Consider the following 112,094-nt stretch of genomic DNA (forward strand, 5'->3'; position numbering starts at 1 on the left):
AGCAGTGGCTCATTCTTCTCTAAACAAACAGAAAACAACCAAATGAGAAAAAGCACATTTAGCCCCAAAATGGTCTCTTGAACAGTGGTGGTTCTGTCTGTGTGTGTGTGTGTGTTTATGAGTGATGTTGTGTGTTGTAAGTGTTTGTGGCAGATTTTGATGCCTTGATGACTGATACTGGGGGCTCCCATTTGAAGCACTGTGGTTCAATGTCAGCCATTTTCACAGTCATGAGGCCATCCTTAAAAATATTCTTGTTTGCAGTAACAGCCAAAAAAAAAAAAAAAAAAAGGGTCGGTAGGTACAGTAGGTATATTTTTTTTTTCAAGATTCAAAGTAAAAAAAAAGTACAATTTTGGTCATGGTGATTACGTAGGTATGAATTTAAACAAATGTGCATATTGTGACGTAACTGACTGGGTCCTCAACCCGTGCCTTCAGGCACATCACTGCAAACCTCAATCTGATGCAGGTTATGTAGACCAGCCTTTCTCAAACTTCTTTGACCTGAGGCCCAGTCATGGCAGACTTTGGGGTCATAGGGCCCATCTACACGTACCCAACCCCACTCCCTCCAAATCAAATTGTCATTATCATTATCACAATCATTATTATGCCTATATTGTTATACATGCACTTTCACTTAAATGTTTTGTGACATGCACATCAGAGGACTGCTTTACTAATGTAAGATATAATTATTAGTTTCATTGCTTTTGCATGGTTGCATGATGCTTGCATAAGAACAGAAATACTTCTCAAAACAGCAACAATTATATGGGTGCTATTGTTTTGGGATGTTTCCCTCATGCAAGCATCATACATTGGTAGGAAATGGAGAAAAAAAATACATGTTTTTTTAATTAAGTTTAATTTGAATGCCTGAATGTAAGGATTCAGGAAACACAATACCAAATGTTTTGGCGAGCAGATATAGGCGTAAATCACTGATCTGTTGATCTTTAACAGATAGAAAGAAAGCTACAATAGCTTTTGGCCACGTTATAATCAAATTTGACTATACAATACTCAGTGCTATTAAGGTTTTGCACCTACGTCATAATGTCATGTGACCGTTTGTTTACAACTAGAGTGGTAGGCAAGAATGGTAGGCAAGGCACTGCAGAGAGTGGTAGGCAAGCCTACAACAGTCGGGTTGCATAGGCTACACATAGTTACAAATAGCTTCAAAATTGAAATTTTAATATCAAATATTGACCGGGATGCCGACCACTTGTGTAGGCCCTAACAGTTGGTTTTACAATAAGAAGCAAAAAGGCGACAAACGACCGTTTAGCCTACCTATCCTCGTGGTTGTGGAGGATGATCATTAGCAGCTGTGAAGTCTTTAATTCTCAAGATAGCCTAATGGTGTAGCCTACTGTCTACTAAGACGTAGGCTAAAATACTACTATCTACAGTCATCCAAAAATGAATTGCCAGAGATAGGCTATGAAGGGAAAAAGTGCAGCATTTTAAACATGGCAAGATTATTTTTACCGGAACAGTTTGTTCTAATTTGTCTCGTGAAATTCGTGCTTGTGGACATAAATCACCTATCTTCTGTCCTTCTATTTCAAGTTATCATGAGTGTCATTTGATTATATAATCACAACAAATGCTAATAAATGAAAACAGAATAGGCTTATGTGCTATAGGCTAACGTTACAGGTCAGGCTAACTCCCGTATGTCAAAATAAACTGATTTGATCCTAATTGTTTAGCGATCACACACAACAACTTAACACAGCAACCTCAAACACCACTGTTGAACCTAGGCTACTGCTTCAGTCATGTAAGAAATAAGCAGTTTATGAATTATCTTTATTCGTTTAATCAAGTCCACATGACCAAAATAACAACATATTTAAAGGCTGAGCTAGCATAACAGCCTAATATAGGCGATGCTGCAATGGATAACTAATAAAAAGTTTCATACAATTAATGAACTTTATCACTCACATTCTGAGTTTTTCTGGGTGGTTATATATCCATGCAGATCGTCTTCGAATAAGCCATCGCTGTTATATGATATAATATGTTACAGGATTCATGACTAACGCCATTAATGTTACATGATGCTGACTGACTGGCTATAACAGTAGGCTACCGTTTTAACGTCTGCTGAGTCTACTGCCTACCAAGACCTGTCGCTGTTCAGTTGAAGTTAAATGATCATATATTGTTTGATTTTGTGTCAGCTTTCAGAAGGAAGACATGTTCCTTTCTGGTCAAATTTCACAAATATAGCCCTTAGAAATTTCTGTGCGGGCAAGTTAATAATTTCTCGGAGTGAGAAATGGCATGTGTGGCGTGTGACCGTGTGAAGTCATTGAAATGCGTGTGTCTCACGCTCAATGCGTGAGACTTGAGAGGTCTGAGTACGCATCATTTTCAATGTCCAAGGCAATCTGATAGATTTTCATGATCTCTGGATTGGTATAGAATGTGATGTTATGAATGGCATTTACTCAAAAGTGCTCAAACAGGTTACATAAAACATATGTTTGTGTGTTTGAAGGATACCCTTTCAATCTACCCAGGTAGGTATTCTTTCTGCTAGGCTCTAGGCCTGCCAAACTTCCACTGGTGCTCACATTGTTAGCCGCAGGGAACCACCACTCAAATATGTTTTGTCCCTTATCCCGGAGCATCTCCTGGTGGCGGGGCAGTGAATAGCGATATCCAATCCAAGTCATGCCCTGCTGCAACTCATCATTCTACAGGAGTTGCTTGCTCCCCATAGCCTGGGTGTTCCCATGCTGCCTTGCGCGCGATTTGATTCACGCTGCTAAGGCAGCCTGGAGACCATGGAGCAAATTTTCGCCTGAGATAGGGAACCAATCACAGAACAGGGGGGAAAGCAAGACGATGATGAGCTATGCACAGACGCATTTGATAGACATCCGTGGCACCCAATAAACGGATCTGGGCATTTTTTTCAAATACGAGAAAATGAACGTTTGGTTCCCAGACCACGTCTCATTGAGAAGTGGTGGTGCTAGCCAGGCTATGCTCCCCATGCCTTGTCGCGTCTTCTCAACCAGAGCCACAAGCTTGCCTCCTCCACCTCCTCTGATACTTCCTTGGTGTCCCAATGCAGTCTGGCTCCCTAACACCTCATGTCCTCGTATAGACACATCACTGAGTCTCCAGTAAAGACACTAGTACCCACCTCTACCAGACACTCATTTACTTCCAAAGTTAAGGAGCTTCTCCTCAACTCCAGTTATTTAGTTGTCTACTTTTCAGTTTTCTAAGTGCTTAGCTCAGCCACAGGTTGTTTTAACTACCCAGACTACCCTGCAGTGTGAAAAGGGATAACATGGGGTGCTAAATACCAATTCTCGCATAATGGGGCTTTATACCTTGACACTCTTGATTAGGCCTTATTACAATAAAGACAGATCACATCACTGGTAATTATGATGTAATCTAAAAAACACATTTATGAAAATCATCAGCTGAAACCTGTACAATTTTCTAATGCTAATACACAGGAATTCAATGAAATCACTCAGCATGGGCTATTGAAGCCTCATATAAGAAATACTAAAAAATACAATTGACTGAGGGCCAAACATGGTTTAAAATTGCATTGGGGGGACAAAAAATATGTGATATCTCCTTACCTTCCTTATGTTTTTTTATGATTTATGATTTAGTTTTAATATCTAAAATCACACTGTTCTCTACAGTGAGTGTGGCTTGTAATGCATTTGGACTGAGTCATGAAGAAAGCTTTTGGTGATGTCAGAGTGCTTATTTTGAATGTTTGGCCGATGACTGCTTGCCATGACACTGAAAATATCCATCCATGGGGACTTATTACAAACAGTGAGTTGCTAAATGAGGTCCTGTCCTACCCATATTTCTTTCCGTCATCTGTCCCAAAAAAGGTTGTTGTAATGCAGTGTGTACCTTTGTTGATAAGGAATGTCTCTACATTCTCAAGGTATGAAATAAGCACTTTTATTGTCTTCAGTACAGCTCAAAATCTATTTTTGTCAGTTTTTGTTCTTGTGGTTTAGACCTAAAAATAGGGCCAAGGTCTCAACAGTTACCATGATTCAATGTTGTCTACTGAAAATTAACGAGAACCAACTTAAGCAGATTTTAATCACTCGCCCACTCACAATTCTGAGTGCTTGCAAGGCACAAACCAAAATGTTTGTTTCAGCCAACTGACACTTTAAACACTTTAAAAATAAGTACCGTATTTTCCGGACTATAAGTCACACTTTTTTTCATAGTTTGGCCAGTCCTGCGATTCAGGTGCAACATATATACAGTATATTTATATATATGGTTTTTTCCTCTTCATGAACATTTTTTTGACTGGTGCGACTTATACTCCGGTGCAACTTAAAGTCCGGAAAATACGGTACAGTGACTGTGAGACATTTTATTCCTCCTTCGGTTCATTGCTTCAGAGACTCAAAGGAAGCTTTAGAGTGACTCAGAAATGAGGTTTTTATTGTTCTTTTAAGCTTCAATAACCAACATGGCTTTGATGCATCATGCTCACAATGAAATATGCCAAACGATTTGTATGTCTATGTCTGCATGTGTGTATGTGTATGTGTACAGTGTGTGTGTGTGTGTGTGTGTGTGTGTGTGTGTGTGTGTATGTGTGTGCATGTGTTTATGTGCTACCTTTACCTGCAAGGTCTGTTCATACAACTGGTGTGAAATACAAGGAAGTCTTTCTCGTAACTTACACTGAAGTATTATCTTCGCTAACTATAAACTAAACATGTACAGTAGCTGTGCTATTGCCATAGTTCTGCTTGTGTTCTTGTGTTGGATTGGTGGTACTGGAACATGTCATCTGTAATCTTTTTGTTTATTTTTGTTTATTTTTCAGGGGATGTCACACTTAATATGACAATACTCTATTCCTGAGCAAAATCTGTGTATGGACAATACAACAAGGACTTGAACATGATAGTAATGAAGGGAAATGTATGGTAAATTTACCTATGTATATCATGTATCCTAATGCCAAACAGAACACACCACACAATTGAATACTGGTTTAGAAAGTCAATGTGCATGCCTGTGTAATGTCAATGTAGTTAATGTATAGTAGACATTTTACAGGATGTCTGATTTGTGGTATGTTAACCTACGGTCTATTGATGAAAGTCAAGACCAGTGATCTCAATACTTGTTAGGATTGTCCCTACATGATTTTCACAGTGAAGTGAGTGCTGCCACATAATGTGATCTTCATCCCTTTAAATCTGAGCGTAACAAGAATCAGTACGGTCCACCATTGCATTTTTTTTTTACTACAGCTGAAAGTTAATTTAACACTAAAGCATTGAAGCAAGAGCAGAGTCATTGGCAGCAGGCAAACTGAAAAATAAGACCTTATTAGTTTTGTTTTTCTCGGTGCAGTGTATGTGCTTCCATTGGTTGAGATACAACAACCCAGCTAGGGCGTAGCATCTCTTTAAGTAAGCTAGCTTGTGCATAAGCTCTACCACAGCGAGCTCTCTAGTTTTGATCATCGCTGGATTTTTGGGGGCTGCTACTGCATGTAAGATCACAGATGTGAATCAAAAGGAAAAGGACAACAAAGAAATGAAAATAAAAGAAGATGCTGGCATTTGAACAACATGAAACAGTAGGACTGATGCTTATGCTGCAACACATTTCTCTTTGCATCTGAACATAGATCCTCAGATTTCTCTGACGGATTTCAGTTCAACGCTTTTTATGACTTACTGTTGGGGGGGGGTCATATGAAGGAGTATAAACTACAAGGGTAAAGAATGTCGCTAAATAGAAAATAAGGAAAATAGTAGGAGGGATTAAATTATATAGTCAACAGGTCTATTAAATTATCACTAAACAGAGACATTATAAATGCTGACATTCTATATTGTAATATCAAATGTAATCAAAATGTCAAATAAGTTCTAAATAGTACAACATTTTTTTTACAAGATGGCTAATGTAAGGCTGACAGTTTGGTCCACACACACTATATGATGTCTGTAATACAACACAATACACAAAGGTAAGGTCAAAGGTCAAAATACGTCATTTGTAATAGCACCCTGTTATGATAATAAAAGAAAGAAACGTGTTGTGCTATGCTTTCATGCTGTAAGTATAGCATCCCCTTGTGGAACCATATTTCCTCTTGTATCAGAATCTTGCTCCTGTGATCTCTTTGGATGTTGGGTCAATTTACAAAATAAAGCTAAGTGCCCAAAGTATCAGTCCAATATTGAGAAGCTATAGTGTTTCACCAGTCCATGGACTTCCCTCAGAGAATTGGATAACCACTGTGTCATGGCCTGTTAGTTTTTCTCACAAATATCCCTGACCCTAACCACCCCCCTCTTGACCAATGATGTGGAATTAAATAAAAAATATAGATGAATTACACTGAAGTGAAAGAAAATATGTTTTTAAAAAAGGTGATACTGTATGAAATGTACTCTCACCCATCCCTATGGCATCCATTCTTTTACAGTATTTTAAAAGAAAAAAAGAATCACAGTTTGAATGCATTCCTAGTAGCAACTCCTCTGGCATGATCTTACTGTTTCTCTCTCTCTCTCTCTCTCTCTCTCTCTCTCTCTCTCTCTCTCTCTCTCTCTCTCTCTCTCTCACTCACTCTCTCTCACTCTCTCTCTCACTCTCTCTCTCTCTCTCTCTCTCTCTCTGTTTTCAATAACCATTGCTTGCTTCTCGATGGTTCGGATGTTCATTGTCGCTCCCTCCCTTCACCGCCCCTCTCGTCCCTCAGTCGTGCCCCTGGCCCTTGAAGCAGTAGACCCCGTAGAGCTTGTGCTTGCGGTCGGGGAAGCCGGAGAAGCGCACTGCCGCCTCGTCGGGGCTGCAGCGGCGGCGAGGTCGGCTGACGGGGTAGCGCACGCTGCCGTCTGCCAGCCAGCCCGCGTCGCAGCGGTCGTAGCCCTGGAGCTTCCAGGCGGCATACATCTGGCCCACTTTGGCAATCTGGGCACCGTCGCGCTGGCATGCCTGCACGGCCTCGTCGTAAGTCAGCTTGCCCGGGTGGATCAGGTAGTAAAAACGGCCTGAAAAACAAATCGTTTTTATAATTTATCATTTCAGGAATTCAGTGAGGCTACTCACCTGTTGAGGAATGACCACCAGTTGCCTGTTTTTAAGGAATTTTGAGTGTTTCTGGGTTTTACAAGTTATCCAAGGTATTACAAGGTACCCTGCAAAAAAAGTATATAGTATAAAGCTGCAATAACACTAAAGCGGAAATTAAAGTTTTTTGTTTTTGAAGAGTTCCCCAATACACCCAATAAGTACACTAAATGGCATAATAATATTGTCATAAGACTGTAATATTGTACTGAAAACTTCAAAAGCACATGTTGCAACTTTAATGTTTGAATGCTCAAACAAAATGGCATAAGCTCTAAGCCTCTTGAGGCCCCCTAGAGTTATGAGGCTGTAGCATATAGGATAGGATGTTCTTCATGCAGCTCAAACGATGGACTGTGGGTGGGTGCACAAATTCAAAGTCTTCCATCTCCCAAAGGAACAGTGGTGTGGTGTACTTTAAGTCTGGGACATAGTCCAATCAAATCACTATTACTTTAGTCTACTCTACTAACAGCATATGTTTGTAAAATGAATATTGAAGAAACATTTCCATAAATGTCTCTACTCTTTTCAGCACAGGGCCTGTCCTAACTAATAACAGAACAATAACAATGTTCTGAGAAGCCATTTTATTCTGCACATAAATCTTGCAACACATTATTAATGACCCAAATTACACTGCCTTTAGCTGCGGAGAGTGATTAAACATTTCACCAACCATTGAAATTTGATGTAAAACAGAAGACGTCGTAGCGGTTCTTGTCCTTGTCACGCTTCCCATAGTTCCTCACTCCCGGTACCGTGTTCCTGCCCCCGCAGGGCTCTCTGGGTTTGGTGATGGGGTACTGCACGGAGCCGTCGCTCAGCCACCCGGCGTTGCACCAGTCCATCCCCGCTCTCCAGGCGTCGTACAGCTGGTCAAACGAGGCCACCGCAGCATCCTGGTCCTGACAAGCCTTCTCTGCCACATGGAAGTTCATATTGTACCTACCCAGCCGTGGGAAATAAGGGAAAACCACACCTGTGGACAGCAAAGAAAGCACATCCACATTAGAAAATAGTACCGTATTTTTACCGTATTTTACTATAAGTCGCACTTTTTTTCATAGTTTGGCCGGTCCTGCGACTCAGGTGCAACATATTTATATATATATGTTTTTTTCCTCTTCATGAAACATTTTTTGACTGGTGCAACTTATACTCCGGTGCTACTTATAGTCCGGAAAATACGGTATATTATATATTCCTAACTAATCCCCTTTTGAGCTTCAGATTATTTTATTACTATTAATTAGATCAGCTCTTATTTCAGATATTCAGACATTTAATCTAGAAAATGGTGAGAATATTATCCTCCAATGACCTGCAAAATAAGAAATCATCTGTTCATTGTATCTATAGAATCGATGGATTGCATAACATACTGTAGGTGGAATGTGAGAAATGTAGCCTCTGGGCACCCCTGAGCAATGCTACCTAATCATTCCTCTGTGACAGCTCTCACAGGCCCCGGCTCCCTCTCTAAATTTAGCTGATACATTATGCTGCAGCACAAGGGCAGACTGTTAAACAGTGTTTACAAGGAAAACAGGAACTGCGATCATGATACTACCTTTTTACAACCTGCTGGCCCAACGCCATGCTGTGAATTATAGATGATACTGTGCACGCTTAATTTGATTGGGAGGTCTCTATTACCGGCCGTAAATCGAAAGCCAAAATGAAGGTTGATGCCTCTAATTTCAAGTTCATATATTAAACGGCAGAGGGAAGACAAGTGAACATTTCTTTATTTATTTAATGCCAGTGGGAAGGCTGAAATAAAGGCGCAATTGCCAGGGAATTTTCCAGTGCCATGCATTATTAGCTTACAGTGTGAAGGCTGGTGATCCTCTGCACCTTACTTTGGGCCAATGACAAAGTGAGATAAGCTTTTGACTTAGCAGATGCTTTGGATTCAAAAGTTTTTTCAGAGCTGTTTCAGATGCATATTAGGGGATTGTTAACATCTACCAATGCAGTCAAATGGCCCCAACATAATGCCATGAAGCACAGATACTGACCTTGGAGATCAAGGGAGACCACTACAGTCGCGTCTTCCAGCCCATCAATGACTTCACACTTGTATCTCCCATAGTCCTCCAGGGTGATCTCATTGATGACCAGTGAGGCGTCATTGTTACCATCTCCCTGAAGATGCACTCGCCCGTGGAACTGGCCGTAGCTCCTTTTGTGGTAACCCATGGCAACAAAGACGTCAACCTCTTTCAGGTAGTCTGCGGTGAGCTTAGTCCATTTGATCCTCAACTTGGGGTTGGGGGCAGAGGCGGGGTCCCGCTGGAACTTGCACGGCAGTGTTGCGTTGCCTCCTCGACGAGAGATGACCTTGGCTTGGTCTGTCACCACGGAGAGCTTTTGGCCATTTTCTGAAAGACAAAAGGGACCCAACAGTGACCGAGTGACAGAGGATAACCTCTTACAAACAAGAGCAGAGGATAACCTCTTACAAACTCAAAACAAACAAGAGCAGAGGATAACCTCTTACAAACAAGAGCAGAGGATAACCTCTTACAAACTCAAAACAAACAAGAGCAGTCAGACTCAAGAGCAACAAGAGCAGTCAGACTGCAGAGAGTCAAACCAAATTTCCAGCATCTGCATTCTGAGTCAGATGATCTGGATGCCCATGTACAAGGACTAAGATACAGTGACTGCCTCGTTTAAAAAAAAAATTGAAGGACATTGGAGCTGTGCTGTTAAAGTTATGTAAGTGGACACATGACTGAATGGATGGACTGAGCCGATTACATTATCCTTTTTTTCCCTGCTAGCGAGAGAGGGTAATAATCGAAGACCCCAACTATATTTAGAAAAAAGATATGGGAAGAAATGAGTTTCCATATGCAAACAAATGGACATAACAGTTTAGGATGAGTATTTAACATAATTTAAGTGAGATGTTCTCTGTGTTACACAATTGTAAAATGTCCAAAAAATGCATGTGTCAAGATCATCCTTCATACATTGCAGTTCTGGCTGGTGAAATCCAGTCTCCGGGCGCTGTGGAAAACTAAGCTGTCAGAAGAGAATCCATCGCAGGCCAAATGTGGGATGGCATGAATCATCATGTTTTGTCAACAATCGAAAGCTGAACCTCCTCTGCATATTTCACATTATATTAAGTCTTGGCATAGACAGGCTGAGGGTGTTGCTGCCTTTGATGAGATTTAAGGGTTTAGTGTATAAACCGTCTTTTGTATTTACTGCAGCATTGGTTCTTTAGTCCCATTTCTAAAGCCACTACTATTTGGATGTTATCATGACACAGTGATAGCTACCTTTATATTCAAGGTTACTCTCTCTCTCTCGGTAACCCAATTCAAGGTTACTCTCTCTCTCTCTCTCTCTCTTGGTAACCTAATTTTTTATTTGAAAACTATTTGTCAATCAGTAGAATTTGCTTTAAAATTTCCTTAATGTATTAGGTATGAGGTAAAGGGAACTGATATGGAGACCATTTCTGGCATACTAGCCTAGCCTGCCAATAGCACATAAACAGACAACAGGGAACACAGAGATGATACATGGGGTATAACAGTTAACAGTCCCAACCACAACCCCTCACTCACTACTTCCACACTCTTAGTCCTCCAGTGATAACACATTCCAACATAGGACAGTTAGCTGGCTAACTCTGGGAAATGCAAGACTTTCTACAGACTTGACATGGTATGACAGTAACATTGACAAGTGAGCTCTTAATTGTAGGCAAATGAAGATTAAAAAATAATGTGACCATTTGAAAAAGTGCCATTTAAGTTATGAATGTGGGCTGTCTTCAATTTAAATAGCCCATCAAACTACCAATTCCTTGCAAATCTTATTCTATAACATCTGCTTCATTTAAAGTGGATTTAACTGTTTTTCACAGGTGGCTTTTATTCAATAAAAGATCAACAACATTGTTGTGTGAGAAAGAGCTTGCACTGTATGTCCCAAGGGTTGGGACTTATTCCTACACTATCTAAAACACATGATATGACTGTCATGCATTTCTGATTACTCTCATTGGGCTGGACAGATCACCTCACATTTAATGTAGGTGCACTAAAGAACACCCCCTGGCCTCCTACACACATTTCACATATAATGACATATTTACACAGAATGGTTGGATTAGTTCTGGTGTCAACTGTGTCTTACGCACAAACATGGGAGACACAGGCACGGTCAATCCATTAGTCATGCCTGACTGGACCACAATAAAATCAAAGTGTTAACTCTCAGAAACTAATTTGCCATGGTGCGGACAGAACATGACACCACGACCAAGAACAACATCCGAGGCCTGCAAATCATTTCAACAACCAAGGGCTGTTTACAGCTTAGTCCTGTTTGTTCGACAACTGTCATAAGGGACTCATCTGTTTCTTATAGAGGTCATTCAGTAATAAAAAAAAGTAAAAGAAACATTTCTGTGCTGTAACTGTTTGATGTATGATGTAAATTGAAAACAAATAACACTAGCAATTTACTCTTTTGGCGCAACTACTATTTGGAGGCTGATAAAGTCTACAATGCAGATGCCTTTTTTCAGGCATCATTTTTCCCTCTGCAGCTCCAAGGCAGTGGCACTTAAATAGTACAACGCCGGACACAGTCCGCAAACACTGAGCACTGCAGATTCCCTAATAACATGCATCACTGGCCTCGCTAAACGCCATAGTGGCACTGGTCTGATGCAGTTTCAAATGAGCACTGCTCAATACTCAACTAACCTTATACAACCCATAAACATTACAACTCACTACAGGGAATCAGATCATTTCTCCGGATGTGTGTTCATTTATAGGATGTGTGCTGTTTAGAGGCGACACTTATCATCGCAGAGCCATCCTGGGGTAAATATAGCCCAACTTGGGTGGCTTATCAATAATTAAGCTGCTGTAGTAAAGGGGCAGGCGGCTCAGAGACGTGTAGTGTGATAGGAACCAGAGGCCACTGGCCTCCACTCCCTGCAGACGACACCTAATCAGATTGGGCTTTAAAGACTCTGTCCACTGAGGGAGGATGGTGAGAGGACACACACACATACACACACACACACACACACACACACACACACACATACACACACACACACACACACAGTACACACACACACACATACACACACACACACACACACACACACACACACACACACACACACACACACACACACACACACATACACATTCACACACACATTCCTAGAGGTAGATGTAGGTCACCTGTGATGTAGATGGTCCTGAGATTGTAGGATTCCAGGTCACTGTAAGCCTCCTCAAAGTTCTGTGCAATGCCCAATGAGAACAAAGCGAAGAGTAGCAAAGCATTCATAGCATTCATCTTGTCTTCTAGCACCAGGGGGGGTCCCTTCACTGTGGGAGGAGAGGAGGAGAGAGGCATTTAGAGGGAGTTCACAGAGTACTGCCACCTCAGACAGTTTCTACGGTACCTACTGTACCACGTGCCACACACCGGAACAAGCACAGACTCATAGGCACACTTCACACTGATGAACGCACGCACGCATGCACACACACACACACGCACACACGCACGCACACACACACACACACACACACACACACACACACACACACACACACACACACACACACACACACACACACACACACACACACACACACACACACACACACAGACACATACACACACACATATATACAGGGAGAGAGAGAGACATGAGAGCATAAACATTGACTCAGCTGAAAAGTTTCCCGGGGGTCCAAAGTAATAGTAGCTACAGTGTGATGCTGCCTACACATTTGCAGTGTGAGAGTCGCGTGGGTGGGGGTCATGCTGCTGGGACAGTGAGCTAGAACTACCTGACCGGCTCGTGAGCCTCCATGCACACACATTCTCTTCTGCAGCAACCCCGTGGGCGAAGAGCAGAGATCACACTGGGAATGCAGATCGCCTCGTGTCCTTGTAAAGTGACGGCGTGATCCCTCGTCACATGCGAAAATAAGAACGCGGATAAATAGGCCAGTGATAGAGAGGGAGAGGAAACGAGCAGGTGCCAGAAATAGACAGTGCCAACTTCCAGTGCATCCGTCACCAAACAGAACAATCACAAACCTCTCTCTCACACACACACACACACACACACACACACACACACACACACACACACACACAAACACGCATACACCAAAGATTCAGAGACCACACACACACATACCCAATAGATTCAGAAACCATAAACACACACACACACACACTCAAACACACACACACACACAAACACACATACACCAAAGATTCAGAAGCCACACACACACACACATGCACACTGACAGAGCCCACTGACAGAGCCCAGAGCTGGAGCTATAAGCTCCTGAGGTTTTGGGGCTGGAAGGCAGAGAAGGGGTCTGCCTCTGCACAGAAAGACCACTGATAACCAGCCCACTGAAAACTTTGCCCAAGCCACGCGCCCAGCGCACCCGACCCCCTCGTTTAGTTTAGCAGCACTGCCCTCTCCCCACTACGCACCAGCATTCTCCCAAGGCAAAGCGAGGACTTACCATTTTAAAGGGCGCACTCTCCCAGCAACTGTCCTGTGTGCGTGGACGGTCAAACAGTATTAATTTAAAAAAAGAGAGATGTAATGAAAAAAAGAAGTGAGGGGGGCTCCTCTCTCTCTCCCTTTCTCTCTCTCACTCACTCACTCTTTCTGCAGTCACACTGATTGATTCCTCCTTCTCTCATTCATTTCAAGCGAGAGTGCTGACGCACTGGCCAAGACTGCCAGGTAGTGCTCCTGCAGTCAGCAGAACAGTCCGCTGCAGAGCAACTGCCTCTCTCTCTCTCTCTCTTTCTCTCTCCCTCTGACTCTCTCCCTCTCTCTCTCTCCTACACATACTCTTTCTCACCCCCTCTCTCTCGTTCTCCCCCTCTCTCCCTCCCTTGCCTGCAAATAGTAATTACGCAAAGCAGGATCCGAACGTGATAAGGCTAAGAGGACATGCCAGTTGACTGTCCTCTCTCCTTGTGTGTGTGTGTGTGTGTGTGTGTGTGTGTGTGTGTGTGTGTGTGTGTGTGTGTGTGGGGGGGGTGCAGTATTGCTGGCTCGAGTTAAGATTCTGCTCTCCCCCGTGGTGGGGTGCTGGAAAGCGCAGAACAGAAGATGTGGATGTGGATTGAAACACACCAGGAGAAAAGCTTCCTCTCTCTCTCTCTCTCTCTCTCTCTCTCTCTCTCTCTTTTTCTCTCTCTCTCTCTCTCTGCAGCAGAGAAGCAATGCAGAGGACTCCCGGTCCCTGTGTCAATAAATGTGACACACTCCATTAGGCAGGTCTTTGGGGACACTGCATAGACGTAGCTACACAAATTCCACCCAGGGGCCTGTTTATGACAGATCCGTTACAGCTGGGGTACGTTTATTCCCACCCAATAGCTGAAAGGGTCTTCACCGGTGTAACGACAGTCAAACATGGGCCCTTTTTTGTATGGTAACACTTAACCAAACATGAACCTTTAAACTCTAGTTCTCTAAACAGAATGCCTCCTCGAGATAATGCGAGCACATGCTGAACAATACATTCCTCTGTGGTGCAGGCTTTGTTTAGAAAACAAGCCATGTTGAACTAGCCCGAGCTGGTATCGGGTTGGGAGAGAGCTTCAGTTTAGCCTGAGGTGAGGTTAAATGGGTCTCTAAATAACAAATATTGTAGATTTCACTCAATACAAAACAACATCTATTGTTATCAAATGCAAAGCCAGATCAGTGCTTCTCTCTGTTTCTGTTTGAGTCCATCTGTTCTCACGATGAAATACAAAAAGGGGGAGCACTGATTACAAACTGTGAAAATATGTCACAGATGAAGATTGCACTGATCAATCACACATTTCAATGTAGCCCAACACTCTATCCAAGTTAAACGACAAAAAGACAATTTTTTTCAATCAGAGGTACAATTAGTGTTTTGGGCCTTGGTAAGATATTGGCAGTTATAAACTTCAACTATAAACATCTGTCACGCTCTGATCTATTATAAGCGCCTGGCACTGAGTCAGAGTATGGACACTCTCCAAATACTGTGGCTGAAATGTCAAAAAGTGTTACGGGGGCCAACTGCCAACTCACCCCATCTTGGATTATGGCTCAAGTCATGTACATAGAGTCCAAACCAAACATTGACTAATCTGGCCTTTTTCTTTTCATCAGCTCAATGAATAACAAAGAGTAATGGTGCGATTTCCAAAGCCTCTCAGCAGCAAGCCTCAGCTGTGATGTGTGTGCAGGCGTGTGCATGCATACGTGAATGCTGGAGATCTCTATAATACTGACTCATTGTACTGTAGTGTGCTGTAAGTTATTACTTGCACTATTTCCTGCAAAAAAAATGCAAACTTAGATGCAGGTGGAACAGAGCTGTCACAAGGTTAATGAAGATGGGTCAGATGCACTGAACAGACACTAAAACTTTAGCCCTACAGCTGGGCCAGGGGTGGGAGGTAGGGATGTCTGACAATAGGCGCAGTGGGTAAAGGTGGGAGGGGGAGGGGAGGCTGCAATCGTCAATTAGATAGATAGATAGATAGATAGATAGATAGATAGACACTTTATTGATCCCCAGGGGAAATTCAAGGTCTCAGTAGCATACAGACAACACACACACATTCACTAACAGCAGAAAAAGTCATTAAAAGTATATAATATAAAAACACAACTAAGCAATAAGGACAGTAGAAGATAAAGAATATACTAAATATACTGAAATACAAATTATACTAACTAACACTTAATCTAAATCAATTCTAAAAACAGTATCCACATAGTGGTGATTAATCAATCAAGAGGCGCTTGCAATGACTGAGGCAGGGACTGAGCCTGTGATTCTCTGTGCATAGTAAGGTAAGGTAAGGTGCTCTGTGTGAGTGAGTGTGTAGTGCAATATGATAGTGCAAATGAGTAAGTCCAACAGTGCAACAGTGCAAGAATAAGTCTATATATTTATATATCTATATATATAACTATTTTAAGAAAAGGTATAAATGTGGCCACAGTTCGGCTGTGGCATGGGGGGAGGGGTTATGCATATGTGCTAATGTGCTAATATAGCACGCAAACAGTGAGGCAGAAAGACAGTGGTAAAAAGTGGCTAGTGGACAGACAGTATCCAAACATGGAGGGGGTGAAGAGGCAGACAGACTATGCAGAGATTAGCTGCTAAATGGTAATTTGCAGATCGGCCCTTGAAAACTAAATGGTGGATTTCCACCAGCTATGGATCGGGATATCTGAAAAGTAAACAAATGAGCTAATGGGAGTCAATGGCTTTGGGCACGCTCCCATAAAAGCACTCTTTCCTTTACTGTTGTTTAGGTATTCATACACAAAGGCAATCTGAGGAGAACAGCGTGCTTTCCAGCCCCCATTTGGTGATGGACACCACCCTGGACATCACTCTTGTTAAATACTATTTACAGCACCACTGCTAAGAGTCAGAGCAGTCATTACTGATGGCTGAAGTATTTTGCAACAGTGAATGTTGAACATGTGATGTTTTAGGGAAAACAAAGATTCCATTAGCTGGTTTTAAATCACGGAATTCAAAACAACTGCTTTTTAATGGCTATTCTTCTGGCCCAAAGACAACATGTGAGCATACAGGCCTACACTATCAGTCAAAAAGTTTCACAATGTCATGAAAACAAATGCCATTTACCTGCCTGCTAGTTAGGTAAGTCAACCTAGGAATTTCGGAAAGTGACCCATTAGGCCTAGGCCTACCGCTCGTGCCCAATTTTTGTGTCGGCCTATGAGTCACTTAATATTCATTTAACCAATACGGCGGATTCCTAAGGAAACGCAAGCACCCAGCCCATTTGGGTATCTTACTATATTTGTACCAAAAATAACATTGTAGCCTACAGTGTTTTGAAGAGCAGTAAACAGTGTTGTAAGGCTGCGTGTACCGCTTCTTTACAGATCAGCTGGCCAAACCTGCTTTTGCCAGCTGCCCGTTACGCCAGGTCAAATTTTGTATAATTTTATTTAGACGAGAAAGATACGTTTAGATTCCCATGTGAACAGTTTAGGAAAAAAGTACCTATTTTGAAATTTGCTTTGCCATTTTTTCTACTGTCCCAGAGTTGTCCCAGACATCATTCTATTGTGTCCCGGAAGCATTTTTTATGGTCCCCGGGACATCGGGACATCGTTAATTTCAAGCCCTGAGCCTACTTGAAACAAGATAAACTATTTAGCAATAATAATAAGTCATGCCGTTAGTATATAGAAGTGTACGGTATTTATACTGTAACCTCAAATGACCGTGCTTACGGTCTCCAAAGATGCAAATGTATTTGACTTTTGACTGGCAGTTTAAAATGAGACCCTCTCAATAATTAACACCAGTGATGTCCCAGTTTTTTCTCTCTCACCAAATGTCTTTAACAACCTCAGTCTGTTTGGCTCCAACCTTCAATCAACTGACTCACTGACATTTGAGATTTCATCACCACCCCCCGCAAAATTTATACAAATAAAAAACCCGAAGATAAATCAGGATCAACACTATTTCAACACCATTTCCCAGCATTATAACCAAAACAATGCTTTCTAGCCACACCTCGGCCCTTGGTTTTGCAAGACCGTATGTCCCCCTCAGGGTGTCTCTGTAGTTGTTGAAGAAGTTGAAGGGGGCTATTCAGCCCTGGCCAAACTGCTGTCCCTTTGACCCTGCAGTTGTGAGTGCCAAACAATTATTGCACTTGAGGCACTAGCCTACAGCTATGAGACTTGCTTGCGCGCCTTGCTGGTGGCTGTGCGCTGTGGCCAGTCCTCTGTGGTGGACGAGTGATTTGTTTGTGTGGCTCCGTGTTTACAGTCAATCGATAATCACTGTCGGTGACTGAGCCTCAGCATTTTGCTGTGGCCGACATTCTCTGACAGAAGACAAACTTAAGGGTTGAATAATTGAGTCAATACAGCAAATAAATGGACTGACAGAGAGAATCATGGGATAATCAACTCATAAGGAGTATAATTACCTCTCAATTAAACAAACAAACACAGAACTACGGGAACTGAAGCAGAGAATGGAATCCCCCACGAAATAAATGCCCTTGACGTGTTCGCCGACAAATTGTTTACTCTACAGGCTGCAGTCATACCTGAAGAATTCACTCTGCTTGAGTCATTCAGACTCACCTGTCTGGCAGGACAGGTGGTGTTTCTGATGAGCACGCTGTGAGGCCCAAAAATGCTAGACAGACGCTGAAACCTACAGTACAACATACCTCTGAGCGGGTAAACACATAATGCTTTGCAGAATGGGTGTTCCCCAAAAATGTCACAACATAGTATGTGAAGGGAGATTTATTGATTTTTTTTTCATATTCTTGGATTCTTGCCACAACCCAAGCTCAAATAAATTTGAAGAGTGAATGCTAATGTCAATGCACAGCAATTGACAAATGAGTCTACAGAGACTTCCTGATACTTTTTTCTAAGGAACAGAGTTATATAATTATACTGTTAACTGTTAAGCAGCTTTTTAAAATAAGTTTACATATGCCACTATGCACTGTTACAGTTGGCTTTTCTAAGTCAAATCACTGTGTATACTGTACATGTGGAAACAATTTTAAATGTTAACCAATCTAAAAATGGCTAAGATTTAGTGGGAGACTACATGCAAAGCATATCTTGCACATAAGTGGAGACAATCATAAATGCAGAGGGCATCTAATAACCATGCAGGGAAAGAACAACATATCTATTTCTCTCTAAAGCAAACAATGCCACCACTAAACCATTAACGTCTTCTTTGGTGATGGGATGATAGTTATCGTATGATCCAAAGTCATCATACAAAATCCACAAGGATCTAAACAGGACATTTTTTTCCCACTTTTAAGATCATATTTCCATACTGAGGTCGATAAGTATTTGGATATGGTCCTGGACCTTTAGACCCAGTCAAGCAATTACCCTCTCAACATCACCAGCTGATAAAGGTCTGTTTCCTGCCTTCAAACAAACCCCTCTATTTGGGAAGCAGTATGTCTCTCCTCACCAGATATTGGGCAAATGACAGACAGACAGAACAAAGGAAAGAAGTGTTCTCACCAGAAAATAGGACATACTGTTTAATGGGCTTCAAAGTCTAACATGGTGGGAAATTTAATATGGATCAAGTCACTCTTTGACATTCTTTCCCAAATGTTTGTCAGAGAGATACTTGATTTACAACACACTGCCAAGCTGTATGCTTTATTAAAAGTGAGAAATCACAGGTCACATATCTGGCCATATTGAAATGTATTCCACAAAAACCTTAAATGGACTAGTGGGTATTGCTGAGACAGGTGAGACCAATGACTCACAGTTCCAAGCAGTCTAGTTGAGACTGTGAGAAATAAGAGACAGGAGACATGATAGAACACACATCTGACAAAATGAGAAAAATAAATTATTCTAATTCTGCTTCAGCCAAAATTATATTAGCCACACATAGTCTGTATATAAGCCTACTATGTATAACAGGCATTCAAGAAAACAGGACTTTTACTATGGCCAGCTTTCATTTGGTTTTCAATCCATTTCCACAAACAAATGTGCTCTTAAAACCGAAGTCATATGGCAGAGAGCCATAACACTCAGTCTATATGTGTACTACCAGTGCAGTCGACAGCGTAATAGCTTTAGCCATTACATCACCATAAGGAACCAATATACCAGCTCCATCAACTTGGAGTGCCTTGTCAAAATATGGGAAAACTTTCCATTTGCTATATGATGAGAGGGTCAGGCATGTGAGAACCTTCCACCTCTGAGCGCATTACATCAGGTTTGCCCAGTGATCTGAGCTCTACACCTGGAACCAGAGGGTTTCCTGGGGCAGGTCCCATGGGGTCATGTATGGAAAGACTGAGCTTGTGTCCACGGGATGGAAATCCACTGCCATTCAATCCCCCCTGGGTCACTGGGTTCCTAACCTCCAGAAATATTCCCTGGTGTTTCCCCCGTCCGTCTGTCTGTCTGCCTGCCTCTCCATGTTTGCTATTTGTCTCCCCACTCTCTCAGGGCGTCACTGTGTTCACTGTGGTTCTCAAATGCTCTACACTAGTTAAATAAATGTTAAATATAGCAGTTTGGGTCATACACACTCCATACACAGTCCATTATACCTCACAAACATGCACATTTCACAAATAACAGTACATTCTATCTGCATCATTTTCAAAAAGAAGTGATGTATAGTACTTCACACTAGTAGTACTATGCTTCAGTGTTTGTTTCACTTAGATGGAAGTTCAATAACATACAATTTAAATTTGTCATCAGACTTAAAGACACTGATACAAAACACCCAACTGTTCCAATGACGTTCTACTGGTTAATCCAACCAAACCACAGGAAACTAAAGGACTTCTTTGTTCTGGAATTTGTCTGGAACCGAGCTGAGTCACAATGGCCTTAGAGATTGATAGCATTCAAATAGTTCAAAGTGACTAGGCCTTTTTATCTGACACTAGATATCTGCCTCTTTCTATTTCTTCAAACAAAATTGATGTCTGACAGTCTCTGATACATGTGATGTTGATGTCACAACAACATGATCAGTATCACAGCCCATTGGGCACAAGTCAGGGCATGTAGGTCTTTAGGGCCACCCAAAGGCAAATTGCTTTCCACTTACGAACCGACACCTAAACGTGAGACACTAAAAGCACAGCACTGAAAGGTACTAAAAACATGACAGCAGCCATTCCTGTCAGAGCTGAACCTGAGGGCGTTGTGCTGACCAGAGCTGCCTGTCCCTATTCATTCACTTGGGCTTTGAGGGCAGTTATGAATGACATAAAGGGCCATTGAGACAGAGAAACCTCTATGACTATGTGTGGGGTTGGTATAGACTCCGCTTGGATGGCTGGTCTATAACGGACACACCTCAAGTTTACAGGCACCATTTCATGTTGCATGTTTTGCTAACAAATAACCCCTCTCTTTTAGGAGGGCCAGATTTCATCCACAGTAACGCTACCCACACGCTGGGGGAGTCAGTTAATTTCAGCCGAGGTATTTATTTGAATGCGGAGCTAAATACGCCGCATCACAGAGAGACTCTTCATTTGAAAAGTCTTCGTTTTTTTTTTCCAGTGGTGAAAAATGGAAGGGGTCACTCTGGTCCACCCTCCCCAGAATCTCATTAGAGCGCTGCACGTTTTGACGTCACTCTCGTACCACCTTGCCTCAAACAAAGAGCACTCAGTATGGACGCATATGCTGGAGCCGCTGCTCCACAAGCGGGTGGTTACGCAGAGAGCTACTGAACCAATCCTAGCAGCAGGCCTCAGGCACCTGGAAACACTGTTGCCAATAGCCACAGGTCAGCCTGTTTGAGTCCATAATGAATTGGAGTTAACTCATATTTCTGGAACTGTAATTGGGATGTTGGTTTACTGTCATGGGATTGTCAGTCAAAATTTGTAAATTTAGAGTCTTAGATGCAAGTGAAACATTTGTAAAACCAAATAGTCTGACATACATTTGACACTGATCTTGATAATTCCATAAAGCATACTTTGGATTTGCAAAGACTAAAGCATTAAACAAATACACAATGTATTCTACGTATCTTATACTCTATATACATATCTAACCCTCTGACCAAAGGTATAGGGCTTCAATCTATTCTGTTCACACTTAATCTACTCTGTCCACCTTCAGTTTGTTCAAATAGAAGGAGATGACTTTCACACAAAAGACAACATTGCTAAATTTCCATTCAACCTTGTTATACCCACTATTGACTCTTCATGTCATAATTTAATATCATGAGTTGTGACATGAATACTACTATCAATGATTGTGTTGTTAATAACAATAACAGTTCTAAGAATAATACAGTAGGCCATCCCACTTCCTGACAGCCTATGCCTACTCAGACTTGGGGCTGAACCACACTGTCATCTTCCATTTTAATAAATCACAATATCTTCTTGATAGAAATGAAGGAGAAGCAGTAAAATCCTATGTGCAAAGCGAATTGTTAACTGTTGGTGGTGTGGAAGTTGAAGTCAGGAGTGAAATTGATTTGACACAGGTGGATGCATGTGGCGAGTCCATGGTTAAGAGCAGATCAAAGGTCACTGTTGAGGTAACATAGATGAGCCCCCTGTTTATAGCCCAGTTGAAAGGTCAGTCACGCTGACCAGTGACCACAGGTCTAAATCATGAAGCAGTGACATGCATAGCATCAATGTTAACCTCAAAGCGTGTCAGTCACTGAGTTCAACTTGATACCTAAACCCTTGGTTACAAAACATGGCTGTGTGGGGGCGCTGATGGGACAATCCACTAGAGGGCATGATGTACACATGAATAGCATTGTATACTAGTAGTAAGTATATATGGAATCATAGTAATATCAGCTAACCGTTATTTAAACAAGCACATTATCACACAGGCATTATACACAAAAACTGAAGTGTCCCAGAAATCTATAGTAAAATCAACCTCAGATCAGCCATGCCACCGACAGCTGTCATGTTACAAGCTCCATGTTGGGGAGCCTTTACATCCTGCTTGAGCCCTAGAGGTTCGCCGGCTTTAACTCATTTAGCACTGCAGAATGCTCCATTCACCAGCCCAAGAAAGAGCTGCATTATTAATTTACACTATGACACACTCTGTGCCCCCAATATTTGTTTTACCAGCTGTTTCCTCCACCAAGCTTTCAAACGGCATTGAAGTGGGCTCTCTATGTGTGCCCCCACCCAGTCCATTTGCCCCCCCCCCACGCCCAAAAGAGCACTCTGTCCCTGCGACGGGCTACAAGAAGCCTTTTCACTGGTGCGAGTGAGGGCTCCACTCACTCACTGGTTACACTGAAGCCAGCCAGTTTCATAATTCCTTGCGAGGACACAGGGGGAAATTGTCAGACTTTGTAAGGACAAAATAAAAAACAACTGGCGGAGTTAATTAGACTAATTGCAACAGCTGGATCAAGTTCTATGGTGCACCGCTGGATTGGGTGGATCAGATTAAGTGGGCTCATTCCTGTGCATTGGTGATTTATGGGTTTGACAGGACCCTGAAAATTAAACTGTTTTCTTTCCTACTCAATGATCTGCTTTGCTTTACAATAACTGGCTCATTCATGTGTTACATTCCAAGGCATATACTGGCACTTCATAATCAAAAATTCTTCTCAACTGTTATTTATTATGATAATGCCATCACTTTCTTCTGGAAGTCACTTTTCTATTGCTCAATAAGCATCCCAGAAAATCTTGTTTTGAAAATAAACTTACTTGGGATATCTAATAAGAAACAAGAGCATATTTGCCAAAGATATAGAAACCATTAAAGAAAAGTAGATATTGACCGTCATGGCATCTCTGATAATATACTGTTTGTTCAGTTACAATAAAGCAACACAAAACCTCTATGGGCTGTTCAATACACTAGCATATGATTTGTAGGCTACTTAAGTGATGCTAAAACATTTTAAGATGAATTGACTTAGCGTTGGCTCAGAGAGAACAGAAAGGAATAGGCACAAATCATATAAATCATATAATAACCTTCAATCAACGTTAGAAATATTAGAGATAGTGGTTACATTTCCCCTATTAGAAGGCAAAAAGAAACAACTCACCATAGAAAGTTGGGCTCCTAAAGCTGAGTAGGCTATGTGTTCTGCAGTGTGCAAGTGGGCATCCAAACTGAATGCTCTTTCTCAGTCGGAGGGGACCGACGTCACATGCGGTGCAGCGAGTCCACAAAATTCTCCTAAGGTAGCCTACCTCTTCTGACTGGCCAAACTCTAACTGCCCTAAGACACACCCGATTAGGCGATCTTTTTTTTTCTTAGTTCATTTTCCCGTTTTTCCAAGACATAGGATTTGAAAACCGACGTCACTAGTGGGCTACTTCAAAGTTGCCTAGAAGTTACTACATCAGTAGCATCCTTTGGTAGCCTGTTCGTCAATTCGCAAACAAGAAAAAAAAAAAAAAAAAGTTTTACACGGACATTTTCATGATTATCGTCGATGTTCTTTAGGTCCCCGAAATCTTGAAAACGGTATTATCTTCTTAACTGTCTTAAAAACACTCAACAAGTGGGATACTAGCCTACTCTGTCTTCTGTCACATCTCCATCACGGCCATTTCAGTCCGTCATGTAGGCCTATCTTGCGCCAGAGGGCGATATTTTGTGAATTATGATAGGCTACAGGCATCTTGTTGTTAAAGAATATGTATCAGATATACATAGTATTTCAATACTAGGAAATGCCGATTAATAAACAGCAGATGTAGCCTACAGATTGTTCATTATTTCTGAAAAATTACGCACTGTCTTATTCTCTCTCCGTAGCCTCTTGTAGCATTTGCTCAGTGTTCTTTTTAAGTTGAACTAGGGTAGTGCTTAACTAGGCCTACTAAATACTACAAAGTATTTTTTAACTAAGTATTTGTTAACTATTGTCTCACGGGGGAGGTCTTACATGATCTTATGTGATCATGTCAACAATATTCAAACCAAAACAACTGCACCCAGACTAAGCTATGACACTTTTATTAACAAAAATGAGAAAAACAGTAGGCTAGGCTACAAAACATTATTGTTTAAAGAAAACATATAGGCTATACATACTATGTGCAGTATAGTAGGCTACTTTACATGTTAACTCTGTAACTCTCCTAGGCTACATATTACCATAAACTGAGTTATTCTACAATATTCACTTGTGGTTTTGTATTCTTTGTGAGCATATGCCTGGATGTTTTTTTCTGCACTTGTGCTATGATGTGAGGGAGGTGAAGAGTTGAGATACAACAAAGACCATATTTCCTTTTCTCTGCATTCACCTGGGTATGACCCATTGTTTCTTTTTAGACCTCTAATTGCAGAAAGGGATATGACATCATGCTTAGATTGTGCTTGTCCGGTCCTTACACTATAAAGTGGAGTGTTTAAGATCCAGTGTGAAATCACATAGGCTGACCTTTCCTTGATTATTTCCCTAAACTGACTTCTCTAAAGCTTCTTAGCACAGTCCTCCACACCAGGCACTGGCCAGAGCGTAGAGCAGGATTCATCAGGGTTGAACAGTGCCTCTCTTTGAGTGATCCTGCCCTCTCTGCCTCTGGCTATTCACCACTGAGGTACACACTCTGTTGGCCCAAGTAGTGTGATTACAAACATCCTTCCCCTCTGGCCCCATCTGCAGAGATATGAACTCACACATGTGAGGAATGTTTGTTGACTCTGGCGGCGGGCAGCTCTCTCCAAGTACATCATGTTTGAGCCTGGAGTTTACTGATATAAATATGTCATTTGTTTCATAAATATCTTAATGTATATTTACTTTTGGAGTAATTTTGGAGTACATGAATAATGTATTGTTTCTTTCTGGTTTGTCTCTCTCTCTCTCTCTCTCTCTCTCTCTCTCTCTCTCTCTGTGTGTGGGTGACACTGTGTGTCTTCTTGTATGATAAATGTACAATGTCAGTAGCAGCAATAGAGTATCAAATGTTCCTAACTGGTCCATCTTTGTTGTAGCTTTTGCCATGCACACTGACTTGCATATGTCCCATATTCCCTACAGTGAGCTTGTCAAATGTCAACTGAACTCACAGTCAGTGCTGTATCTCTTAGACTCTCCTGTATATTTCAGTAAACAAACACAGATTTAAGATTCTAGAAGAACCTAGTAGCCCCTGCTGCCTCATACCCCTGTGGCCAGTGTCCTTGGGGGCTTCTCGGAACTTGCTGGCCAAAAAAGATTGGCGCAGAGTAAAACGTTTCATGTTCTCCCAGGGCTGGACTGGACTTGAACCCCATGTGTGCGCTTTCTGGATGGGGGGGCGTATGAGTACCACTACTGTTTACAATCAGCGGGCTGCACAAAGACCCCATTTTGGGGGGTCTTGAAGCCATTGCAGGGGAGAGAAAAAGAAACACACACAAACACACACCTCCCCCTGAAGGATTTCATCTGCGGTTCACCTAGAGCAGGCAGAGGCTCAAGGCTCAGGTTTATTTGATAAAGCAGTCACTGTGTTTTCTCCACAAGGTTGGATTGATTTGGGAGAAATCCACTGATGGGAATTGCATCAGAGGCTGCTGTCAGTTAACTTTAACTTTACTCTCATGAGTCAAATTTTAGAGCCCTGGACACTCGAAGCAGAGAAGCTCTTTCTAGATTCAGATGTTTTCTAGGTGGAAATATATCATATCAATGACACATCATAAAGAAACATATCATTCTTATAAAGTACAGCTTTCTTCTCATTTGTATCTTGTTCATCTGTAAATATATTCATATGTGTTTATGTGTAAATGTCAAGACATGGCAACTTGTTTAGCTCACAGCAGGAGACTTTATGACAAATTGGGTGTGTGAAAGGGAGGTGGTTTACCTCCAGAATTTTTCGCTGAATGAACCTAATTGGTCCAAATAGCTGCGGACAGAAAGAAAGTAGACTTTGTGACCAGAAAAGAGGTGGTGCTGAGCAGCATTTGGACTGAACGGTCAACAAACTGTGTTGGGACACTGAAACACACCTATGTGTATTTGGAGATCAGTCACCACACTCCCACCTCTGGCTCTTGTAAGTTGTGTAATTCAACCAGTGTGTGTACCACAAGCCCATCTACATACTGCTTAGAGCACTTGGACATCTTTCAGATCTTTCCTTCAAATGGGAATCTTGCTAAGGAACCACTGTGTTTCATGTTTGGTTTTAGTGCTGTATCAAAATTGTATCACATCAGGACTGCTGCACAGCCAATGTGAAATGTATCAAACAGTTGAATTGAGCCTTGAAATGGAGGTGGACCAGCAGTGAAACATGGTGGATAATTATGAAAGACATGGCACTATGATCTCCTCTGTGTCAACATGGAAGCCAATACTTTCAACCAATGGGGCAGCTGGCCTACTGGTTAGCGCTTCAGACTTGTAACCGGAGGGTTGCCGGTTCTAACCCCGACCAGTAGGAACGACTGAAGTGCCCTTGAGCAAGGCACCTAACCTCTCACTGCTCCCCGAGCGCCACTGTAGCAGGCAGCTCACTGTGTCGGGATTAGTGTGTACTTCTCCTCACTGTGTGTTCACTGTGTGCTGAGTTTGTCACGGATTGGGATAAATGCAGAGAAATGCTCACGGTATCAAAAGAGTATATATATACTACTATACTCAATGTGACATCCTGTGACAAAGTGTCACCTCTGTAGTCTTTCCGTTGAATGTATTGGCATAGGGAACACATATGGCACAGCACATTCCTTAGGTAAATATAATCTTAGGCCACACTAATTAAATCAGATTCATTTTATAGTTCATTTTTAACATTTTAGTGTGTCTGTATATTTCAGTAAGTGCAGTAAGTCTTTCAAGGCATAATACTGACAGTTGGTATGACTTTGAGCAAAATTACTCACTCGTTTCTAGTTTGGGGTTGTGCAAGGGAAAGGGAAGGTTGTTTGTTGCCATGGGTGTTTGTCCAGCAGGATGGGAATGTTAATTGACTTTCGGAGTCAGCAGTTTTTCCGTGGACACGCCTGGTGAGACGCTGACACACAAGGTGCACTGATGACGGCCTGACGACGGAACAGCCACACTGGCTTTTCCACTCCGCCGCTGGACACACACGCCTCAAAAATCAACAAGTGCACTTCTGGCTGGACTGAAGGGGCCATTTGTGTGGACTTCCATGCTGGCCCGAGGTTGGCTAAAAACGTACAAGGGAACAACATTCCACAGGCGTGAGGGTTTTGCGATTTAAGCTGCACTAACAGAAGTTAGGCCAAAGTTAGTCAGTAGTAGGACCACAGAGGGGCACTAGTGAGTAGTGATGTAGTACTCGAGTCCGGTCTCGGACTCGAGTCCGGTCTCGAGACCAATTTCTGCTTTCTCGGTCTCGTCTCGGACTCGTTCCTTCAAAGACTCGGTCTTGACTCGGTCTCGGACCACAGTGGGAGGAGATGGACTCGTAATTTCAGACCGAGTCCTCGAGACCAACGCATTTTTTATGTTCATATAAAAAAACAGACAACACATAACAACAATAATAATAAAATGCAATGTTGACCGGCATTATTTGAAAATGACATCCCATGGTGCAATGCAAAGATACTGCCGTCAGAGCCGTTTATTTATCTCTATGGCTCTGCTGCCGGTGACTGTCTGTAGGTCAGCATAGTCCATATTAAGACGTTAAGACTGCTCCTCTAAACAATTCCCAATCTAGCTTAGTCTGTAGGCCTAACTGTTGATTATTAACTGGGGTGATATTAAATTCTGAATATTAAAACTGAAATTTTTTTATGGTCTTGGTCTCGACTCGGTCTCGACTCCTAAAGGACTCGGTCTCGACTCGGACTTGCTTCTTCAAAGACTCGGTCTTGACTCGGACTCGACTGTATTTGAAAACCAACAGACTCGGTCTCGACTCGGTCTTGACCCTTCAAAGACTCGGTCTTGACTCGGACTCGGCATAGGCGGTCTCGTCCCCATCACTACTAGTGAGTCACTCTCTCTGGGTGGTTTCAGTGTTCCATACTGTGCTCCTAACGCAGCCTTGCTGACACACTAGGCTTCTTATGTTGTAGTACATGACAGAATGTTTCTCTGTTTGTAACTATGTTGTAATACAAGTACACCAAACTAAATTTCACACTACGGTCCACTTCACACAAGCTACAAAGCACATGGGGAGGTTCAGATGAGGACGTAATTATCAGACTCTTACTTTACCTTTCCTCTTCCGGGTGTATATCTCTCCCTGGTGCTCCAGAGGGTGAATGATTGGGGTATTTCCAGTGAGCTCATAACATATAGGCCTATCAGTGAGAACCAGCCGCTTCTCACAGCCTTATCTCGAAAGCAAAAGACATCAGGATATTGCTGCCTGATAGGGTGCCTGGCATCTCTGGCTATCTGGGGCAACAGGGGGCCAGAGAGACCCACATGTTTTGCGATATGGGAAGAGGGGACCCTGGGGGAGCGTTTGTTGTCTGTGAACCGTCAATGTGATTTCTGCCCCAAGGTTCCTGTTTGGGCGAGTTGTGGCCCCATCACATTCTTCCTTTGGGCCAGCAGCGTCATTTTGACAGACAGCTCAGCCGCGGCGAGGTTATCTGTCCCTGCTGTCGAGTCATATGCTTACAAAGAAGCAGCAGCCCACTCAAATTCCACCAGAGGTAAGCAATGATAACCTGCCTCACAGAAACAGAGGACAAAGCCTCAGAGATTTGGCAATGATTTCTTTGACATTCCAATAGTTTGGGATTTCTAATATCACATTAGTTGGTTTGCCTGTGCACATGCATCATTCTGCCTTAATTTCTTTTATTTTCTGTAAGTCTATCTGGATTGGAGTGTAAAGGCTGAGTCCTTTCTATCACTGCATGGATTTTTTTCTGTTCTATTATTCTACATAGCAATCATCACTATCTCCTCTGAGACAGAAATACAAACAGACTTACATAGACATCTCAGACAGGAGAGGGTGCTAAAGTTCTCCTTTCTCCTTTCTCTACAGTGGCAGAGACTCAAAATACTCATTTGTTTTAATGTGGCATCCTCACACACACACACAGACACACACACACACACACACACACACACACACACACACACACACACACACACACACACACACACACACACACAGAAAGAGAGAGCACACACAGACACAGATACACACACACACACAAGAAAAAAATCAATTCCTGTCATAATGCTGCATATTAATACATCTGCTAGCTTGGCTTTGATATGCAGAAATAAAGGGTCCTGCTTTCCCATTTTAAATACCTGATCTTTGCTCTAGTGAGCAAAGCAAGTCAGAGGCCAATCACCCAGCCTTTCATAACTGAACATGGGGGTCCTAAGTTGCTATACTGTCTCCATGGAACAACCTCTGGTGAAATACTGTCTGTTTTTTTTAGCAAAACAGTCAACCTGGGAGAAGCATGTCAGAGTCTTATTACTTGCCTAGGTTATCTCCAAGTACCCCACTGAATACTACTTCCTTGCAATGATTTTCTGAGGATAGTGTCAAGGGCAGACTGCTGTAATAACCTACTGCTAATTGCCTACATATTAGCATGGGCAAGGCAAACCTAAGTATAAAACATTTAAAGGGCAAACTCCTAGTTTCTGTTCTCTCAGGCACTTTTTCGGTTGTAAGTTAAGCGCTAGTAATTGGCTAAAGACTATTAATAGAAAAATGATTCATTAAGAAGAGAGGGGAAAAAATCCAGATTACATGCAGTGCCAGTAATTACCAGAGGAAAATATGACATCATTCCACTGGTTAAATTAATGCGTCATGGTAAAAAATATTTTTTTGGAGATGATGAAAAAACTTGGTGTTGAACATAATAAGTACAACAATTATGTAGCACTCAACAAGTCACAGCCCGCGTCCTGCAGAGGCTTTGTTGCTGAAGGGGAACAAAAGGCTGCTTTGGCAGCTTTGCAGTGCTCTGATAAGATTTTAATGATAATGTTTCACTTTGTTTTAAACCCATTCTCACACATATTCCAGGATGATTTTTCTATATGTGGTATTTGCTTGTTTTCACAGAAGAGCTCAGTTTTATCTGTAGGGGACTTGGTCTTGACTGCCAGCGTGGCCATCTAGTGTTTGTGTAAGAAATGTATGGGAGCAGCTCATGTATTTTTCATGTATCATCTGCAAGCTGGCCAAGGAACAGTGCCCTTCAGGTTCTCAACATTATCTGACTGCACGAGGAACCTAACAAGACATGCTCTTTTTCAGGTGCCAGGATGCATAACCACCATACCATGCAATGCCTTCCACAACAGGCTCAAACAGTCAGACTCACGCCTCCACTTTAGTACACGTGAATAGTTTCCTTCTCACTTGCAAGCCACTTTGTGTAAACTCATCTGCAAAATGAACAAATGAATGAACAATGCAACTGTTGCAAGCTGCTGTTTTCCTTCATCCCCGAGAAAGCATTTAGTACCAGACACTCTGGCATTGTTTACCAATTCACAGCTCTGTCACCTGTGTGCAGAAGTCTGCACATGCTCTTTTGCACCTTCATGTGTTGACAGTCGACCACCTGTATTCCAGCTTGGTTTACAGCTGATGGTATGTGTGTGGGAGGGAGACCATTTGCAAGTCAATGTATTTGTGCCCCCCACACAAATCATAGAACGTATTCTTCTCACATATCCAGGAAAGTGGTGAGAAGATTAATTTTACAACCTGGCTACCAACATCTAATCGACTATGCAGATGACATGGAAATGTAGATGTTTACCGCACAGCTGCATTATGTTAAATTGGAGAAATGCCTATATGTTTAGAAATTCACCCGACGGCTCTTATTCATAGACAAAGCACAGTTTTTTTTTCTCTCTTTCATCATCTTTCTTTGGTCTTATTCTTCAAAAGCTATATTGCGTGAGGTGACAACAGGAACAAACACTGTGGTTCAAAGACTTTACCAACTGTGAAATCAAACAGATTTCAAGTCCATTTTTTCCCATCAACTCTTTAATGTAAGTTTTGGTTTAGTTAAAAGACTTAAATTAAACTAAACTTTCAGAATATTTGGTAAACATATCTTGAAAAACGTGGTAAGTAAACAGTTGCAGAAAACACACAATGCTTCTTCCAAAATACCTCACTTGTTTCATTTACAAAATAAGTCCTATGATTTCTGCAGTCATGTGGAGGACATTAATGTTTCTCAGGTTTTGTGCATGACTTTGCTGGCCTTGCACTATTTCAAGGAAGGCTTAAACAATTTGCTTCTCTGAAAACTCCCAGGGTCCCTCATGGACGAAAATCAGTGACAACTTTCACATCCAATAAGTCAGGATCCAAGGAGAAACGGGTGTGGCCTCCAATTGATTGGCAGGTGGTGTCATCAGACGGAGCACAATTTGATTTGTCATTGATTTGGCCTTGAGAGACCCTCATACTGTGAGGCCCTGCGCCACCTCATTAATTTAATCAGTTCCATCATTTAGGGTGTGCTGTTTCATAAACCTCATTTGAGACCTTGCAATTTGATATCTTCCAATTAACCCTAATCAGATCTAGTAAGAATTAGACCATTTGCTAAATTACTTTTGTAATTTAATTCTGGTGACTGTTGACAGTATCCTATATTGCTTCAGTATTAGGCTCAGCTGGGTTCTTCATTGAAACAAAATATTAACATCACAAAGACGGTATTGCATATCAAATTCATATTTCAAAATGATGAGCAATGCACATTGTCAGACAGCTGTCAACTTGATGAACAAAATTGATTAATAAAAATGATGAACACGACAGTCCAGGGTCATGACCTTAGATGAATTGCTTTTAATTTTCAGCTGTTCTAAGCTTAAATTTTGTACTTTACATAAGAGACAACAGAGGAAAACATTTTCACAGTAATTTATTTGCTTAGGAAATGGAATTTACTACTGCGGTAATAAATGTTTAAGTGTAAGATACTCGTCAGAGTGTCCAATCCAGCTTCAATTTCTTCTGATTGACACAAATTATCTCATATAGATACTGCAGATTCTGGTATCAAAAGACAAGAAAACTTACAAAAAACAAACAGCTTCCTCTGGGAGTTATCTGCTAAGCAAGTCTTCATCCAGTTCCCAACTAATCCATTTAAAATGTAGCTAAATATGTTCTAATGAGATTTAGAAGGAAAAAAAAAGTTGACAGCTTTAAGTCAGAGATACCTCAATGTGGTGAAAAATTATTAGATAATATTCTGCACCCAAAAGACAGACCTTAGACCATGCAGTACATTGCCACCACAGATCAGGTTCCTTAAAACTATAGTTTTAGGTTGTATGGCTTTTGAGCCCCAGTTCTTAAGGTATTGAGCTCCCCAGGATACCCCATTTATCACTGAACCCAGGTTCCAATTGACAAAAAAACAAACATCAAATGCACATGACAATGAAGCTACAAGGCAGCAGAAACATATATCTGAGCAGATTTTACAATGCTTGTATTGCCAAGCAAGGAACTTATAACATGTTTGATTGAATTTAGAATTAAAACATGTATCAGTAGATTCAGTACACTATACTGTTGATATTGATAATAAAATACATTGAATCTATCAATAAGATTCATCTTTTGAAAAAGAGCAACGGAATACATCAAAAAAGCAAATATATATTGATTGATCTACTGGTCAATATGTAAAACACCCACAAAAGAGATGAAATCGGTAACTATTGATTGACCTGAGTTATAGAAATTGAGTGAAAATAATGATGCAAAAAAAAAAGAAAAAGCCAGTAGGACATTTCAAGACCTCAACAGTCAAGAGACACATCAAGACCTCAACAGTGGCATCATTACACCCACATTTACAGATCAAGACCTCAACAGTGGCATCATTACACACACATTTGGATAATTTGATCCAGCTGAGATGGGAGAAATACATCCCTTCCTCTGTTTGGCATTATGATTTGCCATGCAGTTAGGAACATGTTACATTTTCAGTCTTCTTACTTCATTCAATCAACTCAATGCAGCATTGCAAATATACAGTTTATTGTTCAAGATTGCATATTAAAACAAAATACTGATTTCTTTTAACCAATTAACCTATAAGCTCCAAAAACAGTATACAAAATACTGATAACTAATGATATACTGAAATGCATGTTTTCAAACTTAAGTGTAGTATTTCCATTGATTAATCTATGACACAGTAGCATAGTGTCACACCATCACTGCCTGACAATGCTTTCCTTTAACAATGAATTAGTTGACAACAAGAGACAAAAAGACCTCACAAGGAAATGACATCCTTGTGAACACAACAGTGATTGTATCAGTAAAAGACAAATCACTCAACAGTCTCACACCATCAAAGACTTTCAAAACATCCATAGAAAACCTGGAGCATACGCTCTAATTACATTACATAAGAAAGGAACAAACAAGACATTACATTTGAATATAATGTCTGAACAGACAACCACAGAAGAACCATGTGTACAAGGGTTTTTTTTACAGTCTCTAGGTGAAGAATGACAGCAGCTCACTACTCTTCTTCCTCTGTGCAACCAAGCAGTTCCGTCCGTAGTGCAATTCGACCGTACCATGACCACGGAATAATCCTGATGAACCTGGCATAGATGGGCGGGTCTATCGCATTCTTTCTGTGTGTTTCATTGTCAAAGTTACCTTGGAAAATCTGTTGAGGACACACAGATACAAAACAACAAGTCAACAACAACAGCTGAATTTTGATGTAGCAATGTAGAATTTGACTGCAGGTAGGTCTACATCATTTCTATATTATTTAAAGTAGACAATGCCTTTCTATATTGCAAATATATTTGTTTACAGTGTGCAAATCAGTGGAAGTTTAAGCAAATCTCTACATCTTCAATACACAAAAAAAAACAGGAAAATCACAGACTCTCTCAACACACTCTCTAATGAACTCACTCTCAACACACAAACATATTATAATGTATCCATCTATACTGCCAAGTAATGTCCTGTGAGATTCCCTTGTCATCCACATGATGGTGTTTCCAGTGTGAAAGTCATTTAAAGTCAGGTGAGCTTATTGCTCTGTGCCTTATCAGAGCTGCCAGGTCTCATTATAGAGGATGGTGGACTTATATTGATGGGCCGTCTCTCATTTGAGTGAGTGTGCATGTCTCTGTATGTGTGTGTGTGTGTGTGTGTGTGTATGTGATTTGCAAAGTTGTGTATGTTTGTGTGCTCATACAAAATAGAGTGGGCGTTTGACTTTGAGACCATCTGGGTGTGAATGTGTATGCATTTAACTGTTTGAGAATGTGTGTGAGTGTGTGTGTGTGTGTGTGTGTGTGTGTGGTGGTGGTGGTGGTGGGCGTGGCTGTGGTAGTTGGCTTGAGTGGCAATGGTGGTGGTGGTTCGAGAGAGAATTTTGGGGGGGGGTCATCACGAGTGGACAAGGACACCGGGATCACACGTTTCCCTGGGAGTCCAAGCGAAGGCGCTGACCTTCATCAGCATGCCACAGACGGACCAGCCCGCCAGCTCTCCCACAGCTGGGAGACGGAGCACACGCACGCCGTGCGGCACACTTAATAAAGAGCCCTGGGCCTAGTTAAGAGGTCACCCTGCATGGAGATGAGCCACCACAATGCAATTATATCCTTTGCCCTATCTCCACTTTCCTCTCTTCTCTTTCTCAAAAAACCCTTTCCCAAGGTTGGAAGGACAAGAGAAGTTTAATTCATGTTTACTACTTATGATAGAATAATTATTAAAAATATGATTTTACTGTAGGGTAGATTTTAATTTAGATAGGGCATTAAAAAGAGGATTACTTGTCACATTCGGTACAAACTGCTTTGTTGCAAATTACTTGTTGTACATTACAATAATGTCAATTCCAACAATCCAGTATGCAAAATTCCTACATTCAAAAAATTGCAATTGCAATTTTCTTCGTTTGATAGTGTGATAGGATACAAACAAATTGGAAGCACTATTGGAAGAGTGTTTCATACAAACTGTTTAACTAAACTGTGGGAAGTATAAAATGTCCTTGAGGTTTCTCTGAAATATCAATATTTTTTGTGTTCTGGTACTTTCACTTTGCAAAAGGTTACACTCACAAAGCCAGCTTTTGTTTACATTCAAGGCAAGCCAAAAGCGCTTTGAAATTTTCACAGCTGCCACTGACAAACAAATAGAAAATACAAAAAAACAATACTAACACAAACACACCATCCAATAAAACAGGTCCATCGCCTGCAGATGTAGATCTGCTAAATACGAATGGGAAAGTGAGGCACTACATTTCACACAAACTGTACATCAATAACAGGACACAAAATCACTGCAGATCCACAGAGAGGACTATTAGCTTCTAGCACTAAACAACAAGGGAGCAGAGGACTCCTTTAAAGGGGATTCATTAAAGGCACCCTGCTTATCTTTTGATGACAGGTCACCATTATTAACTCCCAAACATCACCTTGAAACATCTTTGGAATTCAATAGGTCGGAAACATGACAGTTCAATCAATATATAAATGTCTCTGTCTCCATGGCAACGGCGCTGCTCTTTGCTAGTTAGAGTATATGCTCAGTCTTGAAATCCCTGGACATGTGCAGTATTAATGATGGATGATGTTTCAAACATGCAAATATATACAGAGGAGTATAATCTCATAGAAAAGATATGCTTGGTAACCTTCATGAATACTACAGTCCCATTCGCAATGAGCAGTTATACAATATCACTGAAAAATACGAAGCAGATGGTGGTGCCTTTGAGATATTAATGATAAACCTTTCTGTGCCTTCTAGTCTAGAACGTGATAGAAAAATGAATAGATGCTCTAATTAAACCTGAAGCACACCTTTTTTAAAATAGCAAATAGACATGATGGTGTGTTGAGAGGGAATCTTAATGAATATTTCAATAGAGAAAAGGTGTGCCCTGCACATTCGTTTCCACACAGTTAAGAGTACAAAACAGGGGTTCTGCCCTCTGCAAAATAGCTGAAGACCACACTTTCAAGGTGTGGCCAGAAGCGCGAGGAGAAATCTCCAGTTTTCCGCAGGCACAAGTCACGCTTGACTGCTGTTTCTGGTGAAGCGTTTCTCTGATAAGCTTTTGTCACATCAGCTTATACTTGTGTGTGCAGGCCTGCTGCCAGAGAAGAGGAAGAACAGAAGTGATAACTTCCTGGCAAAGGTGGAGAGAGAAAAGGGCCTGTCAAAAAAAGTGCTGACGGGCATAAATATTCTTTAAAGCAGCTGATCTCACCTCCTCGCTGGTGATGATGCGGGGAGGTGTGCTGTATTTATGGTGCGTCTAAAAATTCTGAATTTAATTCTTCACTTCATTGCACCTCTTCTCGTTTGTCCGATCGGCAGGGCACAGAGATTTGCTGCGCGATGGAAAGATTAATTTTTCCCTGTCAGACGACTAAGAGCAACACTTAACTGAAACAGTCCTATGCCTTTTAATTAGCGATGCTAAAAGTGATATGCACCCACCCAAAAGTAAGCGACGTACGCCTGATAAATGGGACAGGAGGGAGAAAGAATAGACTCATTTGAGAATGTGTTGTGAGAGCTACTGGAAGACATTACCTTGTCCTTTTGTTGCGACTCATCCTGGTATACTATCCATTTCTCACCATCACTGCTGAAAGCCAACTTGTAGGAGCCAACAAACTGCACACGGCCAAAATACTTGGAACCTTGGGTGATGATGCCGGTCACTTTGGTGGGGAGCAGCATGTCCACCTGATGGAAATGGCGAAGCTTTAGACAAGGTCCATCTACTACTCCATTTACATGCATACAACTACAGTCTGAAGCGGAAAGAGGAAATCATTTATCCTGCTGATTTCTTGGATGTGTTCTGCATTTATATCAACAGTGCATAAATGCAGAACACATCTAAGAAATCTTCAATTAAAGTCATGCTTCGAATAAAAAAGGATAAGTTTCAAATGACTATCATTAGACAGAGTATGTGAAGATCAGTAGCAAAAACAACAAAGACGTGTTGTTGAATGTGCCAGAGCGGAGGGAGGGGGACTGGTGATCTAAGGACATGGAGGAAATTAGGGATGAGAAAAAGCAATGTGAGGCCCCTAAGTAGATTTGCGCTTCAGTGGTTTATTTTTGTACACATGTAGATGTGTGAATAATTGTGGCTTGGGGATTGTTATTCAATTGGCTTTTCGAAGAATTTTCAGGATTGTATCCAAGTGAAACGCTTCATGTTTATGAACATTAGAACGAGGGAATAGCAGTTACAATGACGATGATTAATGTTTAGCGGGTCTGCGATTCTAAGCAACAGGTGATGTTTTATAACAACATGCCCCGTGTTTCAAAGGGAACTGCCTCATTAGTGAAAGCCTATTAAAAGCTACTTTTGCTAGGTTTGCTTGTTGACTGAAAATGCCTCACTCACTATGCCATTTAATGGGTACGGAAAATGGTACACTCGGCATTTCATATAATGGGCAAATGGATGGTCAGAATGGATGCCTGCTGAGCATGTCTCCTTTGTGATAATCTTTTCTGTGATTCCACATGTGATAAAACCATCTCTATATTAGTTACTGTGTAGCTGGGCAAGGTTAAATGGACAGCTGTGGTTGCTGAGGGAAAGCTGAGGGAGCTGTATTGCTCATTTCTTCCCCCTTATAAGGACTTCCCCTCACTGTTCTTATATTCATACCAGGGCCTTCGTTGTCTCAAGTCATTCAATTAAATTCACTGAAATCAACTGTTAGAAAGACAGGCTATGCCAATATCATTTATTAATTACATGTTTCTACATCTATATACAAAACATTCGTTATAGGACATATTGCTTACTTGTAGCCATTGTGACTGGTCATTGGCTGCAGATGCCCAGGCGTTAACCTTGCCCGGTTTGTCCAAGCGGGCCTTTCCTGGGGCCCAGGAGAATGCGTCCATGTTCAGCGTCTGAAAGCTACTGGACGAGCTGATCTGGAAATCTTGGATGTGTCCTGTCTTCATCCCCATTGGCTCAGAACATCCTTTGTCATTACAATAAGAAGACAATGGAATTGTTAAGCGCTCTATCTATTGTCTCTTGCTGTCAAAGGGGGTCCTAGATGGAGGAGGCGTTTGTGACTGACCTGTGAGTTCGCAGCCCAGCAGCTCTATGCGAAGGGTGCAATGTCCCCTGCAGACTTGTGGGTAAATGCGGATAAATTGTGCTTCAATTGGTGGTGTGAAGGAGTTGGCGGAAGGGGTGTTATTATCCACGTTTCCTAAGAATTCCTTGGGTTTGGGGTGGGGGTGGGGGAGGGGAGATGAATATGTCATGAACACATGACTTCGTAAACCAAACTATGATGGCAACAATAGTGTAGTCAACAACATAGCATTACACACATTTTGCATGACAACAACAACCTGCTATAGCTATGCTAATTCAGTAAAATGTTCTACTCATCAAAACAACAACATGAAAATAAAATTCAACATCAGCAATTTTCACCTACTGAGCATGTACTATATGTCATTGACATACAAAATAGGTGATATCTCATAATAATTGGCCAAGAATTAAATGTTCCATCCTATGTCACTTCTAACTACACTGACAGTGAGGTGACAGGTCAACAATTATCACATCTTATACATGCAAATCTCTAAATGAAGCCATTACGTGCACTATAATGGAGGTGAATGGACAAGAGGAGTGCTTCACTTTCCGTATCAAAACGTTCCTGTACAAAATGTTCTGAGCAAGCAGGACTTCAGAGAGGGAAATGCTCTTTAGAGGAATAACAATGTCCTCCTTAAGGGACACAGGAGCTCACCATGTCCTGACGCGTTCCCCTGTCAATATACATGCTCCACCTCTCTCCATCCTGACTGAAAGCCACTCTGTAGGACTTGACATACTCCGGCTTGCCCATCCTCTTGGCCCCTTGTGTTATCACACCTGTGATCCTCATCCTCCGAAGCAGATTGACCTAAACACAGATAGGAGACAACTGATAAATGATGACTGACCGATGCAATCTGATATGAAAGTACAGGATGACCCTTAATAAGTTACAGCACGATGTACGTTTTCCTGTTAATGCCAGTTAATGTAGTACATACTGTGCAGTGCATTACATAAAAACACATGTGAATCCCCATGACTAAACCTGATAACCAGCCATTAAGTCCACTTTGACATACCGCTGTACATCCCCTGTCACAAAGCCAGCTAGCCCTCAAAGCAAGCTCAGAGCAACACACCCAGGTAAACAACACTGACACTGGTGGTTTTGTGTCTGTAGCTCACGGCTTTGGATAAACGCTGGCCAATTTGCTCATTACATGTGCTAAGGACATCAGTGTGCCGCCACAGTGTTCGCTCTGTGTTTGCTAATCAGATTTCGCCCAAAGCAACCTTTACACCGTCCTAAACAAGGCCAAGCTTTGATGCTATTTATGATCAAAATAGAAACCACTGACACATGGAGATGATTTGCCACATTGCAACTTTTCTGAGAAAAAAAAAGAAACTGATATATTGGTGTTTTTAGCACATGGAACTCTAATGTCATTACAAACCTATAAAGTTGTCTTAGAAATGTGACAAACTGATAGGAAAGATTTACAATCTGACTCTCATGAAGACTTATGAATGGTTAGAGAGTAGCCGGAACCACTTCAAGCCTTGTAATGTCTAATGACCACAATGCGTCTATGCACTAAGCGCATTCAAATATGCACAGCAAATCTATGCTGACTTCTACAAAAGCAGGTATCTTTTGAAAAGAGCACCTTACCATAATTTCCCAACTATTAGCCACAGCTTATACATTGATTTTGCAAAATTTCTTCAGCTATGAGGTTAATACACGGGGTCAGTTAATATGGCATTAATATGTTTTTTTTTCTTTTAACTTGCATGAAACACAGTCCCGCGGCTTATACACAATGCGGCTAATACACAGGAAATTACTGTATTGGTCCAAGCGACCTTACCTGAATCCACGGCCAGCGGTCGTTCTCAGCAGCACTCCAGGCGTTGACTAGGCCCTTCCTGTTGAGGCGGGCAAAGTAAGGGTACCACTTCTGCATGCCAAGCACGGCTCGTTGGGTAGATGAAGCGGTTATCTGCTGGTTTGAGATGATGCCTCCCTCCATTCCCAAAGGTCCAGAGCATTCTAGGTGAGACCAACACACGCCCATGCACACACGCGCACAAATACCATACATGAGCCCAGCAGGATGAGGAGTGGGGGTAAAAGAAGAAAGAAAAACAGAAAAAACAAATATATACATTTATATGGATAAGGATCTTTGCTAAAATAGAAAAGAGATATACAAAGAGACTGGAATACAGGAGGGGGGGGGGTATCAGCATTGATACAATAAATTATCTCTGTGTACCACAGCATGGCTTGGCCTTGACTGGTGAGAGATCGTCGATTCTGCTGTCAATCGTCCCAGTCACTGATAACGTATCGGCCTCTGATTTGCAGTCTTTTGCCAACTTGCCCTCGTCCATCGTATCAGGATAACCTGACTGGTTGAGGCCTGCATCCTTGCTCTCGTCTATGAAGGATGTATCCCTGCTGCGGCTGTACAGCGACAGATCTGCATCCCTGCTTTCGTTCCTCGAAAAGGCGTCCCTGCTAGTGATCGACATGCCATCTTCACTCGTGCGCGTATCCTTCCGTTTGGTCACCTCAATGTCGTTTGTCCAGATGCCACTCAGATCGGGGTCTGTTTGCACGGCCTTTTCGTGGTCAGTCGTGGAGTTTTGGACGTCTCCATTGTCCAGGCACAGAGACGTCTGGGACTTGGAGGGGAAGAGGACCTTCAGGCTCGCTCTCAGGGAGCTTCGGCTCCCCTGCTTGGACAGCATCGCAACACCACTCCCTGGCCAGGTTGGCAACTTTAAATACCCTCCTCAGAAAAACACGTAACCGAAAGAGCATGCCTCCAATCTGGGGGCTAATTCAATTGCAAGCCTGTGGATGTGTTGCAGCTTGCACCATCCTATTTTTTCCCCCTTGCAAATTATCCCCAAGAAATGTTACTGCAGTAAAGACACGGTCTGTTATGTCTGTAAGAACACATTTCTAAAATCTTCAAAGTGGAATTGGCTTTAAAGCGCACTCTATGGAAAATGTGATATATGGTGAAGACACATTCCACTGGTTTAACGGGGGAATTAAATATTTCAAGTAATTTAGAGGACACGACTCAGCAATCAGATGTTCCGTACTGAACCGTGTTGATGTTTTGCATGGTTTCACCAGAAAAGCTCGCCGACTAGCTGACTGCAGCTTTTCCTGAGTCACGCAGCCAGTGAACAGTGACATCTCTCTGACAGTCTCCTTTTTTTACAAAGCTTTTCTCTGCTGCATAAGTCATGTCTTTGCGATGGGAAGAAGATGAAATGACCTTTCAAGTGATTCAGAAGGCAATAAATGGCATAAAAAGTAAGATATCTCTGTTTGAAAGAGGTATTAAATTAGTCTATTTTAGATACAGTACTTACTGTACTGACAGTTCCTGCCCATGAATTTTCCTGGGCATTCACAGGTATAGTTGGCCTCCAAATCTGTGCAGATGCCTCCATTTTTGCAAGGGTTTTTTGCACACTCATTTACATCTGCAAAAAAAGATGACCACATTTAAATATACACAAGATTCACTTTATATGAACTGTACTGAAGAACTGACTTCTGGCCTCACAAAAGCACAGATGATTTTGCCGAAATTTGGCCGTTTACACTCAAACTCTCCCTTCCAGAAATGATCACATCTCTGTAGTCTAGCAGAGCCACACCAGGTTGCCAATTACAGCGAAAGAGTCAAAATGAAAGCTGCAGTCGTAACAGACACGGAAACAGCAGTCTGCAAGCTCCACACAGACACATCATGACATTTTATTTACCCCAAACCAGCCAATTAACAGCCACACTCGGCACGATTCAAAGAGAATATGGATTCTTCTTCTCTTTCTGGTCCTCTGCAACATAGTAACTGGCAATCCCCTGCCGCTCAGCTTTTTGTTGCGTCTATATGTTTCTGTCGTTGCCCAAAACGGTGTCAGTTTGGCCTCATTTGTCTCTGTCGGAGAGAAGGAGAGAAGCAGACCTGTGGCTCGGAGGGGGGTCCTCGGTAGACAGCTGTCATGTGTGATTCATGAGGATGCTTATGGTGTGCAGAGCGGACTCTGTCCCGCAGGTCCGGCCTGGACAACTAACGCTTGACTTCAGCAGCAGGAACGCTTTAAAGCATATCCATTCACAGCCATCGGGGCCGTTTGGAGGACCCTGCCTGGGTGTGTGGGGAAGCCACGAGCTGCAGCTCTCGGCTTAGTGAGGTTTTTTTGTGTGGTGAAAAACACCAGAGACTTGTTATGGAGGACGACTCGTGTGGGCACTCATGCAGAAATCACCAGGCTCAGTGGTGGCAAAGTTTTCTTCTCTCCACTGAGCCCACACTGTGAGCCGCTGCTGCCTAGAATCTTCCACAACAGACTCCCCCCCCCCCCCCCCCCCAACCCCCAACCCCCAACCCCCAACCCCCAACCCCCCCATGGGAGACCCCACGCTGTGACATGCCACTGGAGGGCAACAGAAGCTGCCATGGCAGGACGATAACACAGATTCATGTGCTGGGCTCAGCTTTTCTTCAGCAATGCAAGCATCAACTGCCCAAGGCATGGGCATGTATGGATATTGTTTTAGAACCCCTTCATATATCATGATTAAATACATAAATGATGTTCAATTAGAAATGAACTGCTCAGATAGTTTAATATCAGATAATGGCACATAAAACATGTTTTGAATCCTACATAAAGATTAGTAAAAGACTAAAACATCAATATGAGTAAAGTAATGGATGTGGAAAAGAGATACCTTAATGTATTTTGTAACAATCCCACTGGCATTGACAATGTGCCAATATGCTACCGTTACATCAGATATTTGAGGTAGCATTCTTATTGGCATCTTTGCAGTGAGACCAAAGTCAGAGTAATGGATTGACTAATGGACATCTTAATGGATTAATCAAAGGCTTTGCCAGACAGAATTATTAGTCCTTGTGTGTGGTGATTTTATTCATCACTATCCCACTAAAGTTCAATATTTCACACCCTCAAGGCTTAGTCAAATTAAATTTGTTATTATATGAATATACCTACATACAGGTCTACCAGCTGTATCCAAGCAACAGGATTTAGCGACTCTAGAGAGATATCAATGTGGAATGCAATGCAACAAGTCCTTTTTCTCTAGTAAATATTTGCCAGCTGCATAAGTAGCTACGGATCCAGCTAACCAAATAGAGCTGGAGAATAATACGCCCTGTAGTAGTCCCTTATTTATTGATGACAGCACTGAAAACCAAATGTTTGTCAGTCACTGAGCATATTTCTGCAATGCTCGCATACTCAATAGCTGACATTTTCACAAGGTTTTTTACATTGGAAAACAATATCTTCCTTGCACAGTACTCAATGATATCACATATTTAGAAAGACATATTAAGAAAGAGAGATGACAAGTACAGAGATGAGAAGTACATTTAAACATTTCTTTTTCTTTTCTTTGTTTATAGCTTCTTCTTTCTTCCGCTAGAACAAAAAGGAAAGAAAAACACAAAAACCTGTTGTGTTGAACAGGCGGCTGGTTACTGCTCTCATTACCAAAAAGGTCAGGTGCAGAATAGCTATGCCTGACTGTCTGAAACTGATTACCTTCTGGAGGTCGGTCTCTGCTACAGCCTTACAAGGCTGATCTGAGCGTGCAAACATAATTGCGTTACTCCATGGAGGAAGAACCACACATTTCCATGAAACCCCCCTCCGGAGCGCTCTCCAGGAAACATCTACCTGCTGCGGGCGTATAATTCACGTATGTATTACCTTCCCTGATGGATGGCGAGCGAGATAATCATAGCCACATGTCAGGAGAGATATAGACACAACATCTCTCTCTTTTTGCTGCCGTCGTATACGCCAGCCTGTAATGCAATAGAAGCCATGCCACCAGGAGCTCTCCGAGCGAAGCCATTAAGATGGCTCAACGACCTCCATCCACAGCCATGGGTATGTAGTTGCAGAGATGAATGACTTCAGTGTTTGCCCTGCACAGCAGGACCCGCTGTATGGAGCGCAGCTCATCATAATGGCTAATCCACCAGACAGAGGTTCCCTAGGCCATCAGGCTGTAGGGAGAGGATCTTCATTAGGCCGGTATCGCTTGCCATGAATCGGGATGAAACAACTCAATTAAAGCGTCACTCCTGGCCTCGATTCACTGTGTTTCTGCTAGCTGCTGGTCAATCTGTTACACAGTTGGCCTCGGAGGACTTTGCTTTAGCGATTGTGGCATCTTTGCATGAAATATAGACCATGGCAAGCAGCAGGCAGAGGGAACGAAGAAAATTAAGGTCACCGATGCAGGTGTTAACCGTGGGCCTCATTGGAGCTCTGGATAGAAGTGGCATACTTTCCTTGATGGGGAGATGCATGCATAATGCATACCATGTGAGATATGTCTCTATTCTGGAGAAAGGGAGCAATAAAAGGCCTCTTGGAAAGGCAACCCCAGAAGAGTACTCAGCTGTCCAGTATGTTAACAACCCTAGAATCCTAGTCCTAGAATTATGCTTATTATTTTTTGCATGCTTGATAGGATAACACTGAACCTGATTGAAGAACCTTGATTTTCCAGAAATAAGTCCTTTTTTTGAGCCAAAAGCAAGTCATGTGGGAGCTGGTCTTATCTACAGTAGGAATCATCCAAGATGTTTGTGCTGCTATCACATGAAGTGGACTGAAGACTTTCATCATTTTGTCTTTGACTACAGAGGGATGATGGACTGTGAACAACTGATTTTATCCTCATTAGTTTGTTAGCACTGAGAACTGAGGACCAAAAGAAGAGCAGGAACTAACAGCATAAGTGATTAAACAACAGCAGTTGAATACCAGAAAAATATAAATGCAAAAATAGAACCAACACAAAGGTAACACAGAGGAGATACATGTATTCTTAGTCCAGATATTCACAAGACTTACTGTGTTGACAGTGGAGTCCATTGAAGCCAGGTGGACATTTGCACAGATATCCACCAAAGGAGTCTCCCCTTTGCTTCTCATTGGTCTCACAAACTCCTCCACTGTGACAAGGGTTTGGATGGCAAGATCCTACACAGGAGAAAGAAATGTTCAATCACATCACTGAATTCTAGTGTACACAAGCTGCACACTGAAGGTTTAACACACTGAGAGAAATATCTGCTAAAATGAAGTAAGCTACTGAGCAAGGCTGAATCAGTTTCACAGGAGTGATTAATGGTGAACTGCCAGACCGCCTTGGACTCTGCCATTATTCTTCAAACAAATGAGGCCTAGGATTTAGAAAATCCTGCCCGTTAGGGGAAGAATTACTGTTACGGCCAGTTAATGAGTATTCGTGCATTTATTTACCCAAATAAATACTCTGTGAGAGATAAGGAAAGAAAAATCCTGTGAAAGAAACAATAGCTAACTCTTTGGGCAAGAGCCTCACAATTAGGAACAATTACAATGACCACATCAAAGCACAGTATACAAAGAGGTCAGTGTGGGTCATTGGCATTCATCATTTTCTTTGTGAAGCTTTACAATACTTAAGGGGCACCAACAGCCATGACACTAATGAGTCTTCTTAACTTCAGTGCACATATGCGATATAGCACACTGCCTTTGGTCAACACAACTGTCAGCTAGCTTCTATTTTCAGCTAACCCTTTAGCTATTGCCTTTCATTGTACAGTCTAAAGAAAAGCACAGGACAGACGGTTGCTGCAATTCAGGAATTTTGTTTCCCTGCTGTATAGTCTGCCTGTGCCTTTGACAGCCCTAGCACAGACTTCTCTTACAGAAACCTTCAGGTATACTGCATGATTCAATATGAAGACTGAGCAGAGCAGCATATGAATCAAACCATCCAACTCACAATTGTATCAGATGCATATAGCAGGGGTGGTAAAGTAATTTACTCAGAACTGATGTGCTGTCGATCATAACTCATGTTCATAGGTTATGAAGTTGTCAGTTGTATAGTTAATGCTGTTTTGAGTATTAAAATGCCCAGAGCAAAACCATGTATCAAAATCACATGCTCTGTTTTGCTCTGTATTCTCTGTGTGGAGATATTTGCAAACAGAACTGAAATGAGGAAAAAATGTGCTGGGAATGAAATGGATGGTAAACACACCTCCTCCAGTTGGTTCCTCCCAATCTGAAGCTGCGAGGAAGAGAATAAGACCTAGCTGTTAAAGACCGTTAAACACAAGCATCTGACTTACAATCTCTATACTCATGTGTTTCTATCTATATCATTACAGTTCAGACACATTAACGCATCAAATTCCTGTATGCATAAACATGCATTTGTATTCTCTGGATGTAATGTGAAGATAATGGTGCTGCCATGATTAGTCGACTTAGTCAACGTAATCGACCATGAAAATTAGTCGACGGCAATTTTTTTAGTCAACGAGTCATTATACTTTTGACTGCCTATTTATTTTTGGTTTCCCATCTCAAATGGCTCACTGTAATGTTATTAACTCTTGAGAAGTACAATGACTATCTTGGGATGCTAAACAGGCAACTTACTTGGCAGTCATGTTTTAAAGCCCGCCATGCACGCAAGTGTAAACGCAAGCTGCATATACTGTAGCTGCATGACTGCCTGCTTTCAGAGCGATTCAGGCAGAGCTAAGTGGGGGCAGCTAAGCTAAGCGTAGTAGGCTAGTAGGCTAGACTCTGACTAATATTGTATTGTGGAAATTGCAATTAATGAAATGAAGAGTGTCTCACGTTGACAACGAAACAACATTCACAGAACACGCGTAGCACAAGCATATGTAGGTGTAAGGTGTATAAGTAAGGGGATACATGTCAATAACACAGCATGGTGAATTATGTCCATAGTGTCCACTACAGTGTCCACAAAACTTTACTAAAACTATACTATAGCCTAATGTGTCAACTACAGTGTACTATAGCCTAATGTGTCCACTACAGTGTACTATAGCCTAATATGTCCACTACAGTGTATACTTACACTTAGATTGCTAATACATTGAGGAAAACATTTTTTTTTTTAATTAGTCGTTTAGGTTAGTCGACTAATCGAAAAAATTTGTCATAAGAAAATGAGTCGTTAGTGGCAGCACTAGAAGATAACTCCTGTAGCATTGTATGATTATTTGTATGGTACAGCCCACAATAATAAAAAAAAACATAACCAGGAAGCTCAAGGAAATGACCAAGCCAACTGCTGCAACTGGCTTTAACAACCCTGTGTTTAATCTTGGCAATAGCTCACACAGTAAACACCTCGGCCTGTCAAGCTGTCTGTATAGGTGGTGAGCTCATACTCACATGTCAAATCGACCTCGTCTGACAGCGAACTGAAACAGTCTTCCCCATTTTCACACAGAGCAGGCTCACACACATTCCCTGCTGAAGAGGACAGAAGGGATGAATGAATCTGCTTATCACAAAGGGGACACTTGCCACACCACAGCCCCTGAAGCAGACAAATGAAAGATGCCGTACTGCTCATTAAATCACCTGCAGCCGAGATTAAGTCAATCGCCATGAAACATGGCCTGGATTTTGCAAGATATCTTACCAAAGTCATCTTAGAAATCCAACATACAGTATGTGTGATGTGTTCTTTGTTTTACCTTTTTATCTATGTAAATAAACTAGAGACTGTGCTCTAAATCAGTTTCAGGCTTGTCTGCATGTCCTTATGTGCTTCTATCTTCTCCAGGGTTTACATCTCTATCTATGCGGGGTGACATTTCCAGATTTGTTTCCCTGTAGAACCACTGGCCTCCTCGTGCAGCCAAACACCCGCTGAGGGACTGCGCTCACACTACAAAGCTGATGCGCCTCAGAACTTAAAAGACCTCTATCCTCTCATTGCACTGTTTTGAAATCCTCAAAAAATCTGAGTGTCGAGGTCATGCAAAAAATGTGCTCTCTTTTGGGAGCGCAGGATAGGAACCGGCAAAGAAGATGTATTCTTTTTAGCAAGACGAAGGTAAAAAGTCCACTGCGACCCAAGGGAGGTGGAACTCAATGCACATTTGCATGTCACAAAGACAGAGGCAAAGCTCCTTGCCACCCGCGTTGAGCTGAGTTTGTGTTATCATGTGGAGGATAGTCACTCTCTCACTGAAATACTCCCTGTTGCCATGCAGACATGCACGAGAATTACTTGGAATGCATCAACATTACTAATGATGAAGGCGTCTGCATTCAATTATTGAATCAAACTGTTTTGGGCTAAAAACGGCCTACGTGGCAGCCTGATTTCACTTCAGTCAGATAGATAAAAAAGTAAAAAAGTGCCTTCCTGTGTGGAAAAACTTTAGTTTGAGTCATCTTCAGAGGTGTGACGGTAGGGGTATCTTGAGGTAAAATGGCTAAAGAGACTCCTTTGAGCCACTCTGTTTTTTTATTTTTTATTACAGATGCCACAGAAGGTAAAAATGTAATAATGCTTGAACTGAATTACCATGCACACGTGGGACTGTGGCCAATCTTTTCACTTTTAATCTCCTTCCAGAGGTGCTTAATCCCAATATTTAATTACATATTATACTGTATCAAAAAAGTTGGGACATTGTTTGAAGTGTGAATAAATACACAAGGTGATCATCTACAAATCTCATAAACCTATATATAGTTGCAAAAAGGATACAATATATTGAATGCTGAAACTGACCAATTTGATTATTTCATGGAAAATATTTGCTCATTTTGAATTTGATGCCAGCAACACATCTCAATAAAGATGGGATAGGTCCAACAAAAGGCTGAAAATGTTGTGTGATGCAAAATAAAAAACAAGGACGAACATTTCACAGCTAATTAGGTTAACTGTCTCCACGATTAGGTGTAAAAAAAGCATCCCTGAGAGGCAGTCTCCCAGACGTAAAGATGCTGAGGTATTCATCACTTCTGTGACAATTCTGTGTGGGCAAATAATGCATCAGTACAACAATAATGCTCCTCAACGTGAAATTCCGAAGAATTGGGAGTTTTATCATCTATAGTACATAACATCATTAGAACATTTAGAGAAATCTTTGTAAAGATAGGAGAGGGCTGAAAAACAATACTAGATGGTTTGGGGTCTCAGATGGTACTGTATTAAAAACAGACCTGTTTCTGTAAAGAAAAGCATTGTATGGGCTCAGGCTCTAATGGCTCTGATAACCATTGTTGACAACACACCACAGTTTGATCCTCCTTCCACATGTGCAAGCTACAGTAAACCTCTACCATGCAAAGATGAAATCATACAGAAATGCCTCCGTCTTATCTGGGCCTGAGCTCATTTAAGATGGACTGAGGCAAAATGAAGAACTGCACTCAAAATGTACCATTCTTTTTGGAAATCACTCTGCATCCTCTGGGCTAAAGAGAAGAGGAACCATCCAACTTGCTTTTAGTGCACAGTTCAAAAGTGAGCAACCATGATGTTATAGGGGTGCATTAGTGCCTAGTGCATGATGGTCAGCTTGCACATCTGGAAAGGCACAATTAATGCTGAATGATGTATAGGTTTTGAGCTACATATGCTGCTATCCAGACAACGACATTTTCAGAGAAGACCTTGAAACCAATCTGCATTCTACATATATTGCAACAGTATGGGTCCATACAAGCAGCCTGGAAAAATCCAAACTCATTTACGAAGTGAACAGAGTCTGGTGACTCATGATTGGGATTTGTTTCCAACACTTATATTGCGATGGGCACTAACTTTGAAATCGCTGGTCCAGCCTTACCAATCACATTGATCCATTTTTTGATGTTTACAGGTGTTGCTGCTTCCGCTTATCACAATAAGTTTCGGTTTCGTCTGCCTGTCTCGTCGTTGACTGGCCTGACATGTTTCTTGTCTGAGAGAAACGTTTATGATGGTGTTCCAGACTAGATCTCAAGATCTGAGGCCAGGCTACCTAAGAGTCCAGGTGCTAAAATGGCCTATCTACAGTCCCGATCAGTCACATTGAGTGCATCATGGAATGAAAAAGTGAAGAAACCTGACTGTCAAGCAGCTGAAGTCGAATATCTTCTGAGTTCCCATTTCACTGTTGTAAAAGGTGCAGTCAGCGACTGTGCATGATGTTATGTTTGTTTAAGTTTCTATGGTGGGAAAACAGGCCCTTATCCCAACTCTTTTGAGAAGTGTTGCTGGCATCAAATTCAAAATGAAAATATATCTTCTTAAAAACAATAACATTTGTATTTCATCAATTGATATGTTGTCTTTGCACTATTCTCAGTTAAATACAGGGTTTACATCACTGTTTTTATCTACATTTTACACAACATCCATTTCTTGGGGTTGTGTATCAAAACATGCAGCAATGCGCAGATCTAGTTGAACATAATCTAACGTAATCTACTTTTGCACAATGCAAACACTCATTGTGTTAAACGTACACAGTGTACACAGTGAACGGCATGAGAGTGCACTGACGGAAGTTAGGCCTATGCAGGTTGAAACAGCATGTTTGTTGTCATCCAGTTTCAAGATAAAAGTAAAAGCAATGCATGATAGCAGACAGTGACCTCTCTTGCCACAAACACCTCAGCACTAAAACAATGAAACATGTGGTTCAGATATAGTGAATGCCGAATTCCCATCTCAGCTTTTTCAACATTGGCATTACATTTAGGCTACTCAAATTCCTCATAGCCTACTGTTAGGCATTTCTAGCCTGCAGCTTACACAATGCTCCTGGCACTTGGATTTTAAACAGTAGCCTAACATAACCTACGGCGGCGTTATCTAAAGCGTCTGTTGAAGGCTCGTGTGTAAACCTAATCAATAGCCTAGATCGAAAGTTCAAAGGACGAATGCCCTCTCAAATTAGTATGTCCCTCCCTGGCGAAAGAGTGTTGAGGACAGTATTCACTGGCAAAGTAGCCTAGTCTCACCCTTCAGTGCTTTAACACTCACAAAATAAACTGAGGCAAACTCAGTTAAGAATAGTCTTGGCAACACTCCCTAAAATCAAGAATATACCCTAGCCTACTCTGCGGCGGTGTACGCTACCACTACACGCCGCGCACATTCAGCTGTGGGCAATTTCTCGGATGCGATTTCCCGGTGGTGCTGAGCCTGAGTTTGACCTCAACTCCGCTCCACCATTAGACAAAGAAATGTTGATGAACTCTTCGAACAAAGAAATGTGGTCTTCCAGTCTCAAACATGCAAACAATCAATGCTGAGACCAAAAAAGGCTCACCTTTACTTAAGCCATAGCTTTCATTTCTGTCCAGGAACACTCTCGTTAATAGTTAATGAAGGATGGACAGAACAACATAAGGCGCCAAATAGGCTAATGCTGAAAATATGCAGACTAGCTTCCCTTTTTTCCAACGACATGCAGATAGGCTACGTCGTCTTCATTTTAAGAGGCACATAAAGTGTCAGAACTTAGAAGCTACTACCACGTGTTTTTGTTTAATTGTTTTAAGAACATTGCAATGGACTTCTGAAAGTCTGAGTAGCCTACATGTGGATTGCATTGAGAAGCAGGTTAAGGTAAAGCACTTAGAATATCACCGGCTAAGCTAAATAGGCTATATAACATCTCAAAAATGTTCACAATACACTCACCATTTTTCGGATGTGGGACAATCTCGCCAATGCAAAGAAACACTAAAAATAAAGGTAACAAGTCGCACACACTTCGCCATATCATTTTGATCATAGACTAATAAATCCCCCTAACGATACGATTTCGTCACTCGGATGATGTTCCTAGAAGTTTTCCGTCGCTTGCAGGTGCAGTATCCTATGTTATAGAGGAGATGCTGCTAGATCCGCCTCTCATCTTACTGCAGTGTGGTTGGTGCACAGGACAGAGGACACGCGTCTTTGGATTGTTCTAAATCAGATGCGCGGACCAAAGCAGGCTATGGCAAATCAAAAGTGCATCCGACCAAGCCAGCAAGATGAGGCTAAACAGTCGTTTTTTAATCATTCATCATCATTAGGCCTATAATGGTTATAAAATCATCATACTGCACACCACTCTGGACAAAGCTTTTTTAAAGCAAGTTGTTATTTTCAACACATATTGTATAACCAATTTTTTGTTATACAATTTAACACAGAGATGTGTTAAAAACAACTCAAATTGTGTTGTTTTCAGCACTCGGTTTAAGAGTGTATTGTGACAACCTTTTCAAACAGTTCACAGGAAATACCTGATCCATGTATCGTTTGGCAATTTGCTGCATGTATGCTCATTTGTTTTCAGTCCAACAGGCCTACAAGGTGAAGACATTGTAAAGGCTTCTGCTACATTGCAGGTCAGTGTGTTTCATTAGACTTGGTGTGTTCACAGTTGTAGGGTACCATATGCAAGTGAGTTCATGTGTTGCAAAATTTCTAAATGCCGCTTTCACATAGGTCAGTGCCAGTGCCAGTGCCAGTTGATCTTTGTGTCTGCTCATTAACTCCAGATTGATGTGAAATTACAATGTTGACTTTATTGACTTTGTTTTAAAAGGATCCATGTATTACCCTGATCGGCACGCAAATATTGAACTGTCTCTACATGTCCATACTAAAGGAGATAGGCAGTCCAATTTACTGGTTATCACAGTAATTGAGCCAAGGCTAGCTATGCATGTGCCTCTGACAGATTGGTGACCTGGCTGATGGTGCCGGGGGGAGAAAGGATAAGACTTCCTGTTTACTAATGAGAACAGAATATAAGACTTGCTAATTATGAATGCTGGGCTCCTCATTCAGTCAGTCAGGCCTAAAGAAAACACTGTGGAAATCGGACACCCTTTTTCTCTCCGTCTCTTTGTTGTCTTTCTGTTTGTCTCTCTGACTGACTTTGTGAGTCTTTTTTGATGTGTATCAGTTTGAGAATATGCAGTGAAAACAAAAATGACACTGTATATTCAGCTGTGACAACCTGAAAGTGTGGGTCAATGACAGATGCTGTCCATGTGACAAAAAATATATGTTTATGATGTGTTCATGCAATTTCCTCAGAATTAGCTTCACTGTTTCACTAATATCTAATACTAATACACTAATATCACTTGTTAAACATAAGTCAGCATTCATTAAAAAGACACCACTTCTCTACTCATCCAAAGTGAGAATCCAAATAAAGGCAAATAGACCAAAAATATACTTTATAATATAAAAAAAGAATTACAGCAAACAACTCATGCAGCCTCCATCTTGTTTTGCTCTAAATCCCCACTCCAAGAGCTCTGAAAACACTGAATACACACAGAAAGACATGTTGGCCTGACTTGTCAGGTGAGGAGGTAGAAGATAATAGAGAGGTATCCAGTCCGACTGGAAAATAGGTTAATAAGAATCAGAGGACAGAATTCCCTCTGCTTATTCCCTTGAAGTGATTAGGTTGAAGTACTGTTCTCACACAGCATATTTCATTAGGAGAAACACCTGAAATAAGAGGGTGATGAGATTGTTTTCTTGGTCATATTAGGCCTCATATTTTGTTGTTTAGTAGCCTTTGGCCTGTTACCTAAAACCTGCAGCTGTGTTAAGGGCAATTCCATGGAAAATTACATTTTTTGTAACATCCATAACGCCAATAATATGTGATATGGTATGATGTGAATGATTACATGAACTTTGAGCATTTGCTATTTTTGGCTGAAGAATGAGAAAAATGCACAAAAAATTAATGTTATCATTAACATCATACAAATGCCAAGGCATTTTACTGGCGTTGTGGATGTGACAAAAAGTCCATTTTCCGTGGAATTGCCCTTAATCTCTATTTCCATTCCCATTCTATTTCCTGATATGTGCTAATTCAGTAGCCTACATTGTTTGGTTATGAAAAGTGAAAGATCTTTAAAGATTATTTAAAGAAGCATTTATGGGCTATTTACATACACATTTTCACAAATAATCGTGCACAGTTCATTTTGTCACATTTCTGACTTTTATATTAATTTCATCCTCCTTGACTATGCCACTGGATGGTGGGTGTGCGTTGTGTGTGAGGGACACAGAAATTCTGATTGGTTAGCTTCATAGTCGGTCGGGGGTGCTGTGCTTCTTGTGCACCAGGCGTGCTCACCAATCAGGGGTGGCACAAATTAAAGAGACATTTGGAATATTGAACTGAATCAATTCATTGAGATTCAAAAATCATATCACAAATCTCAATCGCAATATTTGTCATAAAAGTCGCAATTACATTTTCCCCAAATTGTGCAGCCATACCCCAACCTTTGTGTTGGAAAGGGTGAGGTGGAGACCTGGCCATGGGAGGGACTGTGCATACCCACTGATGTCATCATCTTGCTCTGATCTTGATCTTGCTCTGATCTTGATCATTCGATGATCGAATGCCCCCCCCCCCCCCCCCCCCCCCCACACACACACACACACACACAAACTCTTCAAACCCCTCGGCATACAAATTCACTCATAGAATCCTTTCCCAATGGTACCATCTACTGGAGAAAAGGAAACTTGCACAAATTAAAGTTAGCGCTGAACTCCCATGACCTCACTAAAACTGTCTGAGGAAGAAAGGATGAGACAACAGTGAGGAATACACTTGCAGTTTTCACCATAATTATCAGAATAAAAGGTCAATGGACTAAGGACTTAAATAAAACTACAATGAAATATTAATTACCCTATCTTATTAGTAACCAATAGGGGGCGATGAGATTACTTTCCCTCCCTATTGTATTGAAACGGGCACGCGCTGGAAGGATAATACAAGAGCAGGGGCAAGCAGAACTAGGAGAGGGAGGGTGCAGCCGTGACCGAGTGACACCAACTATGTTATAAGCTAGCAAAGTTACTGCGAGGTGGACAACTATTAATCGTCGAAAAGTGAATCAGTGTGTCTGTTTTAAAGTTTTGAGACATGTTCAAGAATATACGACTGGTAAGACGCTCTGAAATGCAACGGATGGTTGGAAGAAACGTTGTCAAAACATAGAAGGTTTTGACCAGCTTCTGTTAACGGAGCGCACAGATTGTACTTGGCTAGGTAGTAACTTTTCTGGCTAAGTTACCTAGCGGATAGCTAGATAAATGGCAAGTAAAGTCAAGATAGCTAGCCAGCTAGCAAGCTGTTAGCTGTGGGACAAGTGGACTGCACCTCCAACTTACGTTAGGAGAGAAAACAAAGCAACACTATCAAATATGTTGCCGCGAGAAATGTTGCTTTAAAACTATAGTTTTAATAATGCAAACTTAGCAGCCGTACTGACATTCATCATGAAGACTTAAAACTTGCGTCCCGTGTACTTGCTAGAGCAATCAAAGTTATCACCTAGCACGCTATTTAGCTAGCTCACTTTAAGTAGCTGAGAGTGGGTTGCTGCTGAAGTCGAGAGTCTGTTCCGGAGTTGTTGAAAAGTTGTCAGAGTTTAGAGACACAGTACTACTAGTACTCCACATAAAAGACTAACTTAGTGAGACGTTTTGACCGAAGAAAAATGATGGCAACAGATGACGGCGGTGAGGAGACGGACCCTGCTTCTGTGATGACACAGATAGATGGCGGAGGAATATTGGACACAGCCCGTTTTGCGTTTTGTACAAAGCCGAGGATTCGGATGCCGGAGACGGGCCCGACCTTAACTATGGACACTAACCGCTCCTTAGGTTCACCAGAAGTGTCTCATCAGATGACGATAGACTGGTCAGGGGTGGAATCGAAAACGGGAACAGCTTCACACATTCTTAAAGATGGGAACAGGGTGACAGATTCCCCATCGGAGGGCAGTGGTGGTCGGATATTACCCAACACCGCAAGTCCGGATGGCAGCGCTGCCCTTCCCTCGGTGCCACCGCCCCGCACTTGTGGGATATTGGGAACAGTGGATGAAGGAGATGGGTTGGACGGCCAAGAATATGAAGAAGAGGAAGTTGTCTTCTCCCTCACTGCCCCTCCACTTAATCAGTGAGTTAATTAAGTTTTAATTATCCATGCTCATAAATCCTAATCAATGACAGTTTAATTCTCCGTAGTTAGTCGGTATAGTTTTTGTGGTGGGGATATATTTCACTCTAGTTGATAAAACAGATGATCACGAAACGATTGGAGGTGGCGTGCAGGTCTAAAGGACAGAAAGCCTGAAAGTAACAATCGATTTGTAGTTTCCACGGGGATTAGGGAGGGATTTGGGGGTTAGCCTATTACATCTGAAAACTCAATCTCAAGGCCAACACTTTAAATCCTCCATTTGTGTCTAGAGGTTATAATATGAATAATAATAATCAGAAAGAAGCCTATTTTCCCCCCTCTGATTACCATGGTCCCTGTTATGACAGATGGTATCATGGGAAACTGGATCGGACCATGGCGGAGGAGAGATTGCAGCAGGCCCGGAACCCTGGCAGCTATCTCATCAGGGAGAGCGACCGGCGGCCTGGCTCCTTTGTGCTGTCCTTCCTCAGTATGACCAATGTGGTGAACCACTTCAGGTGCAGCTGCGCATGGACCTTATGCATGCATACACACACACACACCACATATGCACACACACACACACACTCATACACATGAAGGCACGATTTATAATGTTTAACTGGTTTCAAGTATCTTAACACACAAGGAATATATCTTGAGTATTTAGAATAGCAACATCTTGTTACTTAGTGGGCTAGGTAGGGGAACACTAGAAAACATAGCCGAACATCATAGCCGAAACATAGCCGATCTGCATCCCATGTATCGTCTGCGGTTTTGTATTAAGGACTCTACTCAGCTTTTGAAATCAATCCCAACATCAGGCCTGTAATTTCCTTGTCCTTTGCCTGTGCAGGATCATTGCCATGTGTGGAGACTACTACATAGGAGGCCGACGGTTCTCCTCCCTACCTGACTTGATTGGCTATTACAGCTACGTCTCCTGTTTGCTTAAAGGAGAGAACCTCTTATATCCAGTGGCGCCTCCTGAGGTAAATGTTTGACTTTTCTGTGATTGTTCGAAGTCTATCGGCGTAATTACAGTATTTTCTGAGCAATGTTTAAGTATATGTATACTTACACAATAAACATTTCTGAGCAATGTTTAAGTATATGTATACTTACACAATGAGTAAGTTGTCAAATAGAGCTTTGTGAAATAAGCAAAGGACTGTATGTTGTCAGTAGGCACAGAAGGTCCCTTGGTTTGTGGTGGAAATACTATGTTAATATGTGGTATAAATTGTTTTGTAGCCAGTGGAGCATCGCAGAAGAGTGCGAGCAATATTGCCATACACCAAAGTGCCTGAAACTCCAGAAATCAGGTAAGATAGTATGGACCAAAGATTCTAGAATCTTTGGTATGGACCCTTTCAAGAGAGTTCCATTATCAGCATCATAGTTGGCCCCACAAGACTTCCTTTTTAACATTCCATATATGTTATCTTAATGCAGAGGAAGTAGATTGGGGCCCAAATAGAACGTTCAAGCATTGTTTTTGTTTTTATTGTTGAAAGGGTCTATAGAACATGTTATTGCTGCTTTATGTATATGCCACTTTGGCTAAAGGGCACTCAGTGCTTGTTTCAGATGGTATTTTGTACTTAATCATAATAATAGTAATGAAACTGAAAGTTGTGATCATTATACACTGTTTTTCCTAGAGTCACATTTGCTTGTTCCATCTGTTTGGCTTCTGTAGTTTCCTGAAAGGGGACATGTTTATTGTTCACAATGAACTGGAAGACAGTTGGATGTGGGTGACAAATGTTCGCACAGATGAGCAGGGGCTGATTGTGGAGGCTCTGGTGGAGGAAGTGGTTTGTAATCTCAGTCTTGTCTGTTTACCAAATTAACCACACTGCCTTATGGCCAAGTATTATGACATTAGACCACAGCGCACTTCCTTTTACTGGTCAGGTCAGTGGGGATGTGACCTTTAACATGGTACAATTTTCTTTTTTAAGGCAAAAGAAGAAGATCCACATGAAGGAAAAGTGTAGGTGTTCTTTTCTTGCTGTCTGTTATATAGCAGAGGCCAGCTAAAGTTAAGCATTGTGTTTGTGTGAAGCTTTTAGTGCTTGGTATGATGTGTTTACTGACATGCTTTTAATGTTTAATTGTTTGGGAGTTTTGTTGACTCTATTTTGACCTTGGCTGTAACTCTATAGATGGTATCATGGGAAGATCAACAAGCAAGAAGCCTACAATCTACTTATGAATGGTAAACCTCTTGAACAAATTCAGTATACAAACCTACTGTAAAAATACAGTTACTCAATCACTTGATTTGTTTGACCCTGGATGAATGTTGTTGTTGTTGTTTAGTTGGGCAGGTGTGCAGTTTTCTAGTCCGGCCTTCAGACAGCACCCCAGGGGACTACTCTCTCTTTTTCCGAACCAATGAGAACATTCAGCGCTTCAAAATCTGCCCCACTCCCAGCAACCAGTTCATGATGGGTGGCAGATATTACAGCAGGTCAGAAGCAATGGTCATTTTTAGAGCTCTCTTAGTTAGGAGCTCTTATAACCTGAGCAAAGTTGACGAATCCATTTCAGATTGTAAATAAGTAATCAAAAAAGGTAAACGGATTGTTGTAAAAGGATTGTTGTTAGTCGTGGATTCTTTTAATGGGTAACTCAGTGTATTTTCAAATGATGGGAAGTTTATTCTTTTTATTTGCCAGGTGGTTTATCCTTTAGTGCGCTGTAATAAAACTGGAAAGATTATCTCTGAAGCATTATGACTGGTCCATTGTTGTGCATACTGCATAATTGACCTTGTTGGCATTTTTCAGTTGCATGGTTTGGCATTGTATTGCTGCTTAGCATGATTCTGCCAAGGTGTACAATTTATTCTGATGGGGTGACTCTGTCTCTTGTCAACAGTATTGATGCTATCATTGACCACTACAAAAGAGAGCAGATTGTAGAGGGCTACTACCTGAGAGAACCTGTATCTATCCAGGTGAGTCACAGACCCTAAACTGATGATGTGCAGACAGGTCCCAAATTTCCATTTGATATTTTCCTGTCATATTTTGACACCAGGATTTGGAGTTTTAGACTCTTTGCTGTTATGATACCTGTTTGATTTTGACATTGTACCCCAGCACCACCAGCATTTACTGTCAGACATCATGGATGGCAAAGAGATCTACAACACCATCCGTCGCAAGACAAAAGATGCTTTCTATAAGAACATTGTGAAAAAAGGATATCTTCTCTTCAACAAAGGTATTTGGACTTTTAAATCCACGTTTAGATCATAATAAACGTCTTTGCAAAGGCCTGTGGTCAGGCAGAGGTGAACGTTCTAAGCCCTCTACCCTCTGTTCCACCAGGCAAAGGTAAGCAGCGGTGGAAGAACCTTTACTTCATCCTAGAGGGGAATGACTCCCAGCTCATCTACTTTGAGAGTGAGAAGAGAGCCACTAAGCCAAAAGGGCTGATTGACCTCAGCGTGTGCTCCGTGTATAATGTCCACGACAGTATGTTTGGCAGGTGAGGTCCACATCTTTATTCACCACAGAAAGGGATGGTTGTGTATTTGATTTGGCTTTTATTTCAGAGATAGAAACTTTTGCCTTGACATAGTATCATCTGTCTAAAAAATAAAATTGCTCTAACATTCTTATGGTATGTGTGGTATATGCTATATTGTGTATATAAAATGTTGTGTTTGTACTTAAAAGTTACAAGTTGTAGTTTTTCCCCCAAGGCCAAACTGTTTCCAGTTGGTTGACCAGCACTTCGAAGAGCAGTACATCTTTTACTTTGCAGGAGAAACTCCTGAACAAGCACAGGTGATCTCTGATTTTAGATATATCTGGTGTAATGTATCATGCAAATAATCCAGCAATTCCCTTGAGGATTTACATGTGGCGGCAAATGTTTTTTTACTGTAACAGGACTGGATGAAGTGCTTGCAAACCTTCTGCAACAATCTCAAAAAACCTACGCAGCCCTCCTCTAATAAGCGCCTCCGCCAGGTAATCTGACCTCCTCGTCACCACTCAGATTGGCTGTGAGATTTGTGTCCTGATTTGACAGGATTTGACCATTTGCTGTTGGTACTCTCTCTCACATGTTGCTCTTTCACTTCTGCTGCTGTTGCAGGTCAGCAGCTTGCTCTTGAACGTGGAGGAGGCCCATAAATTACCCAGCAAGCATTTCAACAACGCCTACTGTAACATTTACCTGAACAGTGTCCAGGTGGCCAAGACTCACCCTCGAGAGGGTCTGAATCCTGTGTGGACTGAGGAGTTCCTCTTTGAGTATGCTCTTTAATCTTCACCATCCACATTCCTGTCTCCCACTAAGCTTCTGCCTATCATACATCAGTTAGAAGATGATTTCATCCAAAATGACACATATCATGGCATTGATACACACTACAGCAGGGGTCTCAAACTCAAATGAGCTGGGGGCCACTTCTGCCAATGTCATCTGATTGGAGGGCCGGCTATTTCTGAAAAAGCAATGTTCTTTTTTTCAAATACCAAACCAAACAGAAAGTGCAAGTGTTTTTATCTAGTTTTAGACACCTGTGCTAGCAACCTTAGCTTATAAATAAAATAATGATAAAATAAATATTAATACAAATTATAAAACAAACAAAAAGCATAAAAACGGGTATGTGTGTGTTTCACACCAAATAAAAATATTTTCCTCTCATAACTTTTTTAAACCTGGCAAACTAGGCGTCAGGGTTAAGAAAGCAACACCATTGGATTTTTATATCAAAATTTCAAAAGGACATGGCTTGAAAGTGGTCAGAGATAAAGTCCTACTGTAAATATAAAAATCTTTGAGTAGGGGGTAAATGTACCCATCACTGGATGGCAAGCACCTCAAATTATGCACCTTTCAGTAAATACTGGATGAACATATTTGAGCAGGTTTACTTTTCTTTTTTTCATATTACCCACATAACAAATGAACAGGAAAACACCTAAGATGTATATGGTTTAGTGATGTATTACTAAACCACAAGGCCTACAATAAAGTATTCTGGTCAAATCAGTTCCTATCGCGGGTAATCTGAGCAGAAGTTCGCATCATATTGCGGGTGACTTTGTAGTTCTTTAGAGCCCTGTTTTTACTAGCCCTGCTGTCTGTACCACGTCCATTACGGACAAGATTACCACTGCAACCTCCAAGCTATGTTGGGCAGAGGGTCGAAATAAGCATGGTATGCTTAGTGGACACCGTCGTATACACGCAAAGACGCACCTCCATTCACAGACACACTGTGACTATCACTGTCAATAGACGATCGATCATAATCTACAAAAGGATATTCTCCTTCAGAATCAGAATAGGTGAATAACATAGCCTACCTAAGACTTCATCACACGTGAACGTTTTTCAACATTAGGTGTAGGCCTATTTCTGCTTCAATTTGTGCTAAACTATGGCCTGCATCGCTTCCGCGTCATTACAAATGCACGTCTTTGTGTTTCTCGTAATTGTAATTTCATGTATTAGTACTAGCATTGATTTTATTTTGATTTTTAAAGAATCAGAAAGCGTATTATAAAATGTTTTACAGTGATGGCCAAAAGTATTGGCACCCATGCTAAAGTTGACTGAAAAGAGGAATATAAAATCATCTTTTGGAAATTGATCTTAATGCCTTAATTCCTCTCCATCTGACATGCGTGGCATATCTATCCGATCACAGGTCCGCTCTGGATGTCTAGCACATAGTGGAGCAGAGTAGGCTACAATTGAGATGTCACCATACTTGGATCTATCGTCTACTTTAATCAGTATCGTTGTTTGTCGCAATTAAAAATAGCCTCAAGGGCCGGATTACATTATTATTTTGACATACGTCGCGGGCCGGAATTGGGCAGGACGCGGGCCGGGTGTTTGAGACTCCTGCACTACAGTAATCCACACAGTGATACAACAGTTAAGCAAAATAAATAGTCTTTGGTTTGTTAGATGCCACTGTAGTGTAAAAGTGGAAAATTACACAAATGTTGCCTGAATAGTGTGTTTTTATTTTGTATATGCAATATAATTGAGTGCAGTGATTGCTAGCACCTTAGACCACGCTAATAGTGAGCCAAACAGATCAACCATGGGCATGAATGTAAAATGCATTTTTAAATTTCATTAAAAAAAAATTAAACTCCTTTGCTTGCATGCTTGCATAACTCATGACTTTCTTTCATTCCACCCTTCCTCAGTGACCTCTCGAGTGATATCAACAGATTTGAGATCAGTTTGAGCAACAAGACCAAGAAGAGCAAAGAGAGTGATATCTGTGAGTATCTCAATCGTGTCTCCTGATTCATGGTCCGCGGTTGTTTTCAAAGAGCCACATAAACAATAGTTCTTCATTTCATGCCTGGGATTTATATGCCATTTAATTTGATCTGGCAGTGGAGGATCGCAAATTGTATGTTGTAAACTAACAACTGAAGGACTTGGATGGCGTGTATGGTTCTAAGGAACATTGTTGTTGTACCATTGTAGTCTTGACTTCCCCCTCGTTGGATCCTGCGCCCCTGTATTTAGCTATGTCTATGTAATTGCTCCGCCTCTGTCAGGACTGTTTTCAGTTAGATCATGTATGCTCCCCTCCTCACCCCCCCCCCCCCCCCCCTCCTGCAGTGTTCATGGTCTGCCAGCTGTGCCATCTGCAGCGGGGCAAGATGATTGATGAGTGGTTCCAACTGAGCTCACACGTGGCTCTGAAGCCCGGCACAGAGACCAGCTCACTCAGGGTCCGGGCCCGCTACTCCATGGAGAAGATCATGCCTGAGGAAGAGTACAATGATTTCAAAGAGGTAATAGACTCCAGTCAGTCCTCATGATTTGTGCTCAGTTTCACACCTTTGACCTGGTTTCATCCTGATGGAGGCCGATATATTGGCAGTGATGTAGACACACAGAGATGCAGTATGTAATACATTACTACATTGTTAGCCCATTGCTCACATAAAAAATGTTTCAACAGTGGCCATCAAGACTTACAAAATGTATGAGATTCATTCATATATACAACAACAACACGTTACATTTTTATAGCGCTTTTCTAGACACTTAAAGTGCTTCACAGTGATGTGTAGCACCCACCTGGGTGATGCACGCCAGCCATTATGCGCCAGAACGCTCACTACACACCAACTGTATACTGCATATTGTGTATAGGTTATAGTTTGATGAGTAATCTGTAATGTAGGGTTGATGCATTTATGCTCCCTATGCTCATGGTTGGCTGACTGAATGACATTATGGGCTCTAATTTGAAAGAGGCGCATTGCAATGCGATGCATAACACTGCCCCGCACAAACTAATGCTGATTTAATTATTGGGCAGAAACATCTTGCTAATTTTTAAAGAGCAACACAAGATGCTCCCTTTCAGGCTCTAAGAACTTAGTATCAGGAACACAATGTTTTACAGTATTAACATGCATTCAAATGTTCCTACAGCTGATTCTGTTGAAGGAGTTCCATGTGATCAATGCACTGGCCCACGTGTGTGGACAGGACCGGACTCTCCTGGCCAGCATCCTGCTGCGCATCTTCAGGCACGAGAAGATGGAGGCTCCTCTACTCAGGGCACTTAATGACCGGGAGATCAGCATGGAGGGTAGGCGTCTCTTTCACCTTCCATTAGGCACCTGAAATTGATAAAACTCAAAGTGTTAAATTGCTAGATCAGGATTTCCTGTGAGCGCTACTTAGACAACATAAACATCTCTGTTTTGTAGACTGTTCAGTTTGATTTAATAGGAATTTTAAGAGGTTTACCAAGTGACCATGTTATCAAATTTTCCTTGAACGTTTTGGAGAGCTACTCAGAAACAGCTACCTGTTAGAGACTCCTGTGCTGGATAGGAGTAAGTGCTATTGAGGAGTAAGTGTTCTACTGCAGTGGTTCTCAACCTTTTTTCAGTACCCCCTGTAAAATATTTTTTTACCCCCTAACCAGCGCAAGGCATTTTTAGTTGAGGAAAAAAAGACACAGAGCACTGTGACATCAGTGTCTAATTTATTAAACTTTGGAACCATGACTCCATCGTTTGAGTTCTGACAGTGATTGACAGGTGATGGCGGGTGGCATGTGACAGGTTGGGTCGAACCATCCTGGTATGGGGGGGACTCTGGGTTGAATAGCCTACTGAAATATAAAATTCATTTTATGAACTTATATTTTCCTGAAATATTTATTAAATAATTGTAATTTCATGTATTAGTACTAGCATTGATTTTATTTTGATTTTTAAAGAATCAGAAAGCGTATTATAAAATGTTTTACAGTGATGGCCAAAAGTATTGGCACCCATGCTAAAGTTGACTGAAAAGAGGAATATAAAATCATCTTTTGGAAATTGATCTTAATGCCTTAATTCCTCTCCATCTGACATGCGTGGCATATCTATCCGATCACAGGTCCGCGAGTAATTCAAATGAGAATGAGTGTGCAGCATTGGTTTTTGTACATGACGTTAATATTTTGCAGTCACTTCGTCTGATTTCATAAGCCAGAAGGATCAACATACTTGCTATCAATGGATAGCCCTGTGTCTCCTCTTTCATCTGATATGCTTGCCATATCTATGCGTTCACAGGTTCGCGAGTAATTCAAACGAGAGTAATGGGTGCGAAGGTGAACGCAGAGAAGTAAAGACTAAATATGGTGCAATTTGATTTAATTTTGATTTTATTTTCGTACTTTAACGTACAGACAAGTGCGTGGTCTCGTTGGAAATCCCCACTTCTGCTCTGTCACGCAATAAAGGTTTCATCTCGCTCCGATGAACAGTTGCGGAGCAATGTAACAGAAGAAATGGTGTGTTTTTTGACGCACTTTGCGTCAATCGGGTTCTAAGGGTTAAAATCTCACGTACCCCCTGGAGTGCCTTCACGTACCCCCAGGGGTACACGTACCCCCATTTGAGAACCACTGCTCTACTGAATATGACTCTTTTCTTGCTATCTTTCAGATGAGGCTTCCACACTCTTTCGTGCCACAACACTGGCTAGCACATTAATGGAGCAATATATGAAGGCCACTGCCACTGCTTTTGTGCACCATGCACTCAAAAACACCATACTAAAGATTATGGAGTGTAAACAGTCCTGTGAGGTGGGTCATTCTTTATGACGTGTCGTCGAGTTTTCAGTTCAGCATTTTGTTGGGTAAATAGTAGTGGTCCAACATATTGATTAAAATGTCATAGTAGATTGGTGGTAGATTCAGTTCTCTTTGAAATTGAACTCTGATTGTATGTGTGTCATGATAAGCTATTCTTATTAAGCCTTGCTCGTTGAACCATGCCTACCCTTAAGGCAGCTCCTAATGAATGGCTTCATCTATCCCCAATTCAGTTAAATCCCTCAAAGATGGAGAAGAATGAGGATGTGAATGTGAATTTGAATCATCTCTTGAATCTTGTGTCTGAACTGGTGGAGAAAATTTTTATGGCTGCTGAGATTCTTCCTCCGTAAGTAGACCAGGTTTCATAATCCTATTGGTGGTAATACTGTTTGTGAGGCCTGTGTAGTTGAAAATTTCCTTCAATGTCAACTTTTATCCCACAGGACCCTGAGGTTCATTTATGGGTGTTTACAAACATTTGTTCAACAGAAATGGCCACTGAATGTCACAATGAGAACAAGGGTTGTGAGGTAAGTGTCTGTTTGATCTGGATTGACAGGAGTCAATTATCTTTGTTGCCAAACACATTCCGCTAGTGTTTTGATTATTACTAACTAGTGCAGTGCCCGTTCAAACATGTTATTCCTGTAGAACATCAGTAGCCCAATTGCGTGCTTTAAAAATAGGATGATGGCGAAAATATCGTTCCAGCTAAGCATTCAATAATGATTAGCCTACTGAATATTATATTATAATACATAAGCCTATAATAAATGTGCAGTGAGCAGAATTTAGGCATGGCTGCATGTGACATTTTTTACAGATCAAAATGACATAAACATAACAGCTGTTTTCAGTTAAGGGCAGCTATATGTTTATTGTTAATCCTATTGACAAACCATTTTGTAGAATGATTTATCGTCGTATGAAATATGCAACGATGTGACTCAGAAACAATCTCTGGAAATATGCAACGATGTGACTCAGAAACAATCTGACATCACACTCTGTCTGCCACTTGTTGTCTGTAGCTGATCAAAATGACATAAGCCTAAAGCTTTGATGTAAGGCTATATGTTTAGCCTATTGAATAACTTAATGATATGGAAGACAAACCATTTTGTAGAAAGATTCATCATATGAGATTTGCAACTATGTGAAAAAAAGTATTTGGTAGCATAAGTACCATGTCACTCTGTCTGCCACTCATTGTCTGTAGCTGTGTGGCATTTTGAAACGTCCTTAAATTCGGGACCATTAGCCTATGGCTCGTTTCAATTGCGCTGTGCGAGGAGATGATCTTTGGCATTTCTTATCCAAACAACATAAAACTTACTCGTACCCGTAGCAAGACACCTGCCAAGTTTGAAATCAATTGGATGAACGGTTCGACAGATATGTGAATAACTCCCAAACACACAGACGGGGGAGTGGCAACGGTAGAGCGGCGAAAGCCAACGCATGCTTCTTTTACCGATATATTTAACGAAATATTTTGCATTTCTTATCCAAACAATGTCAAACTTAGCACTGCACTTACTCGTTCCCCTTAGCAAGACACCTGCAAAGTTGCGAACTGACACATACACAGACAAACGCTCCTGTAATTTATAGATAGATAATAATACTATGAGTGCTTAGTATTATTAGCACTCATCGTCCCATATTTTCTGTCTGCTTGGTTGTTCACAGCGAGTTGTTCTTAATGAAAGCAAATGTTTCTTTTTCAGTGGATTTGTCTTCCTCAGGCTGATCTGCCCTGCTATTGTCAACCCAAGAATATTTAACATAATCACTGGTAAGACTGCAATGTCACAATTTGAGTGAGTGAGAGCGAGCAAGAGAAAGCGATGAGGCTCTGAGAGAACTCCTCAGATAATGATTATGTCAAGTCCTAAACTAAACTTTTTAACTGGGGATCTCTGTCTATAGAGAGAATGAGTTCATTTATTCGCCTTAATCTCCCCTGGAAAGTCCTGTGGTCTAGATAGAAGAATGAGTTCAGTCTCCTTACAGGTGTTCTGTCCATTTCAATGTACAGTATGTTTCTTTATATCTCTGGGGGATTATGACTATGACTGTAACTTTATAACGTTAACTTTCAAGCTGCTGACAACACTATTAAGAACTTTATTGAAACCTTTGCCCTCATGTTGTTTGAAGATCCTCCCTCACCTACTGCCTCACGGACCCTCACGTTGGTCGCCAAAGCTGTGCAGAACCTGGCCAATCTGGTCGAGTTTGGAACCAAGGTATGATGAAAACACACATCCCTCTGCCTTTCTCTGTGGAATATAGATTGAGATTAAGCTTGTTGTGTTATGGATGGTTGATACAGGAGCCATATATGGAGGGCGTGAACCCTTTCATCAAGAGCAACAAGGACAGAATGATTAGGTTTCTGGATGAGCTTGGGGTAGGCCGTTCATATTGACTCAAACTGGAAAATAAGTCTTGTGCTCCCTCACTCACTCACTCACTCACTTGCATACGCACACACACACACACACACACACACACACACACACACACACACACACACACACACACACACACACACTCAATCACTCACATACGGACACACTCACTCACTCAATCACTCACATACGGACACACTCACTCACTCACTTGCATACACACACACACACTCTTTCCCACTCACTCGTGTATGCACTCACTCACATAGGCACACACTTTCTCATACGCATAGGCTCACACACACAGGTGTACACACTGTCACACAGAAACACACACGTTCAAAAACACAGATGTACTCTCTCTCTCTGTCATACACACTTGCTGTTTATTGCTGGAATCATTTGATTTGTTTTTAAAAAGTAACTCCTAAAACTCAAGTAATTCTTGACACCTTCACCCTAAACCTGGTGATGTATTTGTTTTGTCATGAGCAGAATGTGCCTGAGCTACCTGACACTACAGAGCACTTTATAACGGACCTGCCACGGGACCTGGCTGCACTTCACCAGCTGTGTGTCAGCCACTCCGATGAGCTGCGCACGCTTAGCAACGAACGTGGAGTCCAGCAGGTACCACCACCTCTTTATTCATTCTTAGGTGCTCTTAAGTGTTCTTATGTAGTTCTTATTACTTCAAAGGTTTAAGAATTGAGTGTCAAATGTCTAAGATGTAGGATATGCAAGAGTGGATTTATACACATCAAATGAAGTAGGAGTCTCCTGGTAGAGCTTCAAACAGAATATAAAAGTGATACTGTAGATTAAATCAGCCCTTTTCACCATTGATGAATTGTTGATGTCTTTGCAAACAGTTTCAGGAAATATAGATGTTATCTGATGCATGAGCAGCCTTGCTCTGACACTCACAAACGCCTCTTCATTTTCATTCTTACAGCACATCTTGAAAAAGCTTCTGGCAATCACTGAGCTTCTTCAGCAAAGGCAGGTTCACTATGCACCTTCCAACAGCAACAGATAGGAGGCGCCATTGTCTCTTACACATCACTGTCACAAAACCAAACTGACCCTTTATCCAAAAGAACGGTCTTACAGAGACAATATGCAAAAACGACAGCAGTTCCCTCTGTGACTGTTGAAAGCCATGGGTACACACATCTCAAAGATATCTATTTGCCATTGTGTATCCTGGTCCATGACATTTGAAATGTCGTCAAAGACATGCTGTGGGCCTTAATGCTTTATGTATGGTGTCTGACTGATTCCTGATTAGGACAATGCATGCACAAGTGCCTAGACCAACTCTTAATTAACTATATGTTATTTTGTGTTTTATATCTATTTTATATAGGAAGGGTATATTGCGAAAAAAAAGCTATTTTGTATCAAAACAATTTTCATGTTGTAATCAAGATATCAAACTAGATGAAGTGTAAAAGACCTAAGATTTTTTTTTTGAAGATTTTTAAAATTATTATTTCAATTATACTTTTGTCTTCTATGAATTTGAATTCTCATACGACGGCGTATAATGACATGAAGCCTAAGCACAAAGATACAGAGCTGAAATGCACATTATCACATCTGACAAGAAATGTCTTCTATCAGGAATGCATGCACTCATTCTGCTTTTTGTAAAATATTATATATGATCTTTTTGTAATGTATTTGGAAATAAATCTGAGTGCAATCTTTTTTCAAAACTTAGATTCGTTTAATTTTTTATTTATTCACATCAAATTGTATTGATTTACATCATGTCAACTGATGTGATGTGTCCGCCTTACAAGCAGAACATATAAAATGAGACCTCATTAGATGTTCTATCCACGAAAACACTGTGCTCTCCCTCTTGTTCAATCGGTGCGTTTTCCTAAAGTTGCATTAATCCAGCATAATAAAGACAGTCGCACTCTGAAACGCTCTTATTGTCTTTTAATATCAATATATTCTTTTAATATATATCTAGGGAAGCCATAAGCTGATGAAGGCTTAATGGCCGAAATGTTTCTAACCCCTGTCGCTACTGCAAATACAGTAGATACATATTTGACTCATTTTCTGATCTGTAAAGGGGTGGGAAAGTATGGCCATCATTTTGGCCACTTAAAGGGTCAACTTCCATAGGTGCTTTCCAGTTGCACTCCTAGCAGATAACTATGCATATTTTCTTGCCCTTGATCCCAAGGTACTTCCATTGGAATAGACTTACACTCTGGTTGGCAGACCTGCTATCCTGTTCAGGAAACACCTGATAATTTTGTTGACAAACCTTTAGCCTTACTGTGTAATATTCAAAATGAGGGCATAGTAACTGCACTTGCGGCGGCTTTTGTGCAGGATAATGCTAGGATAATGTTACTGCATCTTCTCCTGTTTGTGTTGAGAACTGCTGAGGTGGTATATGCCTCACATAGTGTTGCATAGCTGACTAGCTCAAGGTCAAAAATATCTCCAATGGTTCACAATTGAAACACACTAGAAAATAAGTGTGGGTGTCCAACACACGGTAAGTGTAGATTTGAGAAGGCAAGATGGCAAACATTTGTGTGCCTCTTTGGTCCTTCGGAGCCATCAATTCTTCTCTGATCCTTCTTAGCTCTTGAATGTTTAGACCTCTAGACTGAAGCAGCTTTTAACTCTTAGCTATTGTTTGTGGATTCTTCTGGTGGATAGTATGTTAGGGTGTTTGTGTGATTTGTCTGCTAAGGTGTTTATGTGATGATTTGTCTGCTAAGAGGGTGTTTGTGATTATTTGTCTGCTAAAGATTTGATCCAGTATGCTGAGTTTAGGGCTCTCAAGCTGATATGTTAGAGGTTAATTTGAAGGTGTTTGATGTTGCCTGAGTCTTCAAGGCAGTCGGTAACAGGGTTGCTTCCTTATTAGGCTTACACGCTATTATTGATGAGTCAAGGGATCCTGACTATCAGAAAGCTGTTTTTTAAGATTCAAGGCAGACTTGGTTGAGTTCACTGATCCATACTGCCTTACCAGGGAAACAGGTTCATTCAAGAACAGCTATTGCCACAGGCACCTCTCGGTATCCATAGTTTGTTTGCCCAAGGCTCTGTCTGAGGGCTGGTTTGTGCCTAGTAGATTCCACATAATGAGCAGTGCAGTGCTTACACAGGAACTGTTTGATGGGCCACTTCTTTATAGTGATGCTCACGCCAAATTTGAAACACAGCATGCAGAATTGTGTTCTTTATTCTGGTTTACAACTATAGTTGTGTAAAATGTGCACAATTGATTTATTAAGTGAACAGTATTTTATGTCTTTTAGACTATTAATAGACTAATAATAGGGTTCAGTGCAATGTCAAGAGTTTTTTAATGTGTATATATATATATATATATATATATATATATATATATATATATATATATATATATATATATATATATATATATATATATATATATATATATATATATATATGTAAGATCCAGGTACTACTTAAACTTCTTACTACTTTCTCGGGGCTTTGAGGCAGTGAGTGTGATGTTATGAAATAATGTAGGTATGTTCTAGTTGTACAGCAGATGGAGAGCAACTACAGCTTCTAACTTCAACAACGGCCGTCACCGGTGTGGTTTTGAGGTCATGTGACATGGTGATGTTCCACAGCGGCAGCAAAAGTCTGGCAATTTCTAACAAGCATGCATTATATTAAGTCAGCCGACGAAGTCGCTACATGGCGCCGCTTTAAGTCAAATGCACCTATTGATATATGTCTGCTGGTAAGGTGAGTCACCCAGGTGACAGAAATCACACCATTTTCAGAGCATCCTGAGGTCAAAGTGTCTGTTGTCAGAGCAGCTGCTTGGATGTTTAAGCACAGACCTAGCATGAGTCAAAAATCCTAGTTTTTTTGCAAATCTACATGCAAATGCACTGTTTCTTAAAGCATGTTTAGTATGGTAGTGTACCTTGTGAGATGATTTGTTGCTGAGATGAGCGATCTCATACTTTTAATAAAAACACAGATAGCAGTTTAACAATGGTAACAATGAGGGGCACAGACAAATTTAGGGCCTTCTGAAATGTCGAGGGGGCACTAGACCCTTCCCTTTAACTCATTGCCTTACCCCAATCAACAAAAATTTCGTGATTCCATCTTCATTTCTCTATAGGTCATCATTACGGTACAACTTAACAGTCAGTTCTGTCACTCACTTTCCAATTAGGAATTATTTTCTTCCCATCAATATATGAAATTATAAAAACATGGATACTCAGTTTGGGGTCTTGACGTGCGTCTAAAGTCACCATATCGGGGCGGTCAAGATCTGTATAGAGAGACTTCTGGAAAACCAATTGTACGTTTCTTAATTCTGATTTTATTTTATTTTTATTTTTTTTCAAAATAATACAATTTTGATAATAAATATAGTATTTCCTGGGGCACTAGTGATGGTTGCATATAATGTAGCCATATGTTTCATGGATCCAAATCCCCCTTTTGAAATGCCAAGGCCTGTTTGTTTATTTATTTACTTATTTATTTATTTATTTTTTATTGACCTCACAATGCATTGTCAGTGTCTTTAGAAATAAAAACAGAATGAAATGAACTAAACTACAATATCCCAATACTTACCACAAAAACATTTAGTGCACGGTGTCAGAAAACTATGAATTTTGTTTCATTTTTAAAAAGCACTCTTTTAGGTCTGATCCAAACACTCTGTGGTCCCAAATCATTTTTCAGTGATGAATGAATTTAGGAAATATGCCCATATACATCAAACAGAAATAAATTGCAGCTTCTATGGGTCTCAAATCATCTCAAGGCCCTTGGACACATCCCAATAAGATGTCAACTGTCATGGCTAGGGAGAGGTGTGGCGTCTGGTCAAATCAAATGAAAAAGGCCCATAATCTTAAACTGAGAGTGGCATTACTCACACCGCACCCCTCCCAGCCACACAAACATGTGTTGGTCCCAGCAGTGGCAGTTGATTTATCAGTTACCAGGGAGACAAGATCAGCCAGTCCTAGTGTATTTGTCACATGAGTTATTGGTGCCAGTGCCTACCAGCTGTCATTACAAGGAGCTAACATTTCAGGTCCCTTCGGCTAAATAACCAATACTCTCCAGAGTTCCTAGTTTTCAGAAATAATCCAAGTCTATCCTCTATCTCTCTAGGCCTGAGTGTCCCCTGGTTCTTCTGTATAAATCCCCTCTGTTTCCTATTGATAGTACATTATGTCACATTCAAGCAACAAAACCAGTCCCATCATTGTGGCCCTTTTTTTACTGTTAGAATTGTGCAGTATAAATAAACACTGAAAATGGTGTGGCTCATAGTGTGTTGACCAGCTGTGAGAATGCACTTCATCCACTCTTACTTTTTACACATAGCAGGCTGATTACTCCTTGACACATCATTCCTTCATGGCATAGCTATGCACGGAGGCCTTTGGTAGTTTCATGGATTGATGTAACTGTTCAACTAAACAGTGATTTCTGTAAGTAGCTCCAGCCATTCATCTCCTTAAAATGCAAGACCCTATCACTCAAGCTATTTGACTCGAGAAGCTTTACCGCCACTAGATGGTGTTAGAGTAAATGTTTTAGGTTGATGAGAAACGTGACACTTGAAATTATGTATAAAGGCTCTTGGCTGGATTGCTATTTTCACTTTGATGTGGCATGCTGTCTGACGGTGTGGTATGGTGATCAGATGGACTCTGCCGGGCACATGCTAACAGTGTTTTGTTTAATGGATTACAGAAGGCAATACCATTGCCACTTTACTAGCACTGATGTCATATCATCTATTCTCAGTTGCAGAATAGTCCCAAATATTTACAGATGTGTCTGACATTCGGGTTGGCTAGAGTTCTTGATATTTCCTACTAGCCACTCAGTGTTTGTCCTTATGAAAGATCCCTTTCTGTCTCTGTGTGGCGTACAAAGCAGTGCTTGGTATATTTGCAGTTATGCAACTGCAGTTACAGTTATGATACATAATATAATATTAACTTGCATGACATTCTTGTCTGCTAAAGCTTTTAAAAACATTTTCATCTGAGGCTGTATGAAGTATTCAGCATGTGTGTTGATAGTAGGCTACACTTATTTTCCTTCCAAAGTCAACTCGCAAATCTTTGACTCTCTTGTTCGACATTCCTTAGGATTGAATTGTCAGCTATGCAAAATATATTGACCAAAGCATATCAAATGTTAATCTAGTCCAAAGAAACTAAAACTGCTTGAAACCCGTTGCGTTTCCGCGGTTCACCACACGATGTCATCACACCCTGCTCTTGCACCGCGATGCCTGTGGTTGTACACTGGAGGAAGCAGTGATTTGTTTATTTTGCAGTAGGTTCAGTTCTCAAAGTACACCAGGCAGGTGTTGATCATCTCAGTCGGAAAAACCTGGCCATTTAAACTTGATATTCAAAGGCTGATCTTTAGACTTTGGATTTTGGATTTTTTTTTAAATGATATCGCCTTAAGATATTAGTGAAAGAATAGCCTTTTGTAAATTTAAAACTGTTATGTTTGTCGCTCTTCCAGTTTAGAGCTTGATTAGGCTACTTTATTGTCCATTGGACTATGCGTGACACTTGGACTATGCACGGACACTTAAACTAGCATATTGAATTTGAATATATCATGGTCAATGAAAAACGAATAGATGTATTAAATTAATTTGATGTGGATATTAACATATTTGCATGCCATTTTAGTTAGTATTTCACTAGTTAATTTAGTAGCCTAACCTAGTTGCATTCGACTATATGCATTTTAGTTGAGCTGGTATGAATTATAGAATAAATCCTAATGGATTTTTAGATAAAGCAAACATATCTGAAAATGAATTTTCGTCTGGAATAAAACTGGATTTAATGTGTGTGTTTTTGAAAAGCATGCAATTGTAATTAATTAACCTAATAATGATGACATCCAAGAAAACAACATAACTAGAGAGAAAATGCAACAGCATTATGGGCTTCATGAAGTTCCAATAATGCAACAACTAGCTGTTGTATGTCAGTGGTCTAGAATCTATGTGATAACGGGATGCAAAGTGCACGAGCGATTCCTCCATAAGGACTTGCTTTCAAATCACATGATTTAACAGACTACCGCATATACGAATATTGTTTTAGTAAAAAAATAAATAAATAAATAACACTAAACCAAAATGATGGAAGCATAGCTCTTAATTTATAAAGCCCATAATAAATCAAAGCAATTCCGGTCTCCGCATTGGTGCCATGCCTAAGAACTCTAGGCCTAGGAAGTTGTGATCCATTCTACCTTCTGCAATGGTCAGTATTTTAAAAGAAAATATCCACTAAATTCTCTTTAATTCGGTGTAGTCTATACTGCCATAATTTGTATGGAAACCGAGTTGGGTCAGTGTCACATGACTATCACACAGATGTCCTTTTATTTTTAAAATCTCAAATTGACTAGATTGATTTTGTCCCCTTTTTGTTTTTAATAGCCGCTCGAACGGCAACTCTTTTAATGTGCAAATGAAAGCCATGATGGAGAGCCAATGAGGACACACTCCTAAATTCAGTTGGCAATCTCAGTTGACACGCATCCTACGTCACAGGAGATTTACCCAATCGCATCCGAATGACTCCCACTACTTTCTGCGCCACATTCTCAAACTTTTGACTTTTGCAGCAAACGACAGCCGGCTGATGAAAATGTTTTATTATCCTCAAGATCTTCATGTGCACCACCTAGAAAGGCTGTCTTTTTATTTAAAGATATAAAAGCGTTGAACAATAACGTCCTCTGCGCTAAAGCGGTGCTCTCAAGTGACTGGAGAGGTTGTGGATCCACTTCATTAGAATGCCATATCTTCAAGATCTGCAAGATTGAAGTGCAAGGATCGGGATTCTTTACCTATTGGGATGCTTATGAAGATTGTCTCTTAATACACTTGGAACTCAATATCAAGATTTACTAACAGATTCTTGTAGCAAAAACTGGATTGTTTTATTTTCCCTTTTTGCTATAGCACGGTTTCTTTTCACATTTAGGAGCGTTGCTTGTGTTTTCAAAGCCTAAGTATAGCACAATCCACTTGCTGCGTTAGGTCAGAGTTTTATAACTTGTTTGGGAAGTTGTGATTTTTAAAGGATTTCGATTCTATTCCCGAGCGAAATCCTCTCGGTAATGTTAGCGGTGGGGCAGATGGACGGGTCTCGCCAGAGCGCTTTCCTCCTCAGCACCCCGCCACTAGCTGCTCTACATAGTATGACCGAAATGAAGACGCCTCTATATCCAGCTTACCCGCTATCTTCCGGCGGGCCTGCATCATCCACTTCTCCGACAGCTACCTCTCCAAATCCTGGTGGTATTCCTGTATCTTCTCCAGGAATTAAAACATCATCTGGACTTTCATCCATCGCATCGCATCATCACCATAATTGTTCGGCTGCCACCCCGCACGGAATAAACGATATACTGAGCCGCCCCTCGATCCTCGCCGCTGGGGCTGCGGCTGCCGTGGCTGCAACCTCCTCTGCTGGAATTCTGTCTGGACTGCCCCGCTTCAGCAGCCTGAGTCCTCCACCTCCGCACGGCCTGTATTTCAGCCCAGGCGCCGCGGCAGTGGCTGTAGCTCGTTACCCGAAGCCTTTGACAGATCTCCCTGGGAGGACCCCGATCTTTTGGCCCGGAGTCATGCAAAGCCCTCACTGGAGAGACGCCAGGTTCGCCTGTTCACCTCGTAAGTAACTGAAGTTTCTTGTCTGATTTCTTTTACGAACATACTCTATTCATAAGGGCATATAACAGCACAAATTCTAATATAGACGTATACTAAATAACGTAAATAAAATCACTTTGAATACTCAATCATGGGTATAGCCTATCTTACCAGTGTTACCGCAGTCTTACGCGCCTTCATACAGCTTGTTTACTTGTGGTAGTTTGACTCTCAAGTCAAGTTATGGCTTGTTTGTATCTAAGCATTTTTAATTTATCAACCTAATTTACCTTCACAGATCAAAATTCTGTTCTGTTGGATAAAGATGGCAAGAGGAAGCATACACGTCCCACGTTTTCAGGACAGCAGATATTCGCCCTGGAAAAGACTTTTGAGCAAACAAAATACCTAGCAGGACCAGAGAGAGCACGCCTGGCCTACTCTTTGGGAATGACAGAGAGCCAAGTCAAGGTAAGATCCATTTTCTTAATAACAGCAAGAATACAAGGCCACGAGGTCGATTTTATTACAGAACCAACGGCTTGCTTTTGTAAATAACACATCCAAAATTGTCATGACACATTTGCTCTTGTAAATGACTCACACATCCGGAATTAGTAACACATTTGGTCTTCTAAATAACATACACATACGGGAATATTACAACATATTTGTCCAGGGAAATAGTCAATCCCAGCCTAATACTATGGTCTCTCTGCACCCCTTTATAAAGATGTTTCAGATAGTGTAAATATATTCAATTGCTTTGTTAAAGTAAGCGAAAGCTAAATAATGTGTAAAACAGGAAAACCTAAAAATGTCTTACATGTTTCCATGATTTTTGTTGTGAGGGGGCTTGACAAGATGACCAATGTATATTTAGGCCTAGTCTATTTTTCAGTAATGTTTCAGTTTTATTATATCCTACATTTTATTTGGTTATTTTTGTTGTTAAAGGGAATATTTTCCAGCACAAACCGCTAATCCTTTAAAACGTTGAAATCAATAAACAAGCAATTTGTTTACACCCGAATAGTCTGTCAGCCTGTAATCTGGACACATAGTCTATATAGGCATACATTTCCAGTGCTTTGCTTGGTAATATTTATAGGTCACATTCACTTCATTTGAATATTTGTGCTCATTGCGATGTTTCGTTTAATTTGGACAGGTATGGTTCCAGAATCGCAGAACGAAGTGGAGGAAAAAGCATGCGGCTGAGATGGCTTCTGCCAAGAAGAAGCAAGACTCGGAGACAGAGAGGCTGAAAGGTGCCTCAGAGAACGAAGATGACGATGACGACTACAACAAACCTTTAGATCCCAACTCAGACGACGAGAAAATAACACAGCTACTGAAAAAACATAAACCAAACTCTGCCCTCATTATCCACACCTCAGAGAACGAGAGTTCTTAGAGGGTGAAGATGGCGCAGTTTAGTCTTTTTTTTTTTTTAAATGAGGATTTGAGTGATGCACTGATTTGAGTAGGGTCTCATTTTACACCACGTATAAAATTCCATTTGCACATGGGAAGGAGACCGGCTCAGAGGAATATGCATTGTTTTTATGCTGAGGAGTGTGGGTTGCACTCTACGATGTTGTACAGACGTTTCAACGCGAAGAAGACACTTGTTCTTGTAAATACCAACGTGAGTTGTACTGAATAGAAATTATATTACTGTGAATATTTATGTGTAAAATACCGTTTTTGTACAGGACACATCTGAGTCTATTCATCTCTGCCATTTAAAATACGTTTTGAAATTCGGAATTTGTATTAATGTTCTTTTTGTTCCTTCTAAGAGGGGTTTTAAAGACATTGTCCACCTTTTTAAAATAATACCCTCAACAAAAATGACAGATTGGGAAAACCGGCGATTGTTCACTTTATTAATTTTCAACTGACTAGTTTGCAGAAAGCCACGAGTTCCACGTGTAAATAAATAGGTGAAAATGAGAAACGACGTGTAACAAGTAAAATATATTTGTAATATAAATGCATTCGTCGCCCACTGTTATGAGGTTTTCTTTTCATTCATGATCAATACTTAATTTATATAATATTTTCAGTTTGTAACAGTGTTAAGATCCTGCAGAATTGCGCATTGCAGGCTCGTATGTATTGCACTTTTATTTAATAAAAAGTAATTTGAAAATTGCTTTGATTTCATTATAATTTCACGTTTCGGTTGAAATAATGTATAACAGTTATCCACTGAGTAAGGAGAATTCATGTTAAATCAACAGAATTAAATCAAATTATTAGGCTAATATCAGCTAAAATATTAGGCTGCCAGGAGCCTTTTTGTCCTTTTTTGGGAATGTAATTTCACACACCATTGTAGGCTACTGCAAGAGGTTGGCTGTAATTTATTCCAGATATTATTTTGATGAACTATGGAGTCGTCTGGCCTACTGTGTTTTGGAATTGATCAGAGACGACTTTTTATATTGACCTAGATACAGTTATTGGTGCAGTATCATCGGTGCACTTAGATGCAGGAATGAAACAAGTTAAGAAGATTTAGGTCTAGTTTATTTCGGTTTGAAGAACTTACGAGAAATTCTCTGGCTACATCGTGACTTTAAAGAAATGCACTCCGCAATGTCAACATGTAGTGATCCGAATGATTACATCAGCCTGTTCTTTGAAAATTGAAAATCACTCACCCGCTCCTCACTCAACTGGTAAATATTTAATTTATCTAATGCAACTGTAAAAGATGCACCGCTCTCCAAGTGCGGCTGGAGAGCATCAGCTGCGATTGAAAACGCATATGCCCTGCTGGTCGTCTTATTTTCCTTCATTATAACCTGAAGGTCGAGAGATGGGAGGCTTTCATTGTGGGTTAAAGGAGAATGACAAGTGACCACTTTTTATATTAACCTAAGGCAATCATAAATAACGAATACTTTTCAAGGTGCATTTTAAGATAGTCATTTGTCATCGGTCATTTAGTAATTGATTACACATATATTGCAGCAACGACAGATCAGTCTTGGCTGTGGGCTACCCAAGGTAGTGTGACAGTGTAATCAGGCCTATTTTATTTATTTATATTGACATGGACTAACTGATGTTATAGTGCCATATATGCTGATTCAGTGCAAGGGGCTGATGCTTCAGGCGATTATTATTATTGTCAAGCTATAATAATAATAATAATAATAATAATAATAATAATAAGGATAATAATAATAATACATTGCAATGTGTAGACATGTCTGCAGGTTGGCTCCATAATTGATATTTTTGACATTCAATGTTCCCCAATAAATAACGTTGTGTTTCTTTTAATTGAAGTTAAAATATTCATCTGTCTAGCAAAAAGACGATAAAGGCAATACTAAAAAAGTAATGACTTTTGAAAAATATTAGGTTTGGCCTGCTGTGTGAATATATCCGCATCGCTCAGTTTTATTATAGGACTCTAAATCTCAGTGGTACACTATATCATAGGGATCACAGCCTTCAAGCCGAGGAAGAGCAATATATTTCACAGAATGTTACACTTATCATATATGTAGGTATACATACATTTAGCTATATTTGGAGGTCTCTCAAATATGCAAAGGTCATATTTACTGAGCGACTGAGATGGCATAACGTGCCGTCAAATGGTGTCAGCCCTTTTGGGAGTCCTTGTTGGTGTGAACCACTGGTAAGTGGTGGGTCGACGCAATATCCTTGACATACAGAGGTGAGTTATAGTTTTTGATCTGGGACAGTTATTTAATGCAGAGCACAGGGTGCTGATTGGCTGACCTTTGGCATTTGTCTTGCGTCTTTGCAGGCCTGCGATAACTGAGTCCGATGGCCAATCGACGGACAGGAGAGCTCTAATGAAGGGTAGGCATTTACCCATCAACACACTACATTAGGACGCATGCGGAGATCATTTTAAGAAATGTTAGCCAGCCATCTGTTGTCGTATTTGCGCGCGTGGACTGATAAGTATCTGTGGTCTCTCTGTTCGCCTCTCTTGTCAGTTAGTTCAGCCTGTTAGTTTAAGCTAACGTAGCTTTGCTGTCAGTACCGTCAGAGCGCCTGTCTCCTCATCGCATGTTTCAGATTATACGCATGCCAATAAGTTGACAAACTGAATACAATTTGTATTTTCCTGTTGATGCAGAATGGAACACAGAGGTCATATAGAATGGCCATTAGTCCAACTGTCATATTTTGTGTGCGGACATCTCTCGTTTTTCAGTTGGTCTCAAATGCATTCCGACATATTGTTTTTTTAAGATGCTCAGTTCGTTGAAACCTTGCGCATCCAATAAATATTTTTTCAGCATAATAGCAAGCGCACTTTTCAAACTACCATGTATTTACAAATTGCCAGTGAAGTATTGTTTTAATAAAATTATACAGCAACACAGACAGTATGGGTTAGATGGAAAACATGTAAATTATGTGTCATTTTTTTGTTGTTGGACACAAGTTATGGCCCTGTAGTATTTATTTCCTGTCTTGATGACCACAAATAATCCAAAGGAATTGGGAACACATGCTCTTGTTAGACCCTAACAATGATCACTGCCATGAATAAAATGGTTAACACGACCAACCACTCCATTATTATTAAATGGAGTGCAGCTGTAGCCTCAAGTCAGTGTAACTATTTCAGATGGAGGCAATATGAGAAAGTGTCATGTTAGTGCTTCAAAAAACGTGATTGTTCCACAATGTAACTGGCATTAGGCTGCCACAGGGGTCATTGTGGTCCACTACTTGTCATTCTAGCAGCTGCTGGTTTTCAATTTCTCTTTAATGCCTTTGCCATAATGTCACCTAGCATCTTAGCGCCTTGTCCTGACCACCCCACCAAATGGGGTTTGAGTGTGAAAATTAAATGGAGGCTCCTCATGAAGCCATTGTAGTATTTATACAACACATTACTCTATTGACTGCTCTTTGGAAGATTTGTAGATATTTCTTTTCATTCCATCACTGAGACAATTATAAATACATTATTTATTTCCGTCTCTGGACATTTGCATAATCAATTCTGCCTGCTAATTGTGTGTTACACTTGCTGTGTGTGTGGACTCCTGAACTGTAATAACCAATGGTCCAGTTACACAACGCAGTGACTCTCAAATGACCTATCTTTGTTTTCCTGTACTTAGGTGAGGACTGATAGAAATCCTTACTATAAACTTAATATATGAATAAGTAGTCCTTTTATTTAAGAGGTTTTTTGTATCTTCCTATAAACAAAGGATATATTTTTGCTACAATAGAGCACTTTGTAGTATCTTTAGAAATGTTCATATACATTTGACCCTGGAAAACATTTAAAACAAGCTTAGTTTATTTGGACCCACATACAGATCTTTGTTTAATCAAAACAAATATGATTGGAACCAGCACCACTTGCCCACTTTACTCCTACCCTTACTGGTGTCTTAAAACCACCCCACTTTATTTCAGATGATCTTCAGTTCATATTTTAATCTTTGTGTACTGTTTCATTACAGTTTAATTCCAAACAAATAGCCACAGTGACCTCTAAAATAGTTAGATTGTTTTATTTGGAAGGCAATTTATATCCAACAAATCTGGGAGACTCACATTTTGTAATTCAAACCCTCTGTCCAACCCAACCCAACCCAATTGTAACTCTCTTTCCCACCCTGTCTGTGCTGTGGGAAGCAGTGAGCGTTTCGTGTTTTTGGAGGGTGACGTTGGCCGGCATGATCGAAGAGGAAATATGATCCATCGGTGGCGTCCAGGTGTTGTGAACATGGGTTCCAGGCCTGAGGGATCTGCTGGAGCATCTGCTGAGTGACTGTGCGGCGGGTGTGGCGACATCGCCGCCACCAAGCAGAGGCACAGCAGCACAGCTGGCCAGATGCTGCCGGGTCACCAGTGCACTCCCGTCAAACGCTCGCTTGAGGAAAAGGTTAATTAGTCGAGAAATAACGGCACGGCAGCTCTGTGTCCTCGCACACCGAGCACCTCTCCGAGGAGAAAGCGTTCACATCCTGGTAGATTATACTGTAGAGAATTCATTTTGACTATGAATAGTGAGCTATAAAATTACCAACCATGTGACTGATTGTTTACCTAGTTTGGAATTGAGATGAACATTTGTGTGACATTATTTAGTAAATGAGGTGGTAGTAAATTAGCAGTTACTGTCACTATCTGGATAATGCTTAGCAACAGACCTCATTCACGTGAGGAGAATTTTTTTTTGAAATCCTGCCTCTAGTGTCACTAAACAAAGCACTGCCTCTTCAAACAACAGGTTTCATGGTTGACAATGGAATTTTTCCCTGCCGGAACGATCCAACGTTTAGCAGAGGCAAGTAATGTGCTTTATCTGTGTGAAGGCTCCACTGATGCGCTCTCAGCAGAGCTTGTTCGACACGAGATTACACACACAAGGCCATGTGTCACCCGAGACGCCATCCCGTTGGAATGAATGCGGCCGCACATATGCCCGGGCCCTTATCTCACTCTGGCCCGTTCGCAGGCTCCCTGATAAGGAGCACCTTGGGATTGCCCATTGTGAATAATCAAGTGGGCGGCACACGGTGGTTTCTATTGGCCGCCTGTTGGATCCCAGAGCAACACTGCTGCTGTGGTTAGGAGCTGTAGCTGTTCCACACTGCATGTGTCTTTCCCCATCCTTAGAATAACCCCCCCCCCCCCCCCCCCCCCCGCGTTTTTTTTTATATTGGCGGGATTGAATTATCTGTTTGATATGACTTAATCTGTTTTAGTTAAGTGTATCTCAATGGCACAGAACAATTTATCACTCGGTCTTGTGACATTGTTCCACCCCCAGGGCTTGATGGCTTAATAGCTGAAGGTTTACTAGAAGTTTTATTTCTTGATCACTGGAGCAAAAGAGTGCCACTGTTGGCCAATTATGTATATAACAGTGTCAGAGGTGTGTTGATAGGGCTTCACCTGATCTTGATGTGTGTGGGATGCGTTTGGGTTTGTGTACATTGGCTTGTTAATCTTATTTAGAGAATCGGATAATGTGGTGATGCCTATGAGATCTTGGCTTTGATCTGCAGGCTTTGTGCTCAAGAGACATATGTGAGATTGGAGACCTCTCTTTATAATCTGCTATAATCTTCTTTAATGAGGTTGTTTTTTCTTCTTCTTTCTGTTCTCTGTCAGAGCCTCACCTGGATTGTGACTTGCAAACAGATCTATGTGTGATGAGACAGTTCAACAGTTAACCACCCTAATCCTGCTATACTGCCCTCACTCAGATAGCATCACCCCACAACAAAGAGCCTTTAATCACCAGCCTTTTCCTTTCACTCACATCATGGGGTTTTTTCTCTACTCTGTTGGATTCGTCGGATTCTCCTTAAATTCCTACTTTATTGTTCCATAACTGCACAGCAATAAATAAATAAGTGCCATTCGTGAACCCAAACAGTGTGATTAATGAGAGGACTAAAGTTTGTCAGGGCCTCGTTCAAAGGCCCTTTCCTGCAGTCAGGGTTGCCAGTTTGTTAAAGACTTTGTCATTTTTGCCCCCCCCCCCCCCCCTTAGCAGACAGAGGGCCAAGGGTGGGGTTGATGGGAATAATGACAAAATGAGCACCTTCTGCAGACGACTCAGGCCATGAGAAAGAATTACCCCCACTGGCCGAGTCTTTTGTCCTGAATTTTATTAGCACTAGCTGTGCTAAAATAACCTGTTAACACGTATCATATTGCCGCCATAATAACCTCCTCAATCATATTTTAAAAGTCATGTCAAGCTGGCCCAGTATAATTCATCTTTATGCAAATATATCAGTGTAAGCCCATTAGTGTATATTGCTTAAAGGGTTTCTTGTATTTAAATGCATTCTTCTCACATTTTTCCCCCTTTCTTTTTTGTTCTTCTGATGCTAAGAACCAATAAAACATGATCCCTATTGCTCAAGAATTATAGCAACTATTAGCGTAACATATGGACAGCATGCACTCTGAAAATAAAAACCAACAGATAAAGTAGCAGGGGTCGTGCAGGGGTGCAAACACTTAGGAAAATGGCAGTGAAGTAATAGATTTCCCCCTGGCTGTCTGAGCAGCGCCCGGCCTGCCGCTGAAATCAAAGCCTTATTATACATGCATTTGCGGCCATAGCGGGGTTCAGGATGTGCAGCCCTCGCTCACCGGCACAAGAGTTATAGGTGCCACAAAGAGTGCCAAAGTAATGAATTAAGGAGACAATAAAAAGGTGATAAAGTGCATTCTGCTTGTATTATGTCTTTAATGAAATTAAAAGGCGTGAGAGCGCGCGAGCCGGTGGGCTTGTCACGTTTACGGGGACTGTGTGTCTGTGTCGGCTGATGGGATTGTGTTAGGAGAGACACGTCGGGAAGGCTGGAGGAAGGAGCTCACCTCGAGATCCAGAGGCAGGGGCAGAGTGATGAGCTCTTAAGGTGTTTGCAGTGGCATGAAAATAGGAGTTTAATCAGTGATTGGTTCGGAATACATCAGTGCCAATTAAAAACATTGAAATCAGAATATATCAAAATGGCACCTGTTAGACTTTTTAGTTTGTGCCTTTAATCAGTGCTGAAAACAATGTCTTTGGGCCCATATCCAGATGCGGTATCTTCATAATATTTACGTCTGGCTTGGTCTAGTAGGTAATGTGATGCATTTATGATCCCTGGGTAGCCACCCAGTGGAGAGTATTATATTTAGCCAAAGCAGACCTGTCTAAAAATTACATCTTCTGAGACCAGAGCCACACACCATCAGCACGGGGCTTGATTGCCCCTCCGCCCTGATTATCCGTCGTTTAAAGGTTTATCAAAGCCAGTGGATCCTGTCATGCCCGCGTGAGTGGCGGATTTTTCTTTTTTATGGTGCCATTAATTTTGTGCGGATCATTAGCCCCCATACGTATCCATGTTTTGACAAATGTAACTAGTGAATTATGTACATAATGCGCCGTGCCCTGCTCCTGAATGCATCACATGATAAACAGGGACTGCTCTGGCATATTACCCAAATGTGTTTCAGGGGGTGTCTCCCCCTGCCTCGTCACTCCATTACTGCGACAGCTCACTCAATAGCGACTGGCTGACACATGTGACCACTGACAGGGTGGCATTGTGAGTGGTGGGGCGCCCTGGGTAACAGCATTAAATGTTGGGACTCCATGATGAATGATAAAAAAGTGAACATCATCATGCATGGAGGGCCGTCTTTGTCATACCCAGCTTTTTTTTTTTTTTGAGTGATGCGTTTCATGATTTAATTGTTTCCATTTTGAATCATGCAAATTTGGGATGTGGAGCTGCAAGGTTTATCATCATAATTTAATTGAGTGTACATGACATTATTGTCATGTAATCTGCAAACTGTTTTGTAGTCCGTATGCACTGCATTAAATTAATACTGTTTCATGTTTTTTTCATGATGAAAGAGATAAATAATATTGTTGTGCATCACTTTTCTCGGAGTGTTAGTTTGAACTTGAGAGAAAATGGTTAGATCACTTTTCTGTGGTAAGGTCATCTGTCCATCAGCGCTTCACTTGGTTTAAAGTTCACATGGTGGCATTATCTTATTGCACTAATATGAAGTTTCACCATAGGGCACCAGTAGATGAATACTTTGAAGAACTTAGTCTTTAATACTCTTAAAAGAGAAACAGGGCATGAAACACCTGTCATATTGATATTAATATTTACATTGATTTGTAACCTTATAATGGAATGTAATAATAAATAAAAAAAAACATGCAGGTGCTCTTACAATGGTATCAGTTCATTCTTGCTATGAAGGTAGGTACTCCTTCAAAAGAGATTATTGAAAGCTATGGCAAACAAATTATTCCACTATTTTAGTAATTTTATGATAGCATATTTGATGATGGACTGAGGTGGAGAGTCCCCGTTCAAATGCAAGAGAGCAGCCCTGTCCCCTAGGTAGAGATTCTAATCTCCTGTGATTCATGTCCACCTCGCCGACTTTATTGCAGGGGCGAGACCTTAAGTAAGAGGCAGAGGCTGAACTCGGCACAGCCTCACTTTACCCCATGCACTAATACCTAAAATGCTTCTTATGACCTACTTATGAAGTCTATCTTTGAAAGTGTATTGATCAGAATGCCAAATCGTAGGATGCCTCATCATGCAGAATTGTGTGTGGTAGGGGAACAATTGAGGAGGGGAGGCTTAAGTGCATTGGCCTGACCCCACGGCTTGCCTCCCTCGAAGTCACCCCATGACCAGTGCTCAGACTGGCCCTCTTTGTCAAAAGTCAGAGGTCAAACCGTCCACCCAAGGTCACTTATCTCCAGCATTGTCAGGAGGTTAATTCAATCTGTGGACAACGGCAGTATATACATAGCGGGGAATGAAATCCTTTTAAAAAGAGCCGCGATTTCTAACTGGAGGCAGAGGCAGTGAAATTGAATATAGCTCCTGATTTTACTGCCAGAGTTGTTTTTGTGCGTATTTAATCAATGCTTAAGGCTCATAATGCCCCCGCAGGTCAGCGCCTGGGTTATTTCCATAATCAATGACAAAGGGACCTCAAGTTCAGCAGGGTTATGATCCTATTCCTCCCTCCTCATTTTTCATGGAGTTATTTATTGCCATGACGCCCATCAAATAGTGAAAATGACAAGCGACTGCCTGAGCTGTCGGCTGAGGACGCTCGGCTTTAGGCCGTTGCCCCGGGTTACGGCGGCTCTTATGGTTCCCAAGCGTTATGACGAGATTGTTAGTGCTGTGATCCCTGCTTCTGTAATGACCTGACGTGAAGTGTTTTGGATTGGCCATAACCTTGTTTGACATGGTATTGCACTGACCCTCCCAGCCTGGAGAGACATGAAGTCTGAATCACTAATATCTCTTTGAAAGGGGAACAAATGTATTAGTGGAGTAGAGTGGGCACACCTTACTCCCAGTGAAGTGACCAACACACATGGTGGTAGACAGTGGGACAACAGTCATCATGTGAAACATATGAGCACAGACAATTTGCAGCAAGTAGATTATTATCTAATAATAATAGAAAAAACTAATCAATAACTGAAATATACATATCAGTTAAGTTTTACCTTTGAGACAATGCTGCATTTATCTGGAATAGACTACAGACTCATTTAATCTGAAACCCAAGCTTTTCCTCTGGTGATCTGAACACTTTAGCATTCAGTGCATCTCTGCAGAGTGAGTCTTTGTGCTATGAGGTCTGCATTTGTTTGACGTGCTGTTGCATTGTGGTTTGTGTTTTATTTTGTTTTATAAGCATCAATAAAACACACATTGATGCTCCAAGCTGTTAAACCCTAAAGAGCCACCATAAAACACCTCAGTCATTGGCCTGCCAATAAAAAATGAAAACCCATTTAACACAAAGGAGGTACAACTGTTGTCTGTGGTCAGTCAATAAACCAAACACATTTGAGCTCAGGGTCGAAACTAGCCTTTCCCACTTTGCAATGTAGAAAACAAGGTCACAGAAAAGACAGCAGTGGGACACAAGAAGAAAAAAAGTCAAATGTGCTTTTCATTAAATCATTTTGCTAATGCTCTAAATTTAATTAATTAACATTAAGCAAATGCAGTAGCTATTACCTGTAACACACTTACTACAGCAGTTAATATTGCTTCATGTTTGCTAATACTATGGTTTATGATTTGTCCATGCTAACTAATGCAGCGAATAGGATTAATGAGGAGGTCCTGAGTATGCATTATACCGGTAATTCATTAGTCAACATAAACACACTTTGATCTCTAATCATTTTAGTTTGCTAGTACTTGACTATTTGGGAATTTTGACAAACTACGAAAACTGGATGGGACTTTTATGTAAAACATAGCGATAATCTCTTGCAAACTAAGTGCAAGTCTCAAGTATAACATTTAAAATCAAAAACTGCACACATATTTACTTTGAAGCAAGTCTGAAAACATTTATCATAGGTATTGCAGTGTCAGGACACAGTTTGCAGAAAATATCACCAGTATTAAAAAAGATTTTAAATGATTAATAGGGGACTGTGTGTGTGTGTGTGTGTGTGTGTGTGTGTGTGTGTGTGTGTGTGTGTGTGTGTGTGTGTGTGTGTGTGTGTGTGTGTGTGTGTGTGGAAGTGTGCACACACCCCTCTGTATGTGTTTGTGTATCAGAGCAGTATGGCTACTCGTGGGAGCAGTGAATTCCACCCCGATCAATGCATTCCGCAATATTGAGCCTGGAATAAACTGCCAGCCAAATGACTTCATTAATAAAATGCGGATATTGTTTCTCTTCATAGGGAGAGAGACGCGGGGCTGGCCACTCTGGCTCCACTCCTGGGCACCGCGCTCTCTCTCTCTCCCTCTGTTAGACCGACGGAGGATGGGGTGGGGGGTGGTTGGGGGGGGGTGGGCTCGGGAACACTGAGCTCAGAGTGTGTGAGAGGAATAGCTAGCAGCCCAATTGTTTACCCCCAGAATAATCACTAAGGAGATGAGGACTATTATGTTGCTCGAGAACTTTGGTTTCACTGTGATGGGCTGGCAACAGTGGCTCTCTGGATCACGTCCAGTTAATAGAGCGGACCATGAGGTGATCTGAGATCCTTTGGATGACAAATGGCAATGAGTTTCAATGACACTGGCGGGCTGAATTGCTCAAGTGAATTGAAGTCAATGGGTATAGTATTATTCAAAGCAGCAAAGTTTGGATAGTGGATGTTTGAAATGTGGATGTTGTCATTGGCTGGTGCATTGATGAATGTGATTAAACTATCAGAAGGTTGCACTATGTATAATTAATCTTTAAAACTCTTAAAGTACGCCTGTTGGTATTGGTAGATCAAAATTTACGGACTATGAGCAACTTGAACAGACATGCGATGTAGCAGCTATGGCACAACCTGATTTAAGGATTAGCACCACGCTACCACTGCCAAAGGGCAGTATGTCTGTCTTGACAGGCTGAGAAGCAAAACTCCAGGGCCAGCGTCAGAGCGAGATTCTTCTCGACGGCCCTCCAAAAACCTGGCATGCCAAGCGCCGCTCCTCTCTGACCTCCTGGTAGCACCGTCTCAAATTCCCCATGCCACCACCGCTGCTCCGTGGGGGAGGCCTGGGCCCAAGGTGCCTCCCCAGCTCCTCCACAGATTGGGGTGACATAACTAAACAGGCATTAACACCCAATTGCGACATCACTAAACAAACGCAGAGGCCTTGGCGAGCATGGGAAAATAGCATTATGGCCCGGGAGTGAATTGACCGGGTGAAAAAAGGCACAATTTAAGCCTTGTTTTGTTCGCCCTCTGTCCGTCCTATCTGCGTGGAGCTGACAACTTTCTATCATGTATACCAACTTTCCCAGGGAGGATTAGGTACATAAAAGGCCATTTTCCTGTGAGTGCGGTCATAAATCATGGCCACTAAGGTCTTGCCTCTCTCACCTCTGGCAGTTTTGTACACAGGTCCTATCTGTTCTCAAGCAAGGTCTAGACGAGCTCGCTTGCACCACAGACAGACAGGGCATACACCAGCCTGCTGCCTCTGCACATACGTGTGAACTCATCATTTTATTTCTATATCTGCTCGTTTGGAAATGTATATATATGTGTATATATATATATATATATATATTTTTTTTTTCATATATGTGTGTGCCTCTCTGTGTATGTGTAAATGTAATTGTCTTTAGTGAAATATTAGAGTTACATTTAGATAATAATTAAATGTGTTTATTACTGTGCTCTCTTCACACTAAAAAGTGAAAATGCCCTGTGTGTGAAATGACTATATGAAACGTATGTATTTGTCCTGTTATTCAAAGAGTTATTCACAGCTGTAAGTGTTTTCATAGACTTTTTTGCAAATGGAAATTCTATGCACACTCATTCATGCTGTGATGACCTAACCGCTTTGCCCATAAACAGGCAAAGTGCCAAAACATGCTGTAAAAAAGACGCCCAAACTCTACACTTTCAGCGCCACTGACAACAAACAACAAACTCCTCAAAGTCTCACCATCACCTCTCCCAGAGCTCTCTCTGTTTCCCCCCGACCGCCTGCCCCCACCTCCTTACCCAACCTCCCTAACTCTACCCCCTCCCCTCCCCTCCCCTCAGGAATCTGCAGGTTTGGCTTTCACTTGAGGTTTCCCAGCACTGCGGCTGACACTGATCTAACAATGGCCGCGGGATAATGCCCTAAGCTGCATTGTTAGTTAAGCAGCATCGCTGCCTTCCTGTGGCCGCGGGCCCTGTGCTGTGGAGAGCCGCTCGGTGGGAGGGCTTTTGTAATCCCATAGAGTGGAAAAAATCACAATTTGTAGCAATTTGTCTCACAGTGGTCCTGTCTGTTAAAAAGGCCCCGGGTCACCCCTTGCTGTGAATCAGTTTCTACCACACAAGATGCGAGGAGTGTGACTGGGGTCCACCTCTGACTGGAGCCATGGAAAAGTTTGAGAATAGCATTGAAGTGTGTAGGTTAGCCAAAGCCATTTGAAACATTGGAAAAATGAAAGGGTGGAAAATCAACTTTGAAATGAGATCACTAAATATGTAAAAGTTCGAGAATAGCATTAAGCCCAGTTAAATACTTTCGGAATAATAAACAGCATTCTCTCCAATTTGTTCCAATTAATAAGCTCAGGGTTTTTGCAGTAAAGGTCATGGAAATAAAAGGGCTTTCTGCTAAGCATAAAATAAAATGCCATTTTAGAGGCTGTCAGTGTATTCTTAGGCTTGGCCCAGTCATTTTTATTTATCCTCTCTTAAATAGAGGTCAACTTTATGGCTTTCTACTTAATTCTACAACTCGGCTTAACTCATGGAGAATGGAAACTACAATGGAAGCGCATGGGTCAGAGACTGCATTTTAGGACAGAGTAATTCCATTACCATACCAACTAAAGCCCAGATGAGGAATTTATAATGTAATGATAAACAAATTATAATGATAATGAGATTTGGAGAGACAGAGCAGACATTCTTTAAGCAAACCATTATAGAATTAGTCGCTTATGGATCAATCCATCTTGCTTCCCGTGGACCTCCTGGAGGACACACACACAGAGACACACTCTCTCTTGCGTGTACACACTGTCGCGCACTCTCACACACACATACACAAAATACGCTTAGAATGCTCTAAGTGCCATAAATGTCTTTCTATAACAACTTAAAGGTTCACATAAAGACATAAATGGAGCTCAAAGTAATTAGAGCGCAACAAATCCAATGGGCAATGAGCCCTTGTGAGTTATTGGAGTAACTGTTGACTTATTGATCATCAGTAGGATCCAAACTTTAAACCATGGCGCAAACAAGCCCAATCTCCCAGAAGGTACAGGGACTTGCTGAGTCAGGATGAGAAGACATTTCATTGGTTTTCTTTGCACCACAGAAATACTCAAAGCTGCCAATCGGTGAGCCGGGCTGGGAGCACACAGCCCGGAAACATCAGCATAGTTTGAAGCCACGCGGCTGAAGCAATCAATCCATCAATTCCTCATCCAGAGCCACAATGCCCAATATGTTTGTGTTTGTTCAATACATCTGACCCAGAATGTGATAATTAATGTGACAATGACCTTAAATAATTCAGTAGACTTCCATCATTCACTGAAAAAATCCCAAGGGTAAAAAGCGCAGTGTTCAAGCCAAAGGAAGCAACTTCAACTATTTAGCAACTATGTCATGCTCTTAGACATTCTGTGGAGTTTCTCTCTGTGGGGGTCACCAGCAGGTGGATTATAATGGGTCTATAAAGTATGGTGACCTCAAAGTCTTTCCCATTTACAGCCAATGAGTTTAAGTGTGTCCAATCTAATCCTTAGGTGTTTATGGAGTGGGGAGAGCAGACCTGCTCTCTAAGTAAATTGAAGTCTGTCCTCCATCCCCAAATGCCATACCCACCTGAGTGAGACGACGTGGTAATATGAAACAAGGGAGAGCAGGTCAGATCGTCTAGCGATAACTAAGTTCAGGCATGATGATTGTCTCTCGAAGCAATTTTGAAAGGTTTAATGAATGAATGTGCTATCCTTTCTTTCTCTGACCTATAGCTATTACATAAACATTTACAATATGTTATATATGGTATCTAACAGTCAGTTTTGGTAGATTTGATTCATAAAGAGGCATTCAATACCAATATTTAGTATAACAGATCATGTTATACAGATCATACCAATTATAATATGAAAGAGTTCTTGTGAAACCTTAAAAAACATTTGTGGTAGCAGATTATTGTTGTATAAATATCTTTGTAGCAATCATTTATAAGTATATTGCTACTGTTAAAAAAAAAAAAATGACAAGTGTTAAATATTGACTAGGATAATTTATAGTGATCATCGCCTCCAAACCCCACTACATCAGTGATCTATTAGGAGTGTTATGGCCATAAACAGGGCAGTGTGGGATCCAGCTCTCCCTCAGAGAGTCAAAGCTGCTGTAATCAGCTCAGACTTTCCTACAGGTCCAGCAGGGTAACAGTTGAGCTGTTAAAAACCAAGCAGAGAAAACATGGCCACTGGGAGCGTTTAACACCTCGCCGTATCCAAGAGCTCTCTTGCTGAATAAATATGTTACGTGTCAAATGGAAGCTAAGCTCTGCTGCTGTATTTGCAAGGTGGCTCTTAAGGCAAATAAATAAGCTGACGTAATGGTAAAAAGTGACATTCTTAAACCCGCCAAGAAATACCAGCCCACACACTTCATTACCTATTCTGGATAAATGATGTGAACACTTCATTTCATTAATGAAACATTAATTACTCTATATGAGTGGCTCTAATGATTTTCATGTGAGCTGTCCTTGTGAAAGGTGCCATATTGTATGTTAGAATACAGAAAAATGGAACCATTGCATGAAAATCAATGGAGGCTGTGGCTTTGAGCACTGTCAGCATTTTAATGTTATGGATATTTTTTTGTTGAATAAGCATCATGTACCAGCACCAAAATCCCATTATTTCAATTCAAGTTCTCATTCGACCACATTACAGTTTGCCCGCCAGCATAGATCTTTTTAAAGCACACCTAAATGGTATGCACCTGGTTTTCAGAAGGTTTAATGGATTCATTAAAACAGTTCAGTCATAATGAAATGCATTTAAAGTAGCATATTTAAGTAGAATATTTGGTTTCTGAGCTCTTCTTTGGATTTTTCAACTATTAACCTTCCGAGTGAGACATCCTCTCATGCATATTTAACCTACACCTGACACCGGGGAAATGGTCTTTCTGAAGAAGAGTGAAAGGGGATGACATTAGGTCCATACTCCATGGCTCTGCGGATTCCTCTGATGGTGAAACCTCATATATCAAAGTGTCCTCATATCCTCCATCATTTGAAAGCATCTTGGGACATACTTCACTCCACAAGTATGATACCACAAATATTAGCATGGGATGTCTTTACCGCCTGCTTGCTAATTTATTGGCATATTCAAAATGAAATATATTTCCGTAACCTCGAGAGTGGTTAAAAAAAAAACGTGACCTCAAATTACTTTATTTTTTTTGTGTAAAATGTAGCTGGTTGTTTTTGCCTTTTTCATACTATTTTCAAACACTGAAGAGTTGAATATGAACAGCTGAAGCACCAGCATAGACTTTTTTTCATCATATCGTTCTGTAAGGGAGGGATGCAGATAGTTCTACCTCAGATTGATTTAGCCATTGTAATGCTCTTATCGTGTGAGCATGAACACACACACAAACACACACCTACACATATAAACAGAAAAGGAAAATGAATGATAAAAGAAATGACAAAAGCACTTCCATTCCTATTTCATTTATTTATACTCTCCAAAGTAAGGCGTGCCGTTGAAGAATTGTTTTTTATTAATTTCATGGATTATTTGCTCATTAGACATTAATCATAGTGCCCCATCTGGATGGAGCTGGCATGGCTATGCGAGAAACAGCCATTCTGATCTCAATTAGATTATGCCTCTCTTCTTTGCCTAGCCATAAATCATTCCTCCAAAGTGAAATTAACAGTTAGTGGAGCGCATTAATAATCTTACTCGAGGCACTGGGGAAATGCAGCAACTGGAACCGCCCATCTCTCAGAATGTTGAAAACATCATTTTGTTTATGAAATATAAACATTCCACGGTGAGGTTCCTCCACAAATTTCTACCCCTCCACCCCTCCACCCTCCACCCCCTCGCCCGTGACAGGGAAAAATGATGGTGCGCCTGCCGCCAGACGACCAGTCACCCAGGCATGGTTTGTTCAGCACCGCGGCCTGACCGTGGCCCAGATGGGCTCCTTGCTCAACACAAACACACACACCCACGTGCACACACACACACACAAACACACACGCAAAATATGTTTTTTGCAAGGCCAGCTTTCACTGAAAACATGCACCCTACCACTAACGTGAAATAAATGTGCAATCCCGGGCCCCACTGTAATAAAATAGAATTCATTATTTTTACAATATATCTGCTTGGCTGAATCGAACTGAAAAATCATTTGTTTCACTGTTTGCTGGAATGAATTTCAGAACACATTCTGCCATGAGCCAGACGTCTGCGTACCAATGTCGCAGCTCAACATAATAGCGTTACATCTCAGTATCATTATTAACTTGATTATACAAAGTGGTGGAAGCAAAGTATAGCCAAGGCCACTATAAATCAAATACGCATTTCCCTTTTGTGATGTATGGTAGATGTGTCAAGAGAATCCAGATGAGCTTAACATTTGCAGAGAGAAAAGGAGCGACAAGAGTGGCAAGAGGTGTGCCATGCTGCCCTAAAGACTCGAGAAGCAGAAGGCACACAAAGCATCTTAGCCCTTCCAGGGCCTGATCGTTATGGCCTGCAAGTGCTGTTATTGCTCATGAGGGCAACAGATAGTGAGATATGAGGGAGTAATGTTGACCACTGTCCAGGTGGGAGCGGAGGAGCCCCTGGTGATATATGAAGAGCACTTAAACCCCTTTGTGCCGTGTACATTGCATCTTTGATAGATTAGAAGTGTGACATTAAAATGGAAATTACTCCTGTGGAGCTTGACAAGGGATGGGGGACGACCCTTGACCCCCCTGAGGGAGCGCCAGCTGACCGAGTGATCCTTCAGGGAGCGGGATTGTCATGGCTGGGGCCCGGCGCGCGAAGAGCACACCCTGCACACAGGGGAGGGGCGTCGGCGCTTAAGTCTGTTTGTGAGGAGCCGCGATTGGAGATGGAATTCATGGCGTTTATTGACAGAGCAAACAGTCCTGGTGCTACAGTGGAATAGGCTCATCTCTGGCCTGGGTTAACCTTTCTCTCTGTTAAATGGCATTTGTGCCACCCGTGTCATCAACAAAGACGCCACATACAAGGCTATTTCTGGACCATTTACAACGTTTTTCACTTCGGTTTAAACGCTAAGCACAAAGCAGATAATATATCATGCATTTTACTGTTTGTAGTATGGGTATTTTGTTCTACAGAGAGTAGCTGTTCTAGAGTCTAGAGATCTGCAAAATTTGGGAACCTTGCAGATCTCATCCTGATTTTGTGGTCACTTTCAAGTGCTCACAAGCACAGATTGCTTTTGTCCCCATACTCGTTTCACAAGATCTACGCACTGTGGTAGTTGATGTTGAGGAACATAATTCCAATCCCGTCAGCCTCTGAACACCCTGTCTAATTTTGGACGAGCGCAGAGAGAACAGAACAGAAACGTCATTTCCAAAACATTAATATTAGACTCCCTAAAACCACCCTCCTCCCTTCCTCGTCCTCCCTTTTTCCCACACACACACACACACACACACACACACACACACACACACACACGTCCATCCCTCTCATTTGTCTGACTCATTGTTCTGGTACTTTCCTGCCCGCTCTCCTGTGGAGTCGGCTTGCATGAGAAAATACCGTTCAGTGTATTAACGTTGAGCAAGCTCCACGGGCCAGGTGTATTACAGACAAAGATGAGAAAGAGATAGAGAAAGAGGAAAAAAAAGAGAGAGAGAGAGAGCTAGAAGGAGAGAATATAAAAGCAGAGAATGAGAACAAGATGGAACATAGTGTAAAATATATTAAGGGGTTGGGGAATTCCCTGAACTGTGCCAATCTCACCCCCCCCCATCCCCTCCCCACCCCTACATCTGCCAGACGAGTGAGCAAAAGGGCTTGTGTTCCTCACAGATTGTTCTCACGAGCACCCTGACACTGCCGCCTATAATTAATTACATCATTTACATTAGGCTATTGACTAAACAAATACATAAATCACAAGGGCCCCAAGTCAATAGATGCAGACATATTTAATCATGTTCTAAATAATGATTACTGTTCCCTTAATGCAATAATTATTTTCAGCAGCTCGCTGGAATTAATCTTCTGTCACTGCACCGTCAGAGAGGGAAAAGAGAGGGAGGAAGGAGGAGATGGCAGATCGGGAGAGAAAAACAAGACAGAAGACAGAAGGGGATGGGCGGGAGAGGGCCTCTATAGAATGAAAAATATGGCCTTGTTTGGGGAGCCCGTGGTATGATTGACAGTGATAGAGAAAGCACGGTGTTAGGGGGGAAAAGAAAGAAGAAAAAAGCTTGCCTGTCTTTGTATGTGGGCTGACAGGTAAAAAGTGGCTGTCAAAAATGCACTGGATATTCGCTGCTTTGTTTATCAGGCGGCAGGCTCTGAATAAAAGAGGGCTAACATGTATTGCCTGTCTGTCTACCTTCTCATCTGCTGGTTAAATGGGCCTGGGGATTGGAGAGTGAAGTTTATTCCACCCATTCCCCCCCCTCGCGCTAGTGAAACCATTTATGCCAGGCGGCCAAAGAGACAGCGACGTGTCACCAGAGACTCCACTTCAAATCACACCCTCCGATGTCAGCCGGCTTCAGGTCATGCCGAACAATTTCATCATTTGTCGCCCCTGCAGCGTGAGCCCCTCGCCTCTCCTCTTCGGCTCCTCTCGGCTACTGCATCATCAGTCGCTCTTTTTCCTCTATTTCTCTCTCTCTCTCTCTCTCTCTGTAACAGCTGAAAGGAAACCTGAGCAGTACAATATATGTGTAAAAAAATCATTTATTTTTTAATTGATTCGGCTTGTCCTATTTAGCTTAGTGTGTAATTGCACGTCCCTTGTGCGCATAAGGATTAGGCGAAGTATCGGGACGACATGAATCCTCCCAGGAGTGTATTAGAGATCGGGAAGATGGAGATTTATACGCGGTGAGTCAACAACTGTCAGTGTTGCTGGAAAAGTAAAGACCATTAAATGGGCCCATTTTTTGCCCGACGCCTCCCAGGGGCTCCTGGGAATCTTTTTCCCAAACAATCCGATGATGAGCTAACCGTGTCCCTCTCTTTAATTCATTAGGGTCACAGGGTTAATGACTTTGTGTTTACCACTAACCTGCTCTTTGATAAGGAGACAGCCCGGCCACCTCCTCCCCTAGTTTTGACTATTTTAATAAAGACGGTTAGTGTGGCACTTAGGAAAAGAACGGAATGTGGATAGAGAGAGAGAGAGAGAGAGAGGAACAGGCTTTTTTGTGTTAGCACTGCAAGACCCAGACACCTAAGTTGGGTGGTGAGAACCACCAATATTTATTCATGATAAAGAGAAAGTGGCTTGTTGGCACAGGCTACTTCATTTACGTGCTGTTATAGACTGTTTGCCCCAGCCAGGGATCTCTGTCCATCACCAAATAGATGGACCTGTCTTGTTCGCTCCTTCCTCTTGTCAGGCAGCCGTTCCGCCATGGCAGGGGGAAACTCCTCAAAGGCTTTTGTCTCGCTACTCCTTGTATCTATTTCCTGGTTGTTGTTTTCAATAAAGGAGAGGAGGGGCTTAAGGTGGACACTTTGAGAGGAGCTGGGGGATGCTTAAGTAGACATTCTGTTGTGAAGAGCTGCTAAAATAGTCAGGAAATTTAGCAATTTGGGTGGAAGACTGGCTTGTGATGAATATAGGTTGTGATTTTAACATTTTTTAACGCGTTTGACTATATTTATATAGACAGTATTTTTACATTTTTTCTTTAAAATTATAATTATTCAGACAATGATTTTCATTAAGTTGCATTGGCTTTCTAATATTAAAAATTGTACTCTTTTACTTTGAATTGCTCTCACATTGATTCATTTTGAGAAACAGATTTATAGCAACCTCATTGAAAGCCTCCTCTAGGACACCCTGACCATATGCTGAAAACAAGAGCACGCAGCCACCTCTCACCTATGCAGATCATTTGCTTTATCAGAATGCCCCTCCCCCCTACACACACACATCTCCACTGCTGCCTGTGCATGTTTGCATTGTATCATTTCAGCATGAGTTATGTGGGAACAGAGCACCCTTCCCAGCCCTTCACAGTGAGACCTGTTAGCATTGAGAACTGAGAAGGCGCTAATCCCAGGTACTCAATCACGGGTGGGTGAGAGCCAGGGCAGGGGCCACTCCAGATAAGGCTGACGGGTTAGCGCTCTCTTGGCCTATTAGGCACATATCTGTCCTATCAGAGGTGAGAATTCAGCAAACAGTGAGACTGGAGACGCTGGGAGAGGTGTTGGTGTGTGCTTAATGTGTAGCGCAGGTGCAGCCCTGTCAACATCTTAGATCCGTTGTATTTATTTTAAACATTTGACTGGCAGTTCTTTTGCCAGACATGTCTTATGTGATGATTTTATTTTGATTAATTGTTACCTAGTTACCTCTTTTTTGTATTATTCTCATATAATTCTTAATTGAACATCAAGCACAATTTGTTCTAGAATACCATCAATTTACCTGTTAGTTGCAAAAACAGCCAGTGGGAAGATTAAATATTAACAATCCAAATTCTGCAATCCTGCAAGACTTTAATATGTGCATCCCTAATGAAGCGGATTTTATTTACACCTCAAACAGATAGTTTCCCCTCTCAGTCTCAAGTTGTTCAATTCCCCTCCTCCTGGTTAAATTTATTGCCATTTAAACATGACAAAAGGGCCGTTGGGGTGGTCATTACAATAATCCATCATGTCTAGAACTGCCGCTATCCAGCTCCTGTGGCAAATGCAATCGTAGAAGGGTCAACATCTTTTTTTTTTCTCTCTCTCTCTTTTTTCCTTGACTGTCATCAGTTTACCTTTGTCAACAAAAGGGTAACCATGGCAAATTAAAGAGTGAATCCTGACAGGTCCCCTGAGAAATAACCATGGTTACCTGGACCCATCTCATCCCATCCTTTTGAGTAGCCCTGGAGTGGAAGCCTCTCTCGCCTATTTGCATTCAGTGGAGGGGTGCAGTACAGGGGCCTTAGTATTCCGCAAGCCAAGGAGGAATTAAATGTATGTGGCCTTGTTGTTCATCACATCAGCATCGGATTTGCCACTTTAAAAATCACATCCATTATTTCAAAAGCTCATTATGGTGCGGGTTACTTCATTGTGTGTGTACAGACTGTGGAAATGAACTGCAAATGATGGTCTAATCTCCACGCGGCGATCTGATGTTTGTATGGATTTTGCATCGTCCGCTAGCGATTTCGCCACATTCCAAATATCCTGGAAAACACTAAGCACCTCACAGATGGACTAAATCACTAGATCTCAACCCCTACCCTCATTGATTATGCTCGCAGTAAAGCCTATGGAGCAGTCAATTTTGCCGTCAATGCAGATAGCTCTGGCAGAGGGGCAGTAGGCCTCATGAAAGAGCTTTTATTTTGTGTGTTTGTGCTAAAGAAGTATTGATCCTCGCCAATGTCTTGACACAAGCAGTCGGAGTCTGGAGTTGATCTTTGGCATAACTGTGCTTTATCAAACTGGGTTTTAACACCTGCACGCACGCCCATGGACATAGTCACCCACTCTCTCTCTCTCTTTCTCTCTCTCTCTCATTCTCTCTTTCTCTCTCTCAGACTCTTTCTCTCTCTCTCTCTCTCTCACACAAACACACACACACACACAGAAGCCACAAGCCACATACGTCAGGTTTCATCCACTTCACCAGGCACACACACACACAGACATACACACAGGTTTTTAGTTAAGTTTCCATCAGAGTTGCATTGACTTTTTGTTTTCTCCGTGTGGCCCTGAGGTTGTCTCTCTCTCTCTCTCTCTCTCTCTCTCTCTCTCTCTCTCTCTCTCCTGGGTCCTGCCATCAAAGCAGTAAGACCAAAATGGATTAAAAAAAAAAAAAAATGACATCGCAAACTATGTGACTCCAGCTCTGCTTAGTGATGAAATGGATTCCCTGACTCAAACCACTGCTGAATGCTGCCCTGACAGCTGTCTCAAAGCATTCCTCCAGCCAAACCACCTGCCCTCTTCCCCAGGAATGGCACTCGGGCACAGCACAGAATCCCAAGCAAAGCATCCCCCCTGCAGCCCTTTCTCTCCCAATACACCCGCCCATCCGTGATGCTCCCCTTCCCCTCCTTTACTGTATGCTAACGTCAGGGAGCAGCGACTGCAGCTGTGGTTTGAATAAAGCCATCACAGTCTCATGATGTATATCAGCTTCATTTATTAGTGACAATGAAATATGCCTCATTATTTGAATGGGAAACTGAATTATCCCCTTTAATATAAATGTTCTTTTTTATGAGAGCTCCTGTCATCTATCACTGCGGTTCGATGTCAGTAAATTTTATAACACTTTTAACTACCATCTGCCGCAAAACCTTCACTTTTTTTGGCCGCGGTTTACTGTAACCGTTTTGAGTATTTTACCCCAAAAAAACAGCACAGCTTTTGCCTCACTCCCTCCAATGAAAAGTTACACTTTCATAAAGACATCCGACAGTGAGAAAGAAATGACACACACACACATAACTCTTAAACAGAAAAAAAAAGCCTCAAACAAAGGCTTAAATAACAGTCGACCGGCTCTTTTTCCCTCAGACAAAGGTGTGTGATTTGGAGGCCATGGTTAAACAGCGTCGGCGGCCGAGCCCATTCCACACAGAAGACCGTGTTGACTCGCAGCTGTTTAAATAGGGCCAAAGTCACCTCCTTGGCGTGAGCGCTCGCTCGCTCCAACAGGCCTTCCGAGGCACAGTAGGCCGGAGGGACGGGGGGGGGGGGCATTACTGCAGAGGTCATTCCGACACTGACAGCATACGGGAACAGCTCTATCAGCTCGGCTCATCACTGATGAGACACAGCCAGGGCTCGAACAGGAGTGTGTAGATGTGATAGATGTCTCTATGATTAGGGCTTTTTGAGATGGACAAATGCAGCCATGGACACCTGCGGCTGTTTGTGCGAGGGGTTTGATATTTGGATTGGAGGATGGAGTTTGAACAGGGCTGACGGCACACACTTGTGCAGCTCAGAGAGTATGTCTGTGCTGCTGTGCCTCTGGTGGTGTAAGAGTCTTAGCTCATTCTGAGGCTTAGATTGTGGGCCCCAAGAACTAACCCTGCTTTTAAGTGTTTGCTGAAGGAATTCTGAATCGAATGTGCGCAGTGCAAGTAATTCAGGATTCAAGATTTTCACCATGGAGGTGACAGTGTGTTTTGTGTACGCTTTTGAAAACAATCTCTGCATTGTATGTATGCACTTTGCAAAAAACAAAGATAAAGCACAAGTTGTTGGAGTGAAATGATTAAAATGACATTTAGTAAGAAAAACAAAAAATGCAACCATCACATTGCTTGTCAGTTTGTTATTCATCTTTTAGAGGAAAAAACGGAAATAATTAAAAAATGAATAAAGTAATTTTGTTTAATGGCTATAATTCCCCTCTCCAAGACTACTTGAAGGGAACATGTGATTAGTCAGACTTTCAGAAAGCTATTTTCCTCCCATATCTCTTAAGGACTTAACCGAATAGACCCATTTGGATGTAAAAGCTTTGTTATTGATGTTGAAACCTTAAAATATGATCTCCCTACATCTCTAGGGATATTATCCAAATAAGGAAAAGCCTAATCTGTCCTGATTAATATTTTGTCTGAGAAGATGGTAGCTTCTTAGGGCCTTGTTATTTCTCAGTCACATTTGTGAGAAATTACATGAGGGCTTATTCAAATCTTTGTAAATTATACGGCAGGAACTGTTCATTTCCATTCCCAAATAACTACATATTTTGTTTAGAATTAAACAGATACTTTTAGTCTAGTTTGAGTCTAGTTTGATCAAAATACAGAACTGAAAGTAGGATTAATCGGAATATAACTTTTGTTGTCCAGTGACAATGTATGTAAGATTGTTTATATGCACGAGACTGAGGCTTACATCCATTACATCCATTATTGTGTTCTTGCAAAACTCTTTAAATGTAAAACATATGACTCTTAATAACACAAAAGTTGTGACGTGAGCAATAATTTATCTAAAAGATTTATTGGTTATTGGTTCCTTTGTCTCACAAGTCTCACAGGATATTGTGTGATGGTGTACTGAAACAGGTGTTAGTCAATAAAAATGTTTCATGGTAGAATGGCACAAATGCTATTCCAAGACAGCACTCTGATCCTCCAGATTTCCACCACCACATTAGGGCTTTAGGAAGTGCTGACTGCTGTACAAAATTAAAACCTCCACATGCTGTTCTGCTAACAAAGACGACACAAGGTCAGGGATCATTCACCTTGTCCCCAAACCTGTCACATGTTTACAGCTCGATGCGATGGTGCTGTGACTTAACTCCCTTTAATGTGCTCCTCAGTATTTGCAATACATAAATATGTCAAATAAAGGGCCCTTAATAGACCTGCTTACCCTGGTGATTGCAGCCGCATTGTTTTCTACTGATTAGGGCAAAAACATGCCCAGAGGACCGGCGATCCCGCATCCATTTAATCTGCATTAGCCTCCTTTTACCGTCTGTTTAATCTGCTTCCCCTGTAGGTATTTTGAATAAATCAATAGGAATACATGATTGTTTAATGATTTTTGGAGGAGCCCTCTTCGACCACAGCTGCATGATTTAGAATGACTAATTCCACTTTTTGCCATTGATCTCCCAGCCATGGAGGACATGCATCCGTGCCAAAGAATGGCCGCAGAGGGAGAAGGGGTGGGGTGGGAGGGGGTGCACAAGTGTGTAGTAGCTGAGTAGAATCTGATGTGTAATTTGAAAATGGCGGAAGAAATGTTTGTAACAGTCTTGTAGCAATTCATTTTACAAATCTCCATTTGGCATATGTAAATGAGATTTATTGAGGATAGATTTATATGTAAAGGCCAGAATTCTATTGATCTATTAATGCAAATAATGTAACAAATTAATGACTTAATAAGTCCTCCTGTGACATAAATGGGCTCTTTGCTGATGGACATTGTAATGACCGTGGAAGCTGATTAATTGTATGGTTTAAGATTGCAGCCAGATATGTTTCTCCCACCTTTATTCTCAAATTAAGGGAGGAAAATGTCTTCCTCTGGATTTAGAGCCCTCCCAAAAAAAGGGGGTAAAGCTATAAGCTGTGTAAAATACAATGTGGTGTTACTGCTGTGATCTGACTTATGGTTTTTGTAATGTTTAAAATATCTCAAATGCAAAAGAAATGAGCAGTTTTTCAAAGTGTCTGAAAATTACATTTTTTTTTAAGTTGTCTGACAAATAGGCCTAATTTGCAGAGTGATCATCGTGTGTCATCCTGAACATTAGCGTGGGTGCTAACATTGCCATGCCTGTTACAGCTAAAAGCTCAGGAAGTGTGCCACCCTTTTAGTTGGCAGATTGCCTTGGCACGGACAGAACTGTCTTCCAGGACTGTGTATTGACTTGGCTCCATAGAGATGAGTTCATGGTGTCCATGGACACCCTTGCAGAATGAGGCTATGTGTTGAATGATAATTGCTATGTTGTGCTATTTCTAGCACTTGTTGGCTAACATAGGAGACAAATGAGTCCTAGCTGGTGGAGAACTCGCTTGCAAAGCAGTTGATTACATATGGACTATCTGCTTTAAATATTTTGTTAAGTAATTGTATTTCGATGCACTTCAAATTCTGTGTATATTTTCAAAAGTAAAATCCTGTGTATTTTTGAAAGCAAAAGAGATATTTAAAACGTTGTTTAAGTGACAAGGCTGTTTGCCCAGCTCGGGTTATTTTACCTCCGAGAGCCAGGAGTTTATATTAAATCAGCTACAGAACAGTAAGTGTATGAGGGACCAATCGTTGCATCATTTTCTTTTTTCTTATTTTCTTTCATTTTCCCCGCAAAGCTTCTCAGTGCACCTCACTTTGGTAGGTCAGAGTCATTCCTCGCAAGCCCCATTGACTTTAACGATCGCACGGAGCAGTCTGCTTGAGAACGACGGACCCGCCGTGCCAACCGCCCTGGGGCTGCTTATGTTTAGGCTGGAGCTCCAGGCACCGAGGCAGAACAGTCCGCCACCTTCCGCTCGTCCACAGCAGGACGGGGCCTAGGGATCACACTCATTTTTGTCCTTTAACTCCCTGACCAACCCCCCCCTCCCCGCACCCCCACCCCACCCAGCCCCCCAGTCTCTCACGGCTCTAACTCTCGCATTGTGCTGTTTTTTTTTCTCTTTCTTTTTCTCTCTTCACAAGCTAACTGCTGCCCTGTGTTATTATGCAAGGTTTACCCTTCCTCTGTGCTCAGTCAGTGTGGTGCGGAGCATTGTGGCCTGCCGCTAAGTCCCTGCCCCTTCATGAGGAAATGCCTCTTTGCCATTAATCCCGCTCTTTGCCTTCCCTAAGTGACCAGAGCAGTTAGCCAGTTAAAAGTCACTTCCTCTGCCCACCCCCTCCTCTCCATCCCACCCCCTCCACACCCCTGCCTAAGCACCAAACACCTCCTCCTTCCCATCACAACCCCCCCTCCTGCACACACACACAAACACACACACACACACACACACACACACAGCAGCCCCCTACCACTAGCTGGCCCCCTTTTCTCTTCAGAAGCCTCTCCTGTGCTGAGCTGTTTACAGAGAGTGTAAATGTATTAAGTCAGTGATGTCAGATTACAGAGAGAGTCGGGTTCATATCAAAGCCACAGGCAGTCTGCAGGAGGGCTTGGCTGTGGAAGCCAATCTGTGCTGATTTCAGCCCGGGAGAGAGAGGACAGGGACGGGATCGGCCAGGCGGGCGGATAAGGCCCCCCCACAGAAGCCCGCTGTCGCCGGGCGTTGGCACCGCTCCGCACTGGCATCTCCGTTAAAGTCAGCCTCAGGTTCCCATGTTCCACTATGATCATGGATGACAAAAATGTGGAGAGCCAGAGGAGCTATGAATACTAAGTTGCAATGAAATGTCCTTTGTTTTTTGCCTCCCCCCCCCCCCTCATTGGTTTTTAATCAAAATTACCTTGTAATTGGTGTGGTTGATTAGATTAGTTTGAATAAAATCAACCCGGTTCCCTCCCTTAAAAGGATTAGGGAGGATGAAAAGCTGCTTGGGAAAAAGGTTCATTCGAAAGACTTGTGGAGAAGAAATGGATGAAAACACCATCATGAATTAAGGGGGGAGAAAAAAAAACGAAATCGAAAAGTAGAATGATGAAGAAAAAAAGTTGACTTGTTGGGAATGCAAATGACTCTCAATCCCATTTTATGCTAATAAAAGAATGGCAAACATTTCAATGTATTCTTGTCTTGTTACAGCCTGGCTAAGAGCCTCTAAATCCCTACCATTTACCAAATTAAACTAATTTTAAGTGCTTCCAAAAGGCACATCTGTAGGCTGACGTTTGTCCCCGTCTTTGAGAGTGGGCTTTGCGAAGCATTCTGTGTCCCATTGATCCTTGAATAGTCATGCCTGTCAGGCAGCCATATCAACCATTATCATTCTAATTTTACTGCCTTTCTTGGTCCCTAATCTAATTTGCAATGATGCTGGAGCATTTCGCGAGGCCACAGCACTTTCTTCAGAATTTCAACAAGGGCATTAAAGCGGCCCAATTTACATTAATGAAGTGCACATTTAATTACGGGGGAAAAGAGGGGAAGTGGAGGGCTCTTGAAGATCAGCCATGAGTTGGATATGATCGGGTGCTGCTCTGGTCGAGAAGGAGGAGGAGAGAGAGAATGAGAGAGAGAGAGTGAGAGAGAGATGTTTCAGAAGCGGAGAGGTAGATGGAGAGATAGAGAGAGAGGCAGAGTGCTGAGAGATGGCCGTCTGTATCCTGAGCCACTTTGGAGGCAAAGCAAAGCAATCGCGCGCCAAAGTGAAGTCATTCATTAAAATGAGATTTTAATGATTATTACTCCACGTTTTGTCGAGGCTTGACTGCTCTGACTTTATTTTAATGGCCAAAGCACTTCTCAACCCATCCATAGCAGCCAATACTTCAGCTTGTTCAGTGATGTAGTGGCGTTTCACACTACCAGCAGAAGTAGGAGGAATAAACTCTTAAATACAGCTCACAGGTCCTCGACGGATTTTCGATTTCAGCATTTTAACGGTCAGTGTAGGTTTTGCATGGTTGCCTCCTGAATAATTACCAGAGATGGACTATACAACAGTCAATTCCCATAAAAAGTTGAAGATTTGAATAACAATGTCCAGAATATATAATAAACCGGTCCAAAAGATTTCATAAAAACTGTATTGAATGGTTTTGGCTGTATTTGAGGCCCTCATGCACCTGTTGTATCGGGGCTAGCATGACGAACTTATGATCAAAACTTGCATAAATGCATATAAAGAAATGCGACTTTTCCAGGGTGTTGAGCTTCCTCAAGAGGGTTTTTGTGTCAGGACTTTTGGCCTGCCGGAGATTAGGGGGTCTTGCCTAAGTCTGGGCTGCCTGCCAATCAATGGGGGCCGTTGTCCTCTCTCCCACTGGCCCTGTGTTTCCTGAGCGGGGGCCTTGGCTTGAATTGTCTCCTGGCCCTATTCTTCTCAGCTATGTCAGGAAGGTTTCGGGGGAATAGGGGAGGTTGGCCAACAGCACTGACCCAAGCCGTTGAATAAGGGGGAGGCCAGACTCAGTTTGGGTGGCATGGAGGGGCGAGCGAGAGAGAGGGAGAGAGAGAGAGAAAAAGAGAAAAGGAGGAGGAGGGGGGAAAAGAAAGGGAAAAAATGTTTTACGAATGAGCGCTGGTCTCTGTGGAGTGAACAGTGGAAGGAGGCGGGGCACGTCCCCCGTGAAAACAATATAGCCGCTTTAATGTGAAAAGGCAAAGTTATAAATTCATCTATTTGCTCTCTCCTGACCCGGCCTTTCAGACCGCCTCATGCTGGCTTTTGCCATTCAGCCTCCATACATGAGCCTGTCACAATATTGAGAAAAATTGAAACCATGGAGAAAGACCACCAGATGCTTTATTGTCTTTGCCGTTTCCACATAATTAGCTGGAAAGAAAAGTCCCTGGTCTGGTTTCATTGGGCTGAATGAACTTGTGGATGGCTACACCGTAATGCTGTATGGTCTATCCCTCTCTGCCCCACTACTGGAAACACCCCCTCTGCTCACCACCCACCCACCAACAACCCACCCCTGGTCTCCCTCCCTCTCTCCCTCTCTGTCCCTCCCTCTCTCTCTCTCTCTCTCCCTCCCCTCGTTCCTCTCCTCTCCTGTCCTGTGGGTCAGCCTCCCTGGGGTCCTGTTGCCTTAAAACATGGCTGCGCAAACTTTAACTGTGCGTGACAGATGGCCGTGAAATTGGTTAACACACAACACCACCAGGCCGCCTTAAGACAATCCAGCAGCCTGCCCCAAAGCAGCCGGCCACTGATGCAGCTTAACAGATTAGGCGAATCAATCTGTTAACACCTCCTCTCAGCATTAACTTTGGCTTGTTTTAATTGCCCCACTCAGGCAGATTGCTACAGTACATCATGGCGTGTCATTAATTAATTCTCATGCTCGCAGGCACAATCAAACTGACTGACTGACTGAGTTGATGATGGATAATTTGCTTTTCATATGCCATGGAAAAGTCATTTAACAGTCAATAATTGTGACGGGAGGGGAAATGTTCGCCATTAACCTTATTTCTCTCGGATGCTTTTCTCAGCAGGCCGTGTACTAGTTTAGACTTGCAATGTTCAGTCATTATTTCCGTATTTGTGGGGACTTTAAAAGAAGTCTAAAAGAGACTAAGAGAGGAGAATGTTTGCCTCTGAGGCTACAGGCTCTTAGGTTAGTGTCCAGAGGCATCACCCAGCAACAAATGAACCCTAATGCTTGTTCTTTTTTCCTCCAATAATCTCACACCTCCTGCCGCCAATGGCTCCTCGGCCAAAGCAAAGGGAGCAAGGGTGGGGGAGACGGAGAGAGAGAGAGAGGGAAAGAGAGAGCAAGAGAAAGAGAGGGAGCGAGGGAGTCGGAGGAAGTAGTGGGAGAAAGGACACCTTAAGATGTGTGTGCATCAATCCCGGGATCCCATTAAAAGCCATTGTGCCAGCTTTCCCTGGCACCCCATACACAGGCACCCTACCCTAAATTTCTCCCCATAGAGACTCAGTGAAAGGAGCGAGGGAATGAATGGCACACTTTATTAGAGTGCGCCGGGGAGCGCTCCAGTGCCGCCGCAGAGCCCCCATTCTCCAGCCCTCCTCGGCCCCATTATTAAAAAGAGCCTTGTAAAAGTGTTCTCTCCTCGGGGGGTCTGAATAATAAAAATTGAAGTCAAATTAAAGCCCCCGCCCCTCCCACACCCCCCACCCCCCCCCCCCCACCCTCCATCACCAGCACCACCCATACACCACCACCCCCCACCCCACCACCCCCCAGGCTGGCCCTCCCCTCGACCCCCTCTTGGAGGCATGGTCCGGGTGGGTGGGCTGCAGTGATGTCCCATTCCCACCAGTCGTTTGGCGACCCCGGTCAGGCCACTTTTATGTGGCTGACAGCTTCATGAAGGCCAGGAACACGGCATGAAATTGGCCACAAAGGGCGCCTGAACGGGTGAACAAACCCCAAGCAGGATGTGATCAGGGGAGTCGACGGGCCGGCCATAGAAACAGATGTCTGGCTCAACCCGGAAGGGCCCTCTGAGAAAATATTAATCTGGGCGAGGATGAGGATTGAGAGGGCAGAGAGAGAGAGAGAGGGAGGGAGGGGGGGAGGGGGGGAACGAGAGAGAAGAGTGAAGAAGAGCATGAGAGATTGCACCGTGGAGAAAGAGAGGTGGAGCTTGATGTGGGAAGAGGAGGACCGTCCAGAGTTTGAAACAGAAGAGCACGCCCGACTTTTTTCGGGGGGCTATAGCCAATGAATAAATCAGGAGAAGGCCACTGTAGAGGAAGAATGGGCCGAATGAGGCTGAATATGTTAAAGAGGGCTTTTCTGTGCCCAGTGTAAGACTGGTCTTTTTTTGCAGCTGTAACACTTAACAGACAATGAGCTCTCAACAGATGGGAGTCATGGAGGCAAAAGCGCTCAGTGTTCCTTGGCTAAGGGGAATTCCGCCCACCAATTCCTCCCCGAGCGGCTCACAGATTGCACTTTTTTAACTTCTGCAGGTGTCCTCGTTTTGCCGACAGACCTCGCCACTGCCCGATGCCTCCGTTTTGTTTTTCCTTTTACTCCGAAATCAGCATTTTCTTTCCCCCTCCCTTCTCCACTGGGAGTTTTTTTTTCCTTTTTCGGCGTGCTCAGATACTTGAGCTAATCTGTTGATTAAGGAGTTTGACTCTGGGACAGGAACTTTCAACCTCGTCCAGCTAATCTGCACTTAATCCTCCTTTCCTCTCCATGCAAATGAGGGCGGTGAGAGGAGATTGGATTTAATGGGAAGCTTTTATGCTCCCCAATAAAACCAAATGGCAAGGGTTATCAGTGTCTTTTTCTCACTGTTAGAAACTTCTGGTTTCTCGGTTGGTGTGTTTATCTGAGTTTCTCTTTATCTCTGTCTCTCTTTCTCTTTCCCTCTCTGTCTCTCTTCCTTTGTGGCTGTGTGTGTCAGTGTGTCTCTCTGTGTGTATACAGAAGAGAAAAAAGCTGTGCTATAGTGGCAAGACTACACTTCAATTATCACATCTAGCCCAACTATTAGTATGGTCACTTATGTCAACTAATATTTTTTTTATTTCACAAATAATCCTTAATTCCCTTTCCTCATATGTGCAATCACTGGGAATTCTAGAGAGGGACTCATATGAATTCCATGACAGACTCTCATATCTGATCCTGCAAACTGTTTTGCTAGCGGTGCATATGGACCCTTTCAACAATAAAAACAAAAACAATGCTTGAACGTTCTATTTGGTTCCCAATCTACTTCCTCTGCATTAAGATAACATATGGAATGTTAAAACGGAAGTCTTGTGGGGCCAACTATGATGCTGATAATGGAACTCTCTTGAAAGGGTCCATAGTACTGTGTGCTGGGGACTCTCTGAAAGGCAAGGCAAGATTGTGATCTCAGGTGAGGAGAGCTGAAGAGGGTTAAACTGAAGTAATTTAGTGATTGCCTCTCCACAGCCACATCTCATTTCCAAACTCCACCAAGTACCTCCACCACCACAAAACACCCACCACCCCCCACCCCCACCCCACTGCTCACTTTAATCCAGATTTGCTTTTTAACTTTCTCCACGCGCTGACAGAATCTTAATGCGGACAGGAACCTTTTTACAGACTGGAAAATGAAATGGGTGATGCATTTTGCTTTGAGCACATGACCATCAATTCATAATTTTTTAGATCAGAATTGATGGACAAAGGATTTGATGAACATGCCTTGGAATTTGTGCTCTGTACATTCCCAAGATGACGCCACCAGTTGATTTACGGGTCTGTCACCTCAGTATTCATTGGTGATTTTGAAATCTTGATCTATGCCAAACCCTCTCCATAAAGGTAGTTAGGATGACATACTGCTGCTTAAATAGAGACCTAATTTCTCACGTAAAGTTATGAATTGCGTGGTTTTAAGTACAGCTATTTGAAAAACATTTGCCTTTTTACTACAATAATTCTCATCAGCAGGCAAGGGCAATGGTGTGTCTATTAAGCATGTGCAATATAACTGAAGTTTATTTGATGTGGACAGGATGATTACATGTACATCGGTGTGATGGTATAAAGGTATGCACACAAATATGTATACTTGTTCACAGCTTAATGCCAATGTCCAGCAGTTGTTTGAAGGACAAATATAAAACAGGAAAAGGGACAGTTTAATTAGATTATTTTACTCTGTTTATATTCATATTTTATGTTTTGTCACAAATCTGCTGATCGTGCATTTCTCTGATCATATACCGACCACCAGTATCATTAAATATGAAGATCTTGTTGGTGTGATTTCATTTATATGTGAGCAATAAATTAACCACTTCAGAATATCAATAATCTGTCACAAAGATGATTTGTGAGATGTGAATTCACTGAAGTGC

The 112,094-nt window shown here is 41.7% G+C and overlaps 4 protein-coding genes across 8 annotated transcripts; 2 read left to right on the top strand and 2 right to left on the bottom strand.

Moving 5' to 3' along the window:
- Nucleotides 1–4,956: 4,956 nt before the first annotated feature.
- On the bottom strand, nucleotides 4,957–23,888 carry hapln1b (hyaluronan and proteoglycan link protein 1b). 2 transcript variants are annotated; one of them, XM_042060325.1, is made up of 5 exons: nucleotides 23,784–23,888; nucleotides 12,372–12,521; nucleotides 9,162–9,524; nucleotides 7,817–8,119; nucleotides 4,957–7,058 (listed from the first exon to the last, which is right to left on the bottom strand). In XM_042060325.1, exons 2-5 carry the CDS (start codon nucleotides 12,487–12,489, stop codon nucleotides 6,763–6,765), a joined length of 1,080 nt encoding a protein of 359 aa, XP_041916259.1. In that variant the 5' UTR covers nucleotides 12,490–12,521; nucleotides 23,784–23,888; the 3' UTR covers nucleotides 4,957–6,762. The 2 variants fall into 2 exon arrangements, with proteins under 2 accessions (XP_041916259.1, XP_041916260.1); XM_042060326.1 differs by lacking the exon at nucleotides 23,784–23,888 and adding an exon at nucleotides 13,692–14,108.
- Nucleotides 23,889–32,499: 8,611 nt separating this feature from the next.
- On the bottom strand, nucleotides 32,500–52,590 carry edil3b (EGF-like repeats and discoidin I-like domains 3b). Of its 4 annotated transcripts, none has more exons than XM_042059499.1 (11): nucleotides 52,339–52,590; nucleotides 48,069–48,146; nucleotides 46,894–46,923; nucleotides 45,711–45,839; nucleotides 42,171–42,284; nucleotides 40,646–40,827; nucleotides 39,481–39,636; nucleotides 38,791–38,935; nucleotides 38,504–38,688; nucleotides 37,259–37,414; nucleotides 32,501–34,346 (listed from the first exon to the last, which is right to left on the bottom strand). In XM_042059499.1, the coding sequence occupies exons 1-11, from the start codon at nucleotides 52,430–52,432 to the stop codon at nucleotides 34,194–34,196; spliced, it is 1,422 nt and encodes a 473-aa protein (XP_041915433.1). In that variant the 5' UTR covers nucleotides 52,433–52,590; the 3' UTR covers nucleotides 32,501–34,193. The 4 variants fall into 4 exon arrangements, with proteins under 4 accessions (XP_041915434.1, XP_041915435.1, XP_041915433.1 ...); XM_042059498.1 differs by having other exon boundaries at nucleotides 32,502–34,346; nucleotides 48,069–48,149; XM_042059500.1 differs by lacking the exon at nucleotides 48,069–48,146 and having other exon boundaries at nucleotides 32,500–34,346.
- Nucleotides 52,591–55,431: 2,841 nt separating this feature from the next.
- rasa1b (RAS p21 protein activator (GTPase activating protein) 1b) lies at nucleotides 55,432–69,928 on the top strand. Its single transcript, XM_042059497.1, has 25 exons — nucleotides 55,432–56,653; nucleotides 57,025–57,177; nucleotides 57,519–57,654; nucleotides 57,917–57,987; nucleotides 58,365–58,482; nucleotides 58,630–58,661; nucleotides 58,834–58,886; nucleotides 58,991–59,141; nucleotides 59,552–59,630; nucleotides 59,776–59,899; nucleotides 60,007–60,166; nucleotides 60,384–60,468; nucleotides 60,574–60,654; nucleotides 60,782–60,939; nucleotides 62,863–62,939; nucleotides 63,290–63,465; nucleotides 64,115–64,274; nucleotides 65,632–65,774; nucleotides 66,017–66,132; nucleotides 66,230–66,316; nucleotides 67,517–67,584; nucleotides 67,950–68,038; nucleotides 68,125–68,202; nucleotides 68,699–68,833; nucleotides 69,159–69,928. The coding sequence occupies exons 1-25, from the start codon at nucleotides 56,187–56,189 to the stop codon at nucleotides 69,240–69,242; spliced, it is 3,081 nt and encodes a 1,026-aa protein (XP_041915431.1). The 5' UTR covers nucleotides 55,432–56,186; the 3' UTR covers nucleotides 69,243–69,928.
- A 5,521-nt stretch (nucleotides 69,929–75,449) lies between these two features.
- Nucleotides 75,450–79,010, top strand: nkx6.1 (NK6 homeobox 1). The gene is made up of 3 exons (XM_042059390.1): nucleotides 75,450–76,931; nucleotides 77,209–77,381; nucleotides 78,082–79,010. Exons 1-3 carry the CDS (start codon nucleotides 76,376–76,378, stop codon nucleotides 78,325–78,327), a joined length of 975 nt encoding a protein of 324 aa, XP_041915324.1. The 5' UTR covers nucleotides 75,450–76,375; the 3' UTR covers nucleotides 78,328–79,010.
- The last annotated feature ends 33,084 nt before the right edge of the window (nucleotides 79,011–112,094 follow it).

The sequence above is a fragment of the Alosa sapidissima genome, chromosome 13 (assembly GCF_018492685.1).
Source record: "Alosa sapidissima isolate fAloSap1 chromosome 13, fAloSap1.pri, whole genome shotgun sequence".
In the NCBI taxonomy this organism is placed as follows: domain Eukaryota; kingdom Metazoa; phylum Chordata; class Actinopteri; order Clupeiformes; family Clupeidae; genus Alosa; species Alosa sapidissima.

Coding starts and splice junctions, on each gene's coding strand:
- hapln1b (XM_042060325.1), bottom strand. CDS start 12,489: ATGAATGCTATGAATGCTTTGCTACTCTTCGCTTTGTTCTCATTGGGC. Junction 9,525..12,371: donor CAGGACCATCTACATCACAG/GTGACCTACATC, acceptor TTTGTCTTTCAG/AAAATGGCCAAAAGCTCTCC. Junction 7,059..7,816: donor TTTTACATCAAATTTCAATG/GTTGGTGAAATG, acceptor TTTGTTTTTCAG/GCCGTTTTTACTACCTGATC.
- edil3b (XM_042059498.1), bottom strand. CDS start 52,432: ATGATCAAAATGATATGGCGAAGTGTGTGCGACTTGTTACCTTTATTT. Junction 45,840..46,893: donor GGAGGAACCAACTGGAGGAG/GTGTGTTTACCA, acceptor TCTCCTGTGTAG/GATCTTGCCATCCAAACCCT. Junction 38,689..38,790: donor GCTGGGCTGCGAACTCACAG/GTCAGTCACAAA, acceptor GTAATGACAAAG/GATGTTCTGAGCCAATGGGG.
- rasa1b (XM_042059497.1), top strand. CDS start 56,187: ATGATGGCAACAGATGACGGCGGTGAGGAGACGGACCCTGCTTCTGTG. Junction 57,178..57,518: donor AATGTGGTGAACCACTTCAG/GTGCAGCTGCGC, acceptor TTGCCTGTGCAG/GATCATTGCCATGTGTGGAG. Junction 65,775..66,016: donor AGTGTAAACAGTCCTGTGAG/GTGGGTCATTCT, acceptor TCCCCAATTCAG/TTAAATCCCTCAAAGATGGA.
- nkx6.1 (XM_042059390.1), top strand. CDS start 76,376: ATGTTAGCGGTGGGGCAGATGGACGGGTCTCGCCAGAGCGCTTTCCTC. Junction 76,932..77,208: donor CAGGTTCGCCTGTTCACCTC/GTAAGTAACTGA, acceptor TTACCTTCACAG/ATCAAAATTCTGTTCTGTTG. Junction 77,382..78,081: donor TGACAGAGAGCCAAGTCAAG/GTAAGATCCATT, acceptor TAATTTGGACAG/GTATGGTTCCAGAATCGCAG.